Here is a 143787-nt window from a genome sequence, read left to right as displayed (position 1 = left end):
TACACGTATTTTAAGATGTTAAAAAAATCACATCTAAACATAATAATTTTTTATAAAATTTATATCAAATAAAAGTTTAGAACCTAAACTTTTGTTTGATATAAGAATTGAATTATTTTTTTAAGTGTAGATATTGTTTTTTATATCTCAATATACGTGCTAGAAAGTCAAACATCAGTTAAAATGGGACGGAGAGAGTAATACTTAAAAAGAAATGCGGAAATTAGAGTTTGCGTACCGATCATTTGCAGGCTGTGCCCGATATATTATTATTTATTTCAGACATATATCATCCAGGTTGTGCCCAATTTATTATTATTTATTTTAGACATATAGCATCTTGTAGCATGTCTTTTTTTCACCAAGCTTTTAAATGCTCTAATTATTTTTCTAAGCTCATGACTTGGTCTATTATTTATTTATTTTTACAATTAGCATTTATGGTCTGTATTCGGAACTATGTACTCTGTATAGTATTCTCATAGTAGTTGCGATCCTTAAAATTTACATTAACATATTTATACACTATATGAATCCTTAAAATTATTCTTTTTAATTCTTTATGTACACTATCGTTTAGAAAACAAGTTTTTTTTTAAAGCATATTTAAATTCTTATTATAGTATATAATATATACCAGTGTAACAGAAATCGGGAATCGCACCTAATCGGTTGAGCTACCGATTCAGAGATTTATAAGAAATCGGGGATTAATCGGAAGGATTAATCGAAGTGAAAATCAGATTTATTTTAATATTAAAATATTATGTAATATATAGTTATTATTATATTAGCTATTTAGTAACTAATATATTTACTATATTCATAAACTTTAAAATTACTCATATTTAAGGTAATATAGTATTTTAATTCTAATAATTTATCATATATACTTCGATTAAGAAATATATATAAGGATTAATCGGATTTCAAAAATTGGATCGGTGGCCGACTTTGCGAGGGATTAATCGGGGATTAATCAGTTAAATCAGGGATTTTTAGAACAATGATATATACTCCCTTCGTACTCTCTGATTCTTAATGTTAGGAGGGGAGTGTGTGCGCTCGCCAAAAATATAATTTTATAAATTATTTTTGAAAAAATTTCTTTTTGAATAAAAATTTTATTTTTAAAATTTTTAATCAAAAAAGAGAAATTTGAAAATAAGTTATAGATTAAATTTTATATGGGTATCAAAATGCGTGTCAAGTCCTCGATTTCTTTTATTATTTTTTAAAAAATTGACTTCTTTAATATATTTTTTATTTTTAAAGTTATATATTTAGAAGATTTTAAAAAATTATAAATCCAATAAAAAAATAAATTAATTTTTTTTTTGTAATTTATAGCTATTATCAATAATACATAAATGTTTTGTCAATTTAAAATTTTGCTCGTTATATAGCTTAAATGTGAGGAAATCGAGACCTTTATCTATTATTTATGTAATTGTTTGTTGACATTTGACAATATGTATGAAGATAGTATAATCAATTTTCACTTAACGGACGTAGTATTCATTCTTACAGTGCAAAATCATGGTTCTATAAGTTTTGATGGTTTACACGTTTTAGTTTTAGGATCCAGAATTCGCATTTTCGGAAGGCAAATACATGATCCGTCTTTTCTTAGATGTGGATCATATTTTCTGGATGAATGAAAATTCTGAATGAATAAATATCCGAATGATTTTATATTAAATCGTTTGTTAAATTAAATGTGAATGACTTAGAATTTTATATTAAATTTATTTAATAAATATTTTTATTAAAAAAACAAGATTTATAATTGATAATTCATTAAATTAACATGAAAAAATTTACAATACAAATATTTGATCAATTATCTCTATATAATAATAAATGCATTTCCTTTAAAATAATAATCGATGTGTTAATATATAAACCACTATTTTATAAGATTCGGATCTTGTTAATGAAAATTAACTATTTATTTTATTAATTTATAATCATAAATATATTATAATATAATAAGTTAGAACAAATATATGTTAAATTAGCCCACATATTCATCAACACAACCAAGGTATATGAACCATCCAGCTAAGTTATGTAGTCTCCTTCGTCCAGCGAATTTTCCGATCATTCAGTTGATTTACGACCACAACAAATAATCTAATAATCTGAATAGGTAACCTTTTTCTCGTTCAGCTATATTTGTCTCGTCCACTCGTGAACAAATGGGCAGTTCTCCCCGTAGGAACTCAGGGTGACAGATTAAAACAAACTACAAATCATATGACAAACAGAAATATGAGCCTATATCATAAGAATATTAAAAACACATATAATGGCTTTGGTATACTTTTGAGCAAAAGTTCAGTTCAAAGACTTCCACCCTAAATATTGCTAGAACCAGAATTTATCAAACAAGTTCTAAAAATATGAATTTAGGTTTTATATTAGAAAAATACTCGAACACATTAATGAATTTTTAACCTTTTGAGAAAAATCGCTTGGAAGGAAAAACTTAACAAGATAATAGTTAATAAGTATCATGAATTAATTTTATTTATAAGCTTTAAGTAAATTCTCTAGTTGAAGTTTTAGTTATTAGATTCTGGTGTTATTGAAAACTCATTCATAAATAATGTAAGAAATTATTAAATTCACTAAATTTAATATATATATATATATATATATATATATATATATATATATATATATATATATATATATATATATATATATAGGGGAAGGTTCAAAAGAGACGGAGCCTTAGCGAGAGACATGAGAGACGTGATTTCTGACTGTTGGATCAGTCTTGATCTTGTGATCTAAATAAATACTATACATACTGTATAAATACAATTAAATTATCCACAAGGGCAGTATACGGAACGTTTTAAACAAAAAAATTCTTTATATGTATCTTTGCCTATATCAAATTAAGATTTATTACAAACCGTATCTTCATTACTCTCCTTGATTGATTCTCACCTCCAAATCATCTTTTTCCTTTTCTGGTCGGTACAGTTGTCCCCCTATACGTATCTTTGAATTATATTTCATGATAAAAGTTTACCTTTTTTTTTGAATTCTTATCTACGAGATGAGCCCTTCACGTTTCATTACTTATTGTGTACAGATGCGTGCAACAATACTGTATTTGATGACCCTAGGTGATATGAAAGTTTTGATGTTGATGTACAAAGCTTGGTAGAGATTGGATCATGGGATCATGTAAGCAGAAGCAAAATCGAAACTGTAGGATAAGGTTGAAGAAGCTCCCACAATGGATGAATCAGAGTTTGTTCTTACTCTTGACCTCTCTATAGCAATCTTTATGCACAATTTGCTTTAAAGAGAACACTGTAAGGAACACTCAAATGTTCTAGGTATTTTGATGTTTTTCTTCGGGAATGAGAACAGTGGGGAAGAGTTGCCGAAGATCCTGATGTCAACGTCGATTGATTCTAACATGTTTTATGCTTGTGTGCGTGTTCTTGCTTTTTTGTTGTGAAATATCTTAATCATCTTATACAATTTACTCTACAATGGTCTCTGGTTAAAACCTCCCCTGGTATATTGAAGACAGATGTTGGTGGCTACTTCTGTGATTTTTATGTTAGTTGTTAGAAACATGACAAATATTTCATGTTGAGCACATTCTATTTTATTAATATGATCGGAACAGCAATAAAATTTTATACGTGCAGTTCTGTTTTGGATTCTTCATTGTGTTCCGCATATACATCTTAAAATATTTGAGCAATATAATTTATGTGCAAAGATATATACAATCAATATTATTTATGAGTCATAATTAATTAACAATTAAGGTAGATGTTATTAGGTAGTAAAGTAAATTGCAACGTACATATATCTATCCATATTTAACAAAATCTTTACGTTATGGTAATACATTTTGATTTAAAGATTTCTCAGTACAAAAGAATCTTTATAGTTTTGGTAATAAATTTATAGCAATCTTTATATTTTTGGTGATAAAAGATTATAGACAAAGTTACATATTAAATTTTATAACACATACCAAATTAAAAAATTATACTAAAATTAAGTGGATCACTTAGTAGAACTCAAAAAATATATAATTAGTATTTATAAAATATTTGTTGATAATTAAAAATTATATTAATATTGTGTAAATATTAGAAGAACATATTAAAAAGCATATTATATGATCAAGTAGAAGAACATAAAACTGAAATATAAAATTATATGCAAAAAATCACTACAAATTTCAAATCTCAATGATGACTCCCTGAAAATTATAATGTAATAGATTTAAATAATATTTTATAAAAAATATTCTATTTAATATTTAGTTCAAAGTAAAAGATGAAATACTTAGGTAAATAGTTGATATTTTGATAAATAATTAATATAATGAAATAATTGTGTAAACCTTTAATAGGATCTGAGCATTATATTAAAGAACATAATAAAGATCATAATAAAGATCATATTAAAGAGTAATTTAAAGATCATAATAAAAATAATAATAAAGATTCTTTAAAATGATCGTGATATCAAGCAAAACGTACCTATAACGTTATGCAATGCGTAGCTTTCATTAGATTATATCTTTTTTTTGAATATTATTTTTTGTAGATTATTAATTTGAAAACTTGAATTTGTTTTTAAAAACGTTGTAAAATTAATATGACTTCACTATTTTATTATTATGAAATTTTAAAAATAACTAAATTAAAGAACTCACTGAGAAAATTTAAGAACGCACTATATTAAAAATCATAACAAAGATCATAATAAAAATTATTTTAAAGATCATATAACAAATTATTTTAAAGATAATAATAAAGATTCTTTAAATTGATCGTGATATGTTAGGTCCTATAAACTCACTATATGATCTGATATAGTGATCACAATCTGTAACACAGTAAGACAATATAAGAGATTGAAAGTAATAAACTCTTATATTCACAAAGCTTTAATGGTTACAAAAACTCTCTCAGTGATTTATAATGTATCACTAAGAGCTGCTAGGGTTCTTAACAATGTACTCGATAACTCAACTCGTCTAGAGTAACCCTAATCTGTGTTTATATAGACACAGTTACAAAATCAATCTCTGATTTGATATCCTATAAATCTGCTATGAATTCTATCAATCAAAGATTGCTCCAGTTTTCTGTTTAGTTTCCATAGCCAGTAAATCACTCCTCCGCTTCTATCCTTCCTTGAAGTATATCCGCTTCTGAGCTCTTTCCACGTGTAAACTCTGATGAATCTTGACTATGTAAACTCTGGTCAGACTTTATCAAACTCTGTCAGACTTTACCAAACTCTGTCAGACTTTACTAAACTCTGATCAGCTTCCAGATTAAACTCTGATGATTCCTGTTCTAAAACAAACTTTAAGAATATTAGTAATCATCAATTATATCTAACAATCTCCCCCAACTTGTGCATAAATACATTATGTGCAAGTTAAAAGATAATTGATGATGTCAAAACATTTAAGTCAAATGCAACAGAGTTTAACTATATAACAGAAAACTTTTAAAACTTACAGATACTTTACTCCTTAGCTGCATAGACACCATTTGCTGTCTGTAGATACCCTCTGAGGAGTTCTCTTTCAGCTTCTTCAAGCACTGTAATCATTTGTCTCTTGATCTCTCTCAGCTCTGGATCTGAAATTCCAGTTTGATAAATTGCAGCTCTGAGATCATAAATCTTGTTCTTCTTCAAGTCTCTATCCAGCCTGATATTGTAAGCTTTATCAGACTCTTCATTAAATGCAAGAGTTCTGATTCCACCTATTGTTTCAATCTTTGCTGAATTTCTCTTCATCTCAACCAGCTGTCCCTTATGATTGAAGTATTTAGGAATGAAAGGTCCAGCATTTTTGTTTCCTGTAATACCCATCTTTCTTCTGATTTGATCCTTGAGCAGGTTGGAGATATGTTGGCATGACTTGTTCTTCACAAGAAATATGTGTGAGACATATCTCAATTCTTCCCAGTGTTTAGCATAGAGATCTGCCTCAAGTACTCTAAACACTGTTCCATCAGACATGAAGTAGATAAGAACATTATCTCCTCTGTCATTCTTCACCAACTGGACTGAATCTAATTTGTCCATTTTGTCTTGCAATACTCCAGTCTTGGGAGCACAGAGAGATGAGGGGTCATCTGGTCTTGATCCTATACTCTGATCAAATTTTTCATATTTGGATCCCAGCCCTCCTTTATCTCTTCCTGCCTTACGATGAGAGATTGGTTGAATTGAGCCCTTTTCAAAGCTTATCTCAGTCATCAGAGTAGGCTTTGCAAATCCAGCCAGTGGAGTAGTTGTTGGTTTGAACACAGCTTGAGCCTTGTCAGAGGTTGTGTCCTTCTTTGCATCCTTATTAACTTGAGCTATGTCAGAGGTTAATCTTTCTTTTTGAGGTTCTGCAACATGAGCTTTGTCAGAGATTGCAGCTTCTGTTTTCTTTTCCTTTACAACTTGATCTTTGTCAGAGGTTGTAGATTTCTTCTTATCCCAGCCTTTTTCCAGACGTTCATCTACTTTGCTTTTACCCTTGGAAGTATATTCATCTTCAGAGTATACCTTTTTGACTGGTAAACTCTGATCAGCAACAGTAGGTTCCTTAATCAATATCCCTTTCTCTTTTGGCTTTGTAGTTGACTTTGCAGGCTTTTGGATCTTTCCAGAGTTTATAGCTTCAACATGTTCCTTTTTCAGCTCAGCTTCCTCTGCAGCAATCAACTCCAAATCCAAATTGGCTTCTGGATTTTCTTGTTCAAAAATCAATCTAGCAAGCTCTTCATCAGACATGGGTTTGTCTGATCCAATCACTGGTCTTTGCTTAGATCCAGATGTGAAATTATGTGTTGGAGCAGACTTTGTGCTTTGCTTAGATTGTTTCTGACTGTCAGAGTTTGAAACTCTTCCACCAGTCCCTGCTTGAAATCTCTTGTGCTTTGTGAAATCATCAGCATCATCATCATCATCCTTCTTCTTCCTCTTCAGAGTTTGAGTAGTAGACTTGCATTTGACTTGAGCTGCTCTCTCCCCCTTTTTGACATCATCCTCATCAGGAATCAGTATGGATGTGATCAGAGAAAGTGAAGATTGGATGGCTTCAAGCTGTTTGGACATCTTCTCTTGATTTGATTCAATCATGGTCATCCGTTTGTCCAGAGATTCATTGGCAGTCACCAGCTTCTGTACATTCTCTTTCAGAGGAAGCATGGTCCTTTTCTTTTCCAAATCATTTGTCTCCTTGACTTTTGCCACCTCTGTTCGTAGACCATCTATTGATTTAGATGTCTGGGCATGAGCAGGATGAAATGTCTTCAGATAAAGAATTGTGCCTTTGAGGCTTGACAGAACATCAGAGTTTGAAATTTTATTCTCTGCCATGGATAAGAATTCTTCAGCCTTAGGTGGCTCCAGAGAATGTTGATGGCTCAACCAGAGTTTATCACATACTTCATGTGGAGGATCAACTTGAAGATCCCTGGGAAGTGGCTCAGAGTCTGTAGTCAGAGTTTGTAGCCTGGCATTATACTGGCTAGTAGACTCCCACTTTTGTTGTGTCAGAGGAACTCCATCATTTTCATCCTTGTCAGTATCTGAACTATCATCATCCTCAGTATCAGCATCAGAGTTTGCTTTGTCAGCATCAGGAACAGGATCAGCAACCTTCTCCACAGTATCTTGAGCAGATTTTTCTTTAGCTTCAGACTGTGATTTGATAGGCTCTTCACCAGTCTGAGCAAGAGATTGTAGAGCTTCCACGGCTACTTTGTCAGATTCATCAACTTCATCAGACCTGTAGTTTTCTGGAGCTGTATCATGAACAATGGCACCCTCTGGAATTTTCATTGGAGAATTAGGAAGTGGAATGGAGGGTCCATGATCAGATAATGGAGTATGAGGATCAGATATGTTTGCTCCAGCTTCAGTTGTGGTTGGCTCCTTGCAAACAATTTCTTCATCTACCTCAGATGAAGTTGAAGATGCTGTAGGAGATGTCAGAGGAACAGCTGTGATAGGAAGCACCATCAGAGCTTGAGAATTTTCAGCTACTGGAGTTGATGGTGTTTGTTCTTCCTCAACTGTGAAATCTGTGATTTCAGTAACTGGGACTTTTGCTCTTGCAGGCTTTTGAGCCCTCTTCTTGAATCTGGCTGGCTTCTGAGGACTGGCTTGAACAGGTTCAGAGGCTGTTGTAGGAGTAGGTTCAGAGTTTACGGCATGTGCAGGTTCAAGATCATCATATTCATATGCTGCAACAAGTCTTCTTCTTCTCTTCTGCTTCTGAGGAGTAGCAGCTTCAGAGTGGACAGGAGTCTCAGAGTTTACTTGAGGGTCAGAGTTTAAATGAGCCTCAGAGTTTAAATGAGCCTCAGAGTTTACTGGCTCATCAGTGTTTGTCTGCTCATCAGTGTTTGGTTTCAGAACATGTGTGGCAACAGAGGTTCTTGTTCTTTTTGCAGTAGAAGGGGCTGCATCAGACTTTGCAGCCCTTTTTGACTTAGATGCAGAAGTTCTGGGTTGTTTGGGGTTTGTAGGAGAGACTGGAGATTGAGGTTGTTGTGGTTGTGGTTGTTGGTGTACTGGTGGCATATTCATCCTAGCTCTTAATGGAGCTGGAATTTGTAGAGGCCTGAGTACTGGTCTCTTCTCATCTTTAGATATGAGATCTTTGAAAACCCTTTTATGAAGTTTAAAAGGTTTGATCTCATCTGCAGCATCAAAAGCCACTTCTCCAACAGTGGCATTAAACAACAATTGGCAAAATCTTGAAAAATATATAATCTGACGATTTTCATGCATTCTTTCACCAATATTTCTAATCACTAATCTACCAAAATCGAAATTAGTAGAATAGATCAGAGAATACCCAATCTGCAGCATGTCCATTGGAATAGCATCCCAGTTTGTAGATTTCTTCTGGAAAGCCCTGGTAATGCAATCAAAGAAAAAACTCCACTCCTTCCTGAGTCCTGGACGCTTTAATTGACCCAGTTTATCCAAAGAGTCGTAGTACCCCAAATCAATCATCATTGTTCTGAGATTAGCATCTCCATTTGTAATGTACGCAGCATGCTCTGGCAGGTTAAATGCTGTTCTGACTGTGGCTGGAGTAACAAAATACTCCTCCCCTTCATATGAAAATACAATTGATGGTGATCCATCAGCACCACCATTATCATATTTACCCGTCCTCCAAAAATTTATGATTTGGCTTCCTGAGAGTCTGGCAGGAGCGGTAAGGGCTGTGGCCAGGACACTTTGAGCTAAGAGTTGCTGAAAAGGATGATAATCGCTTGGAACATCAGTGATGTCAAGGATGGCAGCATGATTGTTGGGAACAAATTCAACACCTGCAAAAGTAAAAGCTGAGGTCGCCATTAGAACAGAGTTTGTGAGTAGAGAAAAGTGTTTGAGAAAATGTGTGTGAGAAGATTTGAATTTCGGAGAGAAGAGAATAAGAGTTTGTGAAGAGAGTGTGTGTAGGGATTGAGTGTATAAGAGAATAATGAGCAATAAAATCTGATGTGATAAACCCTTCAGATTTTGTGTAGCTGTACACGCATGTCTCTTTGTTCACATGGACACCTGTCAGTTTTTAACTGGCGGACGAGAGTTAGTGGCATGGAGAAGAGAAAGTAATCATTATGAGCGCAGTAAAACAGTGCAGGTATAAATGCTGATTACACGTTCTCCAATTAAAATGTTTTTCATGTAAACCCACTAACAATACATCCGTTTGAAATACTCCCTTCATATTCTCTGAATATTTTGTACTCCTGTACAAGATTTAAAAATCAAGATTAAATCTCTCGAATTTTAAACTCTGAGATTTACATCAAAGAAAAATAAACTTCTAAGTACCTCAGAATAAAGACATGATTTTTAGAAAATTCATCAGAAAATCAGAGTTTGTCACGAGATCCATAGCTCAATAATGTGCTTGTGACATTATGTGTGTGATTTAACATATTAAATCAGAGACTAAAGAATTTCACAATTTCGTAATTATAAGGTAGACAAGAATAATTTATTTAAACTCTCAAGACATAGACAACAGACATACTCTGATGGAGAAAAATAAACTAAACCCTTTTTTTTTTTTTTTTTTTTTTTAAGACAAGGACGCTTTTCAGTGTAAATGAATCACGACCTTTAAATATTATTTTTGCAACAGTATTTCTCCAGTAATCAGAGATTGTGACTGGTCACCATAGATTATAAAATCTTGGCAATTACTTAATACCAGTAAGTGTTTGGGTCTTCCCAGTCACTGTCATATAGACATCTAAGATCTCAAAGGAGTACCATGCTTATTTGCAGGGGTGTATATATCATCAGAGTTTATAATCACTGTCTAATTTACTGAGAGAAAATGCAAATTAGTCAGTCTCACTTATAATTAAGATATGTGAAATAATAGAGTCTCAATGATATCAATATGCATATAGTGTTAAGTAGTAGCACAAAATTGAGATCAAGATTAAAGAACTTGAACTGAGATTCATGATTACTAATTCATATCATGTTTCATAGTATCTTCACAGGCTTGTTTTCTCAGATAAATAAAAATGAAATCATTAATCAAGATTCAGAGTTTGCAAACATCAGAGAATATCGTCAGAGAATGACGATCAGAGAATATCATCAGAGTATATCACACAGAGTATATCATCAGAGAATGTCATCAGATTTTAACAATCAGAGTATAGCATGGCAAATTTGTGAGCAATACATATGGTAATTTGAAAGATCTGACCAGTATGTTTACTCAGTTCCTGATATCATTCCTAGCTCATTCACCAGTCTAGTGAAGGTTGCTTCACTTAGTGGTTTGGTGAATATGTCTGCTAGCTGCTGTTCTGTAGGAACAAAGTGAAGTTCAATGGTTCCTTCCTCCACATGCTCCCTTATAAAATGGTATCTTATGCTGATGTGCTTTGTTAGAGAATGTTGAACTGGGTTTCCTGTCATAGCAATAGCACTTTGGTTATCACAATAAATAGGAATTTTAGAAAAGGATAACCCATAGTCCAACAGTTGATTCTTCATCCAAAAAATTTGAGCACAGCAACTGCCTGCAGCTATATACTCTGACTCTGCTGTTGATGTTGAGATGGACTTTTGCTTCTTGCTATACCAAGAAACAAGTCTTCCACCCAGAAATTGACAACTCCCACTTGTGCTTTTCCTGTCAATTTTGCAACCTGCAAAATCTGCATCAGAGTATCCAATTAGACTAAAATCTGATTCTCTAGGATACCATAATCCCAATGATGTGGTACCCTTGAGATATCTGAATATCCTCTTTACTGCAATCAGATGAGGCTCTCTTGGATCTGCCTGAAATCTTGCACATAGACATGTGGCATACATGATGTCTGGTCTACTTGCAGTCAGATAAAGCAAAGATCCAATCATTCCTCTATAGTTTGTGATATCCACTGATGCACCAGTATCTTTGTCTAGTTTTGTTGCTGTTGCCATAGGAGTAGTTGCAGCTGAACTATCTTGCATACCAAATTTCTTCAAAAGATTTCTGGTATACTTGGCTTGATTTATAAAAATCCCATCTTCAGTCTGTTTGACTTGTAAACCCAGAAAATAACTGAGTTCCCCCATCATGCTCATTTGGTACCTGGACTGCATGAGCTTGGCAAATCTTTGACAGAGTTTAGCATCAGTGGAACCAAAAATAATATCATCAACATAGATTTGAACTAAAAGCAGATCATTACCATGATTCAAATAAAACAGAGTTTTATCTATGGTACCTCTAGTAAATCCATTTTCAAGAAGAAATTGAGCCAGAGTTTCATACCATGCCCTTGGAGCCTGCTTTAGTCCATAAAGTGCTTTGTCCAACCTGTAGACATAGTCTGGATGTTTTGGATCCACAAATCCTGGAGGTTGTTCAACATATACCTCTTCATCCAGTTTCCCATTTAGAAAAGCACTTTTGACATCCATCTGAAATACCTTGAATTTCTTGTGAGCAGCATAGGCCAGAAAGATTCTGATTGCCTCCAATCTTGCAACTGGAGCAAATGTCTCATCATAATCAATACCTTCCTGTTGTGAATACCCTTTTGCCACAAGCCTTGCTTTATTCCTTGTAATGACACCCTCACTGTCAGTTTTGTTTCTGAACACCCATTTTGTACCAACTATGGATCTGTCTTTAGGTCTTGGTACTAGGGTCCATACTTTGTTTCTCTCAAACTCATTTAGCTCCTCTTGCATGGCTTGAATCCAGTCAGCATCTTGAAGAGCTTCCTCCACTTTCTTTGGTTCAGTTTGAGACAGAAAGCAATGATGTAAACACTCATTTGCTGTAGCTGTCCTTGTTTGCACACCTGCTTCTGGATTTCCAATTATTAAATCAGGTGTGTGAGATTTTGTCCACTTCCTAGCATGTGGAAGTTGACCATTTTCATCATTGGATCCTCCCCCTTGATCCATGCTCTCTTGATTCTGTTGATTATTCTCTGTAGCTCCCCCTGCATTTGTGCTATCAGAGTTTGAATCAGTATTCTCTGATGAGTTTGAGTCAGCATTCTCTGAAGAATCTTGGGTAGAGTCTGAAACATTCTGATGCTCCCCCTCAGCAAGTGCTTCATCATTATGAACTTGTAAATTTTCATCAGAGTTTGCTGTATCTTGTTCACAGTCAGAGTTTGACTGTTCATCAGAGTTTATTGAATCAGAGAATATTTCTTCATTCTCAAAATGCAGTTTTTCATGATCATCCATATCTGTTAAGCCAATAATTTTCTTGTCATCAAATGACACATGTATGGATTCCATGATCACCTTGGTTCTGAGATCGTAGACTCTGAAGGCCTTAGTTATCAGAGGGTAACCTACAAAAATGCCTTCATCAGCTTTTAAATCAAACTTGGTAAGCTGTTCTGGATGAGTCTTCAAGACAAAGCATTTGCACCCAAATATATGAAAGTACTTCAGATTTGGCTTCTTTTTCTTCACCATCTCATATGGGGTCTTGCCATGCTTATTAATCAGTGTTGCATTTTGAGTGAAACAGGCTGTTTGAACAGCTTCTGCCCAGAAATAAGTAGGCAATTTAGCCTCATCAAGCATAGTTCTGGCAGCTTCTATAAGAGTCCTGTTTTTCCTTTCAACTACACCATTTTGCTGTGGTGTACCAGGTGCAGAGAATTGTTGCACTACACCTCTTTCTTTGCAGAACTCTTCCATTGTTGAATTTCTGAACTCAGTTCCATTATCACTTCTAATGATCTTCACTTTGTCTTCAGATCCATGGTCCAGTTGTGTCACATGATCCATCAGATGCAAGGCTGTTTCATCTTTAGAGTGAAGAAAATATACCCAAGTGTATCTGGTATACTCATCAACAATGACAAGAGCATATTTCTTCCTTGCAATGGATGGTACATTAACTGGTCCAAATAGATCAACATGTAGAAGATGATATGGTTTGTTTATTGAGAATTCAGTCTTACTCTTGAAAGATGTCTTTCTCTGCTTGGCTTTTTGACATGAATCACATAATCCATCAGATGTAAGTAGTGATTCAGGGAGTCCTCTCACAAGCTTTTTCTTTATAAGCTCATTTATGGAGTTGAAATTTAGGTGTGAGAGCTTCTTGTGCCACTTCCAACTTTCTTCTGCAGAGATCCTTGTAGACAAGCAAATTGCTTTTCCTTCAGAGTTTGTAGGCAAGTGGATTTCATAAATATTCCCATGTCTGTGTGCAGTCACTGCCACTTTGCCTGTTGACTTGCTTACTATCTCACTGTGTTCTTCATAGAAATCAACATGATATCCTCTGTCACAGATCTGACTGACAGAGAGTAAATTGTGTTTCAGCCCTTGAACAAGAGCTACATTTGATATGATGACATTTCCAAGATTGATGTTGCCATATCCCAGAGTCCTTCCTATGTTGCCATCTCCATAAGAAACACTTGGGCCAGCCTTCTCCACAAACTCTGACAGCAGGGACTTATTTCCAGTCATGTGTCCTGAACATCCACTGTCCAAGACTAGAATATTCTTCCTGTTGCCCTGCAATCACAAAGACCACTAATTGTTAGTTTTAAGGACCCAGACTTGCTTGGATCCTTTGGCCTTATTAAGTTTGTTAGCTTTTGCAGCGGAATATTTATTATTATCAGAGTTTGAGCTAACAGACTTTGCAACAGAGTTTGTACTAGAAACAGAGTTTGTACTTGCAGAGTTTTTATTAACCTTTAAAGAAGGTTTCAATTGATAATAATCATAATACAAACTATGATATTCTTTGCAAGTATAAATAGAATGCCATAAACTACCACAATGAAAACAAGGATCTTGTGGTTTATATCTAATACTACTTTTTCTAACTCCAGACTTTGTAGGTAAAGAGTTAATGTCCTTGTTCTTCCTGCAAAAATTAGCAAGATGATTAGTATTCCCACAGTTATGGCATGTCTTCCTAGGTGCATTTGGAATAGGCATGTAGTTATTACTCTTGTCTATTCCAATCTTGCCATTTCTATTTTTCCTAGGCTCTCTGTTTTTGTCATCAGACTTTACCCCTTTAAGCTTATGTTTAAGCTGTTTCTGAGTCATCAGTCCTATGTTAACCTGTTTGGGCTTATCAGATTTTAAATTGTTGTTAATCTCTGATTTTGGTCTATTCTGTTTAGACTTAGAGGATTCAGCAACAAATTTAACAGGTTTAACCTTAGGTTTTTGAGTTTTAACAAACTCTGTTTTTGATGACTCTGCTTCTGAGTTATCAGTGTAACCTAGTCCCTTCTTCCAGTTTCCACTACCTAAGATATCCTGAGTAGTTTTGCCTGAATTAGTCCATGTTTTAATGATTTCCCTTTCCTTAGCAAGTTCTGATTGAAGAGATGCATACCTCTTTAATAATTCATCTTTGACAATGACAGCATCATCTCTTTCTTTCTGAACTTCCAACATCTGAACTAATTCTTTTTCTAGATAATCATTCCTTTTCTTTACACTTAGAGTTTCAGACTTTAATCTTTCATTTTCTAAAGTCTGATCTCTAAAGCTGGTATGCAAAGTTTTAAGAAACAATCTTAACTCAGTTATATCTTCAGTATCAAAGGCAAGAGTAGAATGAGGTACCTTTGCAGTAGATTCAGAGTTGTTGTCAGTGTTTGCCATCAGAGCATAATTGACTTCTTCTTCTGACTCAGATGTATCTGTCCAGTTTCCTTTCTTGGTGATAAAGGCTTTTTCTTTTTCTTTCTTGGCTTTCTTGCATTCAGATGCAAAGTGACCCTTTTCACCACAGTTGAAACAGGTATACTTGTCAGCTTTTCCAGCTTTCCCTTCCTTGCCCTCATTCTTCTTGAAATTCTTCTTATCATAAACTCTGTCAGAGTTTTTGTCTTTCCTTGAAAAACTTTTGCCTTTGTTGAACTTTTTTTAGGCCAATTTCTTGAAGCTTTTCACCATCAATGCTGCTAACTGCATCATTTCATCATCACTGTCATCAGAGTCTGAGACATCAGAGTTTAAGTCATCAGAGTTTGATGACTCAATGTCAGACTTTGTGACATGAGCTTTTCCTTTATTCTTAGCAGCTTCCTCTTGTACTTTCAGAGCAACAGACTTTGATTTGCCCCCATGACGTTTGCTTCTTTGCTCCATCTCAAGTTCATGGGTCTTCAGTCTTCCAAAAACATCATCAAGAGACATTTCTCCAAGATCAAGATTGTCTCTTATTGTGGTAACTTTCAAATCCCACTTTTCAGGAAGAGCCAGAAGAAATTTGAGGTTTGAGTCTTCAAGATCATATTCCTTGTCCACCAGAGATAAGTCATTCAACAGTTTGACAAATCTGTCATACAGATCTGTCAGAGACTCACCAGGTTTTGAGTCAAAGTGCTCATACTCCTGTGTAAGGATTGTTTTTCTGTTTTTCTTAATGGCCTGAGTTCCTTGACATCTGGTTTCCAGAGCATCCCAGATTTGTTTAGCAGTTTTGCACCCAATTACCCTATTAGACATTGCATTGTCAAGAGCACTGTGCAAAAGGTGTTTCACCTTTGAGTCTTTACTAATTGACAGGATGTCCTCAGGGGTATAATCTTTCTTTTCTTTTGGAACCATCTTCTGAGGTTCATCAGCAAGCCCAACAGAGAGCTTGGTGGGCATATGTGGTCCATCAAAGATCCTGTCAAGATATTCTGGATCAACAGAGTCTAAGAATATTATCATTCTCTCTTTCCAGACTGGATATTCAGATGCCTTAAGGATTGGAACTCTAAAGGATGAAGCTTGTGATTTTTCAGACATGATTGTGATTAAGATCTCACTGTAGTAATCTTAACAAACCTCGCTCTGATACCACTTGTTAGGTCCTATAAACTCACTATATGATCTGATATAGTGATCACAATCTGTAACACAGTAAGACAATATAAGAGATTGAAAGTAATAAACTCTTATATTCACAAAGCTTTAATGGTTACAAAAACTCTCTCAGTGATTTATAATGTATCACTAAGAGCTGCTAGGGTTCTTAACAATGTACTCGATAACTCAACTCGTCTAGAGTAACCCTAATCTGTGTTTATATAGACACAGTTATAAAATCAATCTCTGATTTGATATCCTATAAATCTGCTATGAATTCTATCAATCAAAGATTGCTCCAGTTTTCTGTTTAGTTTCCATAGCCAGTAAATCACTCCTCCGCTTCTATCCTTCCTTGAAGTATATCCGCTTCTGAGCTCTTTCCACGTGTAAACTCTGATGAATCTTGACTATGTAAACTCTGGTCAGACTTTATCAAACTCTGTCAGACTTTACCAAACTCTGTCAGACTTTACTAAACTCTGATCAGCTTCCAGATTAAACTCTGATGATTCCTGTTCTAAAACAAACTTTAAGAATATTAGTAATCATCAATTATATCTAACATGATATCAACCAAAATGTACCTACAGCCTTGTCCACTGCATGGCTCCCATTTAGACTATATCCTTTTTTAGATATTACTTTTTGTAAATTGTTAATTTGAAGACTTGAATTTATTTTAAAGACATTGTAAAATTAATATGACTTCACTGATATTTTATTATTATGAAAATTTAAGAATTAACTAAATTAAAGAACTCACTAAGGAACTTTAATAACTCACTATATTAAAAAACATAATAAATATCATATTAAAGATTATTTTAAAGATCATAATAATAATAATAATAATTATTAAATAAATAAATTAAAATGATCGTGATATTAATCAAAATGTACGCTCCCATTTAGGCTATATATTTTTTTTTCATATTAACTTTTGTAGATTATTAATTTGAAAAGTTGAATTTGTCCTTAAAGAGGTTGTAAAAATTAATATGACTTCATGATATTTTATTATTATGTAAGAATTAACTAAATTAAAGAACTCACTGAGAAAGTTTAAAAACTCACTATATTAAAAATAATAAAAAAGAAACATTAATATAATCTTTTTGATGTGTTAGATAACTATTTTAAAATAATATTTAAATATTTTTGAAATAATTTAGCTATATTTGAAATATATTAACATTTAAATAAAATTATGGATAATAAATAATTTAAATATATTGAGGTATATTTAAATATTTAAAAACTAAATATTGATATTCGTTGATATATTTTTCGTACGAGATTATTTTTAATTGTTGTTTATATTTTAGTTTGAAATTCTACGAAAATATTTTGTATATTTATTAATGTGTAACAAGTGTTCCACAAAGTGTTGTAAAAATATATTAAATATTTTAAGGTGTATTTTAAATATTGAAAAATTAGATATTATTATTCGCCGACATATCTTCGTACGGGGTTCATTAAAGTGTTATTTAAATTTATATGTGTTTCAGTTTGAGATTCCATGAAAACGTTCATATATTTATTTATACGTATCAAGTTTTCCACAAAGTGTTGTATAAATATTAGACTATCCACCTGTTAATTTATTCCCAACCAACAACCAGTCAACCAATTCCAATTCCTGTAATCCATATGTTCACATCCAATATTGATCAAATCATGACACTATGTCATATAAGTCATTTATCGCATATGTACCATATTAGGAATAACCACGTATATCACGTAATCATCAATTCACAGCAAACAAGTCACATATTGACACATATTGCATATTACATAACATATAATCACATTCTAGATTCGATCATATTATCTTGCCATATTAAAATAGACTCCATGAGCTTTCATCTCTCTTTCGTTTCACTAGATTCTGACTTACGGATCAAAAGATATGATCAAAACCGTTTTCTCACTCTCCTACCGACACATAACACAGCCAACCAATTGCAAACAACACATAACACATAAGGTTTCCCACCCCAATTTAAATTAAATCAAGTCTTGGGTTAAAAATGATTTTTCGGGAATTTTCTGGAAATTTTTAAACAATTTTCGGAATTAAAATCGATAGAAGAATCCATTTTTGAATAAATACTGAAGTCCGGATACTCGAAACTGGACTTGAAATCTTTCATAAACAATTAACGAGCCTTGAACATAATTTAGAAAAATATTTCAAAGCTCAAAACTATTTTTCAGAATTTTTAAAACAAAACGAATAATTAAATCCAATTAATTAGTCAACTAAGATTATTTAATAATTAATCAAATCAATTAATCAATTAATATTTAAATTAATTGATCAATGAAATAATTAATTACTAATTAAAATTAATTAATAAACTAATATAAATTTATTTTTGAATAAAAAATAATTAAAAACTATTTTTGGAATTAAAAACAATTATTTTATACAATTTTTAAAAATATTTGGTAAAAGGTTTAAACTGCAACTTTTTAAAAGTTTGTCGCAAGGTTGAAAGTGCAAACTTCTAGAACTTCAGGGTATAATTTCTTAGATTGTGAAGTTGGGTGATCCAACTTCACCATCTTCAAACCTCCAATGGCTTCCAAACTCTCAAGATCGCTCCCCTTAAATAGGATCTGGGATCGAGGTAGATTTAGGCCAGATTACGGCATCCGATATTAGAAACATGGGTTGTATTCCTCAATACTGAAATGACATAATAGTGTTGCTTTCTGATACAAAATACAAAAATTAAATAAATACTTGCTCCGAAAAAAATTGATTTGTGACCTATTTTGTTTAATATAATCATAGATAGATTTATAAGTGATTTACAGGGGTGTATTCGATTGGGATTTTAATGCATTGTTTTTAGTCTATGGATTTTAATGGATTGTATGAGATTTTGATTTTTTGCGGATTCTTGATGAAATGTCGCAGAGTTGATAGGATTTAGGTACAATGCTTCAAAATCTCATTGAATTAGGTGGGATTTCAAAAAACTTAAAATACACTGAAGAATGCCACAAAATCCATCATTTTATGAAATGAAAAAAAATCCACCAGCATTTGAATACCATCAGATTTTAATGGATTTTAAACAATCCCAATTGAATACCATCGGATTTTAAAGCATCATTTAAAATCCGAATTGAATACCACTAGATTTTGTAGCATAGTTTAAAATCCCAATTGAATACCTCAAGATTTTAATGGATTTCAAACAATCCCAATCGAATACCCTCAGATTTCATGAATGCAAAAAAATGCTTTAAAATCCCAATTCAATACACCCCTCTTACAAATGCAAGACTTAATGAATAGTTCATATCTACCTTTAAATAATAAATTTTTACATATGATGTCTAAATAATTTATTCTTGAGTTCATGTAGAAATCGAGAATCAGAACTAATCGTTTAACTTACCGATTCAGGATTCATCACAGATTTATCAAAGAGGTTTTAGAATTTTTTAATAAAATCAGAATGTAATCACCAAATGATTTATCGATTCCAAAGATGAGGTCGAAAATGACATTTGAAAACTGGAACTTGAAATCAGGAATTCAATTGCATATATGGTTGCATTTAGTTGCATATGAGGTTGCATTCAGTTGATTCTATTGCAATCTAATGGCCCCGCCAGGGGCACACCATACATCCGTTGTAACTTAGAGTTTTCAGTTGCAGTTAGTTGCATATGAGGTTGCATTCAGTTGATTCTATTGCAATCTAATGGCCCCGCCAAGGGCACCCATATATCAGTTGCAACTTACAGTTTTCAGTTGCATTTAGTTGCATATGAGGTTGCATTTAGTTGCATATGAGGTTGTATTCAGTTGATTCTATTGTAATCTAATGGCCCCGCCAGGGGCACCCATACATCAGTTGAAACTTACAGTTTTCAGTTGCATATGAGGTTGCATATGCAACGGAAAACTGTAAGTTTCAACTGATGTATGGGTGCCCCTGGCGGGGCCATTAGATTGCAATAGAATCAACTGAATGCAACCTCATATGCAACCACAGTATTTTTAAAAATATTTTAGAGAAGGTAGTATTTTTGAAAATAAGATTGGAGAATGTAATATTTTTGAAAATAAGATTGAAAACGTGGTTATGAATAAAAAAAGCTCAATTATGCCAAATTTTATAAAACGATTATATTATTATAATATGTCTATTACTATTCATTATTATTTTATTTACACATTTATTTATATGTTTTTAGTAGTTGTTGTAGTTATGAAATGATAAATATCATACAAATTTATTATATTTATTTAATTATCATATATTCAAAAAATTTCATAAATTCAACCAAAGATATTTATTTTTAAATGTGCAAACTGCACAAACCGCACCGCATTTTTGCGGGATGGTTTACGCGGTTTTTATGCTGGCGCGCTGCGGTTTGAATAGTTAACCAAACCGCATATGCAGTTTGGTTTGCGATTTCAAAGAAAAACTAGAAGTTAGTTTGAAATTTTTTTTGAGTGATTTAATATTTTTAAACAGTTTTTCCTGATAAAAATTAGTTAAAAGTCAAAATTATCATAAATCACTTTTACGGATAATTCATTATCCCAACAAGTCTGATGAAGAAGCATTAACTTAACAAGTGAGACGAAGAAGTAGGTCATTTTTAAAATGAGGACATGAAGCACTATTAATATAAAAAAAATTAAAGATTTAAAATGGGGAATACTTTTAACAAGGGGGAACGCCAAGTATCAAATGTAAAAAAAGTTTACAGAGTCTGCTGATAAAACAATGTAAAACGGGATTCCAGGTTTCTAACTGAACTTAAAGTCTTCGACAAAAGGCAGGAGGTAAAATACATGAAAGCACCTAATATTCTTGCTTTTATGTTCACACAATTCTGAAAGTAGAAAGATAAGCAAAACTGGAAAGAAGAAGCAAAACAGAGAGAAAGAGAAAATGCTGACAGCAATATCAACTTCATCATCAACCGTTTTCTTGTCAAGTTCCAAATCAATATCCAATCTTTCCCCTACAATTCTCCACCCCTCACAAAACTACAAGCATCAAACATTTGCCAAAAACGCCGCTTTCGCAGTCCGTTGTGAGGCAGTTGAAGTTGCAGCAGCTGCTACCTCAAAGAAAAAGAAAAGATATGAGATTGAAAATCTAACCACCTGGTTGTTGAAACAAGAGCAAGCGGGTCATATTGACGCGGAGCTAACAATTGTACTATCCAGCATTTCCTTGGCGTGTAAGCAAATAGCTTCTTTGCTACAGAGATCTAGCATTATCAACCTTACGGGGACTCAAGGAACTATCAACATTCAAGGCGAGGATCAAAAGAAACTCGACGTTATTTCCAATGAGGTTCACTTGTTTTTAACATCATTTTGTGTTTGTATCTCAAGACGGCTCAATGTAGACTTGTTAGTTATTCATGTTTGTTGTTGTAGCTGTTCTGTAATTGCCTGAGATCCACGGGGCGAACAGGAGTTATAGCATCAGAGGAGGAAGATGTGCCTGTTGCGGTTGAAGAGACGTATTCAGGGAACTACATTGTCGTTTTTGACCCTATTGATGGATCTGCAAACATTGATATTGCTTTAACCACTGGCTCAATTTTTGGAATTTATGCTCCTGATGAGCAATGTCTTGTTGACTATGATGATGATACGGTATTACTATTACACCACCCTCTCCTATTGAAGCCTATCAGGTTTTATTTCAATTAAGCCTTTTATTATCGGGTTAAATATAAAGCAAGTGACTGACTCCGTCCAAAAAATTCCATGATTCCCTGAGTCAAATAGAAAGTTTTACTAGTAACCCAAACCGAGCTCTACCCCTCTATGTTACTATTTTTCTATTTTGAATAATTTCAGTTTTCGACTTTAAAGGAATGATCAAATTAAGTTAATTGATGATTAGTTTGAGTCAAATTTGTAACGAGTGATCTACTTCTGGATGGAGTCGGTCACCTACTTGATATTTAACCTTTTTAGTATCGGATGGAAAAGGTATCTACCAGGAATTACATCTACAATTTCGAGCTCCATCTTACAATATCAGCCCTCAATTCAAGTTTTCAAAATTGCACAATATCTGAAACTTTGATCTAGTTTTCCAACAGATTTTGAAGTCTTTGTGCAGCTCGACGAAGCAAAAGAGAAGTGCATCATTAGTGTTTGTCAGCCAGGGAGTAACTTACTGGCAGCTGGCTATTGCTTGTACTCAAGCTCAGTGGTTTTTACTCTCTCAATAGGAAACGGTGTGTATGGCTTCACCTTGGATCCAGCATATGGGGAATTTGTTTTGACACATGAAGATATCAAAATACCAAATCCGGGAAGAAAGATCTACTCTTTTAATGAAGGAAACTATGATCTCTGGAGTGATAAGCTCAAGAAATACCTTGATCATTTGCGGCAGCCAGGTTCCAATGGCAAACCCTACTCAGGGCGTTATATTGGTTGCCTTGTTGGAGAAATTCATAGAATGCTTTTATATGGTGGCATCTACGGGAATCCTGACAATGAGAATGCCAAGAATGGGAATCTGCGGCTACTCTATGAGTGTGCCCCGATGAGCTATTTGGTAGAACAAGCTGGAGGAAGAGCAATTGATGGTCATCAGAGAATACTTGACATTGTGCCTAAGCAGGTAACTTTTCATACTTTCTTTACTTAATATCTCGTGACTGTAGCTTGATCACAGTTATCTCCGACTAAAGCCATGATTCTGTAGGTACACCAACGCACTCCAATTTTTATTGGAAGTGCTGATGAAATCGAGAAGCTAGAGAAGTACTTGGAATGAAAATCATGCACCAAATTATTTTACTTTTGAACCCGCCTTGTTATATTGTTTAAGACTATCTACATCGGATAAAGGTTTGATGTGAAGAGCATTTTGTTGAGGATTTCTAGTCCAACTGGCAAACGGAACCTCACCAATTCAATAAATTCCAGTGCAAGGAGAATAACTCTCTTGATAACAATAAGGAGACTAACCCTCTCAGATAAGAATAGACGAAAATCAAGTAGAAGGCCCTTACATAGAGCAGTAGTGAAGACATCTGCAACCACTATTTGATCTATTCATAACAGACAAGAAGCACATACTTTTAGTTCTTGTTTGCTTACACAGATGATAATCTGCGCACTACAGCCAGTTTTTATCATTACATAAATTTGATCCCTTGAAGTAGCTCCCATCACATTTTAGTTATTACAGAAGCGACTGTTTTAGTACCAACTTCTTTATGGTATTATTAATCCCGGGTGTCCGGTGAACTGTGCTATAAAGTGACAAAATTGTTATGGCATTAGGTAACAGAATAGAAGATGCTAAAATGCGAGCAAAATGAAAAGAATTTGTGGATTATATAGAATACAGACATGGCCTAGGGACATTTAGCTGTTAAGGCTGTCCTTGTAATAAAACAATTCCTATTTGGCTGTGAAGGCCTTTTTTGATCTTAACTGCAAAGAAAACAAAGGTCGGAAGGTAAAAGTACCAGGACTATCTTTGAAGATTTTATTATGGACTTGAAAGATGTCGCGGAATGTTGGTCTAGTATATGAGGGAAACCCTTGGCAGAAAATGACGACTCTCTTTACCGGGTCCTGGTGTGAATCAATTTGTGTCTTGATTGCAGTTCCTGTTGAGTAATAACCGAGGAACTATTGACGTGAGTGTTGGAGCCAAAGTTCTGCCGGATGCCGAAGCCTGAAAGTGACCTGAAATAGAGAAGAATGCGAGGGATTGTCCCCCCGATTCACCTCCGGCGTGAGAATAAGTTAGTGGCTCTAGGAAGGGGTTTATGAAACTGCAAGCGTAAGTGTGTATGTATGAGTGTGTATGTGAATGTGTTTTACCCCTGATTTACCTCCTTTATATAGGGGGACGAGGATCCCTGTTGTGTAACATCCCCGCCCGATGCGGGAGGGAAGTGATGGCGAGTTAATGAGGTGGGATCTCCGCCCTTCGACCGTTGTGGACTAGGAGCGTTGATGGACGTTCAAATAATGGGCTGGGCCTCTCTTGGGCCTTGGCGTATTGGGCCGAGGCTTATATTCCAACATGTCCCCAGGCTTCGGTCGGGTTGTAAACGTGGCCGAAGTCTGAGTTTGCTTCGACTGACCGACCGGAGGAGGCGTTAGGCTGGGAGATCGACAGGTGCTTCGGTGTGATTTCAAAGTGTCTGACCCGAATGGTGCAAGGGGTCGCGTGAGTGGGTTTTGCCTTGATGACGTTACCTCGAGATTCGTGTTGGATCTGGGCCGTGCATTCCAAAGGGTGCCTTAAATGAGGCGCGCCTTTTCATAATTTGTTTATAAATACAAATCATTACTCGGTTTCTTTTCATATTTCCAACATCTCTTCATTTTCCTTGCAACTCCCCGCTCTCTCAAACTCTTACTCTCCCAGCAACCGGCGGCGGTCCCAGTTCCGGCGTATCTCCACCACTTCTTTCCGTTCTTTCTCCAACAAGTAAGTTCCTCTTCCTTCCTCGTCGATTTCTTTTACTGTCTTTGTAGAATGCTGCTAGATATCGTCGATTCTTTGTATTGTATTTTCTGGTGAAAGTTTTTCGCCGGTTCGTAAATATTTGTCGATCGCCGGTGGTTTTCTTTTGATGTTTTGTTCATATTGTAATGCTATCTTGTTGAGTTGTCGTAGATTAGAATTGTGGTTGGGGTATTCTGGCGGTTCTCGAGTTTTCAACTCGGGCATTGCCGTTGTCTTTTCCCCCCGCTTGTTGCTTTCTTTGCGTGTTGTCTTGTCGCTTGGGTTGGTTTTCTAGGGTTAGGTTTTGTTTAAGCCCCGTCGGCCCGACCCGATTCGGCCCTCTGTACTCGGGCTCGCCTCTTTTTCATTTCTTCTTTCTTTCCGAGTACATGGCTTATGTTTGCCTTCTCTCGTTTGCAGGCAAATGGATCGGTCGGGTGACGTTGTGGGACCTCTTACTCGGCTGCGGACCACTTCAGCGATGCGCTGAAGTTTCCAATGGCCAACTTTCCTTCCCTACTGACCGAAGCCGATCTGAAGACGTTTCGGATAAAATATCAGATTCATCGGTCGTGGGATATTTACCCGGCCATAGCGAACGACTGCATATACCAAACTCCTGAGTCGGAGGACGGTCATAGGTGCGTGGGCATCTCCGAGAATGCCTTTAAGTGCGGCTTTCAGCTTCCGATGCTTCCCCTGCTGAAGAAACTCCTGAAGCAGACGGGGATCGCCCTAGGCCAGTTGGACCCGAACGGATTCACGTACATTAACGTTTTCCAGCATCGGTGTCTGATGGCTGGCGTGTCTCCTCGGCCAGCCCTTTCCTGGAATCACCACGATTTTAAGAAAAATGCCAAGAGCAATGGCTTCTACACCATCGGCCGCAAGACCGGCCGACTGAATTGGTGTGAAACCAATTCGAGCAACAAAGGGACCCACGAACGATGGTTCTATCTGGGGGGCCACTCGATCCATAAGTTTTCCACGTGGAGGGAGGTCGACCCCTCAATCGTCACCACTCCCCTTCTGGTCGGCAAGGACCTAGAGGACTTTGAGAAATTAAGCAAAGTCCAGGAGCCGAACCGGATCTTGCTATCAACGAGCCGGGAGAAGGAGTGGCTCTTTACTCTTTGGGGTAGTGACGGTAGTCTCCCTGTTTCTCCTAGGCATTTCCTTCGTTATTCAACTGTTTCGTTTATATCTGTGAATTGCTTTGACACTTGTTCTCTTGTGCAGTGTCTTCTCGGACCGAAGCCCTAAAGCTGAAGACGGCGAAGGCCATGGCGGCCAAGAAGGAGGCCGAAGCAAAGGCCCGTGGCGAAACAACAGTTGGTGCCATAGTCCAGGAGGATGTGGCTAGGGAGAAGACTCCGAAGGTTGGTCGTACGGATGGGGCGACCGAGAAAACCTCCGAGGTCGTGGAGGTTCCGGCCACCGAAGCTTCCAGGAAGAGGAATAGGCCGGACGGCTCGTCTGAAGTCTGGCCGTATGTTCCGGATGGTCGGTTCTAGCGACCGATTCCATTGCGATCATGGCTCCGGATCGGATCAAGGATGTCGCAGGCGATCTGTGCCGATCGCAAGTTCTTCCGGCCGACCGAGGGACTTATGATTCAGCCACTACTCTCCAGGCGTGCGAGCAACTGATGTGCTTCCTCTCCTTGGTAAGTGTCTTCGTTCTTCACTTTTTCGTTTTATAAACCCTGAATACATCTTTTAACTTGTCTAATTTTGTGCAGGCTTCTCCTTGGGAAGCGGCGGTGACCGACAAGGTCCAGGATATGCAGAAGCAGATGGCCGGGGTCAACGCCCTCACTATCAGGGCTAATCTTGCTGAGGATACCCTGGCGGCCCTGAAGACCGAGTTGGATGCGGCCCATCAGGACCTGAAGGACCTTCGGGAGTCCGAAGGCCGGCTGAAGGGCCAAGTGGACACCTTGACTCGGAGGGTGCAGCGTCGCAACTTGGCGTTGAAAGCCGCCCGCAAGAAGGAGAAGAAGGCGAAGAAGCTTCTGGAGAAGACCGAAGATCGGTTTCTGGACATAGGCTATGATGAGGCCGTTCGCCGGGCCCACAAGGAAGGGTTGGATCACAAGCTTCTTCTTGACGAAGGGGCTTCGGATCCAGTCGGCCAGGGTATCATCCGATCCAGATTCCGATTATTCGGAGTAGTTTAGTTTCAATAGTTTGTTGGCCTTCGGGCTTTTATTTGTAAAAACAATATGCCTTCGGGCTCTGTAAAGATATTCTGCCTTCGGGCTTTTATTTAATTCCGCCTTCGGGCTTGCTTTTGATACTTGGTTTATCTCCATACATGTTTTTGTTCCCGATGCATGTCTTGGATATAATTAGAATAATGTTTAATGTATGTCTTCGACTTTGAATTGTCTCCATACATGTTTTAAACTTCATCATATTTCTTCGGCCGAGCGGTCGACCTTTACACGAGTTTGGTTTCCTCTTATGTACGTCTTAAACCGTTCTGTCTCGGTACAATTTTAGCATTTTCGTATGTCTCAGACCGATAAGTCTCGATACGGTGAACTTTGATGTATGTCTCCGACCGAAGGGTCTCGATACATGTCAAATAAAATTTTCTACGAGTGTACATCTTTAGCCTAAAACTGGCTTCAGTACCATCGATTCCCCCAATATTTGGAGATTGTTATTATCTTTAAGTTAGGAATTCGATCGGCCCCATTAGAGATAGAAACAATCGTGCAAATATTTAGGTTAATTGTGGCCATCTCCTTCGGTCCCGTATCTTAATCAGGTTGCCCCGAGTTACGGGATCGAACGGAGTGTTAAACAAGTTACAACTATCCAAAATTTGAAATAGGAACTTTTATTCATCATAAGGGAAATAATTACATAACTAGAACTTTAAAATGGAACGAGAAATTTTCGGGCAGGAAGCCTTACTGATAGTATTTTCGGAGTTGGGAAGCATGCCAAGTATTCTTAATGGGGCTCCCATCCGAAGCTGCTAGTTTGTAGGTTCCCGGCCGAACGATCTCGACTACAGTGTAAGGTCCTTCCCAGTTCGGCATAAGCTTGCCCTGCTTTGTTGGCATAGAAGTTGCCAGATCCCGGAGAACCATGTCCCCAACTCTGAAGGAACGCTTTCGGATACTCGAGTCATAATATTGAGATGCTTGCTGTTGGTATCGGACGTTCCTCTTATGGGCGGCTTCTCTTTCCTCTTCTAGGAGATCCAGGTTGCCTCGGAGGCCATATTCATTGGTATCGGGGTTGAAGACCTGGGTTCGGTAAGATTCCAGGCCAACCTCAACTGGAACAAGCGAGTCGGTCCCATAAGCCAACCGAAACGGCGTTTCTCCTGTCGAAGAGCGAGGAGTGGTTCGGTATGCCCACAGGACCCAAGGGAGCTCTTCGGCCCACAGTCCCTTAGCTTCTCCAAGGCGCTTCTTGATTCCGTGAAAGATGATCTTGTTAGCTGCCTCGATCGCCCCGTTTCCTTGGGGATGGCCGACCGAGCTGAACCTTTGTTGAATGCCGAAGCTGGCCAAGAATTCTTTGAACTTCCTCCCAACAAACTGAGTGCCATTATCGGATACACACACCATCGGTATGCCGAACCTCACAATTATTTGCTCTAGGAAGAATTTCTTGGCGGCCTGTTCGGTGATAGCTGAGAGCGGTCGGGCTTCGACCCACTTTGTCATGTAGTCAATGGCCACTATGCAGTATTTGGCTTGCCGGGTGCTGGTCGGTAGGATTCCCACTATGTCGATGGCCCACATGGAGAATGGTATTGGGCTGAGGACCGAAGTCATTTCTTCTGGGGGTTGCTTCGGAACATTGCTGTGGATTTGACACTGTCGGCATTTCTTTGAATAGTTGGCTGCATCTTCTCTAAGGGTTGGCCAGAAGAAACCCTGTCGGAGTATCTTTAGGGCTAGGGATCGGCCGGCCAAGTGTTCGCCACAGATTCCCTCGTGCACTGTCTCCAGGGCCAGAAGCTGTTCTTCTGGATCCAAGCATCGGAGCAGGGGCCGAGATACTGATCGCCTAAAGAGTTGGCCCCCGATCAGTGTGTAGCTAGCTGCTCGGTATTTTATTTTTTGGGCTTCCTTCTTCTCTAAGGGCAAGAACCCCTTCTCTAAGTAAATTCTGATGGGGGTCATCCAATTTATGCCTTGATGAATCTCCAAGCAAGCTTTCTTGTCGACCGAAGGCTTTTTAACCTCCGTAAAGTAGATGGACCCCGTCAAATTTTGTGTTTCGGCCGAGGCTAAGCGAGAGAGAGCGTCGGCTCGGCCATTGTCCTCCCGACCGATGGCGCTTAATTGGAATGTTTCGAAAAACTGAGTTTGTTCCCGTACCTTAGCGGCGTAAGCCTTCGTTCGGGGCTCTTTTTGTTCATATTCCCCGGAAAAGTGCTTGACGACCAGCATGGAGTCACTGAAAGCCCTTAAATGCCTTACTTCCAGATTTTTTGCTAGGCCCATTCCTGCCAGGAGGGCTTCGTATTCGGCCTCATTGTTGGTCAAAGGGAAAGTGAATCGGATGGCTTGACAAATCTCAAATCCATCGGGACTAGAGAGGATCAATCCAGCCCCACATTTAGACTCGGCCACCGACCCATCTACAAACAACTTCCACTTTCCTGGAGTCCGGATGAGCTGTTCTTTCGGCTCCAAGTCCTTCGGCCCTGAAAAAATGCACTCCACCATGAAGTCAACCAGGGCTTGGGCTTTGATGGCTGTTCGGGGAACGTACTCTAAGTCATACTCCCCCAATTCTACACACCAGGCGACGACTCTGCCCGAAGCCTCCGGTCGGCTGAGGATCTTCTTCAAAGGTTGGTCGGTTACCACTTGTATCGTTCGCCCTTGGAAATAGTGTCGCAATTTTCGGGAGGCCATGACCAGCCCATATGCGAACTTCTCGGCATTCGGGTATCGGGTTTCGGCATCCCTCAACATATGAGACACATAGAAGACCGGATGTTGGTTCTTCTCGTGCTCCTTCACTAAGACCGCACCAAGGGTTCGGTCACTTACTGCCAAGTACAGCTGGAGGGTCTCTTTCGGATCGGGCCTTAGTAGTAGGGGGGCTTTAATCAGATATTCCTTTATTTCTTCGAATGCCTTTATACAGTTCGGCCCCCACTCAAAATTCTTCGCTCCCTTCAAAACTTCAAAGAAAGGGAGCGCCTTTTCCGCCGACCGAGAGATAAACCTACGGAGGGCTGCCAGTCGCCCAGTTAACTTCTGAATGTCCCGAATGGTCTTCGGGGCTTCCATTTCTAACACTGCCTTTATCTTCTCAGGATTCGCTTCGATCCCCCTTGCACTGACCATATACCCTAGGAACTTGCCACTACAAACCCCGAAGGTGCACTTGGCGGGGTTGATCTTCATGTTGTTCCATCTTAGGGTCTCAAAGCATTCCTTGAGGTCATCGGCGTGATCTCGAAACAAGGACTTTACTATCATATCATCGACGTAGCATTCCATGTTTCGGCCTATCTGATCGGCGAAGACTTTGTTCACCATCCTTTGAAAAGTGGCCCCCGCATTTTTCAGACCGAAGGGCATCTTGATGTAAGCATAGGTTCCCTTCGGGGTGATGAATGCTGTCTTAGGAATATCCTCGGCATCCATGGCAATCTGATGATAGCCTAAAAACGCGTCCAAAAAGCTGAGTATTTGATAGCCAGAGGTGGCATCTATCAGCTGATCAATGTTCGGCAGAGGGTAATGATCCTTCGGGCAATTTTTGTTGAGGTCGGTATAATCGACACACATTCTCCATTTGTTGTTTGACTTTTTGACCACCACCACATTCGCCAACCACTCAGGATACTCAATTTCTTCAATAAACTTGGCCTCCAGTAACTTCTCCACTTCGGCCTCAATCACCTTCTGCCTTTCCACAGCGAAGTTCCTCTTCTTCTGCTTAACGGGCACAGCCTGTGGATGAACATTTAGCCTGTGCCGAGCGATCGACTCATCCAACCCCGGCATATCTTCGGGCCCCCAGGCAAAAACATCATGGTACCGACGGACCACATCAATCACCTTTTCTTTCAACCCTGGTTCCATGTCTTTACCGATCCGAACCATTTTTCCCGAGCACCCAGCGTATAATTCCACCTCTTCGGTCTCAGTGCCTGGTTCGGCTATCGGGTTTGAAAGATCATTTCCAAACTTTTCCAACTCAATATGTAGGGCATGGCCGCTGCCCCCAGGACCATCTTCGGTTCGGCGCCGTTTGTTTCCTTCGGCGCCGCCTAGATCCTTGTCTTTCTCCAAGTCCTCCAGCATAATGATCCGAGCGGCCTTCTGATCACCTCTCATCTCCCCCACTCCCTTCTCGGTCGGGAACTTCAACTTGAGATGGGGAATAGAGGCAATGGCTTCGAAAGCAGTGAGAACAAGTCTCCCCAAGATGGCATTAAAAGGACTCTCGACTCTGACCACATAGAATTTGACCTGTTTTTCCACAGTATAAGGGGATTTACCGAGCAACAAGGGCAAGTGGATCGTACCTTCGATCGGGACGGGCTGATTGCCGAACCCATAGAGAGGTGCCTCATAGCAGGTATCGATCTGCTTGCCTTCTAGGTTCATCTTCTGGTAGGTGTTGTAGTAGAGGACGTTAACAGAACTTCCCCCATCAACCAGGACCTTCCAGATCTTATTTTGACCGATCACGGGATTAATGACCAACGGATCCTCGTGCGGCAGCATAACATCCTCATAATCTTCTTGTGAGAACATTATAGGATACGACTGTTTGGTGGAGTTGATGCTATAGAGGTTGTAGACCTGTCGGGCGTACTTCTTCTTAGCTGTCTTGCTACTTCGGTCCAGAATTGTTCCCCCAAAAATCGTTCGGACCTCACCTCTGTACCTCTCACCTTCTTCGGGCGCCTTCCCTTTATCTTCTTTGGGACCCAACCGATCCCTCAAATCCTTAACATACTGGTTCAAATCACCAGCCTTGACCATCCTTTCTATTAACTTCTTCAAGTGGTAGCATTCATCGGTATTATGCCCGTTGTCCCGATGATAGTCGCAATACTTATCTGAGTTTTTCTTGTAATCTGGGATCTTCATCTTCGGTGGCCGAACGAATCCTGGTTTCCCCTTAATCTCGTTCAGAATCTTGGAGACAGATGTATTCAGAGGAGTGAACACAGTGTTGTCTCTATCTCTCCTTCGTTCGGCCCCTCTATCCAGCTTCTCATCCCTTTCATCTCTTCTGCCTCGGTAGCCATCATTTCTTTTTCACTTGCCGTCCGAACGGGAACTGTACCGATCATCCTTCCGATCGCTCTTGTGTCCCCCAATGGATTCCATCTTCCTTCGGATGCTTTCTCCCCGCAAATAGATGTCATTCAGCGACTTGGGGGGTATATCGTACAAAGATGATCGGAGCTTCTTACCCTTCACCGGATCCAGACCAGCCGTCAGGAACCCTGCAGCCTTCACCTTATCCAGGTTAGTGACCATCCCAGCTTCTTCCTTGAACCTGGCCAAGTAATCGCCCAACTCCTCATTAGGTCTCTGTCGGCAATGAATAAGGGCTTCTGTATCCTTCTCTCTTCGGCACAAGTGAGAATAGTGCCTCAAGAACTTGCGTTTCAATTGATCATAAGAACTGACCGACCTTGGCCGCAGGGATCGGTACCACATCGTAGCGGATCCCTTTAGGTAGGTCTTGAACATCTTGCATAGCATGATGTCGCAATGCCCCATTCCGGTCATCAGGGACTCGTACTTGTCGCAATGATCGATCGGGTCGCCCTTCCCATTAAATTCATTCATCTTCGGGAACTGTCTCCCTGGGGGCGACCGATATTGCTCGATCTCTTCGACTATCACTGGCTCATGGGTCAACGTCTTGTCCCCAAACATGACCTTCTTCATTCGGCGGAGGCGGTCTCTAACGTGGGGGCCTTCTTCCCCTTCGGAGCCTGAAGGTGTGACATGCTTGTGACGAGGCCCTCGGGAGTGCGACTCGGAGTCCGAAGACCCGTCTTGGTCTTCCCGATTCTTCTTCTTCTTTCCTTCGCCTTCTGGCGCTCGGTCTCCTTCAGCCTCCAAGGCCTCCCGGAGGGCTCTCTCCTGGAGCTCAATTTCTTCCCTTTGTAGCTGGAGGGCCTTCAGCCGCAGTTCATCGGCTTCCCTCTTCTTGGCTAATCGGGCAGCTTCTTGCTCTTTGGTCTTGGAAGATTGGGCTTTAGCAGCCTGCTCTTCTCGTCATTTCAACAGCATCTGCTGTTGTTCCTCGGGGGTGGGCAGCAGCCCTTCGGGACTGTTGCCCAAGTCAAAACCGGGGTTTGGGTTGGAGGTGTTTCCAGTGGTTTGTTCGGTTGTGTTTGTCATGGTGTTGTTTTACAAGAAATTCTACTTGCAGTTTCCCACAGATGGCGCCAATGTTGGAGCCAAAGTTCTGCCGGATGCCGAAGCCTGAAAGTGACCTGAAATAGAGAAGAATGCGAGGGATTGTCCCCCCGATTCACCTCCGGCGTGAGAATAAGTTAGTGGCTCTAGGAAGGGGTTTATGGAACTGCAAGCGTAAGTGTGTATGTATGAGTGTGTATGTGAATGTGTTTTACCCCTGATTTACCTCCTTTATATAGGGGGACGAGGATCCCTGTTGTGTAACGTCCCCGCCCGATGCGGGAGGGAAGTGATGGCGAGTTAATGAGGCGGGATCTCCGCCCTTCGACCGTTGTGGACTAGGAGCGTTGATGGACGTTCAAATAATGGGCTGGGCCTCTCTTGGGCCTTGGCGTATTGGGCCGAGGCTTATATTCCAACAGTGAGCATTTACGGAAGGGGATTAATATTAATCAGAGTGCCGAACGTGAACCTGGGGACGGGGTCACATATGATTGTTATGCTTAATTTATTCATTGCTTCAGGAGAAGCGAAGCTTCTACGTTGGTGAAATCCAAGTGAAAGCAGTTGAGTCGCGTCTACGTTTCAGCTGATGCCATAACCTCCCGACAAACTGGTTCATCCAATTACATAACTGCACAATGTCCTTCAAAGACAAACCTACATGATGCTAAACATCATTTCATTTTGGTCTCTGTTACGGAGGCTGTGGTTTCGTGTGTTGCAATGACTGTTTAATCAGACATCACTTGCTGAGAATTGAAAATGATTGGTAGAAGGAGCAATTGTAAATTAAGGTGGACTTCCAGATTGTGAGTGAATTCATTAATTGTGACTCCCTATGCTGATCGAGTAAAACACTTGTCAACAACGAATCTCTCACTAGCTACATCAACATACATGCGATGATGCATTAACAATGGAATTTTCCAGCTGTTGTGCGATATGTTTTTTAGTTGTGTGGATCTGCAAGGAGAATAAATAAGCATTTCGCAATTACATTCAAGGAACACAAATATTTCGAATGTCTGATGCTGGTGGCAGCTCTTGTTCTATTCACCTGAGCATGTTAGTCTAATGAATCTTTGTTTAAAAATTCGGTGATTAATCACGATTCATTCTTGTTCAGAAACTCGCCGAAAAGATTAAGATTTGGATTAATTTCTGATCAATTCAATTAATCCCCGATTAATTCTTGTTTCGTGGCTTCACCGATTAAAATCGTTTCTCGTTTTCTATCTGCTGCCTGCTTATGCAGGAATTGCCGACTTGGATTGATTACTAAGCGACTTGACCTACATTACCAAGTAAGGTGGGTATGTTGGGCCAACACAGTCACTCCTGCTTGTGAGATCAAGTTGTATCATCATTTTGTTAGCTGGTGATCACTTGTTGTCATGTGTGGTCACATGTTATGATCCTTGTTTTCTAGTTTATTGCCGTCGTGATGATGAAAACGTAATTGAGTCTTTTGTCCTTGGTGTAAGGTACAAGAAACATAATAAGCAAAAAATTTATCACAAGAGCATATCTTAATTTGTGTATTATATTAATCAAACGCCAGCTACAAGCCTACAACTTATATTATCATGGCTTACAATAAACAGATGCAATATTTGCAAGCAAGCCCTCAGAAAAGATTCTGGAGGGCAGTTCTCACAATACCTTGTTTAACATTCACAATATTAACAATCAATTCATGACAGAATTACACAGGACAAACAAGTCAAACCAGCCACATTAATATACAATCCAAGATTGATAGTGTTACCAGACAAATTTTAATCATGCATAAAGACACATAAAGAGGATTAAAAGACTTGCAGCTCAATAAGAAAGTTTACTTTGCTATTGTAACAAAAGCAAGCAAAACCTAGAAAATCTGCAAATAGAACCGGATATAATAACAAAGCCAACTAAAATTCTTAACGAGATTCTGGCAAACCGTCTTTTGACAAATTTAAACAAACCACAAGATAATAGCTAGACAGACAACAGCTACAGAAGAGTGAATATTGTTCCCAAAAGGCAACACACAGTTGCAGCATCCTACATACTCAGCAATTCACACAGTACACTCATGGCAGAACACACCTTACATTTCTTGCCCTTCCTCTTCTTCGTCTTCAAAATAGTCCCCCTCCTCATCAGCAGTTGCATCCTGGTACTGCTGATACTCAGACACAAGATCATTCATATTGCTTTCAGCCTCTGTGAATTCCATCTCGTCCATACCTTCACCTGTATACCAATGCAAAAAGGCCTTTCTCCTGAACATAGCTGTGAATTGCTCACTCACACGCCTGAACATCTCTTGAATTGAAGTCGAGTTCCCAATAAAAGTAGAAGCCATTTTCAAGCCAGTGGGTGGGATGTCACAAACAGTTGACTTGACATTGTTCGGGATCCATTCAACAAAGTAAGATGAGTTCTTGTTCTGAACGTTGATCATCTGCTCATCAACCTCTTTGGTGCTCATCTTTCCTCTGAACACAGCAGAAGCAGTCAAGTATCTACCATGGCGGGGATCAGCTGCGCACATCATGTTCTTAGAATCCCACATCTGCTGGGTAAGCTCAGGCACACTCAAAGCACGATACTGTTGGGAACCACGGGATGTAAGAGGTGCAAAACCCACCATAAAGAAATGCAGCCTAGGGAAGGGGATTAAATTGACAGCCAGCTTCCTGAGGTCAGAGTTCAACTGACCAGGGAAGCGCAAGCAACATGTAACACCAGACATTGTGGCCGATATCAAGTGGTTTAGATCACCAACTGTTCATATAAATCAAATCAAATAAATACCAACATATAGCATAAAATGAGTATCAACTAAACTTACAAAAACCAGGACGCACAAAAGAGGTTTAAGAACTTACAGCTAGGTGTGGTTAGCTTCAAGGTACGGAAGCAAATGTCATACAAGGCCTCGTTGTCAAGAACCATGCACTCATCAGCATTTTCAACAAGTTGATGGACAGAAAGAGTGGCATTGTAAGGCTCAACCACGGTATCAGAAACCTTAGGCGATGGGAAAACTGAGAACGTAAGCATCATACGATCAGGATACTCCTCTCTGATTTTTGAAATCAGAAGTGTGCCCATTCCAGATCCAGTTCCTCCTCCGAGTGAATGACACACCTGAAACCCTGCACAACTAACACAAAAACTCAGCACAAACACAAGAATCTGTGGCATCAACTTTAGCATTAGTTTCTCAAAATAAAACATAACGAAATCATGAGAAAACACATGAGCATATGAATCTACCATTACATATAATCTAATGCACTCAATTAACTGACATAAAGATATACATACAAGTGGAGAATCACATGCTTGTATAAATCCATACAGATCTCTATATATATTACTCTGCAACAGATGCTGACCTAGAGATTGAACAAAAACAAACAAATTATGAAGATACTAGCTGATGCAAATGTATATAACAATGAAAACAGAGGGGGATACAAAACACTAACAACAAATCATTTTGTTGCAGTACTAACTTAGAGGTTTAAAGAACACACAGTGACACATGTCATGAAGAAACACATGAGAATGTAGTCGTATCTATATCTATAAACGAATGCGCTCAGTTAACTGAATGAGAATCACATTCTTGTATAAATCTATACAGATCTCTATATATAGTACCCTGCTAGATATACTGACCTAGAGATTGAACAAAAACAAACAAATCACGAAGACACGGTTGAGATATATAACTCTTGTGTATGAAACCTCCGCATAGAGATTTGGATCCAGGTATACAAGTCAGTGCAAATGTATATAACAATGAAAACAGAGAGAGAGAGAGACAGAGAGAGAGAGATGTGGACCTTGAAGACAGTCACAATTCTCAGCTTCCTTTCTGACAACATCAAGGACAGAGTCAATCAGCTCAGCGCCTTCAGTGTAGTGACCCTTCGCCCAGTTATTACCCGCACCGGACTGGCCGAAAACAAAGTTATCAGGCCTGAAGATCTGACCGTACGGACCAGATCGGAGACTGTCCATGGTTCCAGGCTCCAGATCCATGAGCACCGCCCTGGGAACATACCTCTGAGAACTGGCTTCATTGTAGTACACATTGATTCGCTCCAACTGAATGTCGGTGTCGCCTTGGTAACGCCCCGTCGAATCAATCCCGTGCTCTGCGCATATCACTTCCCAGAACTTTGCTCCGATCTGGTTTCCGCATTGACCGCCTTGAATGTGAAGAATTTCTCTCATTTTCGCTTCTTTTTTTTCCTTTTTTCTACAGAGAGAGAGAGAGAGTAATGTGCAAGTGTGAGTGACTGTGAGAGATGAAATGAGGGGCGGTGACTCTGAGCGTCTGTGTATTTTATACAAACACACAAGGTTGGGTTGGGTTGGGTTTTGATTATATTATACTCCTCCTATCTGTTTAGGGTTTGTTTGGATGGGGTTTTGAAATTTTTCTTTTCTGCGTGGACGGTCCAGATTTAGTTTATAACGGCAGCTTTTCTGGCTTGTTTGTATTTTGCTCTTGTTATTTTTTAAATTTTTTTTTTTTGTAAGGATTGTTATTTTTTAAATTTAAATATATGCAAACAGCTGTACAAAATCAGATTTCAACTCTCCAAGAGCGTCTCTACGAGCACCCGCAGCGCATGTAAATTGGGTGCCCAACTCCCGCCTAGAAAAGAGTAAACTGGCCTCGGGCACTGGTCACGCGTTGGAGAAGGAAAAAGAAAAGGGCAGGTGCCCACCACCCCGGCCACAGCCCAACTGCAGTGCACGTTTTTCAAAATCAAAAAAGTAGCAGCAATTGAATTATTTTGTGTTGCTTTTGTGTATAAATGTAGCTGCCATTCTGATCAAAAAAAATATATCCGTTAATTTTACAACGGTTATATTTATATCCGTTACAATTTTTAGCCTATAAATATTAATTCATTTTTACTCATTTCATACTTCATCTCTTTAGATTTTTTTCTCTCAAAAAATTTTTCTATTCCAAAATCATGAATCCTAATAATTTTCAGCCTCCAAATTCACAAAATTCATACCCCAATCCTCAAGCTCCAAATTTAAATTTTCCATTTCAATATCCAAATCCATATTTTCCATTTGTCCAAAATGCTAATATGGAAAATACTCAATTTTCAGATCAACGTAATCGACCCAACAATTCATTTCCATTTTCGAATAATTTATTTCCATTTACTCAAAATTCACAAATGTATCCTTTTCCATATGGCCAAAATTTTTCAACATCAATTCCGCAATATGGAAACGATCCGACGCCAACAAATGTTCAAGAATCTCCACTTTCACAATTTTCTACTTTTGATAGTAGAGATGTCATAGATTTAAATGAGAACAACATTGAAGTTGAAGAGATACAAGATATACGAGATAATAATGTTCAATGGAAATGGGAAGAAGATAAGCTTTTAATCAGTGCTTGGTTAAATGTGTCATTTGATCCACTAGTTGGTACTGATCAGAAAGGTGACACGTTCTGGGAACGGATTCATCAGTATTGTGAAGAAAGCGATCCTGGTATTGGGAATGGGAAGGCATGTATTTCTTCGTATTGTCGATGCACTCTCAAATTTCGATCCATACTTCCAACAAAGGGTAGATGCATTGGGAAGAAAAGGATTATCACCACTACAAAAATGCACTACAGCCATGCGTATGTTGGCATATGGAGTGTCTGCTGATGCTGTTGATGACTATGTGCGAATTGGCGAATCAACTGCGATTGAATGCTTAAAAAAATTTGTGACCGATGTTATTTTGGTTTTTGAAGAGGAATACTTGCGAAAACCAAATTCAAATGATGTTCGGCGTTTATTGGAGATGGGAGAGGCTCGTGGGTTTCCCGGTATGATGGGGAGTATCGATTGTATGCATTGGCAATGGAAGAATTGTCCTAAAGCATGGAAAGGGATGTTCATGGGTGGTCACAAAGGTGTTCCAACACTCTTACTTGAAGCTGTCGCCTCATCTGATCTATGGATATGGCATGCCTTTTTTGGAGTTGCTGGATCTAACAATGACATAAATGTCTTAGAAAGGTCTCCATTATTTGATGAAGTGCTAGAAGGCCGTGCCCCTTAAATTAATTATACGTTGAATGGCAACAATTATAATTTGGGGTACTATTTAGCTGATGGAATATATCCAGAATGGGCTACATTTGTGAAAACAATTCCACGCCCACAAGGTGAGAAGAGAAAGTTATTTTCCAAATATCAGGAAAGTCAACGAAAAGATGTTGAACGGGCATTTGGTGTGTTGCAGTCTCGCTTTGCAATTGTACGTGGCCCTGCACGATTCTGGGATAAAGGAGATCTCGCTAGAATTATGAGAGCATGTATCATACTTCACAATATGATTGTCGAGGACGAAAGAGACACATATGCTACTCCATTTGGTCCGCTACCATGTTACGATGACACAACAAATGGAATACCGGAACCAAATTTAGGGGAGGAACCTTTTGTTCCGTATGAAAACTATATTCAAAGAACTACCCAAATTCGTGATCGACAAAAATTTCGCCAATTGCAGAATGACTTGGTGGAGCACATCTCACAATTCGACAATAGCCGTTAAATTATTTAAATTTTTATGTTTAGAATTATGATTATGTTGCTTGTGTAACGTTTTTTTAATTATATGTTATGTATTTTAATTAATGAAAATGTTTTATTTTAAATTTTAAATTTATGTAAATTAAAAATATTCTGTTAATTTTAATTTTACACTAACTAAACTATTATAATTAAATCATAACTAAGCTATTATTATTAATCATATACGGTTAAATGTAATATACAAAAGAGATGTGTGGGGTCTAAATATTTAGAAGTAGCAATATAATAAAAGAAGTGGGCAGTGGTGGGTTGGAGCTGGCTGGCCAACTTTCAGAACAGCCCTGTTTTTGCTTGCGTGTCACTGGGTGGGGTTAAAAACCTGGACGTGGGCGTCTCGCCCATTGCTGTTGCTCTAAGACCATCAGCAACGCAAAGCCCGGATCCAAGTTTTGTAGGACCCATTTTCTGAGCCACGCAAGCAAAATATAGTTTAGTTTTGGAGTTGTCTGTGTTGCTCCACCGCATTAGAGCCCGAATCCGCATAAATGAATGATTTCATTCATTCATTCACTTCATATATTATATTTGATAAACACAAGCCGTAAACCTTTTTTTTATTTATTATAATAACATAACTTAAATGATATTTAAGAAACAAAATATATTATTAAACACACTCATAATTAAATGAAAATACATAACTTGAAAATGCATTACAAGAATACGAAAAACATAAATTAAAAACATAAAATTAAAAACATGACATATTAAATAAATTAACGATTATTATGAAATTGCGAGATATGCTCAATTAAATCAGCTTGTAGTTGGCGATGCTTCTCTGTGTCACGAATTCGAACATTATTTTGAATATACCTTTCGTAAGGAATAAAAGGTTCTTCCTCTAGAATCGGTTGTGATAAACCATTTGTTGCATCATCGTAAGTCGGTAGAGGACCAAATGGAGTGGCATATGTATCTCTTTCATCCTCGACAATCATGTTATGTAATATGATACATGCCCTCATTATTTTGGCGAGATCTCCTTTGTCCCAAAATCGTGCTGGACCACGTATAATTGCGAATCGTGACTGTAATACATCAAATGCTCGTTCGACATCTTTTCTTTGGCCTTCTTGATATTTTGCAAATAATCTTCTCTTATCACCCTGGGGACGTGGAATAGTTTTAATGAATGTTGCCCATTCCGGATAAATTCCATCTGTTAAGTAATATCCCATATTATAATCATGACCATTAACATTGTAATTTACTTCAGGAGCACGACCTTGTAGCACTTCGTCAAATACCGGTGACCGGTCTAATACATTTATATCATTATTAGAACCGGCAACTCCAAAAAATGCATGCCATATCCATAGATCTGATGAGGCGACTGCTTCAAGTAATATAGTTGAAACCCCTTTATGGCCGCTCGTAAACATTCCTTTCCAAGCTGTAGGACAATTCTTCCATTGCCAATGCATACAATCAATACTGCCCATCATACCGGGAAATCCGCGATCCTCACCCATCTTTAATAGACGTTCGTTCAGCTTTTTCGTAACACGCACCGTATCGTTGAGCCCCTTCATTTATTCGTTGCCACCTTTTCTTCATAGCTATAGCTCCTCTTTTTATAAGCCCTGGAGTACTTTCTTCACAATACTCGCGAATTCGATCCCAAAATGCTTCACTTTTTTGGTCATTACCGGTTATGGGATCGGTTCATACATTCAACCATGCACTAATTAGAAGTTTATCTTCACTCCACGTCCACTGAGAGATACCTTCTCGCGCATTTTCGACTTCGATGACATCATCATTAAGATCGATAATATTAGTATTATCGAAAGCAGAACCTCGTGATTGTGGGGAATCATTACTAATAGTAGTTTGTTGGGTTCCAAATTGTGGGGGTATATTTTGAAAATTTTGAACAAACGGGAATTGTGAATTTTGTGAATGCGAAAAATACGGATTTGGAATGGAAATTGAGAATTCGGGGCTTGAGGATTGTAAGTTGGATTTTGCGGGTTTGAAAATTGAGAATTTTCAATATTTGGATTTTGGGCATATGGTAAATATGGATTTGGAAACGGATATGGATATTGAGTATTCGGAAATTGGGAATTTTGTGGGTTTGAAGCAGAATAATTATTTGGATTCATCTTGTATCCAAATTTGTAGAAGAGAGAGTGTGAAATTTTTTATCAGCAAACTTCTTATTTATAATGAAAATTTTGGAACGTTATAATTTTTAAAATTTTTTAAACGTTAATATGATAACGTTAATATAGACGTTATATTTGCAGGGTCTGTATGAAGTTCAGTTAAAAAGAAAAGTGAAAGTAATTGCATGAATACAACTTTGATTCAAGAGACAAGCCCATGTGCTACAAAACAAAAAAAAAATAGAAAAAGCTGCACAAGTTGGCTGGCCACCAACTCGGGCCCCGGCCAAGTCCAGTTTTTCCTCCAATGCAATAAACGAACATGGATCCAAGGACAGGTCGCCAGCGCAGCACTCAGGCCTGCGTTGGAGACGGTCTAAGTCTCTAAGGGGACGTTTGGTTCGAGAGTCGGTATGGGGTTGGAATGAGGAATCGGGTTAGCATGGTATGGGGTTGAGGTATCATTTTTGATATCAGGTGTTTGGTTGTTTGACGGAATGAACATTTTTTATTTAAAATATTTTTAAATCATTAATTTTAATAAATTCAAAATATTATTTTAATTAATATTTTTTTATGTATCTTTGAGTTGTTGATTTAGTCTTGTATCAAAAATATATATTTAATGTATAAATATAGATGAAATAAAAAAAACTTTCATTCCTCATACCCATACCTGAAACCCACCTCCCTACTTGGGTATGAGAATCTCATACCTTGTGGGTTTGAGGAATGGGTTTCAAAATGATTTTTTCTTAACCAAACACCGGGTATAGGTTTGGAATGGAGAAAACCCATACCTGATACCTGAACACCTCGAACCAAACGACCCCTAAAAGTCTCTAAGATTTTGTAAGTCTCTAATTGGCTGTGTTCACTTCATGGAATGGAATGAGGGGAGAATGGAATGAAAAATTATATAGAAGTTTTAAGGAGAAAGAAGAAAGTATGAGATAATGGTGACAAAATATGAATGTAGTTAATTTTTTTGTGAGAAAGATTGTGAAGAAGCATGATGTTGAAATGGAATGAGCATTCCTTCCAAAACATGTGGGTTAGAGTTATAGTTAAAATAGTAAGGTTGGAATGATGGAAGGAATGACAATTATATACATTTTATTTGATCAACACCATTTTGTAGTACAAACTTCATTCCATTCTCCCTCCATTCCATTCACTCCAAGTGAACACAACCTAAGTCTCTAAGAGCTGTACAAAAGCAGATTTCTTGGGTAAAACAAATATATATATTATAAATAAAAAATTATAGAAAAAAAAACAGTTAGTCAATTTTATGATATTAATTTGTCCACCCTTCAGATTTCACATCATCTTTTATCATATTCAAGCTATATATATTATATTTATAACAATTAAATATAGCGGTCATTTGTTCTATTTTTCTTAACTTGTTTATGTAAACAAGCAGAAGCATTTTTAAGAAGTTGAGAATGCTGTTGTTCCCTCGGAGCTTCTATTTCTTTTTCAAACGTTTTATTAACTTATTTACTTATCACTTCTACTCCAATTCTTTAATTTAAGCGAGAAGTCACTTGTTTTAAGCTAACCCAAATGGCCTCATAATAATAATATATGATTCTTAAAATATCAGCGATCAATATAATCAATCTTATTTCAGCACAATATTTACAAGTTTCACAAATTTTATATTATTACATGTCCAATTTAACCAACCATTTTTTGCCAGCACATGTTAGAGATGCTCTTAGAGCATCGACTAAAATATTTGAATATTCTGTATTAAATTTGTTGAACCTCTAAGACATTGTGCTTCGTTCGTACCGACTATATTGATTGGTTATATTTTAGAATTAGTATGTTATTATTATTTTGTGTCGTTACAAATAAAATATATCCGTTGAATATGTTAATAAATGATGTGTAATATTCTTACAGGTCTCTGGAGGTTCAATAAATATAGTCAACATCACGCTAAAAATTATAGACAAAAGAAATGCCTCATTGGAGTTATTTTTTCTTATACGATCTCTATGATTTTTTATGCAAAATATATAGTAATTATTTTTAGTTAGAAGTTCAATATGGTTGGAGATGCTCTTAGCACCTAAATATATTATAAAAACGGTTTCTCTAATGTGTGCCCATGGGCACACAATAAGCACCAAATTTTATAAGTTTGGTGGATTTTGATTGGCTCATGCTTCTTTATAATGCTTCTTTATAATGTAACGTAGATTATAATAACGATAAATCAACACTATAACAAGATAGGAAACAATAAGTGAGTATAATACATGTATCGACATATTAAAGAATAGGTACATACAAAATCAGATAATCAAGAAACTGAAGCAATTACAGAATCATTAGAAGAAGTTCATTATTATGTTCAAACCTTAGTGAAGAATAAAACATAAGTTGTTTCAAGGATCAGATTTTGTCTACCGCTCTAGTATGAAGTACCAGTTGATTCTAGTACACATACCTGATTATTCGTAATCAAATCTGAAGCATTTTTAAGTTGGAATAGACTAATCGATGTTATTTGATAAAGACGATACTAAATTTGATTTCAGTGTTAGTCGTTTATAATCCTGATTAGTGCACTAAAAGTCAACAGGTATGAAGTTATTAGTCGTATTTATTAATCGAAGAATTGATCGAGTCAACAAGTCAATGGTCCAAGAGTCAAGCTAGGCCTTATGTTTGTTTCCAGGAGTCGAACAACTTTCAAACAAAGTTAAATCAGAAAGCGGTGCCAAAGATTCAAACTTATATATATATATATATATATATATATATATACTATATCTTTGTTTTGTAAACAATTATTATTTTTATTTGTTAGGATTTCGGTGATTGAACACCAATATCATGGAATTATTATTTTATGTCATGTGTAGGATTTAGAAGTACTGCTTGTTGTTCACCGATTTAGAAGTGCAGGACAGGATAGGGAGAGAAACGAATGTGCTGGAAAAATATCTGCAGCCCTTGGATGTGTAAAAAATGGATGGTTGTGATTAAGTCTCTAAAGCCTCCAAAAAATATAGTCTCCATAGAACTTTCTTTTATATGTGTGTGTGTGTGTGTGTGTCTATATATATATATATATATATATATATATATGGGGGGATTCTCCTTAGGTATCCAGTAGAATTAGTAACTTATGTTGTGTTTGGTTGGAGTAAATGGAATGGAATGGAAAGAGTGAAAACAAAAGGAAATATAAAGTGTAGAAGGGAAGACTTTGAAAAAATAATAGCTAGTGCAAATTTTGTATGATAAGATCTGGGTAGAAAATAAGTATGATAAGGAATAGAGCATTCCTTCACAAAGTGGAGGGTTTGAACTCTAGTTAAGGGTGATAAGAATGGAATGGCGGATGGATTGAAATTATTAAACATTCAACTAATTTATAGTGCAACTTTCATTCCATTCCCTCCAATTTTATTCACCCCAACCAAACACAACATTAGTAACTGTTATCAAGAGCCATTGATATATGAAACAAAAAGGCGGTCAAGACTAAAAGTAGAAAAAGGACACAACATAAAATTAGGAGAGACACGTACCATACATTCAAACCCTAGAAACTAGGAAGAACATGTACATGACATATTGACATGCTTACTTGTATTTATGCTCTCTAGTTCAATTTTATGTTGTGTAGTTATAGTTGTATTTAAATTAGTTATAATATAATACAAAAATATCTTTATTACAAAAGTTAAAACTATTAAAAATATATAGTTTTAAAAACACATAACACATTTATAATTTTTAAATAAAATGTAATTTATTATATGTTATGTAAAATTAATTGTGCACAAGATTTTACATAACATAAAAAAATATAAAAAAGGTATAAAATGTTACCAAAAAAAGAACATACAACAAAAATGAAAGTATATAACAAATAAATTACATAACATGGGGAGAAAAAGTTAAATTATAGAACAAATACACTACAGATGTAGCAGTGAACAGCTAAAATAATTACCGAACATAGTACATAATAGTACCTAACATCAAATATAATTAAAGACATATCAGTGAACATCTAAAATAATTGCCGAACATAGTATAGAAAAATATATATCATCAAATATAATAAAGGCTACAAACAATTACAAAACACACACAAATATATAAAAGTGTGCAAATTAATTACAAAATAATAGAATAATATATATTTTTCGTGTTATTATTTTGATATTTAGTACTACGTTATACTACATATTCTTTTATAATTATTATAACAGATTTAAGTTTTTTATGCATTTTTCAGTTTCTATATGTGCTATATATTATCTGTTTCATAACATTTATTTTGTTCTTTTTATCCTTTCACTTTGTTATGTATCAAATAAATAAAATCACAGAACTAATCCATTTGTTACGTAAGTTTTTGTGCTCTCCATTTAATGTGGGCCGCCTGTTTATTGCCATCTTTTTGTTAAAACGGTTATAGGGACATGTACGTGCATTTAACAAAACTCTTCATGGCAATCCTACGGCTGAGAATTGTAGTGACCAAGTTACCCAGATTAAAAGGTTTTATATATATATATATATATATATATATATATATATATATATATATATATATATATATATATATATATATCAACGATTTAATTTAAATAGGGTTTGCTTATTAATTCATTTTTCATGAATCGAGTTGAAAAAATTTAGATCGATTTACGTGGAATGGGTTGCTAATATAACCTCAACTTGACTAACCAATTAATAAAACCAAAGATGGAAAAAAGTGTATGTTGGTATCATTGTAAACAATATATGTCAACCAAATAATCCATCTCACCAATATTACTTTTTTCGGCATCATGCTTCTGTCCTCGCTTTTTTCCATACAGAGATATCGAATTTTTAGCTACATTTGCATTCCCCTAATAGCTGCTATGAGTTGAAGAGCGAGTTGAAAGTTATGGGGTTTTCACAGTGCCGATTGTGGGCAATGGCTATTACAATGAAAGCCATACATGTTTTCAATACAATACAAAAAAAAACTATCTTCTTGAAATATCCCTTAGTTTACATCTGCGCCCTAGATGTTCCCTAATGAGATCTATTGCAAACACACCCAGGTAAGGGGTTTGCATAGAAATTTTCTTCTTCTTTTGGTGTTTCACCAGCCAATCTAAGATATGGTGCTCCAAGCCTGTCGGCGTGTAACCTCTTCACCTGTGAAGAAAATTCTTCCCAGCTTATAGTACCAGCATCCAGTTCATCTATCGCTCTTACAAATTTTAATCTACAACGCACAAGGGAAGAAAATGTTAATATTTGAGCTATAACAATATTTTCACAAAAAATATAACAAACCTGTCAGGGTTGATAGTCTTTCGAAATCCTTGAAACCTCCTGTGCCCCTGTACTGCTTTTGCCATATTCCCGTCATATGTGTATATAAAGACGTCGCTTTCAAGGGCAACAATGTAATCCAGAGCTGCGAGGCGATTCTGATATTGCTGAAAGGGCTCCAGTTCTTGTTTTGTGGCAAGAGTGTTGTGTGTGAAAACATTTGGAAATTCTGATTTGAAGGCATCCATGCTGCTACGACCATAAATTTCACCCGCAACTATGTATATGGTTGTGGAGGCTGGATAACCCATGGCCTTGAGAAACAGAGCAGCTTCTCTTGGGGACATAGGGCATCCCCCCTGTAGTCTTTTCTCATTGCCGTCTATCTCCTTTTCTTTCCAGTGGGAAACATTGTACCTCATCATACGAAGTTCCTCTACCTCATCAACTGTATGGTTGTGATTGCAGCCTGTGAAAGCAAGCATGTCTTTCTCATATCTGCATATGTGATTAATCGAATCAGTTCCTGTCTCTGACAAGCAAACATGTTAACATTTTAAGTCGCATGCAATTACTAATTACCTCAAATGAAGGGCAACATAAGGTTGGCCTTCACTCTTAAGTCTATTAACCAATTTCTTTCCAAGCTCCTCAATCTCCTCTGTGTAACGAGTAGCCTCATAATTGGCACGACACCTAAGCCTTTGTATAGAGCCTGGAAGGCCATTGTTAGCTAGTCTTGAGTCTGTGTGGGTAAACTGCACCACTTTATGCTCTTTCAACAATGATGCAATCTCCTGTCGGTAGTAACTTGCCTGAGAATAGAAAAGGGATCGAGGCTTTAGTCTTGAACAAATACAAAAGGTACACGTTGAAAGAGTATTTGTAGGGATGGGAAGAATTCGCCAGACCTTGGACCAAGATATAGGAGTCTTTTGGTAAGGCGTTATTGCTGCATATTGTGGTGGCAGTGACTCAACTACGTCAATATCATGTTTCAGAACTTCAGTGAAGTGGTTCCAATCGAAAATATCCTTGAATCCACTAGAAAGGCATTGATAATTAGGTATGCTGAAATCATTTAAAAATATATATATATATAATGCTACAGCTAGACAAGGACGAAGAGTAACATACCTAGGATCCGACCAAAAGGACTCATGATCAAGAGAAGGAAGCACCAGAGTTGCATTCATTAACTTCGCAATTGCAACCATGTCGCATATCTGCATTTGTAAAGAATTCATCTTAAAACTATTTTCAAACAAACTAGAGAATTCGACTCATCTTAATTCTGAAACATACTCCTGTTCTCATTTGATTCAATCCGCCATTGGCATTAATGAGAAGATAACCATTCGTAGGTGATCCTGCATGCACGTAAAAGAAGAAAAAGAGAGAAAAAGGTTTGGTAAGCAAAGAGTAATGTTGATGCAGGAGTAAAAGATACAAAAAAGGTGAGGATAGTTGAATATACTTATTTGAATTTTTGGGCGACCGATGCACTGATAGTAGTCCTCACTGTATGGCTTCGTCCAAATATTTGGAGGCTGCATAATCCAGAAAGAGATGAAGATATGTACATGTATGCTAACAGTAGAAGACAACACAATAATCTACAACACATGATATTTTCTGCTATAAGCATTACAAAAGTTATCTAACAAAATCTGATAACTCCTAGAGCATCCTGACAGTGAACTAGTCAGCATATTTCTAACGGATTTTCTAGTGTATGCCCTAATAACCAGTTTTTAATTAGGTGGTGGATTTCTATTGACTCTAAACCCATTAATAATGATGGTCCCTGTATGCATAAAAATTTACAGCAATCAAAATCCCCCACCTAAGTAAAAAGTAGTTGTTAGTGTGTGCCCATGGTCACACACTCAAAAGACCCTATTTTTATAACAAAAAAAAAAAAGCAATCAGCATAACGAGAAACTAGTGAAAAGCCTCAAATTACAAGGAAACTTACGGGGTAATTTTCTGGAACACGTTTAGGCATGGAAGAAAATTCATCTTCTTGAGCAGCCATGACAAGCTGAGTTTGATGCAAAGGTGGAGCCCATGCATTAGGAATAAATAATCTATTTAATCTCCTACCATTATTATTATTACCGCTAATAATGTCCAAGTTGTAATGAATACTGGAAAGCACAAAAGAAATTTTAATTAACGTGGAAACCACAAGCAGTAAAATCAAGCCTCCGAGTATTGTCCGTCCCATATTCTTCCTGGATTTCATGGAATTCGAAAAATGAAAAATCCTATTGACGATATTATTTGAATTTAGCAATGCACCCGCAAAGTTTTTGTGGTGGCTGGTGCAACATGCATCGTCACCTAGCTCGGTTGTGGGTGTCTTTTCGCCGTCGGGAATTAAATCAACGACACGGCGGCGATGAGCTGTAACTCCGCCGCGGGGACTAGGACAGGTGGAGCCACCTGATGGCATGATCAAGACCGGATGGAAGAAGACATGAAAGGAGAGTTTCTGGTAAAATTATGTTAATTCTATTAGAGTATAAATATTTGTATCTCCCGGTTTATACGTATAGAGAGTGAATGAGAAGGATGATTATATAAACACGTAGAGATACAAATACGAATACAAATTGATAGGAAGTGCAGAGGTAAAAAAGGTTTCTACACAGGAAACAATCTGGTTCAGACGATGATGAAGATGATGATATATAGCATCATAGAATTCTAAACATCACATTCTGTTTCTTTTTCCTTTTTCTGAATTGTGTTTTTTATTATTTTATTATTTTTATTTATACATCTAAATATATAACATTTCGAGTCAAATTTATAATTTTTTTCATATTTCAGTTTTATTAAGTTATATGCAGTTTATTTACTCTACTTACATGTATCGCCTGGATTCGATATCTGATCTGAAACACAATAGGATAAAAGCAGTCTGAATAATGAAAGTATAAAATGAATAAAATAGAATTTTGTTTGTTCAATTTGAACTCATAATTTAGATTCATGTGACGTGTCAAATAGTGAAAGTAGTTAGTATTTTGAGTCACTACTTAATGTGCATTATAATATTAGATTGTGATTTTTAAATTTTTACTAATTTTTTTGAAATTGAGAATAATATATACTAGCTCATATCATGACCATGCAAATGAATTTTAATATTTTTTATTATTCACACACATATATATATATATATATATGTATATATAGATAAATTTAAATTTTTATATCATGAAGATGTATTTGTATTTAAACAATATGTATTTTTCTAATTACATTAATTTTCGCCTACATTAATTGTTACTATAACTACTTTAAGTAATGAACACAATTTATATCATAGAATAACAAAATTTCAATTTCTAGTTTTCTTCATCCCCTTCCTCTGTTATAGTCACAAATCCTAATTTTTAATTAATCTTACGTTCAAATTTCTTCGTTTTCAAAAAAATTGATCACTTTATTATATTATATTTTACATTATCTTTCGAATGATATCACTTTTCTTCATCATTTAAATACTCAATTACCACAATAAAAAATCCCTCAATTTATATCGATACATCATCCATACAGAAATCGATAAAATAGCAGATTTGTAATCGATGCTAAAATGTTAAGTATAACTCAGCCAACACAATTAATGGTTAGTCAACGAAGAGTTAAATTAGGCACATCCAGTGTCTACCCATCTCTTTTTACATCTAATAAGGTAAGAACCGTGTGAATTGGTCCCACAACAATGGTATGTGTTCAAATTTTTTGTATTTAGCTTATTTAAATACTATGTTTGATTGTTAATTTAGTTTTAATAAAATCTAATAAGATAGTACATATGTGCATTATGGTTGTTGGAATTATAAATGTGTGAGTGATTTTTATGTGGGACATATGTCTACTATTATTTGTAATATGCATCCTTATTATTGATTATATATTTCGTAATTCGATTATCTTTGTGATTTCATTTGTTGCTAGATTTATTTATATTCAATTGTGTTAATTGATTTAGTTGAGAAAATTATATGTTGTTATTACATTAATGTCTTTTGGTATCAATTGTTTAATTTTTTTTATATCTTTCGAGGGAGTGTCATATATGATGGTTTTTTGACCGTACATGACGATTTTAACTTGTTGTTAATTAACAATTTTGTGTCATTTTTAGATGACCATGTTCTGGTACCTAGCATGGCTTGCATGAAAGTTTGAAGGACGGGAGAAATCATTTTGTACTTAAGGGATGCCTTTGTGCAAATGGAATCTGTCATTTATAGACGAAGAACCTACTTTGTATTTTGGTGGTCATCCGCATTGGGGAGTAGTGGAAGGAGATCAGGGAAGGCCTTGCTCTGTATTCTAACAGGTTGTCCTTGTTGGAAAGCTCTTAGGATCTTCTCGAAGACATTTCTTAAAAGGCCCTGCTCTAGAGTCTAGTGGGTTGTCCTTACATTTCGGCTAAGTCATGAAACGACGATTATGTTAAGCTTGGGTGAATTCGAGTCTGAATGAGATTAGAAAAGCCATGTACTGTCCGACACGTTTCGAGACCCATGGCTAGGCCTTATCACATTAGGCCACTTTCAGGAAGGCGGTTAGAGGGGAAACTGAATCCTAGTAGGTTTCTTAGGGACAAGAACTATGTATGGCTTGATCCCATATAAATAGGAGTATGTAGTTTTGTTGTATTCATTGACAGTTCTTGTGAGCCAGAGACTTATGGTGAAAACCCTAGTTTTATGTGCAATGACGAACCCTAACCTACGATCTCAACCACCCTACACTAGTCACCACCCTCATTGAGAAGAATCCGGCGATAAGCCATCATCAATGATCTTGATGCTGTTATCGACCTCAATTTTGTAAACTCCCACATTTCTCATTATTACGAAAATGTTGATGCTTTCATCTTATATTAACAAACGAAAAAGTCATCCTCACCTTATCAACTACCGTTGTATAGATACTATTTATAATGTATATCAACAGTGCAAGGGTTTTTAGTGCGTTAGCAACAGGCAAGGGTTTCTGGTTTATATCTTGATAGTTCAATAAAATTTCTATATTGATATCATTGTTGTTGTCCAGTGAAGCACTACTGCATTCATCTTATTCTTCAACAACCCTTTCTTCAATTTCAACCATATCTTTGTTGGCCTCCTGCATTATGGCATCATAATCATCATTAGGAATTTGACATGTGTTTCGATATTGAGCTACGTCATAGAATTGACCTAATGATCATCATGCATTTCTTTTGATTCTTCTTCATTTAAGATGCTCAAAGAAATGGGTGGTCAAGTAGCATTGGATACAACCATTGTTGTAGCAAGTTAAAGTGAGGGTAAATTAATTCTTCAAATTGCCCCATCATTCACAATATTCTCGTAAAATTGCTCAAATTAATCGATACTCTCATATAATTGCTGAAATTATTCGACTATGCTAAGATGTACAGAGAGGACTACCTCATTTGAACTCAATCTTTGAATAACTTGTAAATATGATGGTGATTAATTCCAAAAACCTGTGATTTAAAGGCATTGCCAATAATGATATCACGAAGACCACGACAACTCTTATACTTGTAATGCTTATGTCATAATATTACATTCCATCACGCTACCGGCTACAGGGGGAGCTGGCCTAGGCTGGTGCATAGGGCCTTGTTATTTGGTGGACCACAAATTATATATATATATATATATATATATATATATATATATATATATATATATATATATATATATATATATATATATATATACTAATGTTTTAATATGAGTCTATTTAATTATAATTTAAAATTTAATAATTGTAGTGGGTCAACTATCATTACACCAGTGTTTTTGCTTTAATAATAATAATCAAGTATTAATTTTTGGCCTCAAGTATCCGTTCACCTGAATAGCCACTTAAAATATATACAAGGTCAATTGGATCACTGACGAGTCATCTTCTTCTCACATATTACATATGTACCCAACCTGAGCCTCTACTTCTCTGGTCCCGTATCTAATCCCCCGATTCTTCTTGTTTAATTACTTGATTTAATATTAAATCTTAGGGTTTCAATATGACGGGTAAAAGAAATTTTGCATCCGGAAGTTCGAAAAAAAGATAGAAGAATAACTTAGACAATCTTTCAAAAGGGTCCATAAATAGGTATGTGAAGCCTACATCTATTCTTGATGAATCTTTGCTTGCTCAAATTATAGTTGTAAATGATGAGAATTTAGATACATTTCTTGATAAGGTTTTCTCTGAAACTGTAATTGTGGATAATGATAATTTAAATCATGGGAATGCTGATGAAAGTCTAGAGCATGCTGTCAATCATGTAGTGAACGATGAATTTATGATGGATAATCAGGGTGTAAACAATGAAAATTTAGATATTTTTATTGGATCCGAAAAATTGGGAGAAACGTAATTGATTTTTTTGAGAGAAATTGGTGTAAACAATGAAAGTAATTGATTTTTTTGGTAGAAAAGGGACCGCCAAGAGTTAATACAATGAATAGAAGTTTTAATAATAAGCATACACTTGATCTTTTAGATATGGAGAAAAGCTTGATCGACCATGGCTAATATATTCTCAGAAAATTGATAAAGTATTTTGCTTTTGTTGTGTGTTATTCAAAAAATAGAGTTTTGTGTCAAGTATTTTAACTACAACAACTAATGGGTATAATGATTAGGAAAACATCTATTCTAGACTTGGTGAGCATAAAAATAACACTGATCACCTTAACAGTTTAACCGATGGGATGGAGGTAGAAACAAGGTCGAAAAAAGAGAGTGCAATTGATTCTTCTATTCAAAAAGCCATAAAATGGAGAGAAAATTTTGGGAGCAAGTAATAAAAAGAATAATGTGTGTTGTTAAAACTCTAGTTTGTACCAGTTTAGCATTTGGTGGGAGTAATGAGAAACTTGATAGTCAAAATAATGGAAATTTTTTGAGTATAATCCGAATGATTGCTGAATTTGACCCGATAATGGAAGAACACCTTAGGCGTTTTCGAAAGATTGAACCAAATTATCAATATTGTTAAAGAGGCAAATACTTTTATGTAATTCTTGATTGTACTCCAAATGTGAGTCATGAAGAACAAATATATCTTATACTGAGGTGTGTTAATGTATCTACAAACCCAATAACAATGGATGAGATATTTCCTAGTTTTATGAAAGTTATTGGAACTACATGAGATGCTCTTTTTCTTGAACTCAAAAATATTCTAGAAATTTTGAAACTCGATATGCATGATATACGTGGGCAAGGTTATGATAACAGTTCTAACATGAAGGGACAATATAAAGGTGTAAGTAACAGGTAACTAAATGTGTATCCTAGGACATTTATACTTCATGCGGCTGTCATTCTCTTAATATTTCTCTTTGTGAAATGGTAATGATATTGTTGATGGAGGAATTTGGTAATCAACAAAGATGAGGTTCATGGCCGGAATCAAGATCTATGACGGTGGTTTTGCTGTCGGAGTGTGGTGGTTGTGTGTTTAGGGGTGGCTGAGATCAAAGGGATTGTAGGTTACTCCTTGGCTCTCACCTTTCGATCCCTTTAATATGCCTACATACCCTGTATTTAAAGGGATCAAGCCATACATAGTTCTAGGAGGTCAGGTTACCTAATTCAATTAGAAGTAGGCCTCTTGGAGATAAGACCACATCCAAGGCGGTGGCTTATCTACTCGTCTTCTAAGGTCTTCAGAATTCTTACGCCAAGACGGTTCTAATATGCTTGGAAGAAGAGTCCTACTCCGCTAAGGACTAGTGTTAAGACTAACAACTTGACTCCTAATCCAAGTACATCATGGATACGGCATTATCCTTAACCATTGGTAATAACATTTACCGCTACTTTTCGTATCATGGAAAGAGTTGTTCGGTAGCCGTAACCATCCTTGAGGTGTAAGGACGCACCCTTACCCCCCGGTGAGGATACCTACCAGAATACAGGGCAAGGTCTCCCCTAGATAATCGGGACATACGATCATCTCAATCCCCCAATGAGGGTAACTCACCAGAATGTAGGATCCAGACATATGACCATTCTTCATACCACCCCGGAGGGCCTTCAATAATGATCACCTCAAGCCCCCGCACGTGGACAACCCGGCAAAATACAAGATTGAGGTTTATAAACCACGCCGGATGGGCTCCGGGATGCCTAGGTCTCCATATCCCCTGGAGGGTTGATCTTCATATCTCTCGGAAGGGTAAGTCTTCGTATCCCCCGGAGGAGTTGTCTTCATGTCCCCCATAGGGGTTGTCTTTACAACAGCACAATCTCCTTATAGGAAAAGCCTTCTTCACAACATACATCATTTTATTCGTACCAGCCCCTAAGGGCGCCCCATGTCTTTGACATGGAGTTATACAAACTAGGCCCCTAACGGCGCGCCTCATGTCTCAAACATGGAGTCATCTTATCTAGCTATCTTGCCACTTAGCACATTCTTCTTTCAAGGGTCGCGCCCCTTCCTCACAATCGAGAGGGCGTGCCTCGTAGAATCATTCTCTCTTACCTAGTCTTTTCCTACCAGGCAACACTTACTTCATTAAGGGTCGAACCCATAGAGGACCCGCCCTCTTCACAACTTGAACTTTCAGAGGGCACATGCTCTCAACATAGATCATACAACATTGCTAGATCATACACAAATCACGTTCACGGAGGGCTGCGCCCTTGCACTCAGACTAAAACCTTTGAGGGATATGTCCTTCCTTTATGACTAAGACGGCGCCCCCTATATTTCATATAAGACTTTTAACCCAATTCATGCCTTATTTTGAAATCTATTTCTTTTAGAAAAGTACAGAAATAGTAGATTTGAAATCGCAAAGAGTGAAGCTACAAAGATTGCTTCAGAAATGGAAATTGAACCTACTTTTCGTGAATCTCATAATCTGAACCAATTCAAGTTGCTGAAGATTATTTCCGAGTCAATTATTTTCTGGTTATGATTGAAAATATGATTTTCTTAGTTCAGACAAGATTCGTGTTATTTAAAAAATATGAAAAAAAAATAATTTCTTATTTAATATGGACAAATTGAAAGGTATAGATGATGAAAGTATGAAAAATATATGTGCTATTATTGAGGATGTTTTTGGGTATGATAATAATTTTTATGCTGATGGACTTCAATTATCTTCGAAGATGCAATTGCTAAGGAAATCACTACCAAATAATTTAAACAAAACCAATTAAAGTGTTGAAATATATTAGGAATATTTATCTTATTATTTTTTTTTTTGAAATAATTTATCTTATTTTTTTTTAACATTTGGATTGCTTATAAGATAATACCGACGATACCCGTTACTATAGCTACTTCTGAGAGCAGTTTCTTCAAATTGAAGTTAATAAAAAATTATCTGCGGTCGATTATGTCATAGGAGAGGTTGAACGGTTTAAACGAAAGCTAAATTTAGTTTAAATTTTGACTAAATATTGTGCATCAAAAGTAAAAAAGAATTATTTAGGAGCCTAAATATTTTCTTTTTATCCGAAGGCCTCCGCCTCTTTCCCTCAACATGTTGATGTCCATCCTAGCTCCTAGGTAGTCAGTATAGTGTCACTTGAATCTGGCCATAAAAGGCCAAACTTAATGATCAACATTCTGTGAATGAATTGCATGTAAATGTCAGCCCCGTTTATATTACGCATCACATGTTCAGTTGGAATCGTATCAATCTCCGTTGTGCGTCGTCATCATCCTGTATTATTGTTTATTCGAATAAAGTAATATCTTCAATGTACATAAATTTACAATCACTCTCACATAAAGAATATATTACAAAATACAAATAACAGCTCAAGTAGAGAAAATCTTAAAACAAACAATAATACGGAGATAAAGAAAACAAAGGAGTTTCTGTGTGGGGGTGAAGGGGTTGGAGTCACCAGAAGCATGTAAAACCTCGAATGATATAGCAAGGAGTGATTAACTGGGATTGTGTTTAAAAGCCAAAAGACAAACATATTACCGGCTTATTGTACTTGCATCCAAAGGAAAGATCAATGTGGCGAAACAAGGGATGGTAATTTTTGTGTTATATCTTTATCCACTCCAAGCATGGGCACAAACCCCAGCAAAACCTGGCAGGATAGTAGTCTTTTAGGTAGACCTCCCTGCTGAAACCAATGATATAGAAACTGAATGATCTGTTGTGGTCCTTCATGGTAACACGTGTAACTGGGATGACAGATATGGTATGTCTTTCGCATATGACCCGTGCAGTCGGAGCTACTGGCGCTCTGTCAGCAATCACCTCGGATGAGAATTTGTTGAGGAAGTAAGAATCGGCAAAAAATGCAGGAGTACATAGGTAGGCTTGAGTGTTGCACAGTTGCACCCCTCTGGCTCTATGGAAGACCTCATCTGGCACAGAGGCAGCTCCGCTGGTTGCACTTACCTTTCTGGTAGATGCAGTTTTCCTAAAAGTACAGAAGTATATATTTAATTCAACTTTTGGTTTATCACTGAAAATCCACAAATTAAGATGTTTTTATTATTACAACAGGTTCGTTAACAAGCATTGTTTCACTTTGTTCAACCTTTAATTTCGATCAATACTTTCTACAACATCCATCATATATTTTGAACTTAGCATATCTAAAACTTTTCGATGACCAACGATGAAGCAATTCAATAAATGCTCCAAGTTATGTGGCAGGAAGCTGACAAAACGACATTATCACTTCAGCAGTAATTTAAAAAAGTAGAGGAACGAGGGTATGCCAGTCTTTTAAGTGAAGAAAAATCCCCGGGCCTAGTAAAGCAGAGAAGGAAGACCATTACACAAACTTTAAGTAGGTCTATATGTATGTTCATCATGCCAATGCTTCCCACAGTGTCAGATTTTACGAGAAATTGTTATTGAGCGGTTAGATGACTCAGATGTGTTTTATATTAATATTATAACCTACATAGGTGGGGGCTAGTCAAGAGTGAGCTCAAATCATCAACAGTCTTTCTGTTTCTAGCATCACACGATAATGTTAATATATAAGATGGTGTACTTGCCATTTAATAACAGCTACTTTCCGTGTTAAAATAGATCCACTGCCAGTGCATGTTCCGCATTTAACTAGCCCGCGAGATCCGCAAGTTGCACAAGCAATCTGTCCCTTGCCATTACATTTTGTACATCTGCAATAATTAATAATGATATTAGAGAACAGGCGTGTTTTCATTTTCAAAACAGCAAGCACCTCTTTTGACAACAATGAGTAAACCAACTCTGACCAAAAATTATGAAGGATGTAGTGTGTTAGGTCCCTAATATTTATCATAGTGCATCATGTGCAGACAAAATATTTTATGGTTCACAATTATACATCTGCATTAACCAAGAACTTTATCCGAGAACCAAAAGCTCTTGCTCTAAAGGTAATGTACTCACCCCTCAACGGGAAGTTGAGGGTAAAACCTTATCAAAGGCATAGTGGAGGGGTGCGTGTGTACGATTAGCAATATATATAACTTTTTCAGAGAAAACCTGTGCATATTTTTGTTAAACAGTAGACACTGGTATTGACACTAAAGAGTTGACCAATTATCTGAACAAAGATTATGTTGAATAGTAGAGTATTCTGTCTACATAACATGCTCAGGGATTCTATGGTTTATGTGTGAGCAATGTAGAATATGGAATACTTGATAAATAGAGGCGCTTTTTGCAGTTATATTTTTAATAGTTGTACAGAGATCCAAACTGTAAATTTCAAAATTTAAGAAAATATCGGACAACTCACATTGTGTCGGACCCATCGCGATGAGCGATTAGACCTCTTCCATGACAACTAAGGCACTTAGTCATTTGATGTTCTTGATCTGCATTGCAAGTTGGACAAACAAGATCGCCTCGACCACCACAATCTGTAGAAGTAAGGTTCCATCAGGAATGGCTTTAAGAACACAAATTTGTAACTAAGACAAGACAAGGAACTAACAAGTCAGTTTCATAATCTGGAAGCAATAGGAAGTGACTAAAGAAAGTCAGAAAAATACAGACTTAAGAGTGATAATAAGTATTTTGCAATATAAATTCAGCTAATTACTCCAGACAGTTCACAAGCCTAGACAGGATGATTAGTACCTGAACATTTTACAATGGACTCAGAGTGAGGAATTTGGGTGCGCGACTCTTTGTATGGTGTGAACAGAACAGGAAATTCAGACCTTAAATCCAATTCCCAGATCCCAAGTTCTAGGTCCTTGTCCTTCTGCAATTTTTTTCCGCTAAGATATGGCTCACTTTCTACTGTGGTTTCTCTTTCCTCTACAAATGTCTCTAGAGTACCAACATAAACATTGCAGTCCTCCACAGCACTGATCTTCCATGCCCGAGCTGGTCTACTTCCCCAGCAACAACGGTGACCAACATGATCAATGAGTAATTCACGTATTTCTACTTCATCCAGCGTTTGCCTGCACAGAAGATTACTGAATCAATGTACTGCAGAAGAAAACAATGTTCAGGAAAAGCATCTGCAATGCCAGATTGGCAGTGATTTATTAATATATTGACATAATATCAGCCCATTTTTTTACAAGTTAGGTTATGCCATTTCAAAATTTAAGTTCGACAAGCCCATTTTTGGTTTACACTCCAGTGAAGCTGTCCTGCACACTGTTACAATTTTGCTATAATAGATGCTGAACAGTCTCAAATTGCCTACTGTTTGATTTAGAGATCCCCATGTGACCTCCATTTATCTTTTTTGAAATAGAACTTAAAAGTTTCTTTCATTATAACAAATCCAATAAGGATCTTCTTACAGAGCAAACAGAGAGATAGTATACCTGCCAATGCAACTCACAAGAAGAAAATTCATGAATAATGGCACGACTTCGGTGAAATTTAGTGCAACATATAGGACACAGAAAACAATTACAAGAAATCTACACTTCACAAAGAAGAGATTTTGACCAATAATCTAAAGTAACTGCATTAGTAATCTAGAGTGCCAAAAGAGTTTGTTGGGTACTCAACTTAAAATAAATTCCCATTTGCTGTTTAACTATACCTTTGAAATTCACTAGTGGTTCCATAAGCTCCCCCATATGATCCTTGATAAGCAATAGCCTGGTCTGAAAATCATAAATTATGATTTTAATAACTTAATGCTGTATATATTATAAGCTTATAACCCATATCATACAATCACCTACTGATGAGAAACAAGAAATAATACTGATTTGCATTTATCTATGTTATTATATGGGAACAGATTCAATTGTAATTTAATAATTATATCCATGGACCATGTTTAGTTTATATTATATAAATAGTTATTCAGAAATATTATAGATAGACAAGTTTGTCACTACAGTAGAAATTAAGAGAAGGATTTGGTGCTGCTTATAATAGAATTTTACTTGTTACTAAAGTATAAAAGTTTTAAGCCACACAGTAATATTTTATTATTGCCATACTTTGATTGAGTACTGAAATTGAGATTTGTTCCCTCTTGTTATGATCCATACAGGAACCTGTGGGTAGTAGTGGTTGTTCATTTGTCGAATCACTTCAAGGTTTATAGATTTGCAACAGTTAATTTACACAATCTTATCTTGTTATCATATTTCTTGTCCTGGATCACCTACTAGTCTACTTAATTACGACATTTTATAAAAATACGAGTAGAATGTAGAGTGTAGAGCAGAATACCATTAGGATGGGGCTCCGGAGAGCTGATGAGGGGAGCATGAAGAGACGGAGGATAAAGATGAGAGACGGTAGAAGCTGATCGGATTTCATCAACACTGACTTGAGTTCCAGCCAAGGAAGAAGTCGGAAGTACAGAGCCTGACCTCCCAACATACTGATATGAACTCCATTCCTCATTCTCACCTCCCCCTTGTCACAAACCATAAAAATTCAAAATCACCCAAACAAAATTATGAAGCTTAACATTCTAATACAAGTACACAACCATACCATACATCCAGTAACCCAATTATATCACATAATTTGACTAAAAAGACTCAATTTTTACACTAGCAGCTTATATATCTTAGTGATGCAAAAGCTTAAAAACTCAGAATTGTTATAAATTGAGATGCCTAAAGTACAAAAATGGTTGATAAACAAAAAGGGGCATAAAAAGATAGCAGCTTTCACAAAATCAAGAAACAGAAGACGAAACAAAAGTCAAGCTACCTGAGATCAGAGGTTCCTCCATTTTGTTTTGCTCCATCTATAGTTGATCTAGTAATGGCAAGAATAAGTGTACTTATATATAAATATGATTTTTACTTCTCAAATTACGGATGATTATTATTTCGGAACCAAAAAAATACGCGTTATTATTTGTCTGTATGAATATAAAACAACAATTTTACTTGGTGTAGAAGGAAAAAAGGCACGGCAAAACAGATAGATATGAATATGATCATCCAAGTGTGGGGTCTGCGCTTTCGATCAAACTACGAAATTTCCAACAATTGCTTCAGCTCTTAACAAATTTCCAGCAATTTCACTCTCTTCTGAGTTGTGTGACCTTCCCGGCTTCCCCCTCAATTTAACAAATTTCACTAATTTCTTTTTAAATAAAAAAGGTTTCTACTATCAAATTACAAGAAAGCATGACATTTATTTTTTTTCAATAAAAGACATACTTATTCTAATATTTAAAAACTTAAAGATCAGTTCTGTCAAAAAAAAAAAAAACTTAAAGATTAGCTAATAAATGTATATTGGTGTTATGACCAAATATCAACACAGGTTTGATTACCTAAATCTCGCCATAAAATTAGGAAAGTCAACTAATGATTGGTCTTCGTCTTCAATGGGTCATCGCCTGAAGACATGTTCTTCAACATGTTGCTTGATTATCTCGTAGCTCGGTTTCTTAATGGAATTCTCGTGATACTAGAGTTCGTCAGATACTAGTTCCGATAATCAGTCAACTGCCCAGCTAGTAAAGGAAGATTATAATTGGTCCTTGCCTGAAAAGCCTAGTCTTCGCGTGTTATCGAAAAGGTCAATTAGGCTCAGATTACAAGCAGAGCTAGCCAAGTGAGCGGTTTCGAACCGTTCATTCGGAACCTAACCATCTAATTATTCATTAAAATTCGACTCGTGGCGTGTTTGATTTGGCCCGATTCGGCTCGTTAAATATTACGAATCGAATACGAATCGCTATAAAGGAAATCGAAATCGGCCAGCAAATCAAACGAATGAGGCACGCCTTTAGATCAAAAGAATCTAATCAGTCGGACGAATCGAACGAGTCACACGAATCGAACTATTCGGCCCGAATCAGGGAAAATATGAATTAGATTAATTTACTTAGGTCATGTTCAAGAGAGAACCATTAGAGAGAGAAGTATTTAGGTAGGGTTCTGCAACAGAACTTAAGTATTAGTTAGGGTTATGCAGCAGAACTTCACATGCAAAAAAATGTCAATATCTATGTATTATATTTTAAAATGATTTTTGAACACACAGAACGATGAAAAAACATGAAAAAAACATATATTTAGATTTAGATCCTAAAAATCTATTTAAAATTTAGGGTTCTGCAGCGGAACCTTAGTGGTTCTATGGTTCTATTTTAAGGACTAGTTCTCTCTTGAGCGCGACCCTAATTTACTTTTGTAATTTTAAAACTTGTCTAATTTTATTTTTTGTATGTATCGATGCGGTTTATTCCGTTTTTTTAGAGAGAAATCCTCTCAAATTATTTGTAACATATCTTTTTAATTAATAAAATTTATATGAGGTACTCTTTTATTTATTTAGAAAATAAAAAATAAATTTACTTGCTTGCATGCTTCTGCTTGTTAAAACGAAAAAAATTTTATTTTCCTTTTGACTTGTTTTATTTACAAAGTAAAAAATTTATTTACAAAATAAAAGATTTAAATTAAACTGAAACATAAAATTAAAAAAATGAACCGCCTGTTATTTGACAATGCAAACAATAAGTTATATTGTGGAAGGGGGGTTGAATACAATATACAAAAAATTTTAACTTATTTTTGTTTATCAGATCATATTCAAAACACAAGAGATTTTTAAATCTAAACAGGAATTAAAAAGAACAAGGATCTTAAAAATTTCAGGTGGATTGTTTGATTCACTTGAGAGATTTTTATATTAAGAACCTTCCAAGTAAATATACTTGACTGCTTACAAAAGAATGAAGAGCAGAAGCTTACAATTTCTTGCTTACTATCTCTACTGCTTTGCTCTTCAGTTCTCAGTGTTTGGATGCTTTGAAATGAAAATTACAATGTGAATATATACTAATACAAACTAGGGTAGTCTGCAAAAGCATAATCCTACACCTTTTCTAGCTATTACAAATATAGAATTTCTTGGACTTGATAGTACATTTGGAAGCTTGAAATTCTTGTTACTTTTCCAGAAATGGTAGCCTTCGAGGTTCTCAATATTTGACTAAACTGGTTTTAGTTTAGCTTCCAAAACTGGTGCAACACCTTTCACATTAACCCATGTGCTTTTTGTCCTTTACTTGACTTGCGGTTGTCAATTGGTAGTCATCAACTGCTAGAAGAACTCAGTCGTTTACCGATTGATAGCACACCTTGATTAGCCATTGATGAAAATTGATGTAGCAGTTCATAGCTTCTTTATTTAGCCATCGATGCTTCTTGACTAGCCATTGATCTCCACTTCACTTGAATAGATTACATGACTTCAAATATTTACAATTATGTCACCCTATCTATTCATCTATTGATAGAACAACTGCTAATTTCAAAGATCATAATATTTATCTATCAAATGCTAAGGTACTACATTTTTGTTACAACACCGCATCAGCCGTTGATGGGTAATCTGATCAACTGCTACTACAAAAAGTATGCTAGCCGTTGATCAGCTACATTAGAAATTTCTCTAAGTACAAAATTGAATTTGCTTTGTATCATCAAGCATCACATATTACTAACACCGCCCCAACCCGCGAACCGGTTCACGGGTTCACTAGTTGTGTACTCGGCCCGGAACCGGACCAGCCTGTGTAAACAAGCGGGCCGGTTACGAATCACATGTCATCAGCTCAGACCGCTGACAACTCGGCCCGGTCCGATTCGGACCGCCCGAGTGGCATGCACTAATCTCAAGCCCTATTTTTAATATATTTTTAAGCTTAGACCCACCTTTAGCCTCGCCGTCGGAGAGGACATAGGATTAGCTTGTTTAGTTAACTCAAGGGAGGTCCACATAGTCTGCATTGTGTCATCCCATCTAGTATCATGCTCCCTAGAGGAGGCTGTGCTTCGACAATTCATATATGTCTGATCTAAGGCGGTGGCTTATCGCTGGAATCAAGAACCTATTCTGATTAGGTTATTTGTTCCCCAAGAACTATGTATGACTTGATTCCTATAAATACGATACGTAGGCACATTGTTTGCGGATAAGATACAACCCTTGCTAGAGCGAATACTCCTTCGATCTTTTGAGCAAACCCTAATTTCCAAATGATCTCAACCTAATCCAAAATCACCATCCCTACCCTATCGTACACCGCCATCAAACCACCACAAAATCCAGCAACCTTCCCCGAATCTTGTTATCACCACATTCCTCCATTACCATTTGGCGCTAGAATGAGGGTATTCTTGACATCTATTAGAGGAAGGATGTCAGAAGAGACGAAGAACGACGCCGTCGATGGTAATTAGACGAAGGTTGGAGAGAGCTCTGAGACTTCGGCTACTAATCTTCCACCACCGCCGCCCTTGACCAACCAAAGATGTCCACTCGAGACCCCATTGTTAGCAAGGGAAGCACCCATACTAATGTCCAACATAGAGATTCTCAATACCTTAATTGCATTCACTAATACCCTGAGAACTGTTACGACCCGAATGGACTCAATGGAAGAAGTAGTAAAAAACTTGCCAAAGGATACCGGAAAGTTACCTGAAGAAAACTCTCGTTACTAGCTGGAAGATTGGAGAAATATGGGAAAGCCTTCTTATTGGACGTTCGGGAAACACCGACAATGGAAAAAGCCTGTGAATGAACCACCTGAATCATCAAGAAGAGCAAACAACAATTATCAGCCGTTGATCTTCACTTCACTTGTGCAGTGTATATGACTTAGAATATTTACAATTGATCATCCTAACTACACGTCCGTTGATACAACAATTATAATATCAATTGATCAACTAAGACCTATCAATTGCTAGAATAAAAATTGCTAGTTTTGTCAGTGCCACATCATCCATTGATGGGTTTTGTGATTAACAGATACAACAATAAGTATGCCATCTGTTGATTAGCTTCGATATTAGAATACAAGATAAAAATACACTAAGTGTTTTGACTTATCATTAAGCGAGACATATTCCTAATACAAATAGTTAGCTATATTAATATATGAGACTATTAGATGATTTAAGAATAAATACATGTAGGCTTGGTTTAAAATAAATTTATATATGCTTGGTTACCGTTCATAACGACGATGTCATAACAATGTGAATTTATGTGGACTATTTATTATTTTATTTGGAGTGATAAAATGGATTTAAGATTCGATTTTAATATTCACATATAAATGGGTTGGGAGTAAAAAACATGAAGAAAATAAGCCGCAAAGATATTAATATAAAATAAAATGAGCATGAAATTGTCGGCTATGTCAAAAGAATAACAATTGAAGATGGGGTTGAGGCTTGATGATGCCACATATTTTCGACAAGAGGATGTCCTCTACATTTCACCATTATTAAACATTGATATCATCGCACAAATCTGCACGAATAGTGATACATTTGAACTCGGCTTATTGACATTTTAACCTTTAAAAGTTGAGGTTACGTTTCAATCAACTCTCAACGTTTTAACTCGGTCAATTCAATTATTCAACTAATCATTATGTACTAGTAATTTTCATACCGAAAAAATGATTGTGAATTGTCAAACTTGCCCCTCCGTTATGTACCATTTTATTACTTTATCCCGATATGAAGATTACTTGATGCATATCAAATAGTTGGAAATTTAAATCAGCCGAGTTAAAATATTGAGGGTTGATCGATACATAACCCCATACTTAAAAGATCATAACCTATTATTTTAATATATATAACGGTCTTTCTGATGTGTGCCCAAGGGCACACAATAAGTACCAACTTTCATGAAAATGGCTTGTTTTGATTGGTGGAATTGATGTGAATGCAGGAGGGCCATTTACATTTATTATTCATGCACCAATCAAAAGCTAGTATTCTCATTGATGTTAGTGACTTTGATGTTAGTGACTATTGTGTGCCCTTGGGCACACCATAGAAAATTCGTATATATAATCATATATTGTTGCATTCAATGTTATTTGTTACTCCCTCCATTACATTTTAAATGTCCACTTTACAAATTTCACACATATTAAGAAACAATCAATGTAATGTTTTTATCATTATCTTCACACAACTAATCAACTTAGTTTACATACATATTAATTGGACATAGCAGTACTCCTCATTAATTACTCTGTATTGGACTTTTTTTCACTTCAAATTATAATGTACATTCATATTCCCTCTAAATGTATTTTGAGATTTTCTTTGACAAGGTGGACACTTAAAATGGGATGGAGGGAGTATTTTTTTTATTATTTGAAAATATTGGAAGATCATGAAATGTCTAATATTATATTTTCTTATCAGATATTAATTTTCTTTATGTCTAAACGCCTGGGAATAATTTTATATATGTCTTTTAATTAATGATAAATTTTCCTAAATGAAAGAAATCTTGATGCAATTGTTATTTCTTACCGGTAGATGCTGGCAAAAAAAATTTTATAACCCATATTTTAATTTGTTATATTTTTTAAAATGCAAATTTTAAGTTTACATTAGTTTATTTTTATAATATGATGATTGAGAATAATATTAGAATAAGACTAGCATAGCCGGGAGAGAGTAATAACTGCATCCACATACAAAAGAGTACAATAACATATTTACTCTACTCCAGCCGTCAGTTTTGCCGTTATAACGTTTAATCCCTCCCCCAATAATCGCATCGTTCTTAAACATTACAACTCCAATTCGTTACATTCGCCGTTGACGTCCGTCAGGTAACCACTCTATTTACAGAATTACCCCTCTCAACCTTCCTCTAGCAAAATCACCTCTCTCTCTCTCTCGCTGTATCTCTCTCAAATCACCTCCTCCAGCTCTCACCGCCACTATCACCCTTCTCTCTCCTGGTATTTCTCTTTTCTTCAATAATATATGCTTGTATGTCTAATTACACAGTGTAATTATATGATTCTTTTGTTTAATTTGTCCGAAGAATTTCTTTTTTTGATATCTTTGACTAGTGTATTTCAAAGTGCTATCTTTTTTAGGGTTACCCAAATTAAATTGTAGGCTTCTCGACTCTCTTGTACTAAAAAGATTGAATTTTTATGATTCTTATATTTTCTTGATTTTGCTACTTGTGTGAAGTGGCCTAGTTAATTACACTACTCTGCTTTCAGTTTCTCAGTTTTAGTGTTCATTTTCTTTTTCTCCAATTAATGTTTTTTGGTCATGGACATCAACTGGAATTTATTTAGGTCTTACTTTCTATAATATATGCTGGGTAATAGAGGTGAGCTAGTACAATTGGATTTGAACTCGAAACGGTCCGAACATCTTGGCCTAAATACAGTATACCCTCTTTCAGACAAGTTGTTTTATTTGATTTCAAATATTTCAATAATTCTTTGTTTTAATTACTTTTGTCAAGTGATCTATAAAGTTTGTATTTTGTTGTTGCTTAGTAGTAGTGGACAAGTATAACTGGCCAACTGGGTCTAGACGCCTGAGTGGTTTTGTATATTAACCTTGTGGGCCGAGGGGTTGACAGTTTCTTTTTGAATGCTTGCATACTTCGAATGTGAAAATTTTCCGTTAATTTCCTCTGCCGTTCTGAATTTGAATGCAATTTATGGATTCAAGCCATTTAGTTTAGCCATTGACTCCATCATTTTGGCAGAGTTGTAGAATTCAACATATATGACTCTATACCCAATCAGCTTATGCATCCGCATTGTGATGTAATATATATATTGCATTTAAGAAATTCTCATACCACTTCTATTTGCAATAATTTAATTTGTTTATGTTAAATGGATTTAGGTTAATTTTGCCACAGCAATCTATTAGCTAAATGTTAGGTGTTAAATTTTTCTGTCGGTGCTCACATGATTGGACAATTTTTCTCTGTCCTTGATCGTATATTATGATGTAGCTGATCATCTTCAGCATATTGACTCTAAATTGTAATGGCTTGATTGGGGAACCCGTTTTTGACTCTGGCTTCATCCCTGTTGAAATTAAAATTGGATCTGTCTTGTATTCTATGTCGAGCCTGTGAAAATTAATGAATCTTATTTATTGTTGAAGACTAGAAGCTGGCTCTCTATTGTTTGTCTCAGTTCCCTATGGCTTTGTTTCTGTAGTTTTTTATTTTTCAGCAAAAGGCTTTAGGCTGTATGACCTGGAATATTTGTTTATATAGCTAAATGCTTTTTATTTTTTGATTGGTGATAATGATTTTTTTACCCAAAAGTAATATTTTAATATTGTGTATGTTGTTAGTAAAAGAGCCATATTTGATTTTGGAGATCCTGCAAATGTTTCCTAGTTCTCGTGAATGATTGGCATCATGGATTTAAATGCCCCTCCTCTACCAGAGGACGACGAAGATTCGTTTGAACAGCATGTTGAAGGATATAGTGCATTAGAGAAACATACTGAACATGTGAATCACTCGGATCATGTTGAGAGTGCAGTTGATATATTACGAAGGGTACACTACTTTCTCTTACAGAATTTTTTTATATTTGATTTTAACTTTTTGTGCTTTGTTGTGGTTCCTTTTCGTCAGAATGAGTACAATAAAATCCAGTGTGTGGATAAGGGTTCTGAAGTCTGCAAAACTTGTTATGCAGGATCCTAATGAGTGAATATTGAGAAATGTAAAGGTGTTTGGTTTCAAGTCTTAAAACATTTTTTGCAAGAAAGTATAGGGAAAAAAGTCAAAACTCAAATAACCGATAATAAAATCCATTATTGGTAACTTTGTTCAATTACAAGTTTACAACAAGTAGACTGTTTTATGAATATATATTCTTTTGCAGTTTTTTTCTTAAAGGTACAGCTATGCATCTATGTGTATTCCTGATAAATCTATATGTACCTTTGCGATTAAGTTACCTCATATATATATAAATATTTGTACTACTAGGAACGTGAAGAAAGACGTCAGCGCCTTAAAAGAGACCGACCAGATGACAGACCAATGATTGCATCTCAGCTACCTAGGAACGACCAGATTTATCAAACAAAGCACCATAAACCTTCTGATAGAAACAAGCTTCCTCCGGGTAAGTGTGCCTGTTATGTCTACTTATGCATTAGGAACTGTCGGTTTTTTATGCTAGCATTTTTTATGAAAGGATTTCATATTAGTAAGTGTTGCCATCGAGAACAGTGGTTATCTTGTTTGCAATTTTTCCTAGATAACTTAAACTACGTGTATAGTCTTACAAAAACAGTTTTTTGGAAGACAAAGATATAATGTGAACTCTTTTAATGTCTGATATTTCACTCATATATTTTTCAACAATTAATTTTTATTCCCGTTTATCATAGGTTGGTTGGATTGCCCTGCAGCGGGTCATGAGATTGGGTGCATAATTCCATCAAAAGTTCCGCTTGGTGAAGCCTTTAATGACTCTGTTCTGCCTGGAAAAAGATACTCTTCTAGGCAAGTGATACATCAGCAAAGAGTTTTAGGAAGAAAGGTGAGTTTACTGTGCTTCTCTTTGGTTTCCTTAATCTGCAATTGGTACGTGTCTTTTAAAAATTGAAGCTTTATTCTCCAGAATAGGAAAACAAGCAAACATTAGTATTCAAAACGAAATCTGGTATATAGACTCTTGCATTCTTCAGTCCTTTAAGATATTCCCTTAACTGTGCATTTGGTCTTTTTATTATATTCATCATCATTTCTTCATTCCTAGAATGTTTTAATTCATTATGATTTCTTTGTTTTTGAGACTCTAAGAACACAACCTGCTTAAGAGAATATTATCTCATAGGGGAGAGTAATAATATATAAAAGTGTAAAAATATCCTAATATGACTAAACTTCATGAATGAAGATTTAACTACCTTTATGAAATTAAATACTAAGAATATTAATTTGTCAGCATCTGTTCCAAGTTCAATATGATTGCCCTCTGTACGTTTGGCCATTTTATCAAATATTGTTATAAGCCAACATATGCCTGCAAGTCAGTGATGAGTACTGGAATAGTTTTTGTATGAGGAAGTTGACTGCTATGCAGCTGATTTATACCATTTCTACTTGTTAATTTCAGCTTGGTTTAGTAATCGATCTTACGAATACTAGTCGTTACTACTTAGTCACTGATTGGAAGAAAGAAGGCATCAAGCATGTTAAGGTAAGTAGGATGACTTGTTGCAAGTGTATTCTTTAATAATTGGGATTCTCAAGTTTTTTGTCTTTCAGATTTCTTGCAAGGGGCGGGATTCTGTACCCGACAATGATGCTGTAAATCAATTTGTCTATGAGGTAAAGCTCTATTTTTCACCAACTTGCGGAACAAATACATATGAACATATAGTTATTCTTGTAATTATATTTTATTGAAAACCTATATAACCGCAACTATTTTCTAAACTATAAGAGTAAACTATGGAACAAATCAAAATTACATTTACACTCGTTCAGTGCCTTATCATACCTAAACTATTTTAAAGTTCCTAGATCATTGCATTGTGGTCTTGTCCTGTGATTTTGCTCATAATATATTGTTTCGTGCAATTATTAGGTTTCACAATTTGTTGTCCGACAAAAGCAGTCGAAGAAGTATATTCTTGTCCACTGTACACATGGGCATAACCGCACAGGTTTCATGATAGTTCATTATCTTATGCGTGCACTACCTATATCAGTCACTCAGGTTACTTGATTTGTTCTTTTATCGTTTCTGTTTTTTTCTTTTGTGTTTCTCATGGGAAAAAGGCATAGGATTAGGACTGATCGACTTGCATGACACAGGCTCTTAAAATATTTGCTGAAGCGCGTCCACCGGGAATATACAAACCAGACTATATTGATGCATTGTATACCTTTTATCACGAGAGGAAGCCTGATGCTGCTGTTTGTCCTCCAACTCCGGAATGGAAAAGAACTACAGAATTGGATCTGAATGGTGATGCAATGCCAGACGAGGATGATGATGGAGCTCCAGCTTCTCCATTACATGTACGTGGTAATGTAATTGTAATGGTAGTCATAATAATGGGACAATTCATACATATTTGTAGTTGCCATGTGGTAATATGATTGCATGACCATACACGGTATTGAAAGAACAGCAAGTCTTGTTGCTGTTCATTGCATTTAGCTGTAGTACATCACATTGTTTTACCCTTTCCTTTTTATTATCTTTCCACTCAGGAGAATCATGAGATAGAGGGACCAATGACAAATGATGATGTTTTGGGAGATAGTATCCCTTCTGACCAGCAAGAAGCAATGAGACAGTTTTGCTATAAATCACTGAAAATGGCGTCTGGGGTAAGAGCTTGATCCCATCTAATATAATTTGAATGTGATGTGTTAATATAATTGCTTGTAATTCACCTTGCCCCTCGCACCATTTGAAATTGAATGCATCTAGAGTTTTTAAGGTGATTCTGTAATCTTTAAGCTATTGCAGCTATATGTATTCACCCTTCCCTTGTTAACGTGATAGCTTTACTGTGTGGTCTATCTTTATAAATACACACACACACACACACACACACACACACACTGCCTTGGCACTCTCCTCTATTCCACGAATGATTTATCATATATTGCCCTGCCTTAGTTATCAAAACATTGCTATCACATGATATACAGTAACTATAAACTTTGCGGCATGTCCCAGCAGCAAAGTTGCACCACAAATGGTTAGTTGGGAACATAATCGTATCAATTAATTTCCTACTTGTACGTAGAATTGTGAGAATTTCAATATTTTTTTTAGTGCGACTATATCCTTCTATATTTGCTCATGATTTAATCTATTGACAAGTAATATAAGTCATTCCAAACTATAAATTTTCGTGTTTCGAACTTCTAAACGTGTCTCCTAAGCTTATGATACTCAAATGTTTACTTTCTAAAAGCTGCTGTTTATAACTGATAAACACTATTGTCTTCTTATCTAATAAAGTTTGGTGATTGAATCATTAGGCTCAATAAAATGTTTGCCCCCAGAGAGTCAAATATACACTGTTCTCTTGTATTTCTTCTGGACAAAATTAGTGGCATCTATTTTTACTTGAAGCAACATTTTATTTTCCTGTCCGGGTCATGGGAGCTATAATTTGTTTCTATTCTCAGGTAAGAGGTCACTCACAGTTTCCAGGATCACATCCAGTTTCACTCAACAGGTCTAATTAGCTTTATTCTTGTCATCTAGTCTTGTTTAGTTGCCAGTGATTTCTTACAAGTTGGAAATATTATATGTAATTCAGTTTTATCGAGTAAAAGAAGGGGTTCCCCCGCATTACATGGGATAAGTGTTACATCATACAAGCTTAGAGCTTTGTATTACATCACATTTTGATTTACGCAAAAGGAGTAGAACATGTGCATAACAAGTTCATTGTTTTGGCAAGATCTTTCTTTATTAAGATAAACTATTATCTTGGAGGGTTATCTTTGAACTTGGCATGTGATGACACTTGTAGAACACACTTAAAATTATCATTATTAGTTATTGAAAGGAGTGAAGAATTCATAATTGCTGATGCATATCCTTTATCTGAGATTTTTCTATGAAAAAAATGAATTGGAGTTTGAAGATGGGAAAGGGGCCCTCACCAGCAACAAATAGGAGGATTATATTTAATCACATAGTTTGGGGGTCCTGTAATATGGCACCCTTCGGGAATTCTATCTGATTGTATCGAAAGGCCTAAGAAATTGGGATAACTATACTAGTTCTACGCCTCTACCGTATCATTTGTTTCATTCCTGTGGGAATTATCACAAAAACGTTTTGATTTTGGATCTACTACCAGAAATTCAATGCACAAACTCAGCATTCAGTGCGTATTACTAAATAATCTCATTTTTCAATTATACAATGAACCTGGTTGGTTGGTTCTAGTGCCTTGTATTGTGGCTGTAATCTTACTATGATATATGAAGAAAGTGGTTTATTGCTTTATCTTAATCTCCCAAATAATATATTCTAGAAACCAACAACTAATTCGTTCATTGATGCTGGTATTACAAGATGCGTTTACGTGTGTGTTAGAGGTGAGATTAAATCTTGTTAACCATCTCCTGCTCAAGGAATTGTATGTAGCTGTTGCACAGTTGCACTGGATCTTGATTCTCCTGTACTGCTCGGATTGGCTGGCTTCATGATGTTTTATTTTATCTGGATCCTGGAATCATGGGAAAACTTGGTCATATCTTCCCACATGCAGCTCTTTGGGTTATCTTTGATATTCCAATTCTTAAGACATCATGATTATGCCGATTAGATTACTTTTCTGGTTGTTATTTTGTCTATTCATTTTCTACCAGTATTATAATCTGTTTTATTTGTTGTCTCAGTGACAACTTAGAACTGTTAAAGCAACGTTACTATTACGCTACGTGGAAAGCTGATGGAACACGATATATGATGCTGATCACCATGGATGGGTGTTACTTAATTGATAGAAATTTCACCTTTCGACGGGTCCAAATGAGGTTTCCTTGCAAGCCTACTAGCGAAGTATGTGAAAATATAGCTTATACGATATTTTAGACAGATGATGTCTGTTTACTTGAAGTCTCTGTGTCATTTGACTTTAAAAATTTTACTATATTTATTAGGGTGTAGCAGATAAGACTCACCACTTCACACTACTTGACGGGGAGATGATAATTGATACTTTGCCAGACTCACATAAGCAGGAAAGAAGATATCTGATATATGATATGATGGCAATCAATCAAGTCTCTATTACAGAGGTAAACTGTACAAGGATTTGTTTCACTTGAGAATAGGCTTTACTCTGCAGTCTGCATGTTAAACCAGGAGTTATCCTTCATTGGCCTTTGTTCTCTGACTTGCTGTGTGCATTTGTTTTGTGAATATAATTTCTGGTAAAGTAGAGGTTACCAGGTGTGCTTATTTGTTGCTTTCTCCTGTGAAACCCTGTTTATCTTTGTTCTGCCAACACCTGGGTTTGTTGTTCACTTGGGTTTTTAGTATTTCAACAATTGGAATTCTAAAATTCATCTGCTAACGGGCATAAATGTGTGATTTGTGAGCTTACTTTTATGCTTGGAATTTCCTTTTGTTAAGAAACTCTTCAGCTTCATATATGCTTCTTAATTATAGTTGCAAACTTCTTTTTGCAAAAGCCTTCAATTGCCAAAACTCCAACCATGGAAAGTGCTATGTATTCTGATATCTGTCATCCTCAGTTCTGCTTTAAAATTGTCCCAGATTATATGCTTCTACTGAACAATGTATATTTGAACACTAATGCAGCGACCCTTCTATGAACGTTGGAAGATGCTTGAGAAAGAAGTTATCGAACCCCGGAACCATGAGCGCCATAATATTTATCAAAGTAGAAATCCTTACTACAGATATGACCTGGAACCATTCAGGGTATAATTGACTTCAAAACATTCATCCAAGCTTCATGTTTGTACTCTAGTGTGTATACTCATTGATGTGCTAACCTGCAGGTTAGAAGGAAGGACTTTTGGCTGCTTTCAACTGTTACCAAAGTTTTGAAGGAATTTATTCCAAAGCTTTCGCATGATGCAGATGGCCTTGTTTTTCAGGTAGAAACTCTTCCGCTCAATACAATGACAGAGCATCAACACTACTAATTATCCGAAATTGATGTATGTTCATGTGATATGGTCCTATGAACTGTGTTTTAAAAGACAGAAATGTATTAAAAATTCTTCCATGCTGAATAGCATATTTGCAATACTCGAATTTCTGCTCTTCCGTACACTTCTTATGCACCATATTTTTTCAAGTTGAATTGACTTGTAGTGTTTGGCACTGATTGATGAGATTCTATATTTTATTTTAATTAATGATGACTACTGCTCCTTTTGTTTTAGTGTTGGGATGATCCTTATGTCCCTCGTACGCATGAAGGACTTCTGAAGTGGAAATATGCAACAATGAACTCAGTTGACTTTTTGTTTGAGGTTTTTATCATCGACTTGCCTATAGTTGAGAGAATATTTATCTTCCAAATTGGCTGCGCATGTCTTATATTCCTGACCAACTTGTGTGGACAGATGGTTGATACTCGCCAGCTACTATATCTATATGAGCGTGGAAAGAAAAAGCTGATGGAAGGGAACAAGATTGTTTTCAAGGGTTTGTGTCTTTCTTCTATTTATATATTCTTCTCTTCTAATTGTTGTGTGGGTATATCTTGCAATATTTGCACAGATGGGATTCACTAAATTTGCCTCAAATACATGGTGCACCTGGTAACTAGGGTCATTTTTAGTGATGTGACACTAAGGAGGTTCTAATTTTAAGCATTGTTCTTGGCGACTACATGCCATTAGGCCTTTTGCAAAAGGGAAGTCATTGCGGTGGCCTTGTTCTTCAGCCCAAATATGTTTTAACCAGACCTCTTTGGATGATTGAAATATCAACTTGCAGTACATTCTTATTTGAGCTATCTGTGAATTCTGTGTCGGATCTTTTTACTGAAATTCGGACACCTTTACCAACAAAAAAACCAACTGAAAAGTCGACAATTGCGATAACTCTGGATGCTAAAAGAACAGAAGATGACATTGCCTCAGTATTTATGTATAGACATGTATTGATGATAGAAATCCAAAATTTCTAATTTAAAAAGTCTTTCACAATTTTAAAATCCTTTGTACGATTTTCTGATGTACTTGTGTGTTTAAAACTTGTAGCTTGTCCCCCTATGGCTGTACACCTGTCTAACAGAAAGACAGGACTGTGTGTGTACCAACAATTTTTTTCAAAATTATCCAGTTAGACACTGTATACCTGAGTGTGGACAACATAGATTCAAGTAAATGGCGCGTCTCCAACGCTGCTATTATTCAATATTATCTGCAGTGAGCCTTTCTGAATTTATGTATATTATTGCAGATGATACTGATCTATCCTCATACTCTGGTAAGATTGTTGAGTGTTCTTGGGACTCTGAGGAAGAAGTCTGGGTCTTTATGCGGATTAGGCCTGACAAATCAACCCCTAATGATATCAACACGTACAGAAAGGTCAGCTGTTTTATTGAATTCTCTTCCTAAGCTGATTTATTCCTTGTTTTTTTTTAATATTATATTATTTCTATATAATGGAAAAGGTTCTAAGGAGTATAAAGGACAACATCACCGAGGAAGTTCTTTTAAATGAGATAGATGAGATTATTCGCCTGCCGATGTATGCTGATAGGATAAGAAGTGATAGCAAAGCGGCTAATTCAGCAAGGCGCAGATGATGGGTTTACACAGGGACTGGACAGTGGTATTCACTCAGCAGTATCAGAAGCTAGCATTAGTACACAACCCTATTCAGGTGTACGTTTATACTTGTGCACAGTTCTTGAGTTATTACTTCTTAGGCACTGTAGTACTGGCTAGTGCCAGGGCCTATGAGAAAAATAGTATATACAAGTTATTGTGCAAGTGGTTGCCCATTGAAGTTCTGTAAGTATGTCAACTTTTGAGTTGCACCTAATTAGCCGCTTCATATCTGAAGTTCTTTCTGATGTTTTTGTCAGATAAAAGTAACTAGCAGTAGGATCACCATGTATATCAGCTTTAATTAGAGTACTTTTACTTCTAGTATATTTTATAAAATTAGAAATTTGCCCTTGCATTGGTTTTCTGTTTGCAACCACAGCAGGTCCATTTGGGCTGGTCATCTAAGTAAAAGTTATACCATCACTTAGCAAGCCATTGTTTTGCTTTTTATGCTGTTCTCTCTGTATTTGTTTTATTAGTCAGTCGTATACTTGTATCTTGATACACTGCATGTATTGCATATCGACTCGTTCCTGACAAATTTGGGAATATTGCTAGTCTAATGCCAGTACGCATTAATTATTGTCTCGATAAATTTGGTTGAGCTAACATGTAGCATTGCCTCCGTTTTTAAATATCTGTCTCTTGATTTTTTGGCATTTATGTTAAAGTGTTTTGACTATGTAGTTAAAATTATTATTTTTAACTGATGTGATCTGACATCAGTTAAACATTCTACAATTTCAAGGACTCCCCCCTTTCCATTTTCGGAGTATAAATATCCTTTCAGACTCCCTTTGCTTTACCCATCCCTATATGAAGTTGGTATTTTTCTTGATTTCTTTTATGTATCGAGCCTGGCAGCAGCAAAAGACCGAAGACCAATACACCAGCACATAGGATATATACAAGTTGCGAGCTGAACCCGTCGGCCATACGTAAGCCCGTCCCATAATCGAATTGCATGATCAGGAAAGAACTAGTGTAAAACTCCATGATGCTGTGTATTAGATTTTTGCTGTTTTATTCTGTAAACGTCTAAACAAACATAGTCTAGCCGAGTTTTGTTCGAGTCATTCTCAAGTTTAATCTGAAAGAACCAAGCCGATTCAAATTTACTTGTCAAATGAAAAATTATAATATGTCTAAGATCAGCTTGTTTACACTTTGCTCCCGAGTTATAAACAGAGAGGAAAGCAAGTGGAGAGGAAGTAAAGTCATATAACTTTCACTCCTATTTGTGCTCCCGAGTTTTTTAAAAAGATGAAAGCAAGTGAAAATGAATGCATTATAATATAGTTTCATTCCTAAATTTTCATTCCAAAAGTGGGATTAAATTTTCATTCCAAAAGTGGGATAAGTTAAAGTCAATTTACTTTCACTTACATTCACTTGCTTTCTCTTTAAAAAAAATTTAAAAGCATGGCCTTAGTAACGAGCCGTACGCTGGTTTGCTCTTGACCAATTCAAAATCAAGTGACTAGAGCCGAGTTCTTTTTTACAGAGTCAAAGTTGTGCACGAATAATTTGTACATAATTTTTACTCAACCAATCCTCATCCATAAATGTAATTTATGTACATTTATGTCGGGATCACAATATCATGATAAATATATACTCACACTTATAAGAGCAACTTCAGTGCAAGAGCCCAAGTCCAACTCTTTTGGGACCCATTTGTATGCCACATAAGTACAATCAGATTCTATAGGAGAGTTGTCTCATTTACTTCAACGCAAAAGCCCAGCTCCGTTTTTCAATAGGCCCCACCTATTTATTTTTTTTATCTAGTTTTACATCATTTTAAATAACTATTAATGATCCAATTATTTTTCTTTATCATAATAATTTGACTAAAATGATAAATAATTATTTTAAAAATAAGAAAAACAAAATTTAGAAAATATTTAAATTTAATTAGATAATAAAGACACACATTACAAGAATAAAAATCACGCATTACAAGAATTAGAAAAAACATAAAATTAAAAACATTACATAAGAAATAAATTAACGGTTATTATGAAATTGCGAGATATGCTCAATCAAATCAGCTTGGAGTTGTCGATGTTTCTGTCTGTCCCGAATTCGAACATTATTTTGGATATATCTTTCATAAGGGGCAAACGGCTCTTCCTCTAGATTTGGTTGGGATAAACCATTTGTTGCATCATCATAAGTTGGTAACGAACCGAATGGAGTAGCATATGTATCCCGCTCGTCCTCGACAATCATATTATGCAATATGATACAAGCTCTCATTATTTTGGCGAGATCTTTCTTGTCCCAAAATCGGGCTGGACCACGTATAATTGCAAACCGTGACTGTAACACACCAAATGCTCGTTCCACATCTTTTCGCTGACCTTCTTGATATTTAGAGAATAATCTCCTCTTATCGCCTTGGGGACGTGGAATTGTTTTGACGAAGGTTGCCCATTCAGGATATATTCCATCTGTTAAATAATATCCCATATTATAGTCGTTGCCGTTAACATTGTAGTTCACTTCAGGAGCACGACCTTCTAGCACTTCATCGAATATTGGTGACCGATCTAACACATTTATATCATTGTTAGAACCAGCAACTCCAAAAAATGCATGCCATATCCATAGGTCCGATGAGGCAACTGCTTCAAGCAAAATTGTCGGAACTCCTTTATGACCACTCATGAACATCCCTTTCCATGCTTTAGGACAATTTTTCCACTGCCAGTGCATGCAATCAATACTGCCCATCATACCAGGAAATCCGCGATCTTCACCCATTTTCAGTAGACGTTGTACATCATTTAAATTTGGCTTTCGCAAGTACTCACTCTCAAATATCAAAATGATATTGGTGACAAACTTTTTCAAGCACTCAATCGCAGTTGACTCACCAATACGAACATAATCATCAACAGCATCTGCAGATATTCCATACGCCAACATACGCATGGCTGCCGTACATTTTTGTAAGGGTGATAGACCTTTTCTTCCTAATGCATCAACCCTTTGCTGAAAATATGGATCTATATTTGATAGGGCATCCACAATACGAAGAAAAATATGTCTTCCCATTCGAAACCTTCTTTGGAATGTCTCAAGTGGATATACCGGAATTGCTGCAAAATAATCCCGCACTAAACGATTGTGGGCAGCTTCACGGTCTCTGTTTATCACCCTTCGTGGCGTGGATGATGAGCCTTCTCCATAAAGTTGATTAAAGAGTTGTAATCGACGTTCTTCCATTGAGTTGTCTAGTAAAAACTCCTCAATGATTTCTTCAGCCTCTGCACAATCGGGATCCATATTGTATATAAACTTTGATGATGATAATGAAATATGAAATGATTTATCAAGTGCTACTGGAATGAATTTGTTATATAGAGGATAAAAGGAATACATTCCAACGGCTACTACAAAGACTATATTATATAAAGAAAAGGACAGATACAAACTTACAACAACTACACCACAAGAGGAAAAGTACAAATACAAGATTACAACGGTTACATTACAAGAAGAAAAAGACAAACACAAAGACTACATCATCCTTGATTTCACTTCAGCAAGCATCTTATCATAAATCTCCCGTTGAGCATCAGTCATAATAGTTGTATCGGCCATTAAGAGACGTGAATCAATATCCTTTTGTCGGACATGATTAAATTTGTCTATTAGATTTAATTTCCTAATATTATCGGCCTTCAACTCTTCATATTCATCTTGCATATCTTTTCTTGTTTTTGCCTTTCCTTTTCCTTTCTTAGCTGCTTTTGTACCTTTAGGACGAACAGGAGATTCCACGATATTTTCATTGGTCTCATCATTTCCCGATGTTGAATAAGCTCCAGAATCACTCAATTTAGTTCGTTTTCCACTTCCACCACTTGGAGTTGGAGCTCTCCACTTAGGTTGTCTCCGAAGCTCGTTCCAATGTAATTCAAAATTTGACTTCTTTTTGTATTTAGCTTTGTGGAGATCATGAGCTGCTTCGATTATGTTGTCCAAGTTCGAACCACTTCCCACCCTTCGCTCGGCTTGTTCATAGCAAGATCCATATTTTTGAGCTCCTTCATTTATTCGTTGCCATCTTTTTTTAATAGCAATAGCACCTCTTTTGATAAGCCCGGGATTACTTTCTTCACAATACTGACGAATTCGATCCCAAAATGCTTCACCTTTTTGATCTGCACCGATTATAGGATCAGTAGATACATTCAACCATGCGCTAATTAGAAGTTTATCTTCACTCCATTTCCACTGAGTTATAGAATCTCACATATTTTCAACTTCGATAACATCATCATTAAGATCGATAGTGTTAGTAGCATCGAAAGCAGAAGCTTGTGAGTGTGGAGAATTTTCATTGCTAATAGGATTTTGTTGAACTCCGGTTTGTGGATGCATATTTTGAAAATTTTGAACAAAAGGAAATTGAGAATTAGGAGGATACGGAAAATACGGAATTGGAAATGGAAATTGAGAATTAAAATTTGGATTTTGTGGACTTGAAAATTGAGAATTATCGATACTTGGATTTTGGTTGTACGGAAAATAAGGATTTGGGAGTGAATATGGATATTGAGTATTCGGAAATTGAGAATTTTGGGGGTTTGAATTTTGTGAGTTTGAAGGAGAATAATTGTTTGGGTTCATTTTTGATAGTGAAAAATATAAGCTTATTTGAAGAGAAGAAAGAAGTGAATGTGAATTTGAATTTTATAAATTTACAAGCTATTTATAGTGTAAAATTTTGGAACGTTAAAATTTTAAATATTGCAACGGCTATCTAAACGTTAATATTCAGTAACGTTATTTTGTTCAGAACAGGCTGCAGCCTTTTTCATTTCATTTCATGCACCATAAAAGTGAAGTGCACTTTAGAAAGAAATGGCAATCAGGTGAGTTTTATATTACTAAAGCAATTGAGTGGGGAACATAAAAGTAAAAAAAGCAGAGACTTGGCCAGCCCAACTACTCGGGCTTGACCAACTTATACAATTTCCTCCAGCGCTGTAAAAATGAAACGGATCCGCCGCACGCTCTCCAACGCAGCACTCGGGCTTGCGTTGGAGTTGCTCTAATAGACACATTATTAATTTTCACGTGTTTTGTACTTGACTGATCTCAATTCATAGAAAAGTCAAAAAGAGCTCGTAGAAAACCTGACAAAAAGAAATTATTAAATGTCCAATAACTCTTCCTCATTGAACTAACAAATTCATGTTTCAAGTCCAAGTATATCTTTGAAGATGATAATGTACTGATCTGGACAAAACCTACATAATTAGAATAGAAGAAGCATACATAAGATAAATTTATAATGTGTATATACATAAGTTGTTTATAGAATATCATACTCACTTCGATAGGTCTTGAGTTTTGCACTTGTTACTATTGCAATAATAGGACGGTCAACAATTTTTTTGAAAATTTCATCAGTGATAATACTGAGTTGTCCTCAAACACTCACTTTATGAGAGTACCTGTAAAATTAAATTTGTATAGTTATTGGGATGATGATTATGAACATGCAGTATATAAGGAGACAAAATAGAATTTTATAATATCTTCCATCAGTAATCCTAAACCTTGCAATGTTGCGCTCGTCGTACATTGTTTTTATAGGCTTTGCATTTTCAAAATCCTCAACTACACCCATAATATCTAGTATACAAAATATCATTAATAGACCGTTGATAAAATAGAAATATGTAATCTAGATAATTTGAGAAAAAACCAATACAATCGTTGGGTCGTCTCACCTATAACATGTTCTGGGTTCTCAACATTTTCATACTTGCTTGTGATGCAGAATAGATCACCTAAATCAACCAATTCGAACTTATGCAGATGGATCATGAAGTCATCTTCGGGCAGCTTCTCAACATTTGTCTAATTAAAAAAAGTAATCAGAACTTTTAAACTGGTTGGACGTAGCGATCATGTGGGCTCTCTTGTATAGAAGTTAGAGATGATGTAGATACCGCTTGCAGTGATAACATTTGCAAAAGCTTTTCAATTGCCGGCATAGACAAAAGCGTGGATATTCGAGTTCTGAAGGGCCAAAAAGTAATGAATTTATAATATGATAATAAATATTAGTGCAACTAATGCATTATAAATAAGATTGCATATGATAAATGACTTTACATCGTCGTTTAAAATGATCATATTATATACTTTAAGGCTATTTTTTGATTATGCTGTTGAAGAAACAGATGGCCACATTTGTGTGATCCAGACCTTGATTCTCCAGGTTATGCGTGATGTGTCCAGGGATGAAACTTGATCAAACATTTTTCTCACCGTGTCTGCATAATGCAATAAAGGATTAAGCACAAAGCATTGTTGATAAATAAACTCTGAAACTGAAATGTACAATTATAAAAACTGAATGCATTAGCTAGGAAACTGAGACCAACCTTGTGTTATGCTGCTGGGAATGACTTTGTTGTGAAGTGATTTGTATGATCAGCTAAACCATACTTGTACTGCCATAAAACAATGAGACTTATCCCGGCAACGATACGAGACTTCTATTAATATCAGTATCATGATTCATTATCCTTTGATCTGTCATGGTAATCATGGTGCATGGAAATTGGAAGTTACCCTGTAAAGATATCTCATAAAACAGAATAATATTACTGATCTTCCATCTGATAAATGCTTATGTAACGTATGGCCTATTATTGAGGCAAAAGCTTAGGAAATATGTCATATATTACATTCTAATTCTAACTCCAGATTATGTGCTTTTGTTTTTATAGATGTTTTATGGTCTAAGATATCACATGTATCGCGTGTAAAGTGAAATTTAGTCTTTTATTTAGTGTCATAAAAAGTGGGAATCAGACTTAATCGGTATTCACGAAATAAGAGTAAAATTCAGAGTTGTGGCCAAAGTTTACATCGATTTTCAAAACGTTAACTAGAGTTCCAAATTCTCAAAAAAAGGGCAAACTTTGGCTTCGCTTTTTAAAAGTGTGGCTCCCGTTAAATGTCACTAACGGGAGCCACATTTTTGAAAAGCGGACCAAAGTTTGACCACTTTTCTCAGAATTTGGAACTCATTTTTACCCTTTTGTTCATTCCAAATTCTCAGAAAAGTGACCAAATTTTGGTCCGCTTTTCAAAAATGTGGCTCCCATCTACACTTTTAAAAATCAGAATCAAAGTTTGACTATCTTTTTGAGAATTTGAAACTCTGACTAACTTTTTAAAAATCGGTGTAAATTTTAGTCACAACTTTAAAGTTTACTCCGCAAAATAATAATTAATCGGGGATTAACTAAAGTAATTGGAGTTTAATCAGATGAGTAATTGAATAATTGGATATTTAATCAATTCGACGAATTAGTAGCAAGGACTAATGGATGAATTGAGCTTCTACTAAATAAAATATAGAGAAAAAATAGGGCGATGGCAGAGGGCAGTAAAAAATGGTTAAACAAGGGGTGAAGTTATAACACAAAAACGTAAAGCGATCATCATCACCTCGTCCCCTCCGATCGCAGCCCTAATTTAGGGTTTTTCCGATCCCCTGTCTAATTAATCACACTAGTGATTCGAAGCACGTATGTATAGCTACACAATCTACGCATCTAGGTGAAATGATGAAGCGTAATATTATAATTATATGTATAATACTAGTGGTGAGTAGTTACAACACCAGACTAGTGAGCGGATTGGCGACGGCCGATAGCAGCAAGAATAACAAGTTCCGGCAACGACTGCCGACCGATGATGCGCTTCCTGCTCCCAATCTGTACGCGCTTTACTTGCTTTCTTTTGCACAATCTCATTTCTCTTGTTTTATATTCTTATTTCAATTTGCTTACAGAGATGAGGATGAGCTGTTGAATAAGCAATGTCCTCAGAATTTGGAGCTGAGATGGCAGACTGAAGTTAGTTCGAGCATATATGCCACTCCCTTGATTGCTGATATTAACAGGTCCGGCAATTTTTTCGTTGTAATTACGCCTTGGATTGTGTTTGTGATTTGTTGTGACACTGTATTGTTTTCGCTTTATATGTTAGTGATGGAAAGCTTGAGGTTGTAGTCCCCTCTTTTGTACACTACTTGGAAGTCTTGGAAGGGTCTGATGGAGACAAATTGCCAGGTATGTGAATTGCTCGAGCTGTTAGTGCAACTCCACTTTTGCGATATTTGTTATCAGGGTTAATGGAGACTCAATTAACTCACTCCAAGTTGAAACAGAATAATGGACCGAAAAATTTATTATGGGACAGTTCAGCTGATTAAGCTGTGAGATGGCACTTAAGTGAATTCAGGAGGAAAATACTTCATTATACCTCAATCTGTTTTTGAAGCTCAAACTGATCTCCTAGTAAATAGACCCCATTTTTTACCCGACCTCAATTTGTGGGTTGAGGCGTTTATGAAACAGGTCAGGTCTGAATCCAAGTCTCTCTTGTGATTGTGATCCTGGTCCCATTTCACATCCTTTCTCTGCTCCACCATTGGAACTTTGAAAATTTTGAAGTTGAAATATTGCCACCAGATAACTTATTGGTGAGCCTGATAATGTTGGTGATAAAATTCTTTGAGATGTGAGAAGAGCAAAGGACATCGTGTAAGTAAACTATATGAGTCCATGTTAACAGTACAGAATAAAGTGGATTAAAAACTTACTTAAATGACCACATTGATGTTTTCCCCTATATTAAAATGTGTGTGTGTGTGTGTGTGTGTGTAATAATTAGAGTTTTAGTTGGCTCATGGCATAGTAGAGTCTTTGTTTGAGACTGCAATTGTAATAGGAAGCTTTTAAACATTTGTTAAAACCTCAATACATGTCTTTCAACCTATATTTGAATGCATACGGCAACATAATTCTGTAAAGAACAAAACGCTAAAGTCCTTTCAGTTTTAGTTCAAGTGGGGGAAATTTTCATTTTTTGTCTACTAATTTATCAGGATGGCCTGCTTTTCATCAATCTACTGTTCATGCTAGTCCCCTCCTATATGATATTGATAAAGACGGCGTGAGAGAAATAGCTTTGGCCACCTATAATGGTGAAGTGCTCTTTTTCAGGTGGCGTATTCTCCATTTTTTGTTTGTGCAAATTTTGTTGTGCTTGGGGGATTTATGCATCTTCTTGTCTCTGCTTTTATAGAGTTTCAGGGTATCTGATGTCGGACAAATTAGTGGTTCCCCGTTTGAAAGTTAAAAGAGACTGGCATGTCGGTTTAGATTCCGATCCGGTGGACCGTTCACATCCAGATGTTCATGATGACGAACTTATTCAGGACGCTGTTTTAAACTCAAAACCTTGTAAGGAGTAATTTTAATCTGTATGAAGCTTGTAGTAACATATATAGATTACTAACTGCTTTCTCTTTTTTAGTAAAACCGAAGTTCAAATATATTTTTTATTGGTGACTTTGAGCATATCTAGTTTCCATTGTTCTGCATACTACTGATGTAGGTAATTTTGTTCTTTGCTGCTCTTTAACATGTGTACTTGAAAAGTTAAAGCTTAAAAATGGAACTTGAAGAAATAGTGTACACCTTTAAGTTTTGTTGGTTTGTCTTTGTAAACTTATGAGGTGTGTAGATTTACAAAATGAATTATTATTTTAGGGGTTTTTTGTAGGTGTTGTTGAGAATTAAGGAGATATAGAGAGTAGAGAAAAGAGAAAAGGATCTGAAGCAATAAAAAGTCAGGCTTGTTGATGCTCAATTATAATTTAGAAAAAAGGCAAATAGGCTGTTTGATAACATTGGATGGCCTCTTAAGTCTTAATAGCTGATTTACTTATTTGGTGAGAAGATAGACCAAGGCCAGGTTATAAAACATGGATAACCAAATTTACCAGTTGTTTCATTTTATATAATATATACTTATTCTCAAAATGGTGCAATCTTTTCTATTAAATAAACAAGTTCCAGGTAAAAGGTATGTATGTTATTAGCCGAATGTTATGACATAAATATTACTATTCTTTTTCATTCACCAAACTTTCTTAATTGGATACACTAGTTCATTTTTTTCGTTCAGATAATTTTTCTCATTCATTACTTTTTGTTCTGTTTAATCAAACAGCCCCTAATTCTCTATCCTAATAGCTTGTAGGGACTGTAACCTATTTTTTTAGAGCACAGAGAGTTAGTGAATTAGCTTTCTTTTTCTGTCATCATTGACATTGTCTTGAAGTACTCATCTTGTCAGTTATTCTGAAATAGGAAGTCAGCTTTATTTATATTCCCTTTGTGTCTAATATATCACATGTAATCAGTTTGGTGATTGATTTTTCTCTAATTCATAGACAAAAATTCCCTGTACCTGTGAAATCTAGATGAAGCTGTTAGATGTAACTGTAAAGTAATTTGATCATCTTGAGAGGGACTATTGATTTGTCTTATATATATGGGCCAAATAGAAACTTAGTACTAGACTACTAGTACATTGAAAAAGAAGACAACTCAAACACTCCTCTTTATACTTGCTCCTTCAATTTATCCATGGTAAAGTTCATAAATTTAATAGAAAGTATTTTTCTTGTAGTCGAGCTTTGGTTTATTTTCTATCAATTGAAAGTATAGGTACAATCTAATTTTTAAACAATGAACCTAAATAGGAAATAAACATCAACAAACAAGGTTCCAAGATTTAAGAAGGGATGATGTTTGGCCTTACAAGTATTCTCTTATAAGCCTGTATGCTTATAAGAGAATTGTCTTTTTTAGATAAGCAACTATTAATTGACGTGTCCATAGTGAATATAGATATCAGTTCTTTCCTACTATTTATAGAACAAATTCTAATCATGTGAGAATAGGGGGGAGGGGGGATAGAGATACATCTTTCACAATTTAGGACCAGCTGGAAGTCTTTTATTAATCAAGGCATTGCATGTTGCAAGATTTGTTCCTTTCTATAAGTGGATTGCTTATAGAATTTGATTTAAATTACGTTGATTTTATGGTCATGAATTCAATAACTCGGCCTGCTTGGTACAGACTCTGCTACATATAATTTTCAATGGAAGGGAGTACATTTTCTTGTTGGAATTAATGAACTAAACCCTGTCTGAATTATTTTCAGCACCAGCAGCTCACCTGAACATGGCGAATGCATCAAAAATAGAAAATCAAGAGACACAGAACAATAGCCATACAGAAGCAGATATCAAATTTCCACCAAATGTAAATGATACTATTCCGGAGGAAAAAACCAGCACTGCAGATAATCAAACAGTCTCAGATACCAAGTTGCAAAAGATCACGGATAATACTACATCAGATTCTGGGCCAGAGAGAACCAGCAATGCAGAAAGTGGAACCCACACTAGTAGACGACTTCTTGAAGAAAATGGCTCAGACAATTCAGGGGAGAGTGTTTCTGGATCTAAAGATAACAAAGCTGATGATGTTCAGGCAACAGTGGAAAATGAAGCAGGTCTAGAAGCTGATGCTGATTCGTCTTTTGAGTTGTTACGAGATAATGATGAGCTGGCTGATGAGTATAACTATGACTATGATGATTATGTTGATGAAAACATGTGGGGAGATGAGGAGTGGACTGAAGCACAGCATGAGGCATTGGAGAATTATGTGAATATTGATTCACATATATTATGCACTCCTGTATGTCCTATAAATTTGGTATCTGTTTTCTGATTGTAAATTTTCTTTTATTTGGTGATGAACTAATAATTGTGTACGTGGTTGGCAGGTTATTGCAGACATAGATAATGATGGCGTGTCAGAGATGATTGTTGCTGTATCATATTTCTTTGATCATGAGTGAGTTCTCTTCTTTTCTAAAATAGTTCCTATAACCGGGGATGGGGCTAGGATTGAACAAGCAAGGCTCCAAATTGTTAAAGGACCATAAATGCACTGATATGATTAAAACAATTGTAATTATTTTGAACATTACAAGTTTAGAAGAACAATAAAAGTCTATTTTTTTTTATAATAAAACGTGTAGTTATCTTAATGTTTCAATAAGAGGTCGGAAATTTTTATTATTATTGGGTTTGGGGGGGGGGGGGGGGGGGGGTAAAATATATAGATCTATATTCCAATTATTCGAATAATATAAGTAAAAGATTAAACTTGTATTTGGTGATAACTGACCTTTGATGTAGCGCAAAATATATTACATGTTCTTATATCCTTCTAGACCACTTACAACAAATGTAAATTAGTCTGTCATTTGATAGTTATCCCTGGATCCTCTTGAGAGAGATGATGTTAAGTTGTGTATGCTTTCTATGAATTAAACTTGTTCATGCTTTTAAAGGCGCCTCACATTTAAAATATATTAGTATTTAATAATTTGTTGTCGATCATTTGGAAGATATGATGTCTTCCTGTTCAGATTATAGTTCAACATAAATTTAGTGCTGATAAAACTTCGTAGTTCATGTGAGTAGGATGTTTCAGAGGGGGTCCTTGCTTCTTTAATGCAAATCATTTTAAGTACCTCTTTACAATTTCTCTTCGAATTTATGAAGGTATATTTTAAGTCTCTGTTTTTCGTGAAAAGATAGATGTTTAATCGTGTGCTTCTTATAATTGCAAGTCTGGAACTGAAGAAGCATTATCTCTTTATCTTAATTTTGTGATAAGTACTTGCACTCATGTTGGTATAAAGAAAAGATGTTATTCCGTAAGCCATCATATATACTCTCTTGTTTCTAGGCATTATGTAATGTAAATAATTCGACGACTTGTACTCTTAGCTTATACTTTTGATTTACAGGTATTATGATAACCCTGAGCATTTAAAGGAACTTGGTGGTATTGATATCGGAAAATATGTTGCTGGAGGTATTGTTGTTTTTAATCTCGACACGAAGCAAGTTAAATGGACTTCAAAACTGGATCTAAGCACGGATACTGCAAAGTTCCGTGGCTATATATATTCTTCTCCAACTGTTGTTGATCTTGATGGTGATGGGAATTTGGACATCCTTGTTGGAACATCCTATGGATTGTTTTATGTCCTGGATCACAAGGGTAATAACTGAAACTGCTTCTAGTACACCTTGGTTTGACTTTAATGCCCGAAACTGCTTCTGGTACACCTTTGTTTGACTTTAATGCCCTTATCTGTCTCTAATTTTGCTGCAAGTAGGAGACTAGATTTCTTCTTTTTTAGTCTTTAAGAAAATAGCTTCTGTTTTTATGATCAATTTTTATTTGTAATATAGAGCGTTTTTTCTGCGGGATATTCCGATTTTACAATGTCCCATTGTATATGTATATATTTCAGCAATGACAAACAGCTATGTGAAATTCACAACCAAAAGATCTGTCGGTTTTATATTTGGAAGAAGAGTAAAATTGACTACGGTTCTAGTATAGAATCATATATTCTTATGGGGTCTTGGTATCTGTAGAAAATTCTGTGGAATGGGATCATGGGAAATTTTGCAAGGCTTGAAGGAGTTTGCACTGGTCCTGTCTAGCCCCTTGGAATCAAAATTTAATTCCTTATTTTCTTTGCTAATTGACTAAATACACCCTTTTGTGATATCGTATGTACTTCTGACTAAATTTATAAAAGTCAGTTTAATATGAAATTGTTTACATAGGATAATTTTCTTGTGATTCTTACATCATCTTGGATGCATGCATCATATAGTTATTTCAACCTCTCATCAAACTGTGAATAAGATTAAACAGCCTAGACCAAATATTGAATTAGTGAAAACATTTTTTCGCTTCTTCAGATATCAATTATTATTAAGAGACAGAATGGGATGTTTCACAGGCATATGGTATAACTGCTTAGTAATCAACCTTCTTGATATCTATTTTTGAATATAGAATTTGAAAACTGAGCTGCTTTTAATCCAGGCAAGTTGAGGGATAAGTTCCCACTTGAAATGGCTGAAATTCAGGGAGGGGTTATAGCGGCTGATATCAATGATGATGGGAAGATTGAATTAGTGACTACAGACACTCATGGAAATGTTGCTGCATGGACTGCTCAAGGGAAGGAAATTTGGGAGGCACATGTGAAAAGCCTAATTCCACAGGTGAGAGAGCATCATCTTGTCTTCAGTAAACTCTATAGATTATTCTTTTGAGCCATATATATTACTTGCGTACATTCTACATTTTGTTATGTTTCAGGGTCCCACTGTTGGTGATGTGGATGGTGATGGCCATACTGATGTCGTAGTTCCAACAATATCAGGGAATATATATGTTCTTAGTGGCAAGGATGGGTCAGTTGTGCGTCCTTACCCATATAGAACTCATGGCAGAATTATGAATAAAATCCTCCTTGTTGATTTGACCAAACGTGGGGAGAAGAAAAAGGGGCTAACTATTGTCACAACATCTTTTGACGGTTATCTGTACCTTATAGATGGACAAACATCGTGCGCTGATGTTGTGGATATTGGCGAAACTTCGTAAGATTTTCCTAGATCATAAACATTCTGTCAATTGTTTTTCTCTGTAGCTGAATTGTGAAGTTTTCTAAACAGATATAGCATGGTCTTGGCGGAGAATGTAGATGGTGGAGATGATCTTGATCTTATTGTAACTACCATGAATGGTAATGTCTTCTGTTTCTCAACCCCGGCTCCACATCATCCGCTCAAGGCAAGATATAGTATTAAAGTTGATATTAAGCTTGATTCTTTACACTATCATCTTTGAAACAGTCATAAATTGTTCATGCTTTTCTAGGGTTGGAGATCAACTGATCAAGGAAGAAATAACGTTGCAAGTCGCTTCGATCGTGAAGGCATTTATTTTACTCCTTCATCTAGAACCTTCCGTGATGAAGAAGGCAAGAACTTTTGGGTCGAAATAGAGATTGTTGACAGATATAGGTTCCCTTCGGGGTCTCAGGCACCATATAATGTGACGGTAAGAGTTTGTCTTACGGTTTTAGGTATCAATGTATATTTCAAGGCACCATCCGTTTAATCTTTGGTTTTATAATACAACTGCAGACATCCTTACTGGTCCCTGGTAATTACCAAGGGGATAGAACCATTAAACAAAATCAGGTATATGAGCGTCCTGGAAAGTATCGCCTTAAGCTTCCAACAGTAAACGTAAGGACCGCAGGGACTGTTCTAGTGGAGATGGTTGACAAGAATGGACTACATTTCTCAGACGATTTCTCGCTTACATTCCACATGCATTACTACAAACTATTGAAGTGGCTAGTTGTACTTCCGATGCTTGGGATGTTTGGAATGCTTGTCATCCTTCGACCACAGGAGGCCATGCCATTGCCCTCGTTTTCACGAAATACTGATTTGTGATACATTGCAACCTTACAAGTTAGCTCTCAATGGCAACCTAATGCCAGAAAGAACCAAGGAATTGGAGCCTAATGCTTGGGGATGTAACAAATCTGTGTAGACCTTAAAGTGTACCATATATGTTTCAGTTGGGTTCACATTTGAATTTTGGAGATGGGTAAGTAACTTTATCACTATTTGGAACCCAAAATACTTAGTTGCTTCACAGACATAGACGTGCTAGATGTACAACTTCTTTGAAGCATTTTTAGAAAGGCTTTTGTAATTAGACTGTAAATTGAGAAATCGGCTCATCAACGAGGTCATAGCATTTATTTGATCAAGTCACATGGCAGAGCTTATTTGGTAAATTTTATGTGTATTCCGAAAATTGAGTCTTCTTGCAAACTATGGTCACCACAAAAAGAGCTCTTTAATTAAAGCGTGAAAGCTCAATTGTCAAAATAATTGGGGCCGTTTGGGTTACATTAAAAAAAGTGATTTTTTGCTTAAATAAAAAAAGTGGAGTAGAATTGAGAAGCAAATAGGTAAATAAAGTGTTTGGAAAAAAAGTGGAAATTGTGAGAGAAAAGCCAACATACTCAACTTCTTAATATATTTTTACTTGTTTACACAAACGGGTCAAGAAAAGTAGAAATTATAAGCAGTTTTTGATTTTCCCAAACAAACGAACGAGCACAATGTAATTGATGCATCTGAAACCTTGTCATAATAGTTGAGCATACAATTTATCATTAAATTAATGTTGCATCAGAGCATCTTTGGCGAGGAAAAATTCTTTACGGGAGTGTATTCGACATATATAAATAAAGATTATCCAAGATATATAAAATTTTCTCAGAATAATTCTTTGCTGAAAGTGTATTTGACTTGTATAAACATATAATTTTTCTCCACTCCGGAATTGCATTTTTCTCAGCTAAAATTTTAAACACATAATGAAAAATTATTTATCATTATTATATTAAAATAATATCATATTTCAAAATTAAACTAATCATTACTCCCTCTGTCCCATTTAATTCTATATGTTTCTTTTTAACTGCTAAATGCTCTTATAAAATATAGTTCCGTAACTTATTTTTGAGATTTTCCTTTTTTGTATAAAAATATAGCATCCAAACTTTAATTCAGAAAAGAAAATTTTTAAAAAAAGATTGCACAACTACAATTTGCACGAGCATTAAAGTCCGTGCCGCGTCCCCGTCCCCCGATATATACTACTCAGGGGGACGGAGGGAGTATATCATAGTGGACAATATTCTACCAGTTCAACGAATTATATATAATTATTATTTTAAATTATTGAAGTCAATAACGAGTCAACAAGTTTTAGTTGATCATCATTTTATATTATTTTATTAATTATTTTAACCTATCCTGACGAACAACAATTATCCTTAACGAACAACAATGATCACACCGTCCATGGGACAGGGTTGGAGACGTACTGAAAAACCTCTTATGCCAACCTTGTGGAGGATAGAGTTTGCAAGTTTTTTTTTCCTTTTTTTCTTTACGGTTTTAGAAAGTTCGCTGATTGAACATCAATTTATATAATTCCGTTGTAATATATGCGTCTTCAACTGAGGTTGTCAAATATTCTACTCAATTTAAAGAAAAAAAATGAATTTGTATAGATTGTAATCAATTTTAGTTTTACACAAATCAAACTAATTCTACGTACTTCAAATCTTATCTCAAACTTTTTTACTAAATAATTTGATAAATAAAAAATTAATTATAATTTAATGATTTGTGTGCATACATGTAGTAGTATTATTATTAACATGATTGGAACCAATAAAACATCGTCAAATTATGAGTGGAGGAAAAACTTAAAAATAATTTTTGAGATACCTAACGTTTTCCTGTATCATCACGAAGAGTAATATAAAATTGATGAAGAGTCTCATCAAAAAGTATTTCATAAATCTTTTAAAATCTCATATCAGATTTCAACATCTATAAAAAGTAAAGAGTACTCGATCAAAATGAAGTATTTTATACAATCCAACAAAATCGAAATACATCATATTTGAACGTATTTCATGAAATCTTAATAAACGCAAGGTTTGAAATATAATCAAAAATCTTGATTGAGTACTTTAGGTTTTCACAACATTTTTTTAAGTCTAGATTAGATACCCTTAATTTTTGATGCTCGTTTAAAACTCAATTAAATATCTTCGAAATTGTGAATCAAGAAAATCCTTTCAAATCCAGATTGAATAATTATTGTCGAACGAATCCCACACAATAATAACAATTTTTTCCTGAAAAACTGGTAAAAATTGTTTGATAAATCTAAATACATATTTTCTTAACATCAGTTGTTGACTCAAAAGCTAATTCTAAAAGAAACAGGTCGTCATATCTTTGGAAAAATTGTTCCTATGCTTTTGCGAAAAACGGTCATCGCAAATATCAGCATAAAACCCAACTAAAATCACTTTTCTTATATTATACCTCAAAACATATAAATTTGAAAACACTTATCAAATATTATCTAATCTATGTAACGACACTCATCTACCAACATGCTAATTTTAATCACGACCTTTAAGTTAAAAGGAATTATTTTGAGACCGTTTGACTCAACTTAAAAAAAATGATTTATTATCTAAAATAAAGAAAAAGATTATAAATAATAAGTGAACTTGACTTATAAGTAATTAAAAGTGTTTGGATAATTTTACCTATAAGTAAATTCGGTGTTGGTAATTTAAATATATAAATTAAAAAATCAAATTATTAAAATATAATAGTAATAAACTTTATTAGTAAGTAAAATTTATTACACATTAAAATTTTAAAAACTTCATAATAAAATGCAAATCACTAAGAAAGTCCAAAAAAAAAAAACTGGCACTTCTAACTTCTGACTTTAAAAGCTCAAAAGAAGCACTTCTTTTTCTTTTGTCAAACAGTACGCAAGAAGTAGAAGAAGCAACTTAGAGCATCTCTCTCCAAGAGACTCTTCATTTAGGCTCCTAACTTGAGATTTGAGGAGGGAGAGAAAAAATGTTGCTCCAAGAGACTCTTAAGTGGCTCTTAAATCACTAAGAGCCTCTTGTTTCTCTCTCCTCTCTCCTCAAAGTTAAGAACCACCACATTGCTCCTAACTTATTTTTTCGCAATAAAAAAATCCTTCCCTCCAATTCACCTCCATCTTTCCATCTCTTTTGTTATAATGTAGCCCAATATATGAATAAAATATGAAATAGAGAAGAGATGTAGAGAGTATTGTTGGAGTTTACACTCTTAACTTTGTCCTAAATTGCTAAAAGCCACATTTTTTATATTATATTTAGGAGTCAAGAAGGAGGCTCTTGGAGATGCTCTTAAAGTGCTAGGTATTGCACACAAGTAGAAAATTGCTTATAACAAAAAAATAAATTCCAAATTATCTGATTGCACAAAGTTATAGATAGTTTATATCTTTTTATGTATAAGAAATTAGGAACTAGTAGTAAAATAATAGTACATTACAAATTTTCTTTGAAATTGATCTTGTATATTTTTTATCAAGTCAACTTTCAAAACTCCAAATAAGCCTGTCAAAATAATTAAAATTTTCAAGTACTCATATTTCTTTTGTTTCTTTTTCTTTGTCAGGCAACTACTCACATTTCAATTTATAAGTTAGGAATAAACTTCTAAATTTATTAAAAAACAATACAAATAAACTGCTTTTCTCCTTACAAATCAGAAGTTGGGATAAAAAGTGATAGCCAAACATGCAGAGTATCTGCATCAATGGCAAAAACAAGATATACCTCTTCTTATAGCTTAATATTAGAAGTCTGCAAGTATTTCATGGGATTATGGTACAACTACACATGATATATAGTTATAATTTTAGAAAATCTATTACTAAGACAGAACAATTGCTAAATATAGGGATGAAATTCGAACCCAATGTTTAAGCGTCGATCCAAGTTTTTAACGTGTTCAACTGGAACTTGCCTCATTCAGCTCTCAAACTCAGACTCGATAATATATTATGATACAATTTGACGGACCAGACATAATAATTCATAATTTTGGGTTACGCTCCTTTTTGGTTCATAAAAAACTTTATTATTTTGAGTGGCTCGAACACTGCTTGAAGAACTTGACTCAGTTTATACAGTATACGAGTTAAGAAGACAGTTTCTAGGGTCCACTCGACTCGATAGAAAAAACTAGAACTTATAATTCCATAATCCAAAATCTCGACTCAGTAAATAAAACTCAAACTCGAATTCCATAACCAAAAACTCGACATGGTTCAAATTACAACCGAAGAAAACAGCTCTACTGAAGAAGCTTTTTGGCATGAAGAGAACATTTATCATTAATCTAAGTATGATTAGCTCATTATAAGTTGTAATCATTTATTTTGCAAAGTATATCTCTCGAGCTCTTAAGCTGCCTGCTTGATCATCAATGATCAAGCATACAATTGGATTTTGAAGTACATCCATATCAACATTAACGTGTACTTTGAGCCTCTGACTAGCTCGCCTAATCAACCTCTATTAATAGCTTTTTCAATCTTAACAACTACGCAATAAACTAAATAACTTTCCAGCTCATAGGGAAAAGCGTACCTGCCAACTGATACTCAGGGGAGGAGCTAGTAAATAGCAGCCAGCAGCATAACATCAGCCTTTTTCCCGGGAAACTATCAGTTAGAAGAGGTATCATCTGGGCATAAGCCAAGGAATTGAACAACTTCTTTTTCTGGCCTCCTCAACAGGTACAATTTCGCCTTCCTCCAAAATTACATGTACAATTCGGTTCACATGGAAATTACAACTATGCTATCTGCATCTCCCCTGATATCATGCTATTATTTAAAATGAAAATTTAAGAGTTTGAATCTGAATGCCTTATCCCGGTTCAACTAAATTGAAATTCAACAAGAAAATACCCGACTGAAGAAGACACTGACTTTAATTACCTGGTATTTCCTTGTCGAGTTTCAATTCAGTTAAACTAGGATAATTAGCATTCCCCTCACAAGATTCAAACCTTTATAATATCATTAGTGATGCAGCATCCATTGATGCTCGTAAAGTTTTGTAAGTCGACGAAATTAAAAATCATACAAGAAGTAAACTTTAAGTTTGTGACAAGGTATATAACAGAGAATCCTGCTCCTATAACGCAGCAGCATCATACAAGTACTAGTACACAAACATTATTCAACGCAATCATATATACACGACGGAGAAATTGAAGAGAAAACAAAAGCACTTAACAATTGTAAAAATCAATAAGCTTGCAAGACTGGTCTCTTACCAAGCCTTTTGATTTCTCTATCCATCTGCCCAGTAAGCATCAATCCAAACATCTTGTAATCGCACAAAAAAGACCAAACGGGATGACCAAAAGTAGCAGGAACGTTCCTTTCAACAAAGAAATGACTGTACCAAGCCATACCATAACCCAATAAAGGAGCCAAGAACAAGAACCACCAATTGAACACAAGAGAATATATCAAACAGAGAAGACTCGCGAGTGTGCCTGCGAAATGCCATCTTCTTGTTGCTGCTTTTGAGTGTTGGGTCATGTAAAACGGCCAGAACTCATCCATGTTCCTGAAATTCATTCTCTGCGTTGACTTTTAAAATCGACTTTTAAGTTGAAACCATGAAGTTGTCAGGTCGAATTAAGGGAATTTGCGACTGGGCTGTGGCTGGGGGTGATGCAGAGAGCATATGAGAAGAAGAGTGTTGTAGATATGTAGTGATGGAAGGAGTTTCACCCACACTCGTCCCCTTTCTTGTTTCATCCGCCCATCTTTTTTTCCCTTGTCATACTGCACACTTTTACTTCTTACTGCCCGATAAAACTTGCAACGATTCAAATTATTTAACTCTCCGTGGCTCTGTTCCAAAAATCGGTGATTAAACCAATTAATTTTTGTAATTTGTCGAACAGATTAAATTTTTATTAATTTATTAATCACCGATCAATTCAATTAATTTCTAATTAATTTTTATTTATGACTTCTTCGATTATGTCTTATTCCCAATTGTTACAGCATTGTTGAGTCCATTGATCAGACAACCCTTCAACAGATGATGTGATCTATAACAAAACTAGCAACTTTCAATTTAGCGGTTGATATAATTTATTTAATCAATTGATATTGTAATAGTTCTATCAACAGATGTGCAATTAGAATGACAAATAAGTATATGTATTCCAAGTCATGAAATTCACACATGTGAAATGAAGATCAAATGATTAATAGAAGTATTAACGGACGAAAAATAAAAATAACTATCAACTATTATGCAACTTGTCAATGGCCGATAATTCAAAAAATATCAACAACTACTAAATTAGTATATAATATGCTAATTTAGTACTTATCAGTTGACAACAACGAGTCAAAGAAAATGACAACAGTAATATGAGTTGAATAGAGAAATATTGTAACAGTTTCGGAAGCTCAGCTATAAGAAGATTTGGCTATATATTGAAAACTTCCAAACCAACTAGTTCTTGCAATATAATCTAATCTCATTATTTGAATTTGAACTGTTAAATAACATTGGTAACACCAATGCTACTTAGTTTTTATTTATTTATTTTTTTATCATTTTATGTTATTGGTAATGATACTTAATTTTTTCAGTCATTTTATGTTGTTGATGATGTTACTCAGTACTATTTTTTTTGTTGTGAAAAGTTAAAACGAAATTTAGAGTGGCATTCTAAATGTGGATACGCTACTTCGCGCAGCGTTTTAGTGCCATAACGGTAAATCATGTAACATTTTTGCTGGAAAATGCTACTTCGTGTAGCGTTTTAATTTTTTTTAAAAATAAAAAAGTTTTAAACATTACACGATATAGTATTTTAAACTAAAACATAACATTATGTGGCGTTTTTTTTCAATTTAAAAGAATTTAAAAATCTTTCAGCCCTACACGATGAAGGGTTTTCGGCCAAATGTATTATTAAGTAGTGTTTTTTTTGTAAAACGTTAGATAATATCATATTTTTATTCGATATCCAAAACGCCATTTCAACAATAATAAATGATATTCGATACTATTTTTGGGCATATTTTGGATACTAATGTTTGAAATTAGAGCTTTAATTCGAGTCGGGCAGCTCACGAGCTCGCCAGGCTCGAACTCGTTTAACTAGGCTCGGCTCGACTCGTTAAACGAGCCGAATTCGGGCAAAAGTTTCGGCTCGTTTAATTAAACGAGTCGGCTAGACTCGACTCGTGAAATTAAACGAGCCGAGTTCGGATAAAGGTTTAGACTCGATTAAGTGTAAAATTATACGAGCCGGCTTGCTCGACTCGTTTAGCTAAACGAGCCGGCTCGACTCGACTCGTGAAATTAAACAAGTCGAGTTCGGGTAAAAATTTAGGCTCAGCTAGTTAAACGAACCGGCTCGGCTCGATTAAACTTCGCTCGAACTATGATCCGCTCGAATTACAGCCCTTAATTCAAATTGTGGTAACCGCTCATTTGTCTGTTGAAGTGTCAGAAGAAAGAAGGAAAACAAAAATCTGGAATTACACAATTCGCACTTAATTCCCGCGTCTCAAATACAGTACGGACAGCGAGTTAAATCGGCTAGAAAGGTGCCTCACAAACAGAATAGAGAGCAACCTAGCTAGGGTTTTGGCACAGAAAAGAAGATGAAGCCCAAAAAAGTGGACAAATCTTCCAAGGTAAAAAACGCCTCATTCCTTTTCTTAATTTGAATTGAACAATCGTAATTATTATTATTATTATAAGTGCAGCTGATTTTGGAAGAGGTGATTGGATTGACGACTAAAGGTGCTAATGGATTGGCATCCAGTAGTTCCAGTTCCAAATGTGTGTATATAGCTGGATGTGTTGCGGTTGTTTACGATGTCGATTCTGGAACACACTCGAATCTTGTCGTTTCTCATCGAATGCCCAAGCCTTTGAGCTGCATTGCTGTTTCACCAAATGGAAAGTTTGTTGCAGCTGGAGAGGTACACTTTGCCTGTAATTCTATTTTAAACTAGTTTATAAATGGAAAGGTTCGTGTTTAAGTTGCGCATTAACTAGTATTTGAGCCTTATAATTAAATAAGCTATGCTTGGGTTCACAATTTAGCTAAGCCCTGGGAAGACTCTCTTGAATTTGTTGGTGGTAGATAGTAACAATCATGGTGAGTCGAGTTATAGGCAAATTATTTGGAGAAAGAGGACAGTATGCATTATGTACATTTGATTGGGACATGATTCCTCGCTAATACTCCATTTGCTGTACATGGTTTCCCTCCCTATGCACAATGGCTTTTTTCATTATCTTACCAGAGTTATGAAACCTACATACACAATTTTCTTAGAGAATGGAACTTTCTCCCTCCATGCATTTATTTTTTTAACGGTTGACCATGGAGAATTGCTAGAGTTTATTTGTTCCATTAAAAAATTAGCTAAGACATGAGACAGTGTTCAAATACATTCAGTTTGTCCACAAATTAAATAGTGCGTCTGTTGAGCTATCTGTTGTCTTCATTGGACTGCCCAATCCATCTAACTTGATATGCAGTCAGGGTGTCAATCTGCAGTTCTTGTATGGGACTTGGAGAGCTCGGCTTCTCTATTCGAACTCAAAGGCCATCAACTTGGTGTGGCATGCATAGATTTCTCTCCTGATGGTTAGTTACAGCAAGTTGCTTGGATTGGATCCTGTATACCTTTTGTATATTTTCTCAACACCTAGAATCTGTCATGCTATCTTGGAAGTCCTTTTTAAGTTACTCACGCTGAAGTCTTCCTTGTTGATATTCCTTGTCCAGGTAAACATCTGGTTTCTGTTGGATTTTCTCATGATGGCCACCTCCGCCTATGGGAATGGAGGAGTGGGATATTAGCTGCAAAGGTTAAAGCAAGTTCATCCTTTACTGCTGTTGCATCTGTCAAATTCACAGCAGACGGAAAGTTCATTTTAACTGCCGGCAAAAGTCATTTGAAGTTTTGGAAACTATCTAAAAGTTCTCGTGCTAATGCCAGAACAGGATTACTGGCAATATGCGGAAATTCTATAAATTTAGGTCATCACAGGGGATGCTCATTTGTAGCTCTTTCATCTTCATTTTTGACTAAAAGTAGATTGGTCGATTGCAATCAAAATCCAGAAATCTCTCCTATCCATGCATTAACAGATACAGGTGCATAATTACTTATATTTGTATGTACTCAATGCTTGATTTTATATATAATTTCGGTTTTATTTAACCTCTACAGGTATTTTGTGTCTTCTGGATTCTCAATTTAAAATCACAAAATCAGTTGACTTGAAGGTAATTATAATTAATCATAACTTTGGAAAAATCATATTTGATATAAGGAATAGCTGTAGTGCTACACATATTTTGATTTGCCACATTTTAATATGACCTGTTTAACTGTTTTTTGACTGGTAATACATCTCCTGATAGTATTACACATATTTTGTTTCACTGAGATGAGACCATATCTGCTATTTAATAACTGCATTGTGCATCTGATGCATTACTTTGTTAATATTCAACATGTGTTTTAGGTAGCATAGCAATGATGCTTAATATGAAGCACAAAAAAAAGCAAATTTTCAGTTTTATTACGTGGAAGTAGATCTCCTTGGTAGGATTTTTTGTGTGCTGAAATTGTAGTTCGATAGTATCATCATTAACAATTTCACTGAATAAGTTACAATAAAAACTTATTGTTAGATCATTAATCAGAAGATACGATTTTAATCAGTTGTTTATTGTCAGTGATTAGTATGTCAACAAAGCAACCGATAAGAATTTATTTCATGATTAAAAACAGTAGAGAACTGCTATTTTTATATATTTTGATATATCTACAAGTCTAGTCCCTCGAGTCCAGGCTCACCATTTAATGATGAAAACATGTAGCGATTTTATAGATTTGTGGAAATAGCAGATCCTATAGATATATATTCCTCTTGCAGAGTTTAAATAATATTTTGATTTAGTGTTTGGAGAGGCAACAGACACACACAAACACACACACAAGATAGCAGTGCGAGATATTCTTAAATATATAAGCAGCAAAATAACCATGCCAGTGCAGTTAAATATAAAAATTCATTTTTTGTGATAATGTAATCCAATATTGTCACATCGATAAGTCGAGTCGATAGAGGTCCAGCTCGTCAACTAGTCGTAGACTAGTCGAAAAGTTAATTAATAATTAATTAAATAATATATACTAAAATATATATTATATACGTGGTTTCCTATAACTAATCATATTTATATCAATCACAAAATAAATATGTTAAAATTACAAACATATCTTTTTCCCCTTTCATGTACACACATTAACACATTACACACATTAACACACTGATTGTACCAATATATAAACAAATTATACTAAATGTATATTCAGTTTTAATCAACTTATGCATACATAAATACATACACACACAAAGATCTATAAACTTAGGTTAACATGTTGATTATTGCTGATTTTGAGTAGGTTCATAGAATATTTTATTTTATTTTTATTTTAATTTTTAAATGAATTTTGCACTTGTCGACCGACTAGTCGACTGACTAGTCGATAAGTCGATCAATTAGTCGACCGACTAGTCGACAATTCGCAAGTCGACCTCTCCAGTCGATTTTCTCAACCCGACTAGTCGACTAGTCGTCGCGACTAGTCGAGCGCCATGACAACAATGATGTAATCCAAACCTTTCTTATAATAAGTTATTCTTTTAATGTGATAATTATATGCTGTGGTCTTCAGGTCAAGAAAGGATTTGCTTTATCTGCCTCCAACAACGTTGTTGCTTGTGCATGCAACAATGGGGTGGTTAAAATGTTTGCAATATTATCTCTTAAATATTCTGGAAGCTTGTTATACACTGAAGTTAAAAGATGCAACAAGCTTATCGTCAAGGAGTGTGATATAAAAGCCAACGAAAGTGGATATCCTGATGCTATAGCTTGCCAATTCTCACCCTCCAACAAACTTGGTAGGTGATAGTGTTGGAAATATAATTCATATATATCATGAATGATTTGCAGATTTAAACACCAGATTACTTCTAAACACTATGGCGTAGTTTATACTGTATGTTATCAGCATTTAGTTTTCATGAATAATCTTTTTTGTAGCTTGCCTGGTTACTTGCATCCTGGTCCCACATATTTACACAATATCTTGGATTATCCTGTGTGTTATCAGCATTTAGCTTCCACAATTAATCATTGTTGGGGTTTGCCTGGTTGCTTGCATCCTTGTCCTACATTCTTACACAACAGCTTAGATGTATATTGCCGCAGATGTTGAACTGTTGAAGTCATCTCTCTGTTTTTCTGATCTTGTAAGTATATTGAAGCCACCTCAAGATGTATGCAGGGAGAAGAATTAGACTTGACAGTTTTGTACGCGACATGAAAGTTTAGTGTTTGTGTTCGAGATTTTGGTTCTAAGAGTGGATCACGGGTGCCCATCTTTGGGGCATAAATTTGCCTTTGTGTCCATAATAATTTGTGAGAAGTTTAGGGGTGGCAGGGGATCGAATTGAATCCGCGTCCTCTGCCAACTCTTAACTTTGGTACCATATTATTTTACCAGTTCTCATGGAACACAAGTTGCTAGAAAATGAGAAGCAATCAAATAGAATGCCCCAAGGGTGCCATATTCTAGGAGCCCCAACTATGTGTTTGGGTTTTCACTTATGGTACACGCCACGAGAAGAATACACATAGTAAATAAATAAATAAATAAATATTTTTATTATAAATTTGTATTGCTTTCTGAAGATACATATCAATATTGTAAAATTTAAATTACTGTAAATATGATACTATTATTTAAAATTCAAAATTCAAACTTGCTTATTTAACATTAATATTTACTGAAAATAATAATATCTTTGTGTACATTGATGTAGTTTCGTGTCATTGCATGTTGTGTACATGAAAACATGTCATGTACCTTCGCGTGTACATGAAAAGTAACGAACTGTGTTCATATTGACTAATGAAGTACACAGAATCATTTTGTGTTTTATTCGGACTTGGGTAAAAAGTACATGACTTGACAGGATTGGCAGGTCTTATTATAGTGCATGCAAACAATGGTGTCATAATATTAAATTAAAAAGTGCATTACTAAAATTATATACTGAGTAACAGTGAGAATCCGAAACACTTTAGATAATTATAGGAATTATTGAAAGTTTCTGATGGTATGCGTAACACAAACTATTATCTAATATAAGCTTAAGCAGTTTTGTGTAATATGATTTTAACCATCATTTGTATCATGGACTAACTAGTTCTCTGAAATTGCAGTAGTGGTTTACGAAGATCACTGCCTCTACGTATGGGATATACATGATGAATCCAAAGTGATTTCTTAAACTGTTTCTCTCCGCTGATGTTTACATTTACCTTCATTTGCTTTAACTCAACATTTTTTTGCGATCTGGTTGCTGATGTTCTCTTGGCATATATGTTCTTACCTTATGTATCCAGGGTACCAAGTCTTGTGTACTAGTTTCGCATAGTGCATGCGTATGGGATGTTAAAAGTTTATCATGTGAACACATGCACGATCCTTCTCTTGCATGTGCTGCTAGAGGTTGTCCCGGCGGAACCTCTTTCACAACTTGCTCGGCAGATGGAACAATTAGGTTGTGGGATCTCATTCTGCAGTCCGAGTCGTCAGAAGGTTACTCATCTACAGTTAATGACTGTTCTCTAGCAATTACAGAACCAGATGGCGCTTCTTGCTTAGGTAGTGCATGTTTGAGATACTAATATACTATAACATGTGTTAAATGTCGGATTTTAATACACACAGAATTTATTCGTTCGAGTATAATATAATTATTTTTGGTCTTGTGCTTATCACACATCTATTATTCCCTGTAGTGAGTGCCGGAATTTTTGAAAGAGAATACGTGATGTCAAATACCAGGACCAAAGGGTTTCGCGCAATGGCAGTCAGTTCTGATGGAAAGCACCTCGCTGCTGGTGACTGTGAGGGAAATCTCCACTTGTATAACCTGCATACTTCTGACTACATATATATACCGGTAACTTATGCACGTAAATTTGATATTGTAATCTTTTCTTGTGCTAAAGCAGCATGACATGTCATTCTATTTATTCTGATATTTTGCTGTATATTATAAACTATTAATAAGTGGGTGTAAGCTGGCAGGATGCTCACAATGCTGAAATCCTGTCATTGACCTTTAGCTCACCTACAAAAAATGATTCTTCTGAGAAAGATATAGAAGTGTGCTACTTTCTTGCGTCAGGTGGACGAGACCATATAATTCATCTTTATGACGTGGACAGGTTTTGCTTATTATAACTTCTGGGTCATTTAGTTGAGTGTGTACTATGTATCTTTTACTTCCTTTTCTGTTTGTGTCAGGAATTTTAATCTTATTGGAAGTGTTGAGGATCATTCAGCTGCTGTGACTTCTCTAAAAGTCAATGCCAGTGGACGTAAACTCCTAAGCTGTAGTGCTGCTGGGTATGTAAAATATATTATGATCTTTAATGAAGGTGCTTGCAGAGGTAAAACCTGATTTAGTTTTATCTGCAGATGTTCTAGAAATTTTTTGCCTATAATCCAAGAGATTGTTTGGTTCTATCCTTTAGTCTGGTGTTCATTTATGATGTCAATTGTTGGATCCTTGAATTTAACATCTTGGATATCAAGTCCCGCGACTTTCCTGTTCTTATTTAGTTAATTGTTGTGTCTTTTTATCTAGGTGTATGATGCTTCATGATGTAGCTGCAGCAGAAAATGGTTATAATATTTCTCGTTGCCCTAATCAGGTGGCGTCTCATGAAAATGTATATGACATGGCTGTAGATGCGATGCTGGAGTGTATTGTCACTGTTGGGAAGGTAAAATGACACGTTACTGTCAATATCATTTGATTAGCCTTAAATTGTAATATACATGAGAGATATATAGAGGACTTTTCTGAAAATCTATAATTATTATATGTTATGCCTAAGGCTCATATTAACATTGTTCATAGGATAAGAAGGTAAACACATTTAACATTGCTGCCGAGAAACTTATTGGTTCATTCAAACAAGATGGAGATTTTGGAGAGGCGAGAAATGTAAGTCACGTTTCACTTAGAAACTATATTACACCTTCATCTAGATGACCGATGAAATTCTTTGTCAGACAACTTTGGATCCAAGCAGTAGCTATTTGGTATCTTCTTACGCAAACAAGTCTATATGCATGTATGACTTTTTGACTGGGGAATTGGTTGCACGAGCAGTGGGGCATGGTGACACTATAACTGGCATCACCTTCTTACCAGATTGCAAGCACTTGGTGTCTGTGAGTTATTTTTTTGTTTTACCTGGACGTCATCTGTGCATTTTTTCTTAATGATATCAAGTATTCGTATTGTTTGGTGAAACCACAATGCATTACACCATCATCTTGATTCTACTCCTATCATTATCTAGTCCTATCATTTTTCTATGTTGTGAATTCTGCTCTTATAACCTATGTTGCTTGGACTCCGCTAAAACTGTCCAATATGAATACGTGTCCACATTTTGAAAAGTAATAATGTTTTTGGCCTAAAATAAGTATCCAAGTCTGAGTGTCCATGTTGAGTGTCTGACATGTGTACGCGAAGGTAAAATGCAGAGTTCGATTAACATAGCTTATAACATTAAGTATTTGTAACATTTTGTGATTTGGTGATATCATATTGCATTACACCATCATCAAATTGTGACATTTTTCTATGTTGTGAATTTTACTCCTATCTTCATAGTTCTACAGGCTGGTTTTAATCTACTAACTTTTTTTCCATTGTTCTTTCGCAGTATGCTTTTGTTTGCTCTTACTGTCTAGATTAATATGCACTATATTGTATTTTCACAAATCGTATTATAACGATGACACTGGTAAACAGTCTTCTCGCATAATATCCATGTAGCTTCTCATATGATATATATGGATTTCATGTTTTTCATCTGCATTTACTGTCTTGAACCGAGTACCGAGACAGATGTCAAGGTTTATATTTCCTATATAATAATGATAAAGGAGTGGGCATCTGCGGTAAGGTTGCCACCCCGACGTTGGCTTTACAAGACCCACAAAGGTATCTCTATTTAACCCACTAGGATTCGAACCACTGAGTAAACAATTGAACTTATGCTGCTGCAAACCTGCATATTCCCACAGGAAAAACATGCACCACACTGGAATTTGGATAAATTTTCTGATGTGATGTGATTATTCTTTAGGTCTTTGCCGTGCTCATTGTACACCTAAGGAATAGTTTCCTTAATTAATGAAGTGAGTGTCTGCTCTGTGATTAACATCTTGTCTATGTGTATGTCACTCTGGCTTAGCTAGATGTCCATTTATTTTAACTTAACAATAATGTTCTTTACTTGACTATCTTATCTTTCTATCTTTTTTTCTTCCTTTTGCTATACAGATTCACTAGAACATGTATAGTTTCTTCAAGATGGGCAAGAATTTTTTCTCGACTATGTGGTCACTTGCAAAGTTATAATGTCCCATGAATGAATCAAATGTATAGAGTTTGAACTTTTTTATGGTTTTCAGGTGGATGCCAATGGGTGTATTTTTCTATGGAAGCTACCTGACCCTTTCTCTTCTAGAATAGTGAAGAGTGTTGAGAAATTAAATATTCATCTGTCCCCATTCATAAAAGATCCTCCAGTAGCTTTTTCACAGATACAATTTCTTGAAGGGGATGATAGCCTATGCAAAGCTAATCCTTTAAATGAAGCTGCATTGCAGTATTCGGGGTTTAACCTCCTTCGTGAAAGAATGTCTTGCCAGGGAGGTAATCCTGAAGAAAGCACATCATTTAAGTTTAGTGTCTCCAGGCTTCCAAAGTGGGCACAAGAGAAAGTTACTGAAGGTGGCGTGTTCCCTACAAGAGCCAAGTGCTCTTCATTACAGGTAGTTTTGTCTTTACAACTGAAGTAAGCTGACTAAATGTTGGCAAAGTTTTTATTTGGTTTCCGTGCTTGACTAACTTAACAGGCACCAACATATCTGACAAGAGTTTAGATGCGTTTAACGTTTCCCCGTTTGCTTGACAAACTGTAGTATACAGGTTGAAACTGCTCCGTTGTGACAACCTTCTATATGTCAAGACTCCTATGGTTTATGATTTTTATTATATTACTATTATGGTGATAGAACTATATCCTGCTATTTTACATATCATGAATATGACATTTATTGGCATAGACCTGCTTGCAATAGTATGTAGAATTATCGCATTAACAATCCTATATGATTTTTCCTCTTATTCATCATCCTAGCAAGTTGGCCTGCAAGATGTCCCTAACTCCGTTAGAACTGGGAAAAGTTCTGTTGCACGACATGAGTTACATACGCCATGTAAAGACAATGTGGAATACAGTACAAAAACTAGTACTACAACCAAGGGTTCAGAAGATACCGAGAGCGGATCATCTACGACACCTAAAGAGGCTTCTAGGTTGACACTAATAAATGCATGGGAAATTTTATTCTGCAAAACCAATGCTAATATTTGCTTATGGGTTTCATATTCCATATTTGTGCTTCAGGAGCTTTGCGTTAGATAGGCGGTGGATCACCATTCATACTGTATGTTTGGATCTGCTAAATTCACCAGAGGTTTGGGATATGAAACAAATGCAAGTGCAGCAGCCCTTTCGGAATTTGTGTAAGGACATGCTACCTTGTTTAAAATTACAATATCACATACCCTGATGAAGGGAGATGGTAATAATTGCCAAATAACTGTAACTCAGCCATTTGGATGGTGCATACTTTTTAGTATACTTTCTTTTTCCCTGATTCAGAGTGAAATTTTAGAGGTAAAAATTCTATTATTCAATTTCTATCCCACTACGAAGAAATGTGGCCAGGCAAATGTTGTAGTGAACTTTCCTGAATCATTTGAATGTTGCATTTAAAGTGTTGTTATGCTGTGTTCTTTTCAGCAGGAGACAATATCGGGGAGGATCCTACTGATAATCAGCACATTAAGCTCTTATCTGGGGTTGGGGACTGTAAAATCGATAATTCTTATGAAGATACAATTGGTAACCATGCGAATTGTGAGGGTACCATGTCTAATGATACTTCCAGCTTGAACAACTCCGGTAGTATATACAATAGTATCAGTCCACATGATACCAGAAATGCAGTTGCATGCTGTCGTGAGAATACTTGCAGCGGGTCAGAAGACTCAGAACATAAGCAACCAGCCTCAACAGAAAGCCGGGGAGAAACAACGGAATATACTCATCCCTCCACTGTTGATGATGATCAAGAGAATAAAACCCCGTACCCGAGTTCGGAAAATTTGTTCGAAAATATCAAGGTTTGTTAAAAACTTCCAGTGCACCAAGTTAAAAAGTTATGCTGTTCACAGTTGTTTTTGTGGCTTTAATTGGGTAGAGAAATTTATAAATATATAGATTGAGATTGCGATAGTTTTTTTTTTTTTTGAATTTTATACCGAAACTAATACAATTTTAAATTGTTGGAGCTAATTATACACTTACAAATTGCTAACTAGTACACATATAACTCAAGATGGGAACTGAATATTTCAGTGCTAAGAATAGGCTGTCTTAATTGCTGATGTATTTGTTAACTAAGTCTTTGATTGGATGATCAAATCGATGTTAAACTCCAACTACTATTACCTGCTAGCTTACATTTCAACTCATATCATAAAATTTTATTTTCTATCGTATTCTGATTTGGGGTTAGTCATAGGAAAGAGTCTTCCGTACTCTTATAAGCTGTTGTAGAGGTGCTACGTGAGCAAATGGGCTACTTGGCCTACATATGTGTAATATAGATGTGTGGGTAGTTCTGTACGCTTTATTGGGAATTTATTTTTGTGAGACCCATTTTTTTTATATACACTTTTTTTCTCTAAATGAAGGATGGAAAATCATCGTTAAGGAGAAGGTACTCATCGCAGTTTGTTGTCCGTCACGATCTTCTTAGAGGCCAACAAAAACAGCTTGGGACACCCATACGAAGTCGTGGTACAATGAGCAGTAGTAAAGATACCAGACCTTGTATCTTGTTAGAGGACCACCATTCTGTGCAGATATTTGAAGAGTCACCAAAACTTACTAAGCAGGTATTAACTTCGTTTCTGATCTTCAGCTATTTGTTTCCTTTGTGATCCAATGGACAATCTTTTATAGTCATAGCAATTGATGACCTCAAAATAATTAGTAAACTGGCACATCATGGAAATCTTAACTAATGATACAGTCTAAAGCCTTAATTCTTTACTTTATGTACAGAAAAAGAACTAACCTTTTCAAATATTTTGTTTGTATTTGTATACTGGTGAAAGCTTCGTAGGTCGGTGAAAGCTTTAAATCAACAAGTATATATGAAATCTTACACAGGCATTTTTCAGCATATCTAACTTGAGCTGGCATTTTGTATTATATGAAAATCATGTTACTGTCAGTTATTTGACAAAATTGTAAGTTGACTGGGTTAGAGCATCTCCAATAGGCTCTTAACTCATTCTTTAAAAGAATAATAAAATATGTAGCTCCTAGCAAGTTAATACATTGAATAATGTGACAACTCCAACTCTATTCTTTATACTTGCTGTCTATTTATATTTTATTATTATTTGAGGAAACAGTTAAAAATAAAATTGGAAGGAGGTGAATAGAATTGGAGGGAAGTGAATATTATATTCACAAACTGTAAGTTAAGGGCACATAGATATTTTTTAAGATAAAGGAGACAGAGCTTCTAGGAGCCCTAATTTTAGACATCTTCTTTAAATTTGAAGTTAATAGCTCGTTTAAACTTTAAAGAGCCTATTGGAGATGTTCTTACAAGTGAAATGTAAATCCAAGACATCTTTGTCAATTAATGATTGATAATGAAGAACTATGTACACAGGAAATAGTAATATGCATACAAAGTACAAACATTGGCTGACTTTGTCTAGATAACAGAAACACATCAATGGGCAACTACATATTTCCATCCTAGATCATATCAACTAACAAGATTAGGACTATTTGTTGTATCCTTCGTTTTTTTCTTAAGCTTTTCTATAATCCATAGTACAGTGAATGAAAAAATGTTAAAACAAATGTTAAAGAAAAATATTGAAACAAATTCAGTCCCTGAGTTTTAGCTTCATATGCACCTTGCAGGGCATAAATGCAGCACAAGTATCTTTGAGCCCGAATTGCCTTATCCCGCCAAATGATTCAGTTGGACTTTCTAGCAGACACGAGGAATTCAATTTCGGGGTAAATGACAAAACTGATACAATCAGTTCATGTGAAGAAGCATTAATCAGATTGGATTCTGCAACTGAGAATGCACTAGAACAATTTTCTAAGCTAGATAGCTTGGCTTCAAAAATAAATGTTTTAACAGGTCCAGAAGCTCATTTATATGATGAAGCCACTAAGATGCTTCCATCAATAGCAAAGAGAGTTCATACCATTGCCAGGTTGGCGCAGTCTAAACAGAACAATAATTGTGAGGAATCAGGGATAGATATTCCAAGTTTTGAACCTTTATTAGGAATATTTGCGGAAAATATATCACAAAGGGTGGTAGAAATATTGAAGAAAAACGCAGTCACTCTGTAAAATGCTTAGCTATAGATAAAGTAGTTGCTTATTATCAGAGATTTTTTGTACCTTTGTGAATTGTTTATCTATTCACTAAAGAAAATAAAACGAAGTATCTAGCCTATACTGTTTACCATTTTCTTGATAAATCAGTTATTATTTTATTTTTTTGTCTTTTGTCATCGAAATACAATATTGAATAGGACTTTTACATATAAATCTTTTATCTGACCAGATGTCATGCAAAGATTTACTATGAAAATTGTTATAAAAAAATAAGATAATTACCAAAAGTAAATGCAAAATTCGTTCATGAAACAAAGGAAAATAGGAAAACAGAAATTTCATTAAATAAATCTATTGTTTAATCGAAGATAATCATGCAGAAACGGCAGAATGGCACGGGAATGACCAAATTTTGACTGATAATTAGTAATTATTCTTACATGGTCTTGAAATTTGAAAAAAAATACATTTTAAAGTAGAATAAATGCAGATTCTAGTAATATATTTTTCATAATTTATTCTAATTATTTTATATATGTAAATTTCGGTCAAAATTTGGTCAATTTGATCAAAAAAAGTTAAATAAGACAGATAAATTGGGACGGAGGGAGTATTTTTTTTAGTACTCTTTAATATTATAAACCTTGAAAATAGCCAAGTTCACATATTTCTAAATTCTAACTTTCATGGGATAGTATAAAATCTCAAAAGAGTATTAAATATATACTACAACTAATCAATTTTAAAAAGAGAAGTTCAAAGTTAAGTTTTGAAAAATTGCATCGAAAAAAGAGGACACATATTATGGGAAATTTCTTTTTGACAAACAAGACATTTTGAAACGGAGGGAGTACTCGTTTGTAATGCAAGTAATAATTATACACTAATGATGATGGTAACCTCTGTCCATCTCATAGATACCTATTTAAACTCATCAGCACGGATAATTAACCAAATTGACCAAATACAGTATAGAGCGGGATAATACACGATATAAAAATGCGAACAAGAAACGGATATGGATATTGTGTATCCCGTTGGTCGCCCGACCGTTACTTTATTCATACATATGTTATACATGTATGCTAAAATATACTCCCTCCGTCCCACACTCCCACCAGATTCTTTACGCTGGGGATGGAGAGCTCGAAACGCATTTTAAGGTCGTTAAGTATAGTTCTATAATTTAGTTATTAAATTAGCTTTTTTTTATTATCAAAATTTAATATTTTTATATAAATAAATAAGTAATAAATAATTTAACTCAAAATACGTGAATAATGAATAATACCCGCTCCTACTTGCATCCACATGAATCAAATAAAGATATATTAAATCAATAGCCGCTAGAATAATAGATATAGTGTGGATACTTTACTTTATGTGTGGCCTAGATGAAGAATATTATAAATGATTTTTCTACAATACGTTCTAAATTTATGGATTTGGAAACTTTTGATTTGCTTACAATCTCTAATAATGGTGGACCCCCTGCATTTATAACAACCACATCAATTAAAACTATCCAAATTCATACAATTTAGTGCTTAGCACGTGCTCATGAGGACACACTAAACAAACCTTATTATAAACCCGTACCAAACCACATCATCTCTGTTTGATACAGTGCGGTGACTACATATAGCATCAACCTCGGATTTGGTACTTCAGATACTATATGTCTATATTCGAACTACATTACCGTATCAAGCAAAGAGAAACAAAAGACATAAATACTCAAAGTTATATCCTTATTCCTTACCAATTCACATACCAGGGAAACAAACCAGATAAATATTCGCTGACCATGGGGCAACTTGATACCTTTTATGGGCAGCATACTATGGCCATTTAATATCGTCGTGCAATGTGGAGGTGCGGGTTGGAAGTATTGTGTGGAATCTCGTCCAATGAATAAGTGGCCAACGATAAAATCTATCCGGGGTAGACTCTCCAACAGTCACATTGACTTTCAACTGATTACCATTGCTCGGTCTTACAACATTGAGCTCGACAGTGTCCCCAACCTTGTCCCATAGTAATTCAAACAAGTCCAATTTACTACGGACTAGCTTGCCATCACAAGCTACTATGACATCCTTGGCGTGTATCGTAGAACAATGAGCTGCGGGAGAATCTTCTTCAACCTTCATTACAACAACACCTGCAGAGATGTTGGGGAACTTGCTCATAAATTGTTCCAAAATCTCTAAGCGAGATGAGTAGAGATTGGAAATTTCCACACCGAGCCAAGGTCGTCGGTAATTCCTGCAACTTTTAAAATGGTGCCACCACCTTAATACTATGTTAATTGGCATGAAAGCAGAACCATAGAACAGCATTCCAATTACATCTCCAAAACAGTTAACGATTGTTCCCCCGTTCTCACCCTTTTCTCCTAAAGGATCTTCTTTGCGATCTTTTACCCAGCAAAGCTCATTGCAATCCAGTTCCGTATAAGGGGCATCAATGCATAAAACACCAGAGCTAACAATGATAAAATTTTTGGGACGAAGAGCACGCCAAATGGTTATGATCTTCATCCCATGAAAAATCTTGAATAAATTTGAATGAGGGCGAAGCTGAAAAGATCTATCTTGAGACAACTGAAGCAGCTCCGAGGGATCAATGGACATGACATCGTCCAAGCCCTTAAGGGTAGGGGTTTGTAGAGGGGAGTCTGTTTGTATCCTTACAGCAGCGAGGTTGTAGTGAAAATCACAAGCAAAGACTTGACCTTGGCATACCCTGCCATCAAATAAATGCACATCAACCTTAATATCATGAGGTTGAACATCATTAGTACGCACAAAAAGAACGGCAGCAACGATAATGGTAGAGACAAATTTGCTAGTTGCTGCATCCTCTTCGCACTCTATAATAGTCCCTGAATTCAAAACCACATGTTCCCCTGGGTAGTCCGACAAACGGACTTCGCCACGACCATAACTTATGCCCGTCATCTCAACAGGTAGATTACGAGAGACGACAGCAACAACAAAAGGGGAAGATTTCACACCAAACACCTTTGTAGTAATATCCATGTCCATGGTGTCAAGTATTGGATGATAATCCACTTTTAATTTCTTCGAATTCTTGCGGAAATCCATCATCAACCTCAACCTCGGGAACTGTAATAACTCGATTATTGCAGAAAACAAATCAATCAACACAAACACATACTCCCTCTGTCTCTAAAAACTTCTCAATGTTTGATATGTAGGTACTATTCATAACATTAGACAAATTACTAATTTACATCTAATTTATAATACTAAATATAGTCATGATTCGTATTTGTGAGTAATTTAATATAGTGAAATTTTTATATTTAATACTAAAACGAAATTAAAGATATTAATGATCAAAAGTGTGTGTTGGTAAGCGTGATAAAGAGGAACGGGAAAAGTATTAAGAAACCGAGGGAATACCTTCCAAGACTAGAAACTTTATGATGCTGCAGATGGTGGACCGGAGCCAGTGATTTTACTACGATCAAATAAGAAGGTACTGTAAAATATTAGGGTTTATCGACCCCTAACTTAACGGGCGGCGGGGAACTAAATGCACTTTGCATCCAGTAATTTCTGTGATAGCCATTTTGCATTTTCAAACTTCAAAATCGGTTACACTCTGGACCCTCTGCTTTTCCTTCATGTTTTGTCGTCGCCGTTACTAAAGTTATTTTACATATTACATATTAAAAGAAAGATCCATTTACATTTTACATTCCTTAGGTTTTAATAAAATGCGTTATGAACTCGGTAATTTTGCTAAAAATAACCATTAACCATTTCCTCTATTAATAATCACGAAATATTACTTTTGTAATTTGACAAGCATATTAATCACATCCCAAAGTACCTGATTTGACCTAATATTTGTTAATATCTTACAATTGTGTATAATGTTTGTTATGATAAAAGAGGGGAAATTATTTTTCCTGTAGCATTTAGTAAGCATTCTCAATATATTAACATCTTCCGAATATTTAATTAAAGATATATATTTATGGATGTAAAGTGCGTTTATTCCAAATCAAAGGGGTGCAAAATGTAAATAATGCAGATAGAATCTGAATGAACAATTTTATCTTTATCAACTTTGATGTTAACGGGTGAACATAACGGAAAGGTTTCAAAATGTAACGGATTAGATAGTTAACGGATGTAAATTATTGTCGCTAATGTATTGGATTTAAAGTGCATCTATCTTAAACTAAAGGATATATTTTTGGTATATAATCTATTTTTGTTAGTGTCTCACCAAAGCCCCATCTTTGGACTTTGATTGAGGCTTTATTTAATTTCTTTTTTCTCCATTTGAATGATATACACATGACGTTAATTATTATTAATTATTGGATATATTATCCTTCATTTTTTAATAATATATACATATATATTATCATTTATATATATGGACTTATATTCTCCTTGTTTCCTTTTGTTTATATTTTCAGGATGCATGGAAGAAGACGGGTTTCTCTTTTCGGACATTAAAGTTTTATTATCTAAATTTTCCCGATCATTTTGCATGTCCGATGGTTAGATGATAAACTTTCTTGAATGAAAGAATTATCACAGTGAATTGCCGATTCATTTTGTTTAGATTCATTCTCATTATATTAAAAAAAAAGGATCTTAAACTAAAGAAGATATCGTACATAAGTCCATTTTTTTAAATCAAAAAAACATACAAAGTTAACTAAAACAGGTTAAATAATATTATAGATTAATAATATAGAGAATATGTTAAAAAAAATTCAACCAAATCACCCGCTTCTCTTTTCTAGAAATTCAGTTAATCCCACGATGTTGATTATATTCGTCAAAAAGACATAACCTATGTTGGTTATATTTGTCGAAATTATACAAACATGTAAGAAGATTTTAAATTATTTTTCATCATAATAAAATAATATTATTTATTTATAACAACTTGAAATAATAATGAGATGATCGACTTCGAACCTCTTGGGCGAGAGTAAGTGTACTTTTACAGAGATGTCGCGGTGACATGAATCCACGCGATGTGAGTTTAAGAGCGTCACATATATATTATAATTATTTATTTATCAAATAAAAAATTTCAAGTATAACATACATTTTTTTTGAAGCAAATATATGTTTATCAGATAAAAAATGTCAGATATAACACAAATATTCTTTTTCTTGCATATATAGTCATATACACATTCTTTGTTTTTTTTTTTTTTTTGCTAAATAAAAATATATTAAAAAGGAAAGAACGAACTAGGGGCAAACCCCGCGACAAATGGAGATGAATCTCCAAACAGCAGCCATCTGAGACCTTAGCAGGTTACAAAACAAGCCTAGCACTAGCACTAGATCTCTAAACCACTAAACAACCAACTATAGCTAATAGATAAAAGTTAGGAGAGACTGATCTGCTTTCAGCTTGGCCTGAAAAGCATTACAAGAGAAAAGTCTGCTTCTGACATTATCCTTAATCAAATGGATGAGCAAATTGGCAGAGTTATATTTTCCAGGGTTATGCAGTCTAAAGTTCCTTTCGGACCAAATGTGAAAAAATGCCGCTGAAATAAAAAGAGAAGCCACCTTGGTTCTGGTAGAGTCAGCTTGAGTTAGAAACCATCGGCCATTGCAGATATCTTCCCAATTAGTACTGACCGAAACAGGACAAGAGTCTAGAATTTGTCTAGAATAGACACAGTTGCAAAACAGGTGGGCATGATTCTCATCGAAGCTTTGGCATAGCAAGCATTGAGCAGTAGTACGCATTTGTTTTTTTTAAATATAGAAATAAACAGTAACTTGCAAATTTATTAGTTTCTTCAAAAAAGATCAAATCTTCATAAATTTAGAGAACATCCTGGAAATCGTATAAGAAATATTTGAGTATCATTTTAAAATGGACAAATGACATGAAGAAAATAAGTCCAGTTTTGTAGAAGCTTGGACATTAAAACATCAAAACCAAATTTAATAACATAAACCCAATCAATCTTGAGATATTGGATCAACAGGCTTCTTGTAAGTGTAACACTTGGCCACCAACACATAAACTCCCAAATTCACCACACTCAACAAAGCCAACATCCAGAAGAAGTAATCCAAATGACCATAATTCAGATTATCAGGAATCCAGCCTTGACCACCATTTCTTGTGCTCACATCTGTCACCATGTTGACGAGAAAAGTGCTCAAATAATTCCCCAGTGCAGCCGTGGTGAGCGACAACGCTGAGCAGAGACTCCTCATGGCATCAGGAGCCTGCTCATAGAAAAACTCAAGCTGTCCAACAAATGTAAAAACTTCAGCACACCCAATTATGAAATATTGAGGGACCTGCCAAAATATCGACATCGGAATATGCTTCATGTGATAGTAACCGTGCTGCCTCACCATTTTTAGTCTCATCAGTTCTAGTGTTCCAGCACATAACATTGCGAATATTGAGATCACTAGGCCAATGCCTATTCGTTGGAGCTGCGAGAAGCCGTTTTTGTGGCCCGTGACTCGCCTCGCCATAGGGACGATGACACGGTCATACACTGGCACCCAAAAGATGACACTCACCGTGTCGAAGAGGGATAGTGAGGCTGAGGGAATTTGAAAGGTTCCTCCCATCTGGAGGTCCATTGTGTTGCCTTGAAGAACGAATAGTGTGCCCATTTGACTGTACACTGCACTGAAGATTATGCCTGTTGCCCATATAGGCAGCAACCCAATAATGGACTTTAGCTCTTCAATTTGTGTTACAGTGCAGAGTCTCCATGGACTGATTGAGTCTTTAATTTTATCAGATTGAGTCTCTACACCTGCTTTGTCAAGAAAGCTAGAGACCAATATTTGGATATTAGCCGCTAATCATAATTAATGACATGCTTCTTCAGATTTTTTTGCTCTAGTTATTAAGGGTTTGTTTGAGAGTGCTGTTAAAAATTGCGTAAAAAAAGTGTTGTTGTAGAAATCAAATAACTGTTTGGTAATTTTTTTGATATTTTTTTATTTTGAGTTATAATATAAAAAAATAATGTTTTTGATGAGGTTTGATAATGAAATTACAATATGACTAGATCTTACCTCAACTTGTTTGTGTGATCAAGTTTTCGGCTTCCCCTGATAACAGATTCTTCGTCTGTCGTTGTCTCATACAGCAAAGACTTGTTCATAGGCACTTGAACACGCGATTTTCTGACAGATGCCACAATTACCTGAAAGATCCGTGTCAACGGACTCCCACCAGGCCTTACGTTACGATACAAACGTGTTCCCGAGAAGAAACTAACGACAGCCAGAGCCATAGCTACAGCAGGAATGCCAAAGCCCCAGCCCCAGCCCACATTGGTTTGTATCCAGACAAGCACTGTGGCAGCCACCAGTGCACCGATGTTAATTGAAAGATAAAACCAGTTGAAAAATGAACTCTTGCTTTTTCTCTCCGACTCGTCTGAATCATCAAACTGATCTGCTCCATAAGAGGACACACAAGGCTTAATGCCTCCTGTACCGAGAGCTATAAGGTAAAGTCCAACGTAGAAAACTCCGATTTGTGTGCTTGTTGGATGACACCCTTTCTGTTCATCACACAATGGTTTTAGTCCGTGAACAGATGCTGATAAGGTCAATATTGTCATCCCCTGCAATTTGTGAAATATGAAACTTAATACATATCAACTAGATCAGAATCTGCAGGTACCTGAATGATATAATGAAAATAAAAGAACTTACGAAAACATAGACAATTGAGAAAGCAGCAATTGTCCAGTATCGACCAAGGTAAGAATCCGCAAGAAAGGCGCCAAGCAGTGGCATGACATAGCAAGTGCCAGACCAGTTGGTGACATTACTAACTGCCACAACACTGCTCTGATTTAACTGAAACTTGAGATAGTTTACTAAATTAGTGTTGATCCCGTAGTAAGCCAGTCTTTCACAGCATTCATTCCCTGTTCACAAACGTTTTGACAAATTACACGAGTAATAACAATGGATCTCACAGACACTTCTGATGCATGAAATTCATAAAATTGGTAAAATAGAGGTATAATGTTATCGGTTTTTCTAGTGTGTGTCATGGGCACATGCTAAGCACTAAATTTTATATATTTAGCTTATTTTAATTGGCTTCTATTTTTTTATTTTTTTTTATACAGGTGGACGCCTGCATAAACAGAAACTACGCCAATCATAATAAGCTAAATATTGCATAAAATTTAGCGCTTAGCATGTGACCATGAGCGCACACTAGACAAACCGGAAAAGAAGGGGACAGACCTAGGATGTAAGGGCATGCTTTCCAGGTTCCCGTTTTGCTTTTGACAGCTGGTTTATGGCGATAGTCAGTTGTTCCGTCTTTGGTGTATATATCTTCTTCTTGAGCCACATATGCTGACATTGCTGCTGCTGCTGCTTTACTAAATAACTAGTTTCTTTTGTTTGGTAGCATTCTCATGTTCACTCGCGTCCTGTTTTGTAATGAAAAGATGATAGTCGAAGATTTTTTTTATCACTTTTATATGTGAAGGTGTAAGCACTGAGGTAGCTCTGAGGTATCTTTGTGTCTTTATATTTTGTATAGTATGCATGGGCATGGCACACTATTCAATCAAATATTAAGTGCAAAGCCTGAGTAGAGTCATTATCGGAGTTGCGGAGGGGCAAGCCTATATTTGAAGATGTCCTGAATGCATCAACTGGAATATTTATGAATCTATCGCTGCCCATTTCTTATACATTTTCTTCTGGTTTATGGCACACTTTCAGAGAAACAATGCTTCAAGAACATTTAAAGCTCGCTGACTTCTGTTTTAATCATCAAACATGATGCCCCTTTTCAAGATACTCCCTCCATCTCAATTTAGATGAGCTTTTTGCTCATTTCACACATACTAAGGAGTATTAAATGATTCATTTTTTTCCATCCATGCCCTTATCTATTGTGTTGACTTTCTATAGTTTTAGTAAGATGTTACATTGGAAATGATAAATAAGAAACAGTAAGGATGGAAGATTGGTGATAAATATGCATTGAAAAGAGAGAGGCTCAACTATTTTGGGATAATTTTTTTTTCCAAAAGGGTCATCTAATTTGGGATGGCAGGAATACTTGTCACAACTTTTTTGGTTAAATGAACAAGTTATTTCTATTGTGTACATCGACCTACACTTAATAATCACTCTTTTAAAAAGTGATTGTTTGTATGTGCCTCCGAGCAGGGACGTAGCCGGACTAGCCAAAAGAATCGAACCTGGACCTCCTGGATTAACCTCCTGGATTAACATAAAGCAACTCAACCATGATGGCAAACATACAATTTCATAAAAGTGAGAGTAGAAATATATACATACTGAGAAGGTCACTCGGGGCAAGTACCCCCACTGCCCTCGCTCTAAATACGTCCCTGCTTCCGAGCAGAAACTAGAAAATCTGTCAATTATCAAACTCATTATTGACTCTGTAAAAGATATACCCCATGTCCCTCTTAATAGTTTATATTGGAGAACGAGAACTAGGCACACATTTACTATGATAAAATACAGTTTGATCAATTATTTTAATTTTTTTTCTTCTGAATAAAAGTTAAATGATTAAACTTTTATACTAAACAAGAACATTTTGTTAAAAAAATATGGGGAATTTACCAAGTATACTACTTTTTGGATCTTATTTGCAAATATACTAACTTCTCTAAAATCTTGCAAATATACTATTTTTTAGATCTTATTTGCAAATATACTACCTTCTTTAATTCACCTTTTCATTTCTTTATTACTTATCTCTCACTCTCTCCCTCACACTCGATTTATCTTCCCCAAAAATTCAAACTAATACGCGACGTAGCCGTCCTAGTCCTCGCCACTGACCTCCATAGTTTTCCTTCACATCGATCGCCACCAGCCGCTTAACAATCACCACCGCTTCATCTCCTACAACCTCGTTGCAATTTCACCCTAATCATTCTCTCCTCCACCTTTGTACAACAGCTCCGGTTGCCTGACTGCAACAGCCCTCGCCACCGACCTCCGTACTTTTCCTTCACATCGCCACCAGCCCACCGCTTCATCTCCTACGACCTCCTTGCAATTTGATCCTAATCATTCTCTCTTCCACCTCTGTCGAACAGCTCCGCCGGACTGCTATACCACTCAGCCGTGCCTCCTCCTCGTCGACTACTACGCCGCCGCTTATTAGTTGTCTTTGACGACTTCCCCGACACCCCAATCACGCAATCAAACACACAACACTAGCCATCTTTGTTTTCAATCAGATATATCTAATTTGTTGTTTTAGTTGCTTTTTTATGTTGCAATGTTTGGCCCTGCAGGAGTATTCATTTTTCCGTCTTGCAACCAGTTACAACTTATTATGCAAATAAATATAATTTTGATTTTTTTTCAAAGTCGCATTTCTCGTGACATATATGGTTGCTAACAGTTGCATATATGGTTGCATATGCCACCGTATTTTTGCAAATATTTTTTGGGAATATAGTAATTTTGCAATTTGTTTTAAAGGGTGACAGTATTTCTGCAAAAATTCTTATAGACTTGGTTATCTATAAAAAAAGGCTCAAAATTGTGAATCTATACGTTATATGTAGACCCGGCAAATTTTCACACGACACGAAAATGACACGAAAATTTAGTGTTTGTGTTTGCATTTTGAGTACACGACACGAAAAGGTACGCGACACGAAGTACACGACTGAGATGTCGTGTCAGTTTTGTGTTTACCCTTCGGGTACACGACACGACACGAGGTACACGAAATAAATATAATCTAATAGTTAAATATTAATATTTAATTATAAATATGTATATTTATAATAAATATATGTATATTTTCTTTTAAAATAAAACATAGTTTATAATATTGTAAGTGTAAATGATTTAAATATATATATATTTCTTACTATTTTGTAAATTTTTTGCCTAGTTTACATTAATTTATATATTTATTTATATTTATATTTAAATTCGATTTTACACGAAACACGACACGAGAACGACACGAAAACGGAGGTACACGACACGAAAATACACGAACGCTAAACGGGTCGATTTTGTGTTTGGCCTTTGAGTACACGACACGAAAAGGTACACGACACGAAAGTACACGATCTGCACGAATTGCCAGGTTTAGTTATATGCACCTTAAATTGAGTGACAAGCAGTAAAAAAACAATAATGAAAAGAGAGAGACGAGCGAAGTACTTATTAAATTGATACCAGCGCATTTTGCCCACACTGCACGTGCTAAGATCCTCATTACCATTGGAATTTTTTTTATAAAAAATTCAGCCTCTCTTGATGAAGAACATAATTGTGAAGTCTGTTATGATTTCTTTTTAAAATAATTTTGTTACAATGGAGATTATATATAAAAAGTCAGAATGAATATTATTTTGGGACAGAAGGAATATGCTGAATCGATATACAATTTTTAAGCAAAATTCCATGGAGACCGCTATTTCATCCGATACCTCGGAGACCACGTATGTTCTGCAATCAAAACACTATATAATACATTATTTTGTAAAATATGTTCTACAAATATCACGTATTCATTAAAATTGTTGAAGTTCATCTATGTTTTAATAAGTAGATAATTTATGTTCTGCAAGTTGAACAAATGTTCTGCAAACTAAACATATTTCATAGAACAAAACATTTTGTAATGTTCCACATGTAAAACTTATATGATATTCAAGATTTTAAATGAAAAAATGTGGTCTCCATTGAATTTAACTCTACAATTTTTATCGAAATTGTATATATTAAAATTATTTTAAAATAGACATAGATAGTGTTTGTTAACTTTTTTATGTTGGTGGTAAGCTATTTAATTAAGTTTTATCGTGGAAACGTTATGTGAAAGTATTTTGAGAAACTTGCAAGTACTATTAAATCTTAGGTATACTCTCTTTTTATAATAACTTATAAATATTTTCAATTACTGGAGGTGGTGTTTTATGTTTTAATTTTGTCCTTTTGATTAGTCGAACTTATTTTGTATATTATGTGCATCATATGTTTTTTTTTTTACAAATTTATTTGAAGTCACAAGTTTATTGGCAATTGAGTTTTCGAGCTTGTAGGGGGTTAGAATTTGTATATCGTTGTTGTTAGTGACAATGACGAGATTATGGTAGTTCAATGTCGTTGGTGATGAGATGGTGCTATCACTTAGTGTAATTTTGAAATAGAATATTATTGAATAATTTTCTTACATGATTAAAGGTTTTGTTTTGTAAATTTGGTAAGTTTATTGTCAACTTTTATTTTATTAAATTGGATTTATTGGTAAATGATGATTTAAATTTCAGTTATATTAAGTGGTTAGTTGACTAGCTTGGTGTTGTTGATTTTTGAATTTTATTTTGTTTCTCGGGTAATTGCTAATAAATATATGCTTTAAATACTTTAATACTCATTGATAAGAGTTTAATGCAATTTGTTAACCGGTGTATAATTACTTGTAGTCTTGATTAATGGTTTTTATTATTACCATTTATTGTTGACCATGATTGATGGCAGAGTTCGCCTCGGGGTTCGCAAACTCGTCCATATACTTGGGCTCGGGGTCACCCTCCTGCCATTTTGTCATCGGAGTCAGAACTGCTCCCATCAGCTTTCGCCTCGTAATAAGCTTTCCTCAGCGATTCATCTCTGCATCCATCTCTTATCTATTACCAAATCGGCGGCTTGATAAATAGGTAAATGGGACTCCTCCAGTGGACTGTCTTCCGCCCTTATAAATAGGTATATTAGGAGGGATGAATTCTTGCAAAACGCTTAACTATGATAGAATTTGCTACAGATTTTTTCTCAGATGTCAAGAAGCTCTATCAAGGTCGATTTGAAGATGTTTATAAGGTTATAACACAGATGAGCAGTGACGGAGCCAAAAAGTTTTTCGAAGAGGGGCCGAAATATAAATATTATATGAATTCAAAAATATTATATATCATATTTTATAGTAGTATTAGTAATAAAAGTCCATTTATTTTAAGTTTCTACGAGAAAACTCAATCGTTTCATTAAGAAAATTTAATTACTTAATCACCAAACGGTTGAGGACGAAGATTTGAAAGAACGAGTTGCAATCGGGGAGACTCATAGACACGACTGAAAAAAAAAAGAACAAGATATTGTCCAACATCCAAGTGTATATTATTACAATTTATGATAAATGAGATAAATTTATTTTATAAACTAAATAAATACATATAATATAGTATTATATGTAATGCTACGTAAAATTGGATACAAGATTTTGTACAAAATGATATGATAACTAAAGTGAAATATTTTAATTGGTGCTATTAAGGTATATATACATTTATTACAATCAAAACTTAACACATATTATTAATTTTGTACTTAATTTTATGAATAAAATATTTTTCTAATAATATATAAGTAAAAAAAAAAATTAAAAACTAGGAGGGGCCAGGGCCCCCTCTGGACCCCCTAGCTCCGTCTCTGCAGATGAGTTGAATACAAAATTGTTTATACTTTATAAACATATGCTCACATCTTTTCATTTCTAATGCTCACTCTATAGATATATACTTCCATTTGATTCCTACAGAATCTTAACAGCTTCATTTCTATTAAATTTTGTAGAATATTTTTAGATCTTCTACAAAATTGTTTATACTTTATAAACATATGCTCACATCTTTTCATTTCTAATGCTCACTCTATAGATATATACTTCCATTTGATTCCTACAGAATCTTAACAACTTCATTTCTATTAAATTTTGTAGAATATTTTTAGATCTTCTACCAGTTGAAAATGTGGCCATTTATAAGTGTTTTGATTGGCTACAAGATTGTCATGAAACCTTCTACCAGTTGAAAATGTGGTCATTTATAAGTGTTTTGATTGGCTACAAGATTGTCATGAAACTTCTTTTTTCGAAAGAATTTTGTGCTTAAATAGTCAATAAGTTTTAATTGTCGATGGACAAATTAATATAAAATACTAAAATATATGTGTCTAGATTATAGTTTAACCAATATTTCACGGTTTGCAAAATAGGTTTAGAAAAAGTTTGTTAATACTTGGTTGGACTTTCAAACACATACACATAAAGCTACACCAAAGAACTTGCATACACACAAGGAGCAGACCCAGGACTTCAAAGTCCCCTGAACTAAAAAGTTAAGGCTAAAATGTTTAATTTTTTTATGGTGTATTTGTGTTATGTTTTAGTATAAATAATGATAATGCATATATGAATATAACAACTTTTTTTTAATATAAAATGTTATTGTAATTTAATATAATTATATATTTTCAAAAGAAAGTCAAACTATATTATATAAATAAATGTATTATATTCAATAATATATAATATAATTCTTAAATTTTAATATAAAGATAATTATAAACGAAATTTTAATCTTACATAACATATTAGAGACATAGAAAGGATTTAAAACTAGATGTAAATATTATTTATCGTTTTATCATAACACAATATTGAATAAAATAAGAGTTGTCATTGTTATAAATTAACCAGATTACTTGTGCAAAGCTCATATTAAAAATTGGAAGGACTTCCTGTACAGAAGTATGGAACTATAGGTTTTTTGACCTGGGCTAACAACCGGGCTCAATCACATTGGCTCACCGGGTTCAATCACATTGGCTCAATCAGATTTACACGCCTGCTTCAACAGTAGTTTTGCATAAATTAGAGAAGTCATCACCTTGGCTGGAGCCCACCAGAGCCCAGCCCTAGGTCCTCCCCATGACGGAAGTAATATTGATTTCTCGATGATAAGGGAGTAGCAGAGAGCATGAGCTGGTTCGGCTCGGTTTCTGGATAAAACTGGAACCGCAACTATATACATTCGGTTTTTAAAATCGAAAACCGCTACCGCCGGTTCAGATTGGATTTCGGTTTCGGTTTAAAAAACCCCGGTTTGGTATAATCGGTTCTGTTCAGTTACAAAACCGACAAATATAAGAATGGAAAGTAATATACGTATGAGCCACATTGACGCGCGTAATTTAGACATACTAATTAATACTATATCATTAAAATTTAACAAAAGTAATATTTCTTCCGTTTTAAATTAGATGTCCACATTCAAAAAATCACACAGTTTAAGAAAATCGGTTGTTCACAAATTAATTGCATTAAATGAGCATAATATGTGGTATGAGATTGATCTAGGAAATATAAATAAGAGATATGTGGAGGAGAATTGACTTAGGAAATATGATTTTGCATTGAAAGTTGAAGTGGACAAATAATTTGAAACAAAATAATTTCTTTAAAATGGACATGTAATATGTGGTATGAGATTGATCTAGAAAATATAAATAAGAGATATGTGGAGGAGAATTGACTTAGGAAATATGATTTTGCATTGAAAGTTTAAATGGACAAGTAAGTTGAAACAAAAAAATTTCTTTCAAATGGACATGTAAATTGAAACGGAGGAAGTAGTATTTTATTTAATGTTCAAATTTCTTAGTGGGAATCAAAAGATTACAATGACCAGCAGCATTAGAAAGCATCAGGAGGATCTCTCTTGTCAAATTTATATCAACCATCTTTCTCGTGGAGCCATGTTAATACACAAGCAGATTGACATATTTAAGATTTAGAAAGTACATGGTCTGGTATTAGAGTATTTATTTTCTGGTGACAATTGCCTTATTAACATCTAAAAAACAGGGAAAATGCTAGGGACCCCAAATATTTATCCCAAATTTTTTTCCCAAATGACGTGGTGAAATTTCATTGGTTGCATTCATTCCCATAATAATGAGGCCCCTCTGCAGATTCATCAATCACCCAATCAAATTTCGCCACTTATTATCCACGTCATTTGGTAACAAATTTTGGGAAAGAAATTTGGGGTCTCTAGCATTGCCCAAAAAACAGAGCCCTAGATAGTGTTTCAATAATTAAAAGACATACTATACTTTGTAGTTTTTGTATATTATGTGAACTTATAATTTGAATAGATTTTTTAATTTTTAAATTATATATGCAATATATATTTATTAATAATATATATAATATTTATTATTTAATTATTATTTTAATAATCGGTTCGGTTCGATTTTTATCGGTTCGGTTGGAAGGTATAACCAGAACCCAACCATTTAAATCGGTTCGGTTTTTAATTTTTTGGTTTCGGATCTGTTAAATTTGGATCGGTTTTTTCCGATTTTTTCCGATTTCGATTCGGTTTCGGTTTCGAATCGGTTTTTTGCTCAGCCCCGTGAGCGAGGCTGCTGAAGGAAAATCCATGACTAAGAAATCGCAAATACATTAGATTTGGTGAAAAAGAGTCTTTAGGTACAAAGCTTTTTCATTCATTCCAAGCCTTAAGCAGCACATAATGGATTAAGATTTTGAGACACTGGTAAGTTTTGTTAATTTTGTAATTAATTTAAACATAGAAAATAATTTATTTTTTTTTTTGTCAGGAGAAAAATAATTTTTTTGATCATGATTGTATCTTTGATAAGCAAGTATACAATAATACAAAAGAAAATTATTTGTAAAAAAAGTTACGAAACTACGTGTCGAGCAATTAAAAAAAAATGAGAGAGACAGAGGTAGTATTAAACATAAAGATTATGATGTTTCAAATATATCATATGGTTTTTTATGAAACGAGTGTCAAGTACTGCAAAAAAAATGTTAATAAATGAGATGGACAACGGCAGTATCAACTATCAAACATAAAGATTATGATGTTTAAAAAATATCATATGATTTTGTATGCTTTAAAATCTATTATTTTGTTAAAAAAAAAGATACCGATATATATGAATAAACGGTCTAAGTTCTGTGGAGACTCCAAATCTTTGGAGACTTGGAGTCCTGCATCTTGACCCTTCATCCATTATAATCCAACGGTTAATATTATTTCAATTTTTAAATTAAAAATTCTTTTGTCATTATTCTGTATCTTTAAATTGACAGTTACATACAGAGGTTAATCTGCCAGTTTTTATCTCTATGTTTATCGGTTCATCTTTCATCTTTATGTCTATCATCTCTTTTCCTGTTTTGTTGTTTTGTGAGTTATAGATTCGTATCACCCCGTTTTCAATTATCATATACAATTTCTTTTCTTTCTGTGTTCTTTCATACTAACTTCTGTAAATGGTTAATAGAGAAGAAGATTAAGATGAACATAATATATTGTTTGTTTCAGAAAAGTGCAGAACATATCACATGTTTACAGAACTTTAGTTAAAATTAAAGTATAGCAAAGAAGGAATGAAACTCATCAATGTTGTGCAACAATCTGATAGTAGGAGACAAATACTTGTCTCAACAAATTGATTGTTTCTGCACGCGTGGTTTAGTGTTATGCTTTCTCTTACCAGATCGATCTTCAAAGTTGATTTAGGGTACAAATTGAAGGATAAAACGTTTGATATATGGTTAGTTTTTTTAAAAATAAATAAATATTTAATTACTTTAAATCTCAGCCTTGTATCAACTTCTTAATCCAATGGTGTTGGATGTGGTCTTCAAGTACTCCAAAACAATTAGTCTCTAACGAAACCAACATCTAAAATAAAGTTAAGTCATTATAATAAAGCACACACAACAAATAAGTTATTATTTAAATATGTCGTTGTCTAAAATTAAAAGAGTCCGCGACAGCAGGTACAATCTTAGTTGAAATATCCTTCCATGACTGTTTTATCTATATACGTACCCACCAGCAAATCTATAAACATTCAGGGAATCAAAATCGACTAACAATACTGTTTTTGAAACAACTAACAATACTGTTACTAAAAGAAAATGTTACCAAAGCTGGTTATATGGAAAAGTTAAACCATGATACATGGTTAAAATATATAGATCGCCCTTAAATGAACATTGCCAAATAACAATTTTACAGGCATATAATTGCATTCTGGGCCTGAAAAACTCTGACAACATTAAAATTAAAGCAATTTGGAGAAAAGATAAAACTTCAAATTTATACTCCAAAATTGCAAAAGTAAAAAGGCATTGAGAAACACGTATTTTTGGGACGAGTGCTTTTGGATAAATTATTAACGAATCACAGTAAAAAGTGATCAAGAATTTAAGAGAAATTTTTACCCTCCATGTGCCAGCTTCGTCCGGAGAGACTGCCATTGATTCAACCCAAATACCCGCTCAGTGCACTGGCTACAAAAAAAAAGAATTAGAATAATTGGTCAAAAATCTACACAATCAGATGAGAGGATCAGATTGAGGATCAGATTCTTGTCCAGTGCATTAAGATAGCAACAGCAAGCAATAATGCACCACTTAGGATAACAATTACTAGTTTCTTGTTAATTATGTTTAGAACTGAAAAGATTTGCGAAAGATTTGCATGTACATATATTAGGCCTGGCAATTTGACACGTAACACGCTAACACGAAACGAAACGACACGAAAAAAATGGATACGGGTTTTGATTTTCGATACACGAAACATGAAAGTACACGAACACGAAATTACACGATAAATTTCGTGTCGGATATGGGTTTTCATTTGGGGTACACGAAATACACGAAATATTTGTAGATTATATATATTATATATATGTAATGATATATTAAATATATAATTGAGTATAAAGTATATATTTATATGTATGTGTGGATATATATTGTAGATACATTAACAAATTTATAAAGAATTGTATACAAGTATAATATATATCATTCACATTTAATAAATTTATAAAGGAAAATATATATTAAATCCATTTTTTGATTAAAAAATATATTAATATTTTATATATAATATACACGAAAAGTGCACGAAATATACACGAAACGATTCGAAACGGATACGGGTTTCAAATTAGGTACACGAAATTAATAACGGGCGGATACGGGTTTCACCTTCGAGTACACGAAACACGAAAATACACGAAACGAAAGTATACGAAACGAAACGATTGCCACCCCTAACATATATAGGGTTAGAGGACAATTAAGGTAAATAGCTACATTATCGGGTGACCGCATTATAAAATTGCTATTTACCTGAAGCAGCAAAGGTGGTCATTCGTACCTTGTAGATTGAAAACAATCATCCTTGCCCATCTTCACGTCACCCTCCCTGGTCATACGACTTTGAATTATTAACCGACCAAATCTTATCCCTGTCTTAGCGAACAAACTTCCTTGGAGCATGTCTGAGAGTCTCTTCGGTTAGGCTCTAGAGCATCTCCAAGAGACTCTTTATTTAAGCTCTTAACTTGACATTTGAGGAGGGAGAGGAAAAATGTTGCTCCAAGAGACTCTTAAGTGGCTTTAATCCCCATCTTTCCATCTCTTTTGTTATAGTGGAACTCAATATATGAATAAAATATGAAATAGAGAAGAGCTATGTGGTGGCTCTTAACTTGTTTTTAATAATAAAAAATTCATTTCCTCCCCTACATGAATTTGAATCTTTGACATAGTGGATTTAGATATGAATAAAATATACAATAGTGAGAGGATATAGAGAGCATTGTTGAAGTTGCCACTCTTAAAATTACACTATATTACTAAGAGTCATATTTTTTTTATTATATTTAGGAGCCTACTAGGAGACTTTGGAGATGCTCTTAACCCTGAAATAGCAACTTGGTTATAGAAGCTAGTACTCCCTCTGTGTCTCTCATTTCTTTACATTGCTCGACACACATTTTAAGGCGCATATAAAATATAGTCTCATAATTATTTTTTTTCAAATTATTTTTTTTGTATAAAAGTTTAGACACTAAATTTTTATTCAGAAAAAAAGTTCAAAATAATTTATCAAACTATATTTTATGAGAGTATTAGAATGGGTGTCGAGCCCCGTCTCTCAATGTGAACAATTGAGGGGGACGGAGACAGCATATAAGATAGTTAGTCAGCTTTAATTAAAGGATCACGTATGGGTTGGAATCTTCTATAATTGTAATCGTCTTTATTCAAGCAAGCATATGAATGTTACTCTCAATAAACACTTTCATTCACTTTCAACAGTACTATCTAGAACAAAATCTAGAACAATATCTAGAAAGCAGATTTCTTTCTATTTATGGAAAGTTCCAAAAGATAAAAATTTGTCAATTATTTGCATGTCGAACTATACTTACCCGGAATACCATCAAGATGAAACTCTCTTATGTGTACGTGGGGACTTACAAATCACTTCTCCACTAACTACCAGGGGCGGATCTAGGAAGAGGCACGGGGGGCACGTGCCCCCCCTAAAATTTTTTTTTTACAGTTTTTCACCATTCTAAATTTTACAAAATTATAGAAGTGCCCCCCCAAGATTTGAAAATATATAGGTGTTTTCCGAAAATTTGCTTGGTGCCCCCCCAAGATTTTGGGTCTAGATCCCCCCTCGAAATCCCACAATTTGCACCCCCCCTGCGCGCACGTAGGTGGTGGAGCATAACATACTAACACAAGTTAAACACTACAAGAGTGTTCTACTATATAAACCCATTAAAGGCCCATATTCTTTTCTATGTGGGATACTAGTTCTCTTTTCCATTTTTCCACTACCAAGGAAGCAACTTTGGATCATCACAACTCATCCATTCCTTAGTCGTTTTGAGTGAATAAACATGCGTTGGAAAGCTCTCTCGGAGGAGAACATAATCCAAGCATAACCCGCCACGAGTACGTAGCCGAGCCTCACTTAAATTGGTGCTCAAAATGACAGATTTCCAACAATACGTTCCGAACCTGGACAAAGGGAAGGGCCTGTACTTCTACTTTATAAAAGCAGAAACCACGACCCCGAGTGGCTTAGTAGCTCGTCCCGTGCTCACTAGTTACTACAAAAGTGAGCAATTCAGGAACAGGCCTAGGCCTTTAAATGTGATGATACAGCTCCTCAAATGTTCCATTTTCCACCACCCTCATCTCGAGTGGTCCTATTGAGTTGTCCGCCACTCGGCCTTGTCGATACACCGAGTTGAACGATTCTTCCATGGCTAGACAGCATTGGTTCAGCACCGGGTCGGTGGGTGGGTTGGTCGAGTCCTTTATCAGCAGTTCCCAGTATATCCGGGGATGGTTTTTGTGTCAGCTATGCTGACACAAAAACCATCCCCGGATATACCCCAGCGGCCCCGCAGTACAATAGCTATGCTGACACAAAAACCATCCTCGGATATACTGGGAACTGCTGATAAAGGACTCGACCAACCCACCCACTGACCCGGTGCTGAACCAATGCTGTCTAGCCATTGAAGAATCGTTCAACTTGGTGTATCGACAAGGCCGAGTGGCGGACAACTCAATAGGACCACTCGAGATGAGGGTGGTGGAAAATGGAACATTTGAGGAGCTGTATCATCACATTTTACCCCAGCGGCCCCGCAGTGGACCCCGGACAGACGTGGTTGATCAACATGCATATCACCGGCTGGTTTGCTAGCTACCAAGTGACTATAAAGAAACTTAAATAAAGCGTATGTAGAATATTGAATGTGTGGTCAGTGTTGTTTGCTAACTACAAAGTGACTATAAAGAAACTTAAATAAAGAGTATGTAAAATATTAGGGCTGTTCACGAACCGAGCCGAGCCGAGTTTTGACCAAGTCGAGCCGAGCTTTAAATTTTTTCTTATCGAACCGAGCCGAGCCGAGCTTTCTTATCGAACAAAAAAGTATGTTCGAGCTCGAGCTCGATAACTAACGAGCCGAACACGAGCTTGTTCACGAACAAATACGAGCCGAGTCGAGTCGAGCCGAGCCGAGCCGAGCTAGAGAAAAATAAGGCCAAATCGCTACTTTACTTTTAAAATAGCAAGCCAAATTAAATTTTTAGTATGTTTTGATGGTACCATATTATAGTTGATATTCTCATGATCGATTTGATATATTATATGTTGAATTCGGCGTTCAATAACATATATATATTACGAAATTATTATGAAAGTATTCTTTTTTTTCGAGTTTTAACGAGCCGAGCTCGAGCCGAACGAGTTCGAGCCGAGTTCGAGCCGAGCTCGAGCCGAACATACTAAAAGCTCGGCTCGAGCTCGTTTTCTTAACGAACAATTTTTTGTTTTCGAGCTCGAGCTCGTTAACTTAACGAGCCGAGCCGAACGAGCTCTTAACGAGCCGAGCTCGAGCTTGTTCGCGAACAGCTCGGTTCGTTAAACAGCTCTAAAAATATTGATGTATGGTCAGTGTTGTATGTAAAATATTGAATGTGCTGATTGTGATCCATCAATCAATGAAATGTGTGGTCAGTGTTGTTTGCAATGGCAGGGATATTTGTCTTGTGTTTTCTGTTGGTTCAAATAATCTGTGCGCGCGATGTAATTATCCAGGGGCGTATCATTGTCTTTCTTTTTAACATTTTGTCTAAAGTTACCAAAAAAGACGTTTAAATTGTGGTGTTGTGTAAGCTAGATGATAACTTTACGTGGGTACATTCCGTTGATATATCCATATATCTCTCTATATTATAAATCCTGTTGCGTTTTTTGCTATTAAAAGACTAAACTGTCCAGGATAAAAACCTTGGTATTTCTGTTTGTGAAATTCCGCCCAGCAACTCTGGGCCTGTCCAGGATGTCAGGATCTCTTTCCAGCAAAAGAGAATGCTTGGCTTTGTGACTTCCATTTTTGCTGAGACGGTAAAGCAAATCTGGCCTGAAGGAATCCTCATTTTGTGTGTGGTGCCCATCGGCCCATGTTCTGGTGAAGCCTTGGAGAAATTAAGGCCTTTTGAGAGGTACAGTGTGAGTGTGTGACTCTGTCACTAAAATTTTGGTGACAGAGTAAAGCATTGAATTATGCTCAATGAGCCACACACTTTTGTAACACAAGGGTATGATGTTGGCCTCCTTCACTTATTCTGCATGGCTGGAAACTCTGCGACAGAACCTTACATAGTTGGTCACAATGATCTTCTTGCTCATGCAACTGCCATTATATTTACAGAAAAAAAATACAAGGCAGACATTACATCTTCTTGCTCATGCAACTGTCATAGATTATATATATGCCGAATAATAAAGGTCTTTTGTAATTTAACAAAAAAAATTTAGTTTGTTTTGTGATTGTTTTTGGTTGTATGTGATTTTTGGGTTTTTGTGATTTGAGTATTGTTAGTTGTTAATAGAGGTTGAGTGATTGATTGGCCTTGTGGGTTTGCTGAATTTGTTTACTTGGCATGTAAAGATTGGATTTTTTGAATTTGTTTTTCCTGGTATGCCTATCAAGATCAAAATTTACGTTAATTTTTTTTTTATAACAATTCTTGAAACCCAATTAATTAGTGATAGAATTAGATACTGCTAATGGTGTAATGAGCAGCAATGAGTATGAGGTGATAGGCCAACTTAACGAATTTATGACTTCTTACATAGATGTCCTATGGTGCATTTTGCTGGAAGTACAATGAGTTGGCTTGAAAAGTTTCAGTTATGTCTCCCTAAATTGATAATCTACTTTCTATAGCAGAGCGTAGTTCGTTGTTTATTAAAATCAAGCTCCACTCTGCAAATTCTTACAATTATGCTTCCACATGTCAAGAAATTCTTACAATTATGTGAATCCATTAGTTCTCATGATATCCAGAAAATTCTTAATCTAGGAGTTTGTGTTTTGCATGATTTACAGAGAAGTGCCGCAAAAAGGTTGCTGCATATATCTGAAGTGGCTATGGAAAAAGTATAAGTTATTTTTACTGAAGAATTGGGAGTTTTTGTTCTTGACGATTTAATTATTGTATTCGGATTTCTTGATGACGTTTGGAATGTAGATGATAGATCAACAGGTAAAGAAGGTGTTTTTCTCTGTATCTTATGTTGTTGCTATATTTCTATATACTAACTTCTTGATTTATATGTGTATATATTTTGATTCTTGTTTATTGGCCTTGAAGGTTTGCTTTTTTAACTTTACATTTGTTGCTCTGTTATGTAACAGGAATGTCATAATAATGTTATAGGACTGAAAAATGTCTCCATTCTAGATATATAATTTTGAAATATGTCTCCATATGGACGAATTGTAATCTCATGGGAGTGTCTTGGATTTGCTTTTTGTATTTTCAGTTATTTGATTAACATGAAATATATCATGCTTGCTATTAGATGTTAAAATATATAATTTTTTACAGGTTTTGAGCTATAATAAATCATAAGTGGATTGAAGGGCTCATTACGAAAGAAGAAGCAGAAGCTTCACTCGAAGATAATGGAAGGTTTCAGGACACTGGGACATTTGTACTGCGATTTCCTACATGAAGGAGCTGGCCCCATCCAGATGCCGACAGTCTTTTAGTCATTTATAACGGTTGTGATTATAGTATTCACCATCAGACTATGAGGTATGTTGGAAGTTATGTGTAATTTGAATTACAAGTGTATGTTAGTGTATGTTTGGTTAGGCTTTTGCTTCCGACTTATAGGTCATGTCTTATTTGTATATGAAATTATAAGTTAAGTTTTGTCTTATAAGTTGACATATGAGAAGTCGGAAATCTTAACTGTTTTATTATCTTAATTTAATTTTTTGAAATCTGACTTCATCTTAATGTATATAATCACTTACAAAAGATAATTTGTAACATTTTATTATTATATTACTAGTTTTAAACTAAAGAAGCTGTAAATTATATATTAATATATTCAAATAGATAAATGAAAACTTACTTTTCGCTTATAAATAAACTCTTACTTATAAGAAATAACTAAATTTTTTTAAGTTAACATCCAAACGGCCTTTTGATGTTGTATACATTCTTTTTAGATTATAGGCCAACGTAGTTCTTTTGGAGTGGCCAGGGAGAACTAATCACTCCGGAAACTTTTTATGTTGCAAATTGGGGCACTCAGGCAAAACAAATCTTGGCCATTAGGTAAATAGGGTGATGGGGAACATAAATGAACATAAAGTACAGTTTTCATATATGTTATTAATTAGTTTAAATGCATCTAGTGTAGGGAGAAACAATGTATTTATCTATTTTTTGTATGTATGTAGGGCTAGGAGTTTATTAATTATGTTGTTATTTATTGTGAGCCCAATGATTTTGTGTATTCGTCTATTAGGCTATATTCATAGGGTTTTATTCTATATACAATGATGTTTGTATAATATTGGATGAAGTCTCTTTTTTAATGGTATAGGGCAGTGAATTTTCTGCTCCTAATCGACCAAGGTATATATTAGCCATAAGTCCTAGCTAGTGTCTATTTCATTGTTTTTGTGTGGACAAGTATATAAAACAATGCTGAGATGTTGAGGAATGACGAGTGTCTTATGTTTTTCAAGCCACATGAAGGAACATTGTATCAGCTTTTGCCCAAGACATGGGCCGGGCCAGGCCGGGCCATATGTCGAAGTATTATATTAGCTTTTGCACAGGAACTGGGTCAACTATTTTGTTACAATTGAAGTATATGCAAAGTATCGAGAAAAATGAGAACAAGGATGGTAATGTAGTTGGCTCCACCAATTTGTCGCTGAAATCAGCTGGGAGACCAAGAGAATGCAGTTGATTATTTAAATAAAGCAAGCTTCAGATGTGATACATTTCTCACAATTACCTTAGTTACTTAAATGTCACGTCCTACATAGCTTTAGCTTGCTTAATAATTAATTTTATCATCTTAACATTCAACTGACACTCCATCACATTGAACCTTTCCACCCTTCCACTAAAGAGTTAGCCTTATGTTTTCCAAGCGAGCAGACTATCTCTTTTGCATATTTTGAATCCGTGGCACCATATTTACATTAGTAGATGCACACAGTTGTGAATACAATTGCCACGAATCTAGAGTTTCTTCCTCGTTCATATTTGCATCCTTAACTTGTTTCTTTGAACGATCTCCCTAATTGATTTCAGCATCATATTTGGTACCACCAATATGACGCGAAAATTTGTTATGAGGCTGTCTTGGAAGGACAACATTAAGGCTACAAATTTTGAGTATGTGAAAAAGCTTAAGATTTATGGTCATTGACTCATTGTATACACGATTGTGTGCATTAATTGAGTTTGAGGCATCTAGAAATTTAAACATGCTGCCACAAGATTTAACGTGATATGCAAAGGAGATAATTTGCTCGCTTGGGAACAAAAGGCGAATGAATTAGAGGAAGGATGGAAAGCGTTCCATGTGATGGGATTCATTCGTATGCCAAGAGATTCCAGTTCATTGTTAAGCAGCTGGATGTGACGAAACATTCAAAATTTATGCGACTAAAGTATTTGTGAGATTACACCTCTTCGATGCATTTCTTCCAATTATCTTAGCCATAGAGACTTAATGATCTGTGACATTTGATCACGCACGACATACCTTTTGCTCGCTTAACTGTATCCTCTTAGCATAAACTATTGCTCCATCACGTTAAACCTTTCCACCCTTCCTCAAAAGAGTCAGGCTTAAGTTTCAATGGCAGTAGAAAACTATTTTCAGATGAAAATTTCTCCTCTAGCTGGTTTGACTTGACTCTCCCTGCAGTCGAGGTTGTAATCTTGAATTGCCCACTACGCCATAGAAGGCCTTCTGCAACATAAAATTTATGATGCAACAGAGGGCCAATATGTTACTAAAGGCCCATAAAAGGGCTAAGGTAACATATTTTTTATGATAGTTTTTTTCATGTTACCCTAGGGGGTCGAAGGCAACATCTTTTTCCCCTAAACCAATAGAAATATATGTTAGCAAAGTCTATGTAAGCTAACATTTTATTCTCTTAACTCATCATTATTTTTTGTTACCAAAGAGTGTTTGATTTTCTTTAAAAATAGTGGGGCCCACTGTGAGACCCACCTGGCTTCACGGGGCAATCTGGGGTCAGTTAATTTGGCAACATTTGCACAAGCTACTACAACAATTTGAAGAAACAATTTTTGCAACATTTAAGCAGCTAATGCATAATTTTACCAATTTTTTTTTTGACATATATGCTCTAAATATACAATACTTCCCATAATAAACAATTCTAATAAACCATACTTAAAATCTTTACACCAAACATCCAACATCCAACATCTAACTACTAAAACATCCAACTACTTAAACATCCAACTTGTTGCGTCCATATGTTCTCTCCTGAGTTTCAACAAAAAACTCAGCATGACATGGTGTGGACTCATCGAGCAGATTTTTTTTCCTTGTAGAGATGTAATGAAACAAATGCCTGCAGCAAACATGAAAAGAATAATGATATATAAGCATGGTCATTATCAAGATTTTCAAAGTATAAACAGTAGATTGCAGATTTACAGTCATTGCTACAAGGTGCAAAACTATATGAAATGCCCGTGATATGATTTTAAGAGCTGTTGCAGCTCCTATTTTTTAACTAGTGCATAGCGTGAATAACAATCAAAAGTCTGCAAGGCCACATTGAATATTTATACTGCTCGGGAACCGGTAATTTTAAATAAATAAATATTAACATATGAAGGGAAATAAACTGACGTTGAAATCCCTGATTTCCCATGTGTCATAAGCCTGTCTTTGTCTAGGATCACTCAGCACTTAATAAGCCTCTCCAAAAACCTGTATCGGAGGTACAAAGCTTTATTGAGAAAATTTTATAATACCAAAGAAAAGAATCTTCAAATAACTTTGACGAACATATGCTACTGCTCATCATTGCATCACACCTACAGAAAATACCTCTGTTGGTTGGCCAGCAATGAGTAGGCATAATGTGCGTAAAGGTGACCCTGGTAGTAGCTGGTGGAGTGCCATTTGCTTCACTGTATCAACATAGAACTACATGTGGATACCCACCACCACCACAAAGTGATAAAAAACAATATGAGAGATGAGTTCTTATATTTTCTCAGTAGAGCCGCCATTGCAGGTAACATCAACAATAATTCTAAATTACTAGTGCTAATAACCTGATCGCCAAGTTGTGTAGCAAGTACAAATGCAGGTCCCCACTTAACTGTCCTTTTTGTGCACAAAACAAAGCATCTTTCTTTCAACCAGAAGCTAGAAGAGTTTAGACCTCTGCGGCTGTTGCCTGAACACAATGTTAGTAGCAAACTAGCAATCAGCAGAGGAATAATCACACCATTTGATAACGTAAAAGTTTCTTGATGATGTATACCCGCATATGTCCTTCAAAAGTAAAGTTCTGCGAGCAGTGTGCAATAGCACCGTACTTGCTGCTGTCTGAACCATTTCCTTTGGCAGCCGCAAAGAGTCTAGCAACTGCTGATTCTGGAGCATCAGTTCCCTATTTATGCAACGAAGCGAATATAAAAACAGAGTGCAAGACTCCAACATAAAACCATATAATCCAAAATAAATTCCAGCATAAAATTCAAGAGCAAAATTAAATAAAGATAAAAAATCACATGTTTTCTTTTCACATAAAATGAAATATATCCAAAACTCTGAAACATGTATCCACAGAAAATTAAAAATCAAAGGCTCTAAAACTGAAAATACTACATGCATCCACTCAAAATTAAAATATACTAAAGCCCATTGAAAATAGTACATGTAAAACAACCCAAATCAAAGCAAACTAAACTAAAAATGCTCTAAAAAGGCAAAACTTAGAATATACCTAAATTCGAAGCCTTGGAATTCAAATCCCAAGCTAATTGATAAAATGAATAAACCATACCACAGTTTATTGATAAAATGAATAAACTGAAGGTTCTGGTTGCCACAAACTATAGATCTTCCTTCTCTAAGCTCAACAACTTTCAGCTTCTTGGGAGATTATCCAATCTCCCTATTAATACGACACGTTATTCTGGAGGTGTTGTATCAATTCCTCTCACAACAGCTTCGTTTCGTGTATTTTCATGTTTCGTGTACTCAAAGGTGAAACATGTATCCGTCCGTTATTAATTTCGTGTACTAAATATGAAACCCGTATCCGATACGAATTGTTTCGTGTACTTTTCGTGTATATTATATATAAAAATTATTAATATAATTTTAATTAAAAAATTGCTTTAATATATATTTTCTTGTATAATTTTACTAGATATGAAAGATATATTTATGCTTGCATACAATTCTCTACAAATTTGGTAATGTATCTCTAATATATATCTACATATACATATAAATATATATCTACATATACATATACATATACATATACATATACATAGGTCAGGTTCCAGAGAGATCGTGCTATACGAGAGATTCAAGAGATCACATCTTACACCATCCATTCCATCATATTTTGATCTGTATTCTTGCATATGTAATAAATGCAGTATATCTTAGAACACATAGCTAAGATACTATATTATTTAATAATTCATCATCTGTCATATTTTTTTATTTAATGTTTGTATATCTTCTATATCCTTCTTTCAAGCAAAATACGGAAGTTATATAATTCTTTCATATCTTTATTATAATTGAAATATGATTATTATTTTAATTTTAATTAGTAAAATACTTAAGATAATCCTTCAAAAATTTTAAATATTTAAATTAGTAAAATATTTAAGAGAATATTTAAATATATTTAATTTAAATTAGTAAAACACTTAAGAGAATCTCAGAAAATATTTAATTTAAATTAGTAAAACATTTAAGAGAATCTTAAAAACACTTAAGAGAATCTTAGAAATCTTAAATATATATAAATTAGTAAAACACGTAAGAGAATCTCAGAAAATATTTAATTTAAATTAGTAAAACACTTAAGATAATTTTAGAAAAATCTCAAATATATTTAAATTAGTAAAGCACTTAAGAGAATCTTAGAAAATCGTAGAAAATATTTAAATTTGATTACTAATATAATTATTATGTAAACACATAATAACACTCCAAAATCTGTAAATATGGAAGGAATTCTCTTTCCAATAAATATAAATACATATTTAATATGTAAAGACACAACACTACACGATCCGTATAAATGGAAGTAATCTTTTTCCAATACATGTTATTAAATGTAGAATAAAGTTGTATTTTAATATTTGATATACTATCCTTATTTATATGGTTTGTACACATAAGTACACACACATATATATATATATATATATATATATATATATATATATATATATATATATATATATATATATATCCAAAAATCCTAATTATGAATTTAAGTATTTAAATAGAAATTTTGGTTTAAATTAAAAGTCCCCGAATCCCGATCAGGTCAGGGATCAAAAAAGAATCCCCGATGGAGATCGGGCCGGGGATAGGGGATTGGGTTTGGATTCTGAGATTGGGGCCGGGTATATCAATCCCTGACCCGAAATGACCCGATACCCATCCGTACCAATAATTATACAGTAACCGGGGATGACAATCTTTGTCCATCCCGTAGATACCGAACTGTATTTAAACTGGTCAGCGCAGATAATTAACCAAGTTGACCAAATACAGAGCGGGATAATACACGATATAAAAATGTGGACAAGGAGCGGATATCTATATTATGTAGTTGTTCCTCACCCGACCTATACTCTATTCATACATATATTATTCATGTATGTAAATATATAGTGCTTACTAAGTTTATGTCAAAAATATAACATATATCATATTTTCATGCATGTAATTATTGAAGGAATTTTAAATATACAAAAGTGATAACAATTTAATACATATATTATTATAAATATATTTTAATATAAAAAAATTAATATTTTTATATGAATAAATAAGTAATAAATAATTTAAAACTCAAAATTCGTGAATAATAAATAATATACGTGCTCCTACACGCATCCACACGGATTAGATAAAGATATATTACATCAGTACCAGCTAGTAGGGCTGTGCATTCGGTTATAACCGAACCGAACCGAATTGTTTTTTGGTTAACCTAAACCGAAATACTGGAAAAATCCCTACTGAAAATCGAACCGAAATGTATTCGGTTTTAGACCGAAATCGAAATAAATAATTCGGTTTTTACTGAAAACCGAAATTTAAAACCGAATTTCAAAAAAAAAATCAAAATTTCAAAAAATTTCAGAAAATGAAAATTTAGTTACAATAGCAATTTAATACATTAAGAATTGTAAGTTTTTAATGCCAATGTTTGTTAGAGCAATCTCATATGAAATTGTTGGATACTTCGATGTAGGCCTGTAAATGGATCGGATATCCGATCCGACCCGATCCGATCCGTAGTTAAATAAATGGATATGGATCTTTATTAAAAAAATCCGATCCGATAATAATCCGGTCCGATAAAAAATGGATATGGATATGGTCAAATTCGATCGGTTAACGATCCGATCCAATTCATACTTAACTATATTATATATTTTATATTATATTGTATTATAATATAATATATTATTATTAATATATTACATACAAAATAAAAATTTCTAAAGATACAAGACAAAACCCTAAATCATATTTTCCTATAATCGATCAGCCGCTCCTAATTTTTGACATGTCTCTCACTGTTGTTATCCGGTTAATCTAATAATTACTCTTTTTTTATGGAGAGTGAGTATAAATACAGGAGCTAACTCTTCCACTTAAAACCTCCTCAATCACCTGGTTCCGTATTTAAGACATATTTATCGATTTTAATCCTTATTAATAGAGGAGCAAATCATAATTTGCTTCCTCCAAAAGTATTAAGCAACTTATTTATTATTTTTTTATTTACTTGATAAATTCTGTGTTGAAGTTTTTATAGGAACAACCAACAAAGTTTTTGTTAAATACTGCTTTATTAGTTTTTTTACCTATTACGCTAAAGTTTATGAATTAATATAGCTAGAAAATATCACTCTTTTTTTGTATGAAAGTTAAAACATTGTTCACGGTGAAAAAATATATTTCATAACTTTTAGTGGATCGGGGCTCCGATCCGATTATCCATGATCCGAGTGGACCAGATATGGATTGACTTGTAAAATATCCAACTCCTGATCCGATCCGATCCGAATCCGATAAATTTAAATGGATTAGGATATGGATTTAGCTAGATCCGATCCAAATCCGATCCGTTTACAGGCCTACTTCGATGCTGTGCTCTGCTTGATGCTTCTGCCTCCAGCCTCCTGTTCTCAGTTCGTCA

At 35.4% G+C, this 143787-nt stretch overlaps 14 protein-coding genes and 1 pseudogene across 18 annotated transcripts; 5 read left to right on the top strand and 10 right to left on the bottom strand.

Annotated features, from left to right (window-relative positions):
• The first annotated feature begins 21163 nt into the window (after positions 1 to 21163).
• Positions 21164 to 23481, top strand: LOC108193973 (fructose-1,6-bisphosphatase 1, chloroplastic). Its single transcript, XM_017360837.2, has 4 exons — positions 21164 to 21707; positions 21794 to 22015; positions 22491 to 23000; positions 23085 to 23481. The coding sequence occupies exons 1-4, from the start codon at positions 21297 to 21299 to the stop codon at positions 23154 to 23156; spliced, it is 1215 nt and encodes a 404-aa protein (XP_017216326.1). The 5' UTR covers positions 21164 to 21296; the 3' UTR covers positions 23157 to 23481.
• A 4290-nt stretch (positions 23482 to 27771) lies between these two features.
• On the bottom strand, positions 27772 to 31941 carry LOC108194582 (uncharacterized). The gene has a single exon (XM_017361541.2). The coding sequence runs from the start codon at positions 31939 to 31941 to the stop codon at positions 27772 to 27774; it is 4170 nt and encodes a 1389-aa protein (XP_017217030.2).
• A 3171-nt stretch (positions 31942 to 35112) lies between these two features.
• LOC108196196 (tubulin beta-1 chain) lies at positions 35113 to 37643 on the bottom strand. Its single transcript, XM_017363368.2, has 3 exons — positions 37077 to 37643; positions 36111 to 36380; positions 35113 to 36006 (listed from the first exon to the last, which is right to left on the bottom strand). Exons 1-3 carry the CDS (start codon positions 37468 to 37470, stop codon positions 35327 to 35329), a joined length of 1344 nt encoding a protein of 447 aa, XP_017218857.1. The 5' UTR covers positions 37471 to 37643; the 3' UTR covers positions 35113 to 35326.
• A 1132-nt stretch (positions 37644 to 38775) lies between these two features.
• LOC135147609 (uncharacterized) lies at positions 38776 to 39917 on the top strand (annotated as a pseudogene).
• Positions 39918 to 40585: 668 nt separating this feature from the next.
• On the bottom strand, positions 40586 to 41404 carry LOC108194581 (uncharacterized). Its single transcript, XM_017361540.2, has one exon. The coding sequence runs from the start codon at positions 41402 to 41404 to the stop codon at positions 40586 to 40588; it is 819 nt and encodes a 272-aa protein (XP_017217029.2).
• A 5329-nt stretch (positions 41405 to 46733) lies between these two features.
• On the bottom strand, positions 46734 to 50005 carry LOC108195627 (O-fucosyltransferase 28). The gene is made up of 8 exons (XM_017362611.2): positions 49272 to 50005; positions 48771 to 48843; positions 48599 to 48663; positions 48431 to 48519; positions 48205 to 48337; positions 47876 to 48108; positions 47315 to 47791; positions 46734 to 47243 (listed from the first exon to the last, which is right to left on the bottom strand). Exons 1-8 carry the CDS (start codon positions 49749 to 49751, stop codon positions 47048 to 47050), a joined length of 1746 nt encoding a protein of 581 aa, XP_017218100.1. The 5' UTR covers positions 49752 to 50005; the 3' UTR covers positions 46734 to 47047.
• A 7026-nt stretch (positions 50006 to 57031) lies between these two features.
• LOC108196914 (uncharacterized) lies at positions 57032 to 61689 on the bottom strand. 2 transcript variants are annotated; one of them, XM_017364400.2, is made up of 8 exons: positions 61671 to 61689; positions 61489 to 61536; positions 60997 to 61185; positions 60353 to 60416; positions 59422 to 59753; positions 59078 to 59201; positions 58347 to 58472; positions 57032 to 57757 (listed from the first exon to the last, which is right to left on the bottom strand). In XM_017364400.2, exons 2-8 carry the CDS (start codon positions 61523 to 61525, stop codon positions 57373 to 57375), a joined length of 1257 nt encoding a protein of 418 aa, XP_017219889.1. In that variant the 5' UTR covers positions 61526 to 61536; positions 61671 to 61689; the 3' UTR covers positions 57032 to 57372. The 2 variants fall into 2 exon arrangements, with proteins under 2 accessions (XP_017219889.1, XP_063937579.1); XM_064081509.1 differs by lacking the exon at positions 61671 to 61689 and having other exon boundaries at positions 61489 to 61657.
• Positions 61690 to 67340: 5651 nt separating this feature from the next.
• LOC108196097 (uncharacterized) lies at positions 67341 to 77236 on the top strand. Of its 2 annotated transcripts, none has more exons than XM_017363198.2 (18): positions 67341 to 67528; positions 68907 to 69117; positions 69556 to 69694; positions 69963 to 70114; positions 70694 to 70777; positions 70846 to 70908; positions 71168 to 71299; positions 71398 to 71604; positions 71800 to 71919; positions 72733 to 72782; positions 73960 to 74122; positions 74224 to 74361; positions 74888 to 75010; positions 75091 to 75189; positions 75481 to 75570; positions 75664 to 75745; positions 76508 to 76638; positions 76725 to 77236. In XM_017363198.2, the coding sequence occupies exons 2-18, from the start codon at positions 68962 to 68964 to the stop codon at positions 76857 to 76859; spliced, it is 2064 nt and encodes a 687-aa protein (XP_017218687.1). In that variant the 5' UTR covers positions 67341 to 67528; positions 68907 to 68961; the 3' UTR covers positions 76860 to 77236. The 2 variants fall into 2 exon arrangements, with proteins under 2 accessions (XP_017218687.1, XP_017218688.1); XM_017363199.2 differs by having other exon boundaries at positions 67388 to 67528; positions 68953 to 69117.
• A 1571-nt stretch (positions 77237 to 78807) lies between these two features.
• On the bottom strand, positions 78808 to 81943 carry LOC108194580 (uncharacterized). The gene has a single exon (XM_017361539.2). The coding sequence runs from the start codon at positions 80272 to 80274 to the stop codon at positions 78895 to 78897; it is 1380 nt and encodes a 459-aa protein (XP_017217028.2). The 5' UTR covers positions 80275 to 81943; the 3' UTR covers positions 78808 to 78894.
• LOC108194579 (glutathione S-transferase T3-like) lies at positions 80413 to 82904 on the bottom strand. The gene is made up of 5 exons (XM_017361538.1): positions 82860 to 82904; positions 82638 to 82767; positions 82464 to 82539; positions 82346 to 82358; positions 80413 to 81132 (listed from the first exon to the last, which is right to left on the bottom strand). The coding sequence occupies exons 1-5, from the start codon at positions 82902 to 82904 to the stop codon at positions 80413 to 80415; spliced, it is 984 nt and encodes a 327-aa protein (XP_017217027.1).
• A 1393-nt stretch (positions 82905 to 84297) lies between these two features.
• Positions 84298 to 92466, top strand: LOC108196299 (protein DEFECTIVE IN EXINE FORMATION 1). Its single transcript, XM_017363529.2, has 13 exons — positions 84298 to 84643; positions 84719 to 84829; positions 84916 to 84998; positions 85817 to 85934; positions 86017 to 86174; positions 87949 to 88490; positions 88579 to 88649; positions 89614 to 89870; positions 90714 to 90895; positions 90993 to 91276; positions 91352 to 91469; positions 91557 to 91739; positions 91826 to 92466. The coding sequence occupies exons 1-13, from the start codon at positions 84489 to 84491 to the stop codon at positions 92141 to 92143; spliced, it is 2580 nt and encodes an 859-aa protein (XP_017219018.1). The 5' UTR covers positions 84298 to 84488; the 3' UTR covers positions 92144 to 92466.
• Positions 92467 to 97208: 4742 nt separating this feature from the next.
• LOC108194289 (uncharacterized) lies at positions 97209 to 97960 on the bottom strand. Its single transcript, XM_017361240.1, has one exon. The coding sequence runs from the start codon at positions 97740 to 97742 to the stop codon at positions 97404 to 97406; it is 339 nt and encodes a 112-aa protein (XP_017216729.1). The 5' UTR covers positions 97743 to 97960; the 3' UTR covers positions 97209 to 97403.
• Positions 97961 to 99621: 1661 nt separating this feature from the next.
• Positions 99622 to 111908, top strand: LOC108196859 (uncharacterized). The gene is made up of 20 exons (XM_017364331.2): positions 99622 to 99833; positions 99906 to 100124; positions 100690 to 100798; positions 100940 to 101311; positions 101388 to 101443; positions 102906 to 103134; positions 104462 to 104517; positions 104645 to 104906; positions 105044 to 105207; positions 105336 to 105475; positions 105555 to 105656; positions 105898 to 106036; positions 106174 to 106260; positions 106329 to 106490; positions 107745 to 108107; positions 108476 to 108654; positions 108746 to 108864; positions 109145 to 109527; positions 110101 to 110304; positions 111356 to 111908. Exons 1-20 carry the CDS (start codon positions 99801 to 99803, stop codon positions 111800 to 111802), a joined length of 3825 nt encoding a protein of 1274 aa, XP_017219820.1. The 5' UTR covers positions 99622 to 99800; the 3' UTR covers positions 111803 to 111908.
• A 1447-nt stretch (positions 111909 to 113355) lies between these two features.
• LOC108195167 (putative protease Do-like 14) lies at positions 113356 to 115413 on the bottom strand. 3 transcript variants are annotated; one of them, XM_064082353.1, is made up of 3 exons: positions 115222 to 115413; positions 114817 to 114973; positions 113356 to 114564 (listed from the first exon to the last, which is right to left on the bottom strand). In XM_064082353.1, the coding sequence occupies exons 2-3, from the start codon at positions 114901 to 114903 to the stop codon at positions 113632 to 113634; spliced, it is 1020 nt and encodes a 339-aa protein (XP_063938423.1). In that variant the 5' UTR covers positions 114904 to 114973; positions 115222 to 115413; the 3' UTR covers positions 113356 to 113631. The 3 variants fall into 3 exon arrangements, with proteins under 3 accessions (XP_063938423.1, XP_017217608.1, XP_017217607.1); XM_017362119.2 differs by having other exon boundaries at positions 113356 to 114921; positions 115222 to 115412; XM_017362118.2 differs by having other exon boundaries at positions 113356 to 114973; positions 115222 to 115410.
• Positions 115414 to 117603: 2190 nt separating this feature from the next.
• On the bottom strand, positions 117604 to 120451 carry LOC108195791 (protein NRT1/ PTR FAMILY 8.1). The gene is made up of 4 exons (XM_017362751.2): positions 120055 to 120451; positions 119509 to 119726; positions 118861 to 119417; positions 117604 to 118612 (listed from the first exon to the last, which is right to left on the bottom strand). The coding sequence occupies exons 1-4, from the start codon at positions 120173 to 120175 to the stop codon at positions 117775 to 117777; spliced, it is 1734 nt and encodes a 577-aa protein (XP_017218240.1). The 5' UTR covers positions 120176 to 120451; the 3' UTR covers positions 117604 to 117774.
• Between the last annotated feature and the right edge of the window lie 23336 nt (positions 120452 to 143787).

This window comes from Daucus carota, chromosome 7, assembly GCF_001625215.2.
Source record: "Daucus carota subsp. sativus chromosome 7, DH1 v3.0, whole genome shotgun sequence".
In the NCBI taxonomy this organism is placed as follows: domain Eukaryota; kingdom Viridiplantae; phylum Streptophyta; class Magnoliopsida; order Apiales; family Apiaceae; genus Daucus; species Daucus carota.
Note: the sequence above shows the minus strand (reverse complement) of the source record. Positions and strands in the feature narration are given on the sequence as shown.

Bases quoted from the DNA above. Each gene is read 5' to 3' on its own strand.
- LOC108196196 (XM_017363368.2), bottom strand. From the start codon at position 37,470: ATGAGAGAAATTCTTCACATTCAAGGCGGTCAATGCGGAAACCAGATC. The intron at 36,381-37,076 runs GTCCACATCTCT...TTAGTTGTGCAG, and splicing joins GAATTGTGACTGTCTTCAAG to GGTTTCAGGTGTGTCATTCA. The intron at 36,007-36,110 runs GTAAGTTCTTAA...TTATATGAACAG, and splicing joins GAAGCTAACCACACCTAGCT to TTGGTGATCTAAACCACTTG.
- LOC108196859 (XM_017364331.2), top strand. From the start codon at position 99,801: ATGAAGCCCAAAAAAGTGGACAAATCTTCCAAG. The intron at 105,476-105,554 runs GTTTTGCTTATT...TGTTTGTGTCAG, and splicing joins CATCTTTATGACGTGGACAG to GAATTTTAATCTTATTGGAA. The intron at 108,655-108,745 runs GTTGACACTAAT...TTTGTGCTTCAG, and splicing joins ACACCTAAAGAGGCTTCTAG to GAGCTTTGCGTTAGATAGGC.
- LOC108195791 (XM_017362751.2), bottom strand. From the start codon at position 120,175: ATGTCAGCATATGTGGCTCAAGAAGAAGATATATACACCAAAGACGGA. The intron at 119,418-119,508 runs GTAAGTTCTTTT...CACAAATTGCAG, and splicing joins TCTCAATTGTCTATGTTTTC to GGGATGACAATATTGACCTT. The intron at 118,613-118,860 runs GTAAGATCTAGT...ATTGGTCTCTAG, and splicing joins GATCACACAAACAAGTTGAG to CTTTCTTGACAAAGCAGGTG.
- LOC108194582 (XM_017361541.2), bottom strand. From the start codon at position 31,941: ATGAAGATCCCAGATTACAAGAAAAACTCAGATAAGTATTGCGACTAT.
- LOC108195627 (XM_017362611.2), bottom strand. From the start codon at position 49,751: ATGCCATCAGGTGGCTCCACCTGTCCTAGTCCCCGCGGCGGAGTTACA. The intron at 48,664-48,770 runs GTATATTCAACT...ACGTGCATGCAG, and splicing joins TCGCCCAAAAATTCAAATAA to GATCACCTACGAATGGTTAT. The intron at 48,520-48,598 runs GTATGTTTCAGA...TTACAAATGCAG, and splicing joins TGAATCAAATGAGAACAGGA to ATATGCGACATGGTTGCAAT.
- LOC108193973 (XM_017360837.2), top strand. From the start codon at position 21,297: ATGCTGACAGCAATATCAACTTCATCATCAACCGTTTTCTTGTCAAGT. The intron at 21,708-21,793 runs GTTCACTTGTTT...TTGTTGTTGTAG, and splicing joins TCGACGTTATTTCCAATGAG to CTGTTCTGTAATTGCCTGAG. The intron at 22,016-22,490 runs GTATTACTATTA...GTCTTTGTGCAG, and splicing joins TTGACTATGATGATGATACG to CTCGACGAAGCAAAAGAGAA.
- LOC108194581 (XM_017361540.2), bottom strand. From the start codon at position 41,404: ATGAAGGGGCTCAACGATACGGTGCGTGTTACGAAAAAGCTGAACGAA.
- LOC108194579 (XM_017361538.1), bottom strand. From the start codon at position 82,904: ATGCCGGCAATTGAAAAGCTTTTGCAAATGTTATCACTGCAAGCG. The intron at 82,768-82,859 runs GTATCTACATCA...TTTTTTAATTAG, and splicing joins AAATGTTATCACTGCAAGCG to ACAAATGTTGAGAAGCTGCC. The intron at 82,540-82,637 runs GTGAGACGACCC...TTTGTATACTAG, and splicing joins GAACCCAGAACATGTTATAG to ATATTATGGGTGTAGTTGAG.
- LOC108195167 (XM_017362119.2), bottom strand. From the start codon at position 114,903: ATGATGGATTTCCGCAAGAATTCGAAGAAATTAAAAGTGGATTATCAT.
- LOC108194289 (XM_017361240.1), bottom strand. From the start codon at position 97,742: ATGAATTTCAGGAACATGGATGAGTTCTGGCCGTTTTACATGACCCAA.
- LOC108194580 (XM_017361539.2), bottom strand. From the start codon at position 80,274: ATGTATTCCTTTTATCCTCTATATAACAAATTCATTCCAGTAGCACTT.
- LOC108196097 (XM_017363198.2), top strand. From the start codon at position 68,962: ATGATTGGCATCATGGATTTAAATGCCCCTCCTCTACCAGAGGACGAC. The intron at 71,300-71,397 runs GTTACTTGATTT...TGCATGACACAG, and splicing joins TACCTATATCAGTCACTCAG to GCTCTTAAAATATTTGCTGA. The intron at 72,783-73,959 runs GTCTAATTAGCT...TTGTTGTCTCAG, and splicing joins CATCCAGTTTCACTCAACAG to TGACAACTTAGAACTGTTAA.
- LOC108196299 (XM_017363529.2), top strand. From the start codon at position 84,489: ATGATGAAGCGTAATATTATAATTATATGTATAATACTAGTGGTGAGT. The intron at 90,896-90,992 runs GTGAGAGAGCAT...GTTATGTTTCAG, and splicing joins TGAAAAGCCTAATTCCACAG to GGTCCCACTGTTGGTGATGT. The intron at 91,470-91,556 runs GCAAGATATAGT...ATGCTTTTCTAG, and splicing joins CTCCACATCATCCGCTCAAG to GGTTGGAGATCAACTGATCA.
- LOC108196914 (XM_017364400.2), bottom strand. From the start codon at position 61,525: ATGGAGCAAAACAAAATGGAGGAACCTCTGATCTCAG. The intron at 60,417-60,996 runs GTATTCTGCTCT...TATGATTTTCAG, and splicing joins TCCGGAGCCCCATCCTAATG to ACCAGGCTATTGCTTATCAA. The intron at 59,754-60,352 runs GTATAGTTAAAC...TCTTCTGTGCAG, and splicing joins ACCACTAGTGAATTTCAAAG to GCAAACGCTGGATGAAGTAG.